Genomic DNA, 144,179 nt, shown 5'->3' with positions numbered 1-144,179 from the left:
GAGGAGTTCTTATAATTCGGTCATGCAGAAACAGAACCCAGTACTAAGCCATGGGCAGATAACAGAAGCAGACATCCTGCTGAGAGGATATATGGATCTTCATAAGCACAGGAACAAACCCTCAGACCTGATGTCAGTAGAGAAAAGCAAACCACATTGCCACTTAGGACCAAATCACACATGCAGCGTCTCAGGTAAAGTTAGGGCTGAGATCCGGGCCACCATGACTGCAGTGCAGGCAGGAATCAGAACACTCAGGACTCTGGTGCCTGCTAGTGAGAAGGTAAGGCCCTGCACCACGCTGGAAAACAGCGTGGCCATCTCCTGTCAAATTAAATGTCAACTGTCATCTCCTGAGAGAAGTGAAGCATGAATCTGCATAGAAACTGGATGTGGACCTGTGACACTGTTACTTACCATACCCAATGGCTCATAGCAACTCAAAAAACTACTCAGTGATGAATGTGATAGATTTTATTCTGCAACAGGCAACAGCATGGGTGAATCTCAAGGGCTATGTTGAGGGAGGGAAGTTGTTATCTTGTGGACAGGGTTTGAGAGTGACTCCAGGGGTCATATGCTAGAAGCTTGGCTCCAGGGTGGGAGGCAGGAGGTGAGAGGTCCTTGGAGAGGTAGGGCCTGGTGGAAGATGCTGAGGTCCTTGGGCTAAGCCCTCAGAAGGGAAAATGGGTGCTCTCATTGACCTAGCCCCACAAGAGCAAGTTGCCTTTGGAGAGCGGCCAGCCTGCCCTTTCCTCAGGGTTCCTGTCTCAGGAGCCATCTCTCCTCTCACATGGCTCCTGGTATGATGCTGTAACATGGAACATGGATGTCAGGTGTGTTCTTTGTTTCATGAATTCAAAGAATGAAATCCACAGACACAAGGGTAAGAGAAAATTAACAGGATTTATTACGGAAATAGGAAGCAAGCAGGGCTCCAAAAGGGGAGGGGTCCCAAGAGAGGGGTGTCCACAGATGTCGGCTATCTGGGCTGGTCTGTCCTTATAGATGATTGGTGGAATAGAGGATTCAGAAAGGGGACAATCAACTCTATTTTGCCTTCTTCAGGAAATCTGGAGAAAAGTGATCTCTAAGCCTTAATCAGCACATGAATGGGAGTGAAGCTCTGTTGCAGGAGAAAGTACCATTGATGGTTGGTCCTGTCTAGGGGCTAAGGAGCTATCCTTGAGGCTACAGGTAGCTCAACTTCCCAATTCTCTCTTCCCCTTTTCTTTTCCAAGACCTTTTTCCTGGCTGCCTGTGGGTGGTCTTTCTTTCAGTCTAATGACAACCACCAAGATAGAATGAGGCCAGAGAGTCCTCCAGCATCATGCTGTGTGGACCTCAGTCTCTGCACTGAGAGCTACAGGAGCCTCTTATTTACAAGTCTCCCAGCCACAGGTGTCTTGTATGACAGAGGACAGTGGACTACCATGGGAGTCCAATGGACAAACACAGGGTCTGCTTCCATGAAATTCCAGCACGGGGTAAAGGGAACACCATGTAGCTATGTCAGAAAATCAGGAAAACCGGTGGATGAATGATGTCACTAAATGTAATGGATATTCCAAAGTGAGACCAAAGATAATTAAAAGACAACTAGAGCTGTGGAGGGCAGATCAGGACTAGTAGGGGTGGGAGTGGAATAGGGGCTCCATTTCTACCAGACTTGAGGGAATGTCTAGTCTCTTGATGGTGCCATAGCACCAGTGTATGCTGTGACCAAATCCACTAGCATGTGCCCTTAGAACCAGCACACTCACTGCATACAAGCATCACACTCATAAGAGAAGAACATTGTTAAGAAAGGCTTTACCCTGAGGTTGAGTGAGAGGGCTATGAGGAGGGCAGGAAGATGGACTTTTATGTCACCCTTCCTATTCCTGTCCATATAAATCCTGGCCTCTCCCAAAGGCTGAGTCTGGACCCCTGCTTCCCTGGACTGTCTGGCCTCTCCACTGGTAATCCATGCCTGTGCTCTGGATTACAAACCTAGAGCACTAGGAGTTCCTTATTTGTGTGTGAAGAACTTGTGTCTCAAAACATCTACAGATCCCTTCAGGGCTCTTGCTCACCACACGTCCCTGCAATTCTGAGGAGGTGCCAACACGTGGAATAGTGTGCCAATCATCTGGCCAGAACTCTGGGTGGATTCAGGATCCCCAAACATGTCCAGGTCCTGACCCCTGGCTTCTGAGAACAGGACTTCATCTGGAAACGCCTTTGCAGAATTAATGAAGGCAGGAACCTCAACAAGAGATGATGCATTGAGGTGAGTCCTAATGCCAACGACATGTGTCCTTTTGAGAGAAAGGCCAGGGGATTTTAAACACAGGGAGAAGTCAGTGGTGTGACGAAAGAGGCAGCGCTCGGAGCAGCAGTTCTATGAGGCAAGGAAGACTGGCAGCCCCAGAAGCTGCAAATGAGCCCAGCCTGGATTCTCTTCATAGCCTCCAGGGGAAACCAGCCTTGTTGACCCTTGATTTCAAAGCTGGGCTTCAGAACTGGGAAGAACAGACCCTGTTTTGAGCCCTATGCCTGGCTCTGCAGCAGGCCCAGGGCACACGGCAGGCCTCCTACAGTGGGCTGGGCTCTAAAAGCTCACCCCCCACTGCTGCCTGGTGGGCTTTGCCACTGGCAGTAGGAGGAGGGTCATGGCTAGACACAGTCAAGCCTGTCCCTCTCAGGGCCACCCAGCAGCATGGCACCTGGCCAGACTGCATTCCCACTGGCCTGGGTGTCCTGAGCAGCACCTCTGTGCCTTCCTTTGCTCTCTCTCCCCTCTGCCCTCAGCCATGGTAGTTGGCAGCTCGTTCCTCCCATGTTTCCTTGTTTCTGGTCTCCTGGGTTCTTCAGTGCCTCATTGACACTTGCTTCTAGTCTACTCTCTCTGCCAAAAGGCTTATGTGGTTCCAGTCCTGGCTGAATGCTGTCCAATGCCCAGGAATCTTTGGCTTGTTCTGACTTCTCACAGAGAGGGAAGAAGGGACTTGAGGTAGACCAGATGTCTGAGTGATTGCTGTAGGGAGCAGAGGTGAAGAGGGAGAGGTGGAAGAGAGGAGAGGAGGAGAAGGAGAGAAGAATGGCCAAGATGATGGAGGAGGAGGAGGGGGAGGACAGGAGAGGACGGCTGGCAATTATTGTGTGACTACTACCTGTCCAACTCGAGCTGGATATTTTACATATGCACCCAGGTACGTGGCAGAAGTAGACAATGCTGAGCTGATAATGGTGTGGTTTTATCACAGCAGAGCTGCCATCACAAAGTTCTGCAGATGGAGTGACTTACACAGCAGAAAGCCCTTTCCTCTCACTTCCAGAAGCTGAGGTCTGAGACCGAGTGTGGGCAGCTTGGTTCCTTCTGAGGCCAGATCTGTGGCTTGTGAGAGCGCCCGTCTGAGTCCTCACAGGCTTTCCCCTTCATGTGCCTGGGTCCCAATCTCTTCTCACAGGAACACCAGATCTGTGACATCAGGACCACTCACATGAAGGCACTGACTTCCTCTTGAAGGCCCATCTGCAAGGGCAGTCACATTCTGAGGTCCTGGGCTTAGGAGTTCAGCACAGGAATTTGGGAAAGGCAGCAAGCCAGCCCTGACACTGCCCTCATGCACACAGAATATGATTGATGTCACCAGGAGGCAGAAGCCAGGGCTTATGGGTGCTGTTCTCCCTCAGCAGAAGTCTCCAGGACCTCTGGGGGAAAGGACAGGCCTCCAGGGAGGGCTTGTGTCTTCCTGGGTCTCTCTGGCCACTGAGCAGATGGTCAGGGGTCTAGGATCATGGGTCCAGAGGCAGAAGAATGGCTGCAGGGGGCCAGAAAAAGACAGTTCAGAGAACCTGTAGACCAGGGACCCCTTGGTGGCATTGTAGAAGGAAATCTCCCCTGCGTCCCAGTCTAGGAGGATGCCCAGCTGTTGGAGGGGCTGGGAAGGAGAGAGGCGAGTTCTTGGATAGGAGAGAGCCCAGAATCTCTTCTTATACAACTCCACTGCCCAGAGGCCATGCTGGGGGGATTTGGGGATCCAGCCTTCTCGATCTATGTTCTCCAGGCAAACCCCCAGAATCCAGGCCTGTCTGTCTCCCACCTCAACTTCCCAGTAGTATCTCCCAGCCGAGAACCGCTCTTGGGCCAGGACACAGGGGTCCTGGTCAAATCTCTTGGAGTTGGGGAGCAGGTACTGGTCGAAGAGCAGCCTCTTCACACTTTTCTGATCCTCTGACACCATGAGTTTCGGACTTGCTGTGTCAGGGTCCAGTGAGGGGCTCACTGTGGAAAGAGGAGAGGGTCAGTGGGTCTGCACCCTAAGTTCCTTGCAGACCAGGACTCCCAGGGTTGTTTCCTACATCAGGGTGTCCCTTGCTCTAGAATCCCACTACTGTCCCAGTCCTGTGCCAAAAGCCTGTCCAAACAGCCTGTTCCCTGGCAGAGGAGCACACCAGACTGGGAGGCAGAACCAAAGGGTTCCTGGGAGCTGTGGGCACGACTACACCCAGTGTGGCCCTGCTAGCTCCCAACATGTGCCCTGGGCTTCCTTCGTGGCTAGTGTCTGTGTGTGAATGACAGAGATGGAGAGAGAGAGAGAGACAGGAATGCAGAGATAGTGAGAGGGACAGAGACGGCAATGCAGAGATAGTGAGAGAGACAGAGATGGTAATGCAGAGACAGAGACAGTAATGCAGAGAAGTGAGAGGGAATGCACTACACCCAAACCTGAATGGATACAATATTATTAAATGCCATCATGAAATCTGCGGGACATCCTCAGTTCCCAGATGTCTCCAGTCCTCCCATCAGTCTCTGTTGCCCAGCAGCCTTGGCTCTCCCTTCCCACCTCTTTGCTCTTCAGTCCTCACTAAGGAGATTGTACCCGGAGATGGAAGGTCACTGTTTCTCCACTGTCATGGTAATGGCCTCCCCTGGGTGCCCAGTCTTAAAAAAACGGCCTCCTCCCAGCACCTGCCACATGCAGGATATCTTTGTCAGCACACCTCCCTCTCCCAGGAACTCAGAAAGGAACTAAGGTCTCCTGGGGCAACTAAAGTCTGACTTATAAGGATGTGGCATCAGCAGTTGACACAGTGCTTCTGCTCTCTGGAACAGATGTAAGCATCTCTTATAGACACATGAATGCACACACATACATATACAAACATCCAGAAATACATTCACAGACATAAGCATGCACCTCACAGATACATACACACATGCACATGCATACACAAATGTACACACATGCATATACACTGACACATCAAGACAGTGCACACAGGCACACAGATGAAATTGGATGCACATGCATGGACATGCATGCATTCACATGTACATATGTGCACCTTCATAACACATGCATGCACACATGATTGCACAGGCATGAACTCACATGCATGACCCACACATGTAGATACCAATGTGAACACATATGTGCAAACACACAAACCAAAGACATGCATCACGCATGAACACTCACCTGCATGCACGTATGTGTGCACAAACACACAAGCACACATGAAAACTGCACACACAGGCACTAATGCTTGTACACATGCATATACACACATGTGTGGACACACATATATGTATACACTCATGCACAGACATGGTGGTCTGTGTATACATGTGGGGATGAATATCAGAAAGCAGAAGCCAGAGACGTCCTCATGTGTGTCCCTCTCTCACCACCCCCTTGGAATTTTTTATTTCTGTCATGTGAGAGTGGGTGAGGGTCAGAAAACAAGACCCATAAGCTACTAAGAATCCTACCCTTTTCTTTTTCTTTGAGACTAGTTCTGATTTCAGGGTCTCCTGGTGTCACTAGTCATTTTTCATCAATGCCAGATGGGCTCAGGTCTGTGCTTCTGGGTCTTCTCCCTGTGGGGAGCTGGTCAGGGGTGGATCTTTGGTCTACAAATGCATAAGGTTTGGAGGCTGTACCTGAAGTCACACTCTCTAACCCGCAGGGAAACAAAAAGACCCTATACTGTGGGGCCCTGCTTATGAAATGGGGCTGAACTTGTGTACTGCAGCCTCTAGTCTGCCTCACAGGGCTCCTCTCAGAGTGTCTCTGGAGATGAGAGCTGGAGACTGTGCCTGGTGCCTAGTGACACAACAGGAAGGCATTCACTGCCAAGGACCACTGTCCTCAGCCTCCCTTCAGCCTTCCCCAGTTTGTCATGACACAGCCTTGACAGCCAGCAAGGGGACAATCTCTATATCCAACACAGGAGCCTGAGGCTAGGGACAGGTCCCCAGGCCCTGAGTGAGCTTTCAGCTTCCAGAACTGGGAGCTAAGGAAACCTCTTTTCTTCATATATCACCCAGCCTTGGGTATTTAGGAAGACCAACCAGGCTGCCCGGATTATGTAGTGAAGACTCCTTCAGAGATAAGGGTTTTCACTGTGTGGATCATATGGGTAGCTCTGGAGTTGGGATCCCTACTGATCATTCTGTTCCTGCTGGGTTTGAGGACAGACATCCTCTGCTCTGGGCTGCGTGTTGAGGCCCCGTGCTTGGGGGGCACCACGTGTCCTGCTAAGCCTCCTACTCACCGTGGAATAGCTCAGCCTTGGTACTGCTGGCTTGTGGCCTCTGTGCTGTTTCTTCTTGCTCTGTCTCTTCTAGCAGTGTCTGGGAACTTTTCTTTTGCTGCTTCCCTAAACAGCAGAGTACTCCAGAGACCAGGAATCCCAGAGCAGCGAGGGCCAGAGACAGAGATAGTTGCCACTCTGTGAGAGGAGGCCTGGAGAGGGGAGCTGAGGATATAGGAACTGAGAACAGCAGTTCTGTATTAGCGTACATGGTGCTGAGGTCAGAATGGGGGGGCTCTCCATGAGTGAGCCCAGATGTAAATTGTGGGTGCCAGGTGGTAATGAAATCTGCTCTGGGGCAGGACTTTTGTATTGAGAAAGCTACACATGTTCGGGGTATATGGAAGATCTATGTACTTTCTGCTCACCTTTGCTGTGAGCTAAAACTGCTCTAAAAATAGTCCATTTTGTAAAGAGTTAAGAATTACAAAAACAACATGGGGGTGAAACTTCTTGTTTCCACATAAATGCAAAGCTCCCCTGGTACTCTCCCTGTACCCCATCTCTGCCCCATCCTCAGCTATTACTTAAATCTGCATCCCCAGAGTTCTGCCAGGCTGTGCACAGAAACTAGTTCCCACCAGATCTTACTTGGAACCCTGGAGTCCTGGCACAGGTCTTAGTACTGTGCTGTCAGGGCTGAACAGACACTCACCAGGCAGCCAGCTCTCAGCCTCCTTCCTCTCGGGGAGGAGGGGGTTGGAAATGGAGCAGGACAGACCCTGCACAGCCCTATTCTGGACGGTCACCCTAGACACCACAGCCACGAGGCCCGTGGTGGCCGACAGTGAGAAGTTGGTCACAGCAGGCACTGGTTGTCCTCTGAGGTCTCTCCACTCCACCAAGGGCTCTGGGTACCAGCCTGCTGAGGTACATTTCACTTGGATACCTGTGCCCTGGTCATCCACCACTTGCACTCTGGGCTTTGAGCCCAGCCCTGGAGGAGAAACATCAGTTGGGACGTTGCCACCACAGCTGCTCCATTAAAACACATCTTGAAGACTTTAGTGTGTATTACCAACTGTTCACAAGCCATCACTCCCTGAAGTAAGCGCATCCCTAACAGGTACGCCTTTGTCCTAGATAAAATAGCAGAGTGGGGCAGGGACAGTTCAGCAAGACAGAAGGGGTTCCTGTGTCACACAGGTGAGTGAGTGCAGGGAACAAGAAGGAGCTCGCTGGCCTGCCTCCAAAGAACAGCCCTGAGCCACCCAGGAAAACTGTACCCCAAATGCCTTTGTCCCTCCATGCCCTCCTTCTCAGCTTGCCTCAGCTCCCCTCTTATCAGTGCAATAATATAGTAAAGAGAAAGATCAGAAAACAGCTGTGCTTCCAGAACTATGTTCCCTGAGAAGCGCAGTGATGTGCAGACCCTGGGGTGGCCTTGCTTGGGACTGTGTGTCTAGCAGGTTCTCAAGCTGTAGGACTCTGGTCACACCACCAGGATTGGGGCCAGGTGTGAGGAAGCTCCCCAGCAGGGCAGATGGCCACATGCTGCCCTTACCTGCCACTGTCAGCCAGAGTGTGGCCTGGTTGGAGGAAGTGCCCTCCTTGAAGAGGCAGTGATAGGTGCCGTTGTCAAACAGAGTGACGTTATGTATCCTCAGTGTGGCCTCGCCCCTGGCTACATGGTCACTCACAAAGCTCGTCCTTCCCTGATACTCCACCATCTGCTCTTGATGCACGTCCTCCCCATTCCTGTGCACGAGTACAGCTGGGCTGGACTGGTTCCTGTACCACCTCAGCTCCATGCCTTCAGTGCTGATGCTGGGGACCAGTCGACATGACAACTCTGCATCTTCCCCAACCAGGGCCAGCACGGGGGCATGAGGCCCTTGGACTTGGAAATCAGCTCTTCCTTAGGGAGACAGACCCACGAGGACGGAGTCAGGCCTCGTGTAGGGAGATGGTGCTCCCTACCCCACAAGGCCTTTGAGGGTGCAAGCGTCCTCTAAACCCTGCACTGCAGCAAGGCCTCAGCTGGCCTGTCCCTCCACCCTGGGTCTCAGTGAGACCTCAACTCGTCCCCACCTAGGAATGTCCCTCCTGGTGCCCTCCAGAGCTGGCAAGGGAGATTTCCTACCATTTCCAGGAGGTGGGAGCTGAAGGAAGAGGAAGGCAACAGTGCAGCGCAGTAGAGATGCACGTCCACAGCGTGTCTTTGCCATCCCTGTTGGGGACAGAGACACATGAGGTGGGACGTGCATTGAACATGGAGGGAGAGAAGCCCCCTTCTCATAGGAAAGAAGGGGAAATTGCGCTGGCAGAGAGAGGTGGTCCATCAGATCCACATGTAGCCAGCAAGCAGGCCAACGACGCTTTCTCTCATGTCGCCTTCTCGAGATCATCTTCCTCTTGTGTGCCTCCCCTGCAGAATGCCATGGAGATATCCCAGGCCTTATTCTCCTGCTCGTGTGAGGGTTTTCACCCAGTAAGTAGTTCTTTACACCCACCAATCACCAGAAGGTGTGTGGAAAAACCCAAACTCCCACCAGGCAAATCTGAGGTCAGAAGGATGACAACAGCCCCCTCCCCCAAAGCCCCTTCGCCTGTTGTCCTACAGGACTTCTACAGCTGGGTGCAGGACATGGTCCCTCCTGACAGGAGTTCAGCCACTGTTGCTGGCTGTCCTGAACTGACTGGGAGAGCAGGGGTGTGGAAGCCTTCTGCCATCCTGGGCAGATTCTGACACAGCCTCCCGGGGTCTGCTCTTATGTCTGGATGAACAGGGAGGCCTGCAAAGTTTGGCTCTTGCCTTGGAGGAAAGCCCATGGGGCTCTGTGCCCCCCGAGCATGGGGAGAGAGTGAGGAGGCAAAGACTCCAGGAGGGCCTTACACAGAGGACACTCACCTTGCTCTGATGCAGCTGCCCTGCTTCCTGGGGACATCTTGGTGACTTTGAGGGGATCAGCCTGGTTCTTGGCAAATCCAAGGCAGGGACAATGTCTACAGGTAGTGATCAGAGAGAGAGCCTGGAGATCCAGAGGAAGCGCCAAGCTCCAGAGCTTCTGCAGAGCCCTTATTACTTTTCGCAAAAATAACCAACTGTGCCTTTTTGGCAGCTGCAACAGATTCCAACAGGCAGGGGTGTGGCCAAGAGTCCTGAAGGTGGATGAAGATGCTGGTAGCAGGAGATAAGGGAAGAGTCTGAGATCAAGTACGGCCCCTGGAAGATGGCCAGCAGGACCAGCTTGGGGCCACCAGGAGCCCTAAGGAGGGGCTCAGATCACCAAGGCTGGGAGCCCAGCCAACCTCCAGAGCCAGAGAGTTCAGATAAAACTCCATGGTTATCTGGAGACCTTCAGAGCTGCTGAGGGCTGCAGTTCCTTCGGGAAAGTTCTCCAGATCATGGTGACCTCGGTCTGATTCTGGCATTGTCCCTGGAGACACTCTTCCTCATTGCTTCCCAGTCACTGAGACTGTGTGTCTTGGAGTCTGAGTCTGTCCTCCCTGGGCTGCTTGCAGATCTTTCACTGGGTTCCCTTCACCCCTTAAGGCCTGCCCACACCGGCTTGTTCTGCCTATTCTCCCCTCAAGCCTCACACACCCTTGAAAGGTTTAGTGGGAGAAGAGCCACTGGGAAGGCTGCCTGGGCATCAGGGGATGGTATCTGGTTTCACCCAACAGAGGTGTTAGGGGCTCTGAGATGCTCACTTACTGCTGAGAAAGTCTAAGCCCCTGATGCCTCCCTACCTTCTCAGGAGGAACCTTCTCTTGTAAGTCAGCTGTCCTCTCTCAGGTAGAAACACAAGGATCACACCTTGTTTATGTGGTCCTGTGAGTGGCTCTCACCAGGCAACTTCTCTCACTTGTCCTTTGGAGTTGGGAAGGAAGGCTTGGGTCCTGACCACCTAGAGTACTCCAATGCAGTCATTAGGGAGCACAGTAGGGAGGTTCCTATAGTGGAAGCACCGGAGATCCATCAACCCACTCCACATAGGTGTAGAGGACATGGGATGGTATGCCTGAGAGGCACCAGGTTGCCATGCTGCCTGCAGCCCTATCCATGGCAGCCAGACCTAGAAGCAGCCAGGCATCCAGAAGATGGGTGGCTAAAGGAAACATGGAGACTTCACAGGATGGGAGACACTCATCCATCTAAGAAAGAGGTCCTGTCCTCTGTGTTGACATGGATGGAACCAGAGATCCTCACACCAAATGACCAGAACTAACACACAAAATCAGCCCTGTAGGGTCTCCAGAAGATGTGGGAGTTCAGGGCCTAGGGCATCCATTGTGAGGAAAGCAGGGCAGAGGGGCGGGGAGGCACAGTTGGTGCTTAGAAGCTAGCAGAAAGGGTGGTGAATATCTGAGAAGACCTGCTCCCCTGGTTCAAACATGGCACAGTGTACACATGCACCCAAACATCACGGGACACCCCAGGGATAAGTGACACTTTATATACCTTTACAAATTTTACATTTAAGGAATCACAGTGTGCTCCCAAGATTAGCAGAGCAAATTGTGATAGAAGCAGATGTGAAGGGCTAAGTGCTAGCAACATCTAGAGAGACTGGGAACCATCCTTTCTATGGAGTGGAAATCTGTCTGAAGGCCCAGGGAGGGTGCTCCTTGCTAAGCAGGGCTCACTGTGGTGCAGAGCCTCCAGCAAAAGCTGCCCAGACACAGGTGCCTCAGGTACCAGGCTTGAAGTCCTAAGGCAGGAGGACCACAAACTCAACACCATCCTCTGTGGGACTCCATCTCCATGAAGTGTTCAGAAGGGGTGAGTCCAGGGAGAAAGAGTTATGGGGGTGGGGGGTGGGGGGAGGAAGAAACAGAGGGAGATGGGGAGAGGAGGAAAGGAGAGGGAGGGAGGAGAGAGGGAGATAGGGAAAAGGAGAGAGAGGGAAAGAGAAACAGTGAGTGAGGGGGAGAGGAAGAGAGAGGGAGAAGGGAAGGGGAGGGGGGAGAGGGAGGGAGAGAGGGGAATGGAGGGAAGGAGAGAGAGGGGAATGGAGGGAAGGAGAGGAGAGAGGGAGGGGAGGAAGATGAGGAGAGGGAGAGAAACAGTGAGAGGGGGAGAGGAAGAGAGAGGGAGATGGGAGATGAGGAAGGGGAGGGAGGGAGGAGGAGAGAGGGAGATAGGAAGGGGAGGAGGGAGAGTGAGAGAGGGAGGGAGAAGAAGATAGATAGGGAGGGGGAGGCAAGGGAGGGAAAGAGAGAGGGAGAGGAAGATAGAGGGGGAGGGGCAGAGAGGGAGGGAGAGAGGGACATGGGAGAGGGGGAGAGAAGGGAGAGAGGGAGAGAGGGAGGGAGAAGGAGAGGGAGTGGGAAGGAGAGAGAAAGGGACACGGGTAAGGGTGAGGGTGGGAGGGAGAGAGAGGGACATTGGGGGTGAGAGGGTGAGAGAGAGAGGGAGGGAGGGAGAAGGAGAGGAAGGGAGAAAGACAGAGGCAGAGGGAGGGAGAGATATGGGGGAGGGTGGGAGGGAGACAGAGGGGCATGGGGGTGAGAGGGAGAGAGGGAGGGAGAGGGAGGGAGAGGGAGAGAGAGAGAGGACAGAGGCAGAGAGCCAACAAAAACTAATTTTGGGTGTCAAGGACGGGACTGGGCAGGAGGTGGAAGTGGAAATGAGTGCAGCTGCTTTGTGGTTTGGAGGTTTTACCTGAGTATGCTGGGAATGTTTTGAAATCAGAGATGGTAAAGTGGCACCCCCTTTCTCCACAGAAAAGTCTTAACTGGGCTTCTCCAGAAATCTTCACCATGGTTGACTTTAGGTCTGTCAGCAAAGGAGTCTCTACAAAAGAGTTCAATGTAGAAAAACTTCCTATTTTTGTGTTGCCCTGTTTTACTTGGCCACTGGCTGATAAGATACCAGTACTCCAGGTGCTGGACACCCCCTTACTAGTTTTCACAAATATATCCAGTAAAGTAGCTGGTAGAAATGTGCAAACAAGGCCTCTGGCCTTCAGCTGGGCTTCATAGAGATGTCTACATTTTTAAGATAGGTTATCAACTGGGCTCCATGGTAACAGCTGGCAGCGGGAGGAAAGAAAGGGGAGAAACAGCTCTCTCCTTCTCAGGTGTTGTCCTTGAAGGGTTAACTTGCCCAAAACAGTGAAAGAAAAAGCTGCTTTATGTGAACTTCTGCAGACTGTGAACTTCTGAGTCCCTCCCCGTACATGCTAGGTATAAAACTCTGAAAATACCTGACTCAGGATTCAGGGGATTGATTAATTACAGCAAAAGCTGTGCCCTCTGAACCTGGCTGCAGCCAAATAAAACTGTTTCCTGCTATCTTCAGTGCCTTGCCTCATTTGTCCCTACAACAGTGGTAGAAAACATTGTGTCATAAATACCACGGAATGCTATACTTTAAGTGGTTAATTTTGTGCTATGTGAATTTCAATTCTATTTTTTTAAAAAAAGAAAAACAGGGATAAAACAGAATAAGGAAAAAAATCAAAAAGGAAAAAAAAATTTAAAAAGGTACATAATTACCCACTCAAGAGGAGATTAATTTTTTTAAAAAGAAAGAAAAGAAAAAAGAACCCTTCCCAGCAACTTCCCCTAAACAGACCTGTGAGCTCTCTGGGCGCCCTCTGCAGGGATCCTGGATCCTCTGCCAGCTCTCCCCATTCCAACCTGGCCCCTCTTCCTCCATCTCCTCCCCCTTCTTAGCTCTGACCCCTCTTCCTCTTCCTCCTCCCTAGCCCCAGGCCCTCTTCTCCCCCTCCCCCCCTCTCCCTCTCCACCTCCTCTCCTTCCTCCTCTTTAGCCCTGGCCCCTCCTATTCCTCTTCCCTTCCTCCCCCTCCTCTCTCCCTCCCCCTTAGCCCTGGCTCCTTCCATGTTTCTTCAGCACATTGAACCTAATGTCCTTGAAGAATTCTAGCATTTTCTCTCCTCTGTTGGTGGTCACACACTGGAAATAGTGATAGCAGATCTGGTCCACTTACCTCAGGATTCTCTTCTTGAACCACTCTGCTTTAGGTCTTTGGTTGGATGTGATTAGCAGGCACCCTAGACAATGAATGGCTGGATTCAACAGAGCCCTGACAACTAGAGGAGGGGAACCGCATTTCCCAAGCACAGCCACCAGAGGGCCACATCTGGCTGAGTTTCTAGCAGCTGTTTCCTTTGGATAGACTTGTCCTTGTAAATTTAAAACTAAAGCATCCTTCAGCTTTTTGAATCAAAAGCAATGAATTGATTGATTGTGAGTCAAGATTCGGTTATAATAAAAGCTATACGTAGTCAATTTGACTAATTAATGTTTCATATTAATCTTTGTAGGCCTCAGATAAATAAAGGAAATGGAAATAGTGTGGATCTGCAGTATCTTCTGCAAGAACCTGGGCTGTCTGTGTTTCAGCTAACACCAAGAGAATGTCTATTCCCTGGACTGGAGTAAAGGGTGCTGAGGATGAGGACTCTCACTTGCTGCCTGGATCTCTGTTTTCAATTACTGTACCTACCATGGATGTGCTGATGTCCTGTCTCAATAAAAGTAAGAGTCATGAAGTAAAAAGGCAAAACCCATGTAAAGTAAGAATGACTTGGATGTATTTCAAGGACTTTTCAATATCGGAGTTGGTTTTGTTTTTATTATCACCATGGCTCACCATTGCTTCAATTGAGCCAAATGCATGTTGAACCAGACAAGTCATTTCATAGCTTAAGTGCTGCAAGGTCACCATGATTCCAGTCCTTAAAGAAAGGTGAGGGATAATAACCTGCTGAAATAGCGCTTGCATTGCGAGGTAAAAACAAGGAGAAAACACAGAGAAAATGTAAGGGAACAGGCCAAAGAGAGGAACCCAGGCTTGCAGAGTAAAGAGCGGAAAATCGCCAGGAGGTGGACAGGTGAAGACCAGTAGAGAAAAGGCCCTGGGCGTGGCTTGGAAGCAGCGCAAAGACTGCGAACCAGATCCTGCTCCAGGGAAACATGCTCGGCTGACAGGTTTGCCCTGGGCTGTCAGTGTCATGTCAGAGACTTACTTTACCATGTCTCACAGAAACGTCCAAGCTGTACAGACCAAGCTCACAGACGGTGCTGCAAGAAACCAGGGGCAGTGACTAATTCATGGGAGGGTCCAGGGGTATTTTTCAAGGCACTCTTGAAAAGTAGGTGATGTTGGACAGATGAGGTGGGACACCGAGAAATTTTCAGGAAGCAGGTTTACTTAAGCCATAGCAGTCCAGAAGGGCTAATACCTAAGTATCTCTGGACCCTGAGTCTGGAAATTCCTTTGGATTTATATTCAGTGGGGTGGTTACATGACAATAGGTTAGGCTAGATAGAGGTTTCACAAAGTGTTTACCAAGAAAACAGAGATGGTATCTGTAGCATAGCAACAAGCTCTCTTTGAGACAGACTCCATCACAACTTTAGTCTGCAAACCGGGCACTTACAAGGAAAAGGAAGCTTCAAACCACAGTGCTGTCTGCAGAAATCCTGCTGACATCTGTAAAGATCTTGTTGATCAAGAGAGAAACTTGTATGCTACAGTTATGGTAGGGGGGTCTCTTTGATGGGGGATACCTGGTCTGTATCATAGGTAGATGTCTTTTAGGTAGAGATGGAGGAAACAGTCTGAGAGGTGGGGCTGGAGATGACACCATCTTTGTCATCATCATTGCCATTGTCATCATCAGAAATCAGTGATAAGCCAGGTATAGTGCTACGTGTATTTTATATGCACTATCACCTTGACTTTGAAAATGGCCCTGTTGTCCTCATTTTACAGATGTGGACATTTTCCCCAATATGCAAAACTCTCATAAATAATGCATTAAAACTCATAGTGGAGATTGAAAGAAATCAAGGGCCATCTGTAGGTGTCAACACTGAGAAGGAAGCAGCTTCAGAGCAGTGAGGATGAAACTGAGAGCAGGAAGTAGGAACTCAGGTGCAGAGACAGGGGCTGCAGCATGCCTGGGCTGGATGGGACAGGCAGACAGTCTGACAGGCGGGTTGCAGTTGCCATCGTCATAAGTTGGGCTAGGATTAGATTGACAGCTGGAAGGACACCTACACCATCCTCAGGCCAAGGATGGACTGTCCACACTGTGAATGTGACTGTGTTCATCACCTTTTCATCACCACAGCAAAACATCTGAGACCATCGACATGCCCTGAGAGAAGACTGGCTCGTCACCATGACTGTGGTGTGTGGACACTTCCTCGAGCCAGCTGCCCATCTCATCACCAGGACATAGAAAGAAGAAGTAGGAGTAGTGAGCTGGATCCTACCAGGCAGCCCCCAATAACCAAAGACCTTGAGTGAGGCCCCGTTAAGGTGTCCACTTCTTCTCCTTAGGGCCACGCAGGACCAAACCTATGGGCCTGTGGGGGACATTCAGTACCCACACACAGCAGAGACCAGAGAAAACTCCTCCAGTTCTTTAGGAGGCAGGTAGGAAGATTCTGTGTGGAAAATAAAGATACCTGGTTGGGAAATGAAAATGCCAGGCCCAGCCTCAGATTCACGCTACCCAGAAGCTGAGGAGCCCAACATCACCAGTGTCTACATATCTACATTTATACCTGTATTTTACCTAAATCTACATCTGCCTACCTACCTATTGTCTGTTTTGTATCTATCAATCATCTCTGTCTATGATACCCAAAGAGAGAACTTGGAGGCCCCAAACACACAAAGTTCCTACCATAAGCACATCTATAATCCAGGGCTGACCTGGCTCAGCAGGGCAGGGAGGCAAGACCTACTAAGACTCACTTAACCAGTAAGGAAAAACCCGCAAGAAGAAAATCTGCAGTGACAACAGAAACAATAATAAATCATGATAAACTAACAGAGAAAGTACATAATTTAAAGAATTAAAATGAGTTTTCAAAGCCAAAAGATGAATATGAAATAAAGTCTAGAGAAGTGAAATTTATTGTCACTTTATTTTTTTCATGATTTAAAGTCTTCATCGTTATTTTTTTTATTGGTGCATTACAGTTGCATATAATGGTGGGATTTGCTCTTACATATCCATATATGTACATGACACAATAATACAATTTGGCCATTATCAACCCCCAGTATTTGTTTCCCTTTCCTCCTCCCTTATGTGTCCCTTTCCTATGTTCTATGATCTCCCTTTGATTTTCATGAGATCTCCGCCCTCTCCCACCTTTCTTTTCCCTCTTCCTCTCATCCACAGATGAGATACAACATGTGACATTGAGTCTGGTTTATTTTGCTTAACATAATGTTCTCAAGTTCCATCCATTTTCCTGCAAATGGCATAATTTCATTCTTCTTTATGGCTAAATAAAACCCACTACATTTTTTCCCTATTCATCCGGTGCCAAATACCATACTAATAACTGCAAATAAATGGTGGGGGCAGAAGGTACATAAACCAAATGATTCTATAAGGTTTTTAAAACACAGTTTATTATGAGAAAATAAAATGTGATAGGAAAGTAAAAGAAAGTTTAGAATGTTCAAAATGTGAAAAGAGAGAAAGTAGAGAATATGTAGCAGGTGATGCTACAAAGAATAATTTAAAAATAGAAAAAAAAAAGCAAAGGGAGAAAGAGAATAGAATTTGGCTGTTAGCAATAGAAGGAGAGAAAGTGAAATAAGAGAAACAAGCAATCAAAAGCAAAACCAACAAACAAAATTCCTTAATCTTCAAAAGTCAAGGAAAACTGTCACTAAAAATGAGGAAAAAAGAAACAAATATGTATGTGTATATACATCCACAAGCCAATCATCACAGCCTTGGATGTGAAACCCACAGTCAGCCCAGCCACCCACCCACTATGGTCTATTCACATGGAGGGTCTTGATTCCAACCCAGAGGAAGCTGAAGTCTGTCAGCTGAAGGAGCCCAGCCTGTGGTGGACCATTTAGTTTCTCCTTTGGCTGACAGACTTCAGGTTCCCTCCGGGATGGAATAAACTCACCTGTTCAGCTCATGAACCCCTGGAATATGTCCACTGCGGGCTGCTTGAAGAGTTCTGCTGTTCACAGTGTTCCCAGGCTCTAGGTGTGCCTGCCCTTTCCATCAACCAGGATGCAGTCCAACCGAGGAGCTGCCTGCTTACAGGGCAACTGCCTGTCAAATCACCTGGAGCTCCACAGCGGTGCTCATAGTGCCCCCATTCCCATTCCCAAACCCCAAGGGTCTCACTGTCTGCACATCCTTGACAACACTTGTTACTGGCCATCATGGAGTAATATGGATTGTAAAATTAACTTGTAAAAGTCTGCAATAATAAAACCAAAAAGCCTCCCTGGGATTTCCTAGGGATGGAGTTGAATCTATATACCAGTTTGATCAATCTCTGACACTTCCTGAAATTGTGAACCTCCCACGCAATAAAATGAGTGATTCTTGGTGCCCACCTTCCCTGCCTACACCAGGGCCATACTTCCTCCTTCACACAGTGGGTCTGAGCTCACCTGGGAAGGTCACAGGGGTCAGGATGGCTGGGGAAGCACAGTCCTGGGCTCAAAGCAGGGCAGAGAGTATCTGCAGAATGAGTGAGTGGAAGAGGGAGTACCAGACACCCAGGGGCAGGATCCACAGGGCACAATTCTCTCCTTTGGGGGCACCAGCCATTGTGTACAAGCCTGCAGTGGGAAAACAGAATGTGTATGCTTCCTGCACCGGCCCCTCCACCTGTGAGGGCCACCTGAGGAGGACATGCTGGCAGGTTGTTCCATACAGGCATCAGCACAAGGGTCCCACTGGTCATTTCTCAGGTGACTTGCTGAGTAACCATCCCAGGACTGTTACACTGATGACCTGTTAGCAGCGATGTAATCAATGCAATTGTCAGATGTTTTATGAGAGTATCTGTGAGGTCGTGCATGCTTAGTGGATCCTTCCTGACCAGATGCTAGAAATTTCCATGTCAAAGAGTAAAATCTCAGCTCAGCCCACTCAGTGAGAACAGACTCTTTTGGAGAGCACCTTCTGAGTGGAGATGAGTGTTTTGTTCTGCAAACTCCCTCAGGAGGTGAAGTTGAAAATGGCCTTAGGGCCTGCTTCTGAAGATTGTTCGGGCGAGGACAGCAGGGGCCACTTATCCTGCCTGGGACACCCTGCCCCTCTCCTACCATGGCTGTGCCTTCTTGGGCCCTGCACACACCTCGAGAGCTCAGAGGATGAGACTGTAGTTAGTGGTGCCAGGGTATGGGGTGAACATAGCTGAGATGGGATGTACCCCTAGGGGAGGGAAGTCACCGTCTTCCTTTAGGTCTCTGATTCTCATCTGGAAAATGGGTATTTGATGACCCTGATGTGTAGGCATGGCGTGTGCACTAGGTTTAGGTGGGAGAGCATGTGAGAGAGCTTGCTACTGGTACTCTCAGGGCTGTGGCACCGTGAGGCAGGTGTGAGTTCACATCACAGGTTCCAGATGAGGTCAGGCTGGAGAGACCAGGCCACACAAGCCTGAGGTGACACTCCGAGTGCTGGATCTGGGAGCATCACTGCACCTGGCTCACCCACTTATCCAGGGCCCACAGTCAAGGGTCAAGTGCTAACCAGTGCAGGGAATTTTCATTATCTTTCCTCTGACCATGGTTATGGAGCACCTCAACCTGGGTCCCCTAGGGATGAACCCCAGGCAGTCCAGAAGAAAAAGCAGCAGCAGGTGAGGGCCTTGAGGTGGGGAGAGGCCTTCAGATCAAGAGAGCAGGTGAGCTTTCTCCTTCAGCTCTTCCCTTCTGCTGTGGCTAGGAGAGGTGCCTCCAGCACAGAAACTGGGCAGGAGCAGGGCGATCTGGCTCATGGTGACTTGGGTAAGGTGTGGCTGGGACCCATGGTGGAGGTGACTGGGGGCAATGCGGCAGGAGTCAGGACAGGATCCTGATGGTTAGGGAGCCTATACAGAGCCCTCAGGTCTCAGGGCTTGGAACCTTTTCCCTGAGCCTCACAGATACCCCACCAGCCTGCCCACTGTGATCGCTGGGCCTGTACATGACACCAGCCTGCCCTCAGGTTTCAGGGCTTGGAACATCCTACCTGAGCCTCACAGACACCACACAAGCCTGCCCACTGTGAGTGCTGGGCCTGCACATGATCCCAGTCTGCCCTCAGGTCTCAGGGCTTGGAACCTCCTCCCTGAGACTCACAGACACCCTATCAGCCTGCCCACTGTGAGCACTGGGCCTGCACATGACACCTGCCTGCTCTCCTCATGGAGATCAAGGACTGCCTGAGAAAAAGGTACAGGACAGCAGCTGAGCTGGGCTGAGTGCCTTTCAGGCAGTGCCCAGGGAAGGAGACTCAGGTGGGTCCTCCAAAGTCAGGAAGGTCCAATGTGGATAACAGTGTGGGCACTGTTTCTTTGAGGCTTCAGTTTCCCTGATCCCTTCTCCAGAGCCCAAAGCTGGATGCAAGTCCAAGGCCTTTTCAATCACACTATCTGATCTCCTGACCCTGGCATGAGGGTGGTGAGGATGGGACTAGGAATGCTTCAGGGGGCTTTCTGATGGACTTAGATCTGCCTGCCTTCCAGAGCAGTCTTATTAACTTTCAGGAAATGAAGGAGAGCAGTGGGACCCAGAGTTTAGGGACAGTGGAAATGTGAGAGACCCCCTGGCTGGGTGAGGTGGCACAGGCCTTCCTGTAATCCCAGCTGCTGAGGAGGCCAAGGAAGGAGAATTGCAAGTTCAAAGCCAGCCACAGTAACTCAGCAAGGCCCCGAGCAGCCTCTATGGTATTCCTGATGCAAGTCTAGTCAGCACCCATCTGCTTCTTTGTTTTGAGATGGGATCTTGCTATGCCACCTGCTTGCCTCCTTCCAACTGCAGTGACTCTGTACATAATGATAAGGACTTCTGACAGGCAGTATTTTCTGGCATATAGTCAAATAATTTAAAATAATCTCCAATACTATATTCAACACTTTCATTGGAAAATTAACATACAAATTACAGATACTGATAATTTTCCTTCATTACAAAGTTTATACATAAAAAGTCAGGAGGTGTGTAAAAGCTTTTACAAGTTAAAGAAATGTATGAAGGTTTACTTTATTCATAAAGTGTTCATGAAAGTAACCTGCCTGATAAGACATTCTCAATTTGTTACTTTTCCATATGATTATTCCTATTTTCCATAAGCTGACTTGGGAATCAAAGGTGACAGTACAGGTTTCTCTCATGTGGGAATTTTTGCAATATAAAAAGAGAGGCAACTTCTCTTAGAAACTTTATAAAGTGAATTAACTACAGTGGGTTTGCAATGAAATGCAAATAGCTCATGCACTGGTCCAACAGAGTATTTCTTGCACATGTGAAATAAGAATGGAGCATTCTGGGATACAAGTAGAAAGACCTCTGCTCTCTCCAATAAATTACATTTCTCTTAAGTCCCAGTGCCTCTATCTCTGGCTCTCAAGGCCAGCCACCTGGTATTCATGCTCACATGAGGCCCAGGATGCATGAGAACTCAGGGAGCAGAACCTGATAGAAGTTCTGAGCTAGGCTGGGCTGGGCTGTGGGGAATGACTGCCACAGGTACACATTCTGCCGTGCAACTCGGCTCCAGGGCCCACACAGGAGAGGAGCCCCCTGGAGGCTGAGCACCCCAGAGAGAACTGGATTCTGGGGACCACAGAGCTTGCTGCGGGGACTTCTCTCTCTGGCGTCCCTGGCATCTGCTGACATGTGCCTTTTCACTAACTCTGTCCCCACACTTGATCACTGTGGGAGGATTCCCCTGTGTGCATTTTCTGATGGGTGGTGGAAGAGCTCTCCATATACATCATATTCGTGCCGTCTTCCCCAGGTGTGTTCTCTGATGGACAGTGAAGGATGACTTACGGTAGAAAGTTTTCCTGCATTCTTGACATTCATACTGCTTCTCATTCTGGTGAGTCATCTGATGCCTGCTGAGGTATGACTTCTGGTGAAAGGCTTTTTCACACTCACCACACTCATAGGGTTTCTCGCCTGTGTGGGTTCTCCGATGCACAGTGAGGTGTGACTTGCAGTAGAAAGCCTTCCTGCAGTCCTCACAGACATAGGGCTTGTGGCCTGTGTGAGCCCTCTGATGGACGGTGAGGGAAGATTTATGCAGGAATGTCTTCCTGCACTCTTCACAGGCGTACGGCTTGCTCCCCGAGTGAGTTTTCTGATGCACAGTGAGGGATGACTTGTGAAGGAAAGCCTTCCTGCAGTGCTCGCACTCATAAGGCTTCTCATCTGTGTGAGTTCCCTGGTGTGTGCTGAGGTGGGATTTTTGATAGAAGGTTTTCCCGCACACATCACACTCATAGGGCTTCTCACCTGTGTGCGTTCTCTGGTGCACGGTGAGGTTAGACTTGCGGTTGAAAGTCTTCCTGCATTCCTTACAGGCATAAGGCTTGTCACCCGTGTGAATTCTCTGGTGCACAGTGAGGTGTGACTTAGAGTAGAAAGTCTTCCTGCAGGCTTCACATGCGTAGGGCTTCTCACCCGTGTGAGTCCTCTGATGCACAGTGAGATCTGACTTACAGTAGAAGCTTTTCCTGCACTTCTTACACTCATAGGGCTTCTCACCTGTGTGAGTTCTCTGATGAATCGTGAGGGACGACTTATGGTAGAACGTCTTCCAGCATTCCTTACACCCATAGGGTTTCTTGCCTGTGTGTGTGCCCTGGTGCCTGCTGAGGTGGGACTTCCGGGAAAAGGATTTCCCACACATATTGCACTCATAGGGCTTCTCCCCTATGGGAGTTCCCTGATGCCTGCTGAGGTGTGACTTCTGGGGAAAGTGCTTTCCACATTCGTAAACTTCAAAGGGTCTTGCTCTTCTGTGAGTCCTCTGGTGCCCAGTAGGTCGTGTCTTCTGACAAAAGTTCTCACATTCATTGAATGTATGGGGCTTTCCCTCTGATTCTGATTGTGACCTGTGGAGTTTCGTAAGGTATGGCTTCTTAACCAATAGCTTCTTGCCACCACTACATTCATCACATTTCAGTCTTCTCTGTATTTTCTTATGTGCATTGACTTTAGAGTTTTTACAGAAAGTTTCCCCACACATACTACATTCTGAAGTTTTCTCTCTTACCTGAGTCATCTCTTGGGCAGTAAGTGCCACCTTATCCAGGGTTTTTCCACCTCCACTGAGTGTGCTGAAGGCCTCTCCCACATGAAGCCTCTTCAGTGTCCACAATGCCTTCACTGTGAAGGATTTCCCCTGTCCACCGTGATGGAACTGCTGCTGCCTACTTTGAACCTTTAGTAGACTTCTTTGATCAGGATGCCTGGGGGGCTTCTCAGGAATGTTAAGACCACTAGGCTCCTCTCCATCCTGCACCTCCTCAGGCTTGCTAGGGAGAAGCTCCTTCTGCCACACATTAAGCCCCTCTGGCCTACTCTTTGGACCCGGACTTGAAACCTGCTTTGATCTCAAGTTAAACCTTGTTCCTAATGCAAACCTCTCCTCAGTTGAGGTGCTGCTGTTGGGGAGTACAATTTGCCAGAAATGCCTCTCTTGCTTTTCCTGGCTGGTCTCATTCAGGCCATTCACTTTCTGGATATCTAAAATGATACAAAAAAGAACAATATCCATGAAAAACACATGAGCATTTGCTATGAAATTCAAACACAAAGAAGTGCCTTCTTATCCTAATGACGTGAAACTGCAAAATAACTGTGTTGATTTATGAGTGTTTTGGCCCTAATGAATGTAAAAATTATAATTAATAATTTTAGTATCTATCATGTTACTTTGTTGCTTGAGGTTACTTTATTCTTCTGAAATGTAGGAAGATATTTGGTTAAAACACTCACCGAGTGCCTAGCTGAAGGTTTCACTGGTTTCATCTGTTATTTGTTCTGTTCTTTTTCTCTAGTTCTTTCTTACAACATTTGTAAATATAATTCCACCCTGCTGTGCTTCTCTTTCAGGTTTGTAGTGGCCAAGTTTTCTTGGGTTAGCTACTTATATCATGCAGGCATGGCTGATCTGTCTCTCACTTGAGCAGGAATATAGTTTAGGAAAGAACTGCTATCTGTGTGTTTTAGATTTTACTTTTCCCTAAGGAAATGTAGTAGAAACCTTTGGGGTTTTAAGAATTCAAGTTACCCTTCCCACACTAAAGACAGCCTCCACTTAATTCCTAATCTAATGTATCTATGCTTCTCAGGAAGCTCCAATCCATCTTTTTTGCTGGAATATAAAGGATTTGGCTCAGTAAACCAAGCTGAACCTGCCATCTTTGAAATGTATGTTGTTTGTATCAGTTGTTGCTACTGCCTTTCTGGCTCACTACTAATGGCATCCTCTCCCAGTCCCAGGCACATGTACCCTGGCTGGCAGCTCACTGCTTCTGTAGGCTTTTGTGTTTGGAGGTTCAGCCATCTTCTACTTTCACAGAAAAGAGAGTCTCCTGTACAAATCTATTGTCTTTGAATGATTTCCAGCATGAAGGGTAAAGGCTAAGTACAAATTCCATTTCCCAACAGACACTGAAGCCTTTCAACATGAAGTTCCTGATTCCCTTGGCCTGCAGACCCAAGGTCTCCCGGTTGTCCTCCCAGTCCAGGACTATCAATCCGCATACTTTTATGCTGGGTGTTCCTCACCTCATGAGTCCTGACGTGGTGCACAAGGCTCCAGCCTTGGACCTCTCTTCTGATTTTCTTATCCATTCCTTAGGTGACAACCTGAATAACTATGATGTAAATACTAGCATTAGGCTATTGATTTCCAAATCTGTATCTCCATTATACTCATGACCAGTCTCAAAATCTAGATTTTACATCTACCTGTTTTATATACCAAACTTGGAAAACATCATCTCAAAATGAGCCCAAGGGATGACAATTTCCTTAAAACTTTCTTCTCTTTACATTTCTAAAATCATAACAACATGTTTTTCTTTATCTCATCCTAATAAAATATTCTTTGTGGCTCTTACTGCCAAATATTATATACATGTGTTATATTTTTTCCTCAACAAAATGTAAAGAGAAGATGCATTTGTTTCATTAATGTTGATACCCCCAGAGTTTAAAAAAACACTGCCTATAAAGTGATCAACTAGCAAGTACTAAAGAAATAATGTGAATAAAATGTCTGAATTAGTAGGCTATGAAACTAATTTGAAAAGTAACCAATCAAAAAATGTCAAGATCCATATGGGGGTTGGGGGTTTGGGAAAATTTAATGAAGTATACATTATGAGAACATAAACATGGGTGTACATGAGAGAGCGCTCCTTGGAGACTGTGCAAAGGAAGGGGCTGAAGCACAAGACCTGCTTCCTCAGGATTGGGACCTGAGGAAACACAGATGAAAACAGCTCAACGTGGCTGTTGTCTGTGGGGCTCTCCTTCTGGTCTCCCTGTGCAGTGTACACTGACTGACCTTGGAGGCACTGGTGTGAGGCTTCGCCTACTGTCCACGGCCCAGCACCTTGCTCCAGCTTGAAGATTACCTCAGGTTTTGCAACGCAGTGCCCTGTTAACAGAAAACAGTGAAAGATTTGTGCCAGGCTGTTTGTCAGGTGCACTTTGGGATGACACAGCCTTTCGGGAGCTGTGCAATGATGAGACTGATCTAAACACTTTGTGAGAGCATCTCACTCACATTATTATGGTCTGGAACAATGTACTGGGGCAGAATTAAACAGCTGGAGAAAGAATTCAAGGAATGATTTTTAAGAAAACTGAGGAGACAGAAGAATACAGATGGACAATACAAAGAAGTTAGAAATACACGTTATGATATGTAGAAGAAATTGGACAAAGACATAGATGAAATAAAAAAGAACCAATCAAAAATCAGGGGAGATAAAAAACTCAATAAAATTAGAAAGAAGAAAGGGAAAAACATAAGTAAACAAGTCAGCTAAAAGCCTAAACAGCATAATTGATCAGAAAGAAGAATCAGTTTCTGATCTTGAAGACAGGTATTTTAAAATAATCATGTTGGATCTTAAAAAGAAAAAGTTAAGAAAAACGAAGAATGACTTTTGGTCATCATAAAGAAAGCAAAAACTTGCATTATAGGTATTCCAGACAGAGAATAGACAGACATTTAAAAAATATATGCAATGAAACAACTTATCAAACTTTTTAATCTGGGAAACATATGGGCATTCAGTCCAGGAAGCTCCCTTATGAATTTTAGCAAAAATGGTCCTTTGAGTCATGTTATAGTAAAACTGTCAAAACTATAAGACAAAGGGAACTGTGAAAACTGCAAGAGAAAAACATCAAGTTACCTACAAAAAATAAATAAATAAATAAATAAATAAATAAATAAATAAAGAGAGACCCCCATTAGAGAAGCAGTAGATTCTCAACAGAAACCTCACAGGATAACATTGAAAGTTCTAGGGGGAAAAATGCTAGCCAAGACTATGTACCCAGAAAAGCTATCCTTCAGAAATAAAGAAGAAAGACTTTCCAAGACAAGCAAAAGTTGAAGGAATTCTTCACCATCAGATGTACAAAAGTGCTTAAGGGAGGAGAAGTCCTACACTAGAAGTGAAAGGATGATAACTACCATCAAGACACACAGAGTACAGAGCAGACAAAGAAAAAGAATAAATCCCTATCAATACAGGAAATCACCAAACGAGAATTAACCAAAGAGGAAGAAATGAAACGGATATTCAAAACAACCAGGAAAGAAAATAAGTCTGTGCATATCAGTAATAACCCTGAATGTGTAAAAAGAAGAAATTTCCCAAGAGATGACTGAAGGGATAAAAAGAAAACTAGATGCAATGATACACTGCCTAAAAGAAAATCACTTCACGAGGGCAGAGCACAGGGACTGAAAGTGAAGGGGTGGAGAAGGATATGCTCTGCAAATTGGAACCACCTGGAAGAAGATACACCTATACTTGCATCACACAAAGCATATTAAATCAAATCTGCATTATAGAATGCACTGCACAGTGATAAAGGAATCAGCAACTGTAAGGACATACACCCCATGTTGGAGCAATCATTTATAACGCACACATTACTAGATCTAAAAGGAGAAGCAGATGCTAATACAGTATACATGGGGACTTCAACAGTCAGGTCGTCTGGGTAATCAAGGAGCAAAGAAATACTGGTGTTAAACCAGGCCACAGACAAACTGAACCTACAGACACTTCCAGAGCATCTCACTCAATGCCTGAAAGATATAAATTTTTCTCATAAGCATATTGAATGTTCTCTAGGGTAGATCAAATGTTAGGAGACAAAATAAGTCTCTACAAATTAAAAAAAAATTAAAATCATGCTATGTGTCCTTCTCTGACTATGATGGAAAAAACCAGATGTTGACAATAAAATACACATTAGAAATTTTACCAATATGTGGAACTAAATATTCTTTGAATGACTGATTGGTAATAAAAAAAATAAAATGCAAATTTTAGAATTTATTGAGATACATGAATTTGAAAAACACAGTAGCCAAAACCTATGGGTACAAAATCAATACTATGGAGCAAAAATGCCACTAAAGGGGAAGTTTACAGCAATAAATACCTACATCCATACAAAACAAAACAAAAATTTCAAATAAACAACCTAGTGTTGCAATGCAAGGAATCAGAAAAGGAAAAACAAACCAAATTCAAATTAAGTAGGAAGAAAAGTGTGAGCAAAAATAAAAAAAAATTGAGACTGAAAACAAAACAAACAAAAAAAGAATACAAAGGACCAATAAAACAAAGTTTTTCTTTTCTTTTTTAAGATAAATGAAACTGACAAATTTTTAGCAAAGCTAACCAAGGAAGAAAGAAGATTCAAATAAATTACAATAGACATGACAAAGAACACATTTAAAGTGAAATCACAGAAACACAAAGGACTATTAGCAACTATACACCAATTGAAAACCTGGAAAATATGGATAAATTGCTGGACATACAACCTACCAAAATTGAACCACGAAGACATACAAAATCTGAACAGACTAATAATTCACAATGAGACTAAATCTCGAATGAAAAAGCTCCCGACAAAGTAAAGCCCAGGAAGGACTGGAGAGCTTCACTGGTAAATTGTGTAAACTTTTAAAGAAGAACTAACATGAATTCTAAAGTTATTCCCAAGTCTTGAAAGGGAGGGAACCCTCCAAACTCAATAAATTAGAACAGCATTACCCTTGATATCAAAAGACACAACAAAAATAAACAAACAACAACAACAACAAAAAACAAAACTAAAGACCAATAATCCAAGGAGATGAACATGAATGCAATTCTCAACAAAATGTTAACATATAAAATTAAAGAGGACACAAGATCATACACCGTGATCATAAGTGACTTATCCCAAGGATGCAACACTGGCTCAATATATGCAAATCCATAAATGTAATTCATCATATCAACAGAATGGAGAATTAAAACTATATGCACAAGCAACAATAAGTGTTGGCAAGGATGTGAGGGAAAAGGTACACTCATACGTTGCTGGTGGCACTGCAAATTGGTGTAACCACTCTGGAAAGCAGTAAGGAGGTTCCTTAAAAAACTGGGAATGGAACCACCATTTGGCCAAGCTATCTATACCACTCCTGGGTCTATATCCAAAGGACTTAAAATGAGCATACTATAGTGATGCAGCCACATAACATTTATAGCAGCTCAATTCACAGTAGCTAAACTATGGAAGCAACTTAGATGCCCTTCAATAGATGAATGGATAAAGAAACTGTGGTATACATACACAATGGAACATTCTCAGCATTAAAAGAGAATAAAATTATGGCATTTGCAAGTAAATGGATAGAGTTGGAGAATATCGTGCTAATCGAAGTAAGCCAACCCCCAAAACCCAAAGACTGAATGTTCTCTCTGATAAGGAAATGCTCATCCATAACGGGGCAGGGTGTGGGTGGGCATGGGAAGAATGAAGGAACTTTGGGCAAAGGGGAGGGAGGGGCAGAGAGGAGACTTGGGGGTAGCAAAAAACCCCCCACAAAACAATTTGCATATCTCAACAGACACAAAAAGGAAGATCATAAAATTCAACATCCTTTTATTAATACAACTCTCAAAAACTTAGAAGGAATATACCTTAGTGCCATAGGGGCTAAATATGACAAACCCACGGCCTACATCTTTTTATTTCTTTAATGGACACAATACCTTTATTTTATTTATTCATTATTTATTTATTCATTGTATTTTTTTTTTTAAAGAGAGTGAGAGAGGAGGGGAGAGAGAGAGAGAGAGAGAGAGAGAGAGAGAGAGAGAGAGAGAGAGAGAGAGAGAGAGAATTTTTAATATTTATTTTTTAGTTTTCAGCGGACACAACATCTGTGTTGGTATGTGGTGCTGAGGATGGAACCCTGGCCGCCCGCATGCCAGGCGAGTGCACTACCGCTTGAGCCACATCCCCAGCCCCTGTATTTTATTTTTTTTTGAGAGAGAGAGAGAGAGAGAGAGAGAGAGAGAGAGAGAGAATTTTTTAATATTTATTTTTTAGTTTTCGGCAGACACAACATCTTTTTGTTTGTATGTGGTGCTGAGGATCAAACCCGGGCCGCACACATGCCAGGCAAGCGTGCTACCGCTTGAGCCACATCCCCAGCCCCAATTCATTATTTATTTTTGTCTGGTCCTGAGAGTCAAACCCAGTGCCTCACACATGCTAGGCAAGTGTTCTGCTACTGAGCTACAACTCCAGCCCCAGCCTACATCTTAATGAATGGGGAAAACCTAAAATTGTTTCCTCTAAAATATGTAGTAAGAAAAGGGTCTACTTTTACCACAATTATTTAACATAGTACTGGAAATAAGAGAAGTCAACAAAATAAAGGGCATGCAGATCAGAAAGGAGGTCAAACTGTCCTTATATACAAATGACATGATTTTGTATTTACAGGAAAACCTAAAGATTCCAACAAAAAAACTGTTAGAATAAATAAATGAATTCAGTATGATTTCAGGGAACAAAATCAACATAAAAATCTGCAGTTTTTAAAATACAATAATGAAATTGCTGAGATTAAAAATCAAGAAAACAATCCCATTCATAATAGCTACTGAAAAATAAAACATTTAGAATAAATTTTACCAAGCAATTAATGAATCTCTATGTGAAAATTATGAAATACTGAAAGAAATCAAAGACAAACACGTGCGTGTGTGCGGGCACATGCGCAGAGAAGGACAAATCACTGTTATAAATTGGGAGAGCATTTACTGGAAAAAAAGAGTTCTAAACTTTATATGGATGCACAAAAGATCCTGAATAGTAAAAGTAATTATGAAGAAAATGAACAAATCTGGAATTAGAATAAAAGATGTCTTCAAAACACACCACAAAGTGACAATAACAAATACATCAGGATACTGGCATAAGAAAAGACAAATAGGCCAATGGAATATGAGAGAAACCAATAGTAAATCTATATATTTACAGCCAACTGATTTTCACGAGGGGCAGCATAAGCATATATTGAGAAAGAACCTTTCTTCAGTAAATGCTCGGAAAACTGGACATCCACATGACGATGGAAGATATTAGACCCCACCTCTCACCACATAAAGAAATCAACACAAAATATATTAAAAACTTCAATATTAAGACTTGAAATTATGAAACTGCAAAGGGAAAACAAGGGATTTCACTTCAGGACATTGATCAAAGCAAAGTTTTTATTTTTTGATATGGGATCTTGTTATGTTTGCACAGGCTAGTCTCAAAACTCCTGGGCTGGACTGACTCTTCCACTTTATCCTCCTGAATGCTGGGACTAAGGCATGCACCAGCAAGCCCTACACAAAAATTTTTTTTGACATGACCCCAAAAGCACAGACAAAAATAGCAAAAACTGATAAATTAGATTATATCAAAGTAGGCTGAGTGCAGTGGTGCATGCCTGTAATCCCAGCAGCTCAGGAGGTTGAGGCAGAAGGATTCTGAGTTTAAAGCCAGCCTCGGCAACAGCAAGGTGCTAAGCAACTCAGTGAGATCCTGTCTCTAAATAAAATACAAAATAGGGCTGGGGATATGGCTCAGTGGTCAATTGTCCCTAAATTCAATCCCCAGCACCAAAACAACAACAACAACAACAAAAGATTATGTCAAACTAAAAGGCTTCTGACAAAAAAACAATTAGCAGAGTGTATAGTCAATGCATCTAATGCAGAAAATATTTACCATTTACCCCCAAAACATTAATTTCTGGAATATATGAGGAACTCAACAGCAGAGAAATAAACCAATTAAAAACTGAACAGATGACCAGAATAGGCATTCTCAAAAAGGACACAAACAATCCACAAGTATATGACTAAACCTCCAGGTCTCTAATCAGAACCCGGAGGAGGTATTAATGCTCTGCAGCCTGCAGTCTGCAGTCAGCGTGGCTATTATCAAAATGATACAATGTAACACAGGCCTGTAGGATACAGAGGAAGAAGTGCTCTCCCATGCTGTGGATGGGAATAAGAAAGAGGAGAGAAGCTATGAAGTTTCCTCAAAAAATTAGAAATAGAACTACCACATGATACAGTCAGTTGCCCATAGCCAAAGGAGGCGAACCTAGTGTTTTGAAGAGAAAACTATTGTGGGAAGCCATTCTGGCAGGTGATTTGAGTTATCTCCCTGGCTGGATGAGAGGTGCTTAGACACAGCTGTGTCAGAGCCTTCCCCACCCTGTCCCAGGGGCGAGGGCTTGTCCATGTGGAGGGTGTGCCTGACTACTGATCCGAAGACCAATCACTGACCCTTACCTTGGACTCCTCGACCTTCACTGGATGGAATTTTCCCTTGAATTATTTGTTCCCCAATAAAAGCTCACTCCCTGGCATGTTCCCTCTCTCTCGCTGGCCTCTCATGTTAACCTCACCATCACATTAGGTGGCTGGAGGCAGGAGCTAGGAGGAGCTGTCTCTGGGCTGGGCAAATAAGGAAATGAGAATTATGTCTCTTTAATTTTAAAACTCACTAGTTAATTTTTATGCTTCGAACCTCTATTATGAAGCTAGCATGCTGGTCGTGTGGCTGAAACTATGCTTAGCACATTTACTGCAGTACTATTCACAAAAGCCATGATGAGGATCAACTTCGGTATGCATGGACAGATAAAAGGATAAAGAAAACTTGGTACACATACACATTTAGAAAACAAAATTCCATCATTTGTAGCAACATGAATGTAACTAAAGAACATTATGTTAACTAAAATTAGTCAGGAGGAGAAAAACAAATCCTGCATATTCTCACATGTGTGGAGAGAACTGTGTTTACCAGAACATGGGAAGGGTACAGGGGAAAGAAGGTGGGTTAGTACGTTCAGGGGTGCTTTAGGATAGGAGGAATAACTTCTAATATTCTGTAGCATAGAAGAACAACTATGGTTGACAACAATTAACTGAACATTTCAAAATAGCTAGTAAAGGGCTGGAATTGTGGCTCAGTAGTAGAGTGTTTGCCTATCACGCTTAAGGCACTGGGTTCAAAACTCAGCACCACATAAAAATAAATAAAACAAAGGTATTGTATCTATCTATAACTAAAAATAAAAATGAAAAAAGATAGTAAAAAGACTTTTAAATGATCCTAATATAAAGAAGTGATATATGAGTGATGAACTTGCTAATTACCCTGATCTGATCATTACACACTATATACCTGTATTGAAATGTCACACTCTACCCCATAAACATGTGCAATTACTATGTCAGTTAAAAACACATAATAGTAATATTAAAACTTAAAAATGATTCCTATATTTGCTGATAAAGAAAATGCTTCTAGTAAGATTACCAGGGCATTTCACTCACCCAAGGACACCAGGCTTCTGTAGGTCTCCAGCATCACATCCCTGTAGAGGATCCTCTGAGTATCATCCAGGTCCTGCCACTCCTCCCAGGTGAAGTCCACGGACACGTCCTCGAAGGACACCATCCCCTGTAATGGTACATGTCTCTTTAGCCCAAGCCTTCCACCCTGGGTCAGAAAAGGAATATGGAGCTCACTCTTGTGTGTGAACAAGTATCTTAGATAAGATGCAACTTATGTTGTGTGTGGTGGTGCACACCTGTAATCCTAGCAATTTGGGAGGCTGGGGCAGGTGAACTGCCAAGTTCAAAGCTAGCCTCTGCAAATTAGTGAGACCCTGTCTTGTAATTAAAAAAAAATACTATTAAAGAATTCTTACAGATTCATAACTATTCTTTTTTTCCTAGCAAGAACAGGATGAAAAAATCCAGTCTGAAGACATAAACACACACTAGGGATAATGTGTTAGTTGAACTAAGCCACATGTTCGGCATGGAACAGGGCGATAAAGAAATAGAAAATGACAAAACCAGATTGTTACCAGGTTGAACTTCACTGTTATATCTTCTATCTGAATTCTCATGAATATGAAGGAACAGAAGTCAAGATGTGAAAGCTACAAAACATGCAGGTTAATGGAACTACAAACAGCAACATACACAGGTGAATATTCCTGTGTGAGTTGACCAATGAAATGTGTTCAGATAACTCACAACAGGGTGCTTTTGCATTTCAACCCCTAGCACCATTCCAACGCCTTAAATTTCATGTGCCCACTGTTGGCAAATCACTTACAAATTAAAGTACATAGTCATATTTCCCTCCCAAATTCAAAAGATATACTAGTGTCCATATAAAAGTGAGCATCACTCACTTCTTACACAGCATGTAAATAATGAGGGGTCAGTAAAAAGTTGTACATTACCTGAAAAGGTGTGTAGTGAAAGGAGAATGCAGAAGGACTCAAGGGAGAGCTGGGCAGTGCGGGTGGGGGGACACAAAAACAGAATCAGGAGTAGAATTTGGTGCTTATTTGTTATGCCTAGAGTGGAAATGGGAGTCTACTTCCAAGTTGTCTGGGCAACAGCTAGAAAGGAGCTGAGTATAAACTAAAATTGAGAGAAGGGATAATGACTAAGATGGGATGAAATGTGAGCACAATGTTCAAGTCTCTGCATCGACATGTGGGGAAGGCCAACTGGCAAGTGAATACTGGCTCTAGAGCTCAGAGGAGAGGTTTAAAGTGAGGATAAAGATTTAGGAAACAGTGACTACAGGGCAGCTAAAGCCTCTGGAGTGGGTAGAATGGCTCAGAAAGAACTGGGAGACAAAAGTTGTGTTTTTTAAGATGTAGTCGTGTTTGCCATGGTGTCCCAGCCCGCTGGAGACTGGGTTGGGAGAGCATAAGTAGGACCTATCTCACACTATTTTTCCATAACAGGTTTTAAATCAACCTATCTATACCTGAGAACATGATGCTTCCATTGATATAATATTAAACTAGGTTTCTGGCTTAGAGAGAATGGATGTCCTTACGATGTAGAATTTTACTGTCCATGAATATGGTAGTCTTTTCATTTGCTCAGTTCTGTTTTGTATCCTTTACTTTTTTCCCTTTCATATACTCATATATTTTTCTTCTTAAATGTATTGATAGGTTTTTGGTTTTTTTTTTGCTTTGGTGTTTCTGTTATTGTATTAATGTTCTTTTGAACATGAGGATTTTTTTTCTAATGATGATTTAATAAACAAATTGCAAAAAAGAAGGCGGCTTCAAAATCCATCTTCTAGACTGAAAGAAAGCTCTTTGAGACTTAGGTTTTATCTCCTCTATTATTGAAAGATGCCCAAGGAGGATTTTTGGTGGAAATATGATAGAAGTTAAAAATGACAGATCTCAAAACTATTTTTGGAATTCCCCCCAAAAACCACTGGTTGAAATGAGAAATGTTATTTCTCACCCAAGTACAAAGTGGTACAAGTTTTCTGAGACACAATTTGGCAAAATGATTCAAGATTTCTAAAATTCAAATTCCTTTTAATCAGGAAATTATATATTTAGGTGTTTTTCTGTGTAGTATGATTCCACCTTATACTATATCCAAATCTATAAATTTCTATCTATATTTATATATAGCACATAAAATACCAAAATGTTAATAGTGGTAGGTTGAATAAAGTTCAATTATTTACATTTTCATTTCATTTTAAAATATGGAACATATTTTTCTTGTGTGATTTTCAAAAATGGCAGATTTATTATAAAAGATTCAGATTCAGAGGCCAGGATAGAGTACTAGAGTACGTGGCTAGGATCCTGGGTTCGATCCCCAGCGCAAATGAACAAACAAATGAATAAATAAAAGATTTATGCCAGAATTCCTACTGAATGTTTCAAAATTTTGCTTAAGATTTCCAACAAGCTACATGGTTACCTGATCCCATCTCCCCAAACCAAGCTATCTGATTATCTGATCCCAGTTCCTATTCTTTTGTTGTTGTTGTTATTATCTTGTTGAATGTTAATTTATTGAATGTTCTTACTGGAATAGTTTTGAGGATACTCTTTTTTGTTTTTAGGTATAAATTACAAGGGTATCATCATAATCTTTCTCATTTTTGAGTTTCTCTTTTCATTTAAATTAATCAGTACTTTTCCTACAGTGGAAAATAGTCATAGTGAAGCAGCAACTTCACCCTTTCTTGCTTCCCTGGTCATGCTGCCTTTTAGGCCTGGAGATTTACATTTATCAATTTAAAAAGAATGTCCTGAGTTCTGTTATTGAGGGTCTTATTTTTTGGATACCTTCTGCATATCTATGTGGATCATAGGATTTTTTTCTATAGAATGATGAATACAATAAAATACATTAATTGACTTCTTTTTTTTTTTAAGAGAGAGACAGAGAGAGAGAGACAGAGAGAGAATCTTAATATTTATTTTTTAGTTATTGGCGGTCACATCTTTGTTTATATGTGGTGCTGAGGATCGAACCCGGGCCGCATGCATGCCAGGCGAGCGTGCTACTGCTTGAGCCACATCCCCAGCCCTTAATTGACTTCTTAATATTGACCTTTTCTTAATTCCCAGAATATATATTTATAAATCTTCAGCTTTCATGGCATGTTTTTCTCCCTTCCTTGCTGTTCATGTTCCCTTGGGTTCCATCAGGTTTCCATTCTTCTTTCAGTCTCTCAGTTTCTCTCTGAGCCATTTTACCCATTCAGGTGGCTTCAGCTGTCCCTGAGGTCTTGCTGCTGTTAATGTCTTTATCTTTTCCTTAACCCTCTCTTAGGTTCTCTGAGTAATTTCACCCTCAGGAAGCCTAGGATCCAAGGGCCAGTGTTTAGTCCTGAGAAGGTATCCCTATCCACTCCCTGGCTTACACAGCTACCTTCTTGATGTATCTTCACACAGTGGAGGTCACCAGTCCTATGAGGTTAGGGCCAGCACTGATGGCCTCATTAAGCCACAGTTACCTCCTAAAAGCCTCATCTCCAAATGAAGTAACATTAGGCTTTAGGAGTAGGCTTCATCATATAAATTCCTTGGCGACACACTTCATCCATTGCATTGTTATACCTTTCCTTGAAAAAAGTTTAAGTACCCTCTTGCAGTGAAATTCAAGCAGGCTTGTATTTCCTCACTTGCTTTTAGCTGATCAAAGGCATTTGGATGAGGTGAAATGTGATCTCAGAAGTTGTAGGAGCCACACACAGGTCTCTACTATCTCCCTCTTTCCTGAGGGCTAATAATGCTACAAAAACAAATAATCCTCTCTCTGGTACTCTGAAGCAAAGAGCAACAAATACTTCTCTGACCCTTCAAGCATAGGAACTATAAGTCAAAAAGAAATATTTGCTTCTAATCTACCTAGAAATATTAACACCATTACAAAACAAAACCAACACCATGAACAATGACAATGACCAAGACAAAGCTGGTGATCCATGCTTTCTTAAAGCTAACTGAAGGGTCTAAAACAGTACCAAGTGGCTCACTACCTACCCACAGTGCTACTTAAGCAGCTGTCACTCATGAACTTACTTAGAATGACAGCAACTATGCAATATATTACTAAGTCATGTGTTTACCTACAGCTCAAGGAAAATAGGCTGAAAAGTAGAATGATAGCAGTATATTTCAGTTACTTTCATTATTTAGGAAAATACCATAATGTGGAATTCATGAAAGAAAAAACCACAGAAAAGGCAGGAATAAAAAAGAATAAGGAACTATTAGAAATATGAGGACATGTAAGATTCCAAAACTCTGAAAGTGTTTTTCATTTCTTATTTTACTATATAAAAAACTTTTAAGGTTGTCTCTAATAGTTCTCACAGAAAAACATACACAAATGCCTTCAAAATGTAACAAATCTCTTCATGATAAGTAAAAAATTATTTTATGACATTGTTAAGACCTATGAATAGATTAAATTTACCTCCAGAGATAAAATGGAACAGATTTAGAATGAAGTCCTCCTAGGAAAACTGAGGCTGAAAAAAACACATTAACGTTGGGGGAAAAACCCCACAAAGCCAAATCTCAAAAACAAACAAACAAACACCCAGAAATAGGTGAAATGATAAAGACATAAATCTATCTATGCTTTCTAAGAGTCATAACATCATAAAAACAGTCAACCAACCTGGCATGGTAGAGCATGTATTTGGCCCCAGTTACTCCGAGGTATAGCTGAGGCAGGAGGATGCAAGTTCAAGGCCAGTCTAGGCAACTTATGAAAACCCTATCTCAAAATTTAAAAGGGTGGGGGAGGCAGCTCAGTGGTAAAGCACCCCAGGTTCAATCCCCAGTACCAAAAAATAAAACTACCACCAAACCAATCAAACTGAAGAAAAATTGATGGCGGGTTAAGGCAAAAAGGCTTTTTAAAAATTTTTTAAATTTTTAAAAATTTTTTAGCTTTAGGTGGACACAATGTCTTTATTTCTATGTGATGCTGAAGATCGAACCCAGTGCTTCACGCATGCCAGGTGAGCACGCCACCACTTGAGCTATATCCCCAGCCCCCCAAAAGGCTTTTTAATGATATGAACAGCAAGTATGTCTAAAGGGCACCCGAGCTGGGTGCAGAAGTGCACACCTGTAATTCCAGTGACTTGGAGGCTGAGGCAAGAGGATCAGAAGTTCTAGACTATCCTTAGCAATTCAGTGAGACCCTGTCTCAAAATAAAAAATAAAAAGACCCGGGATATAGCTCAGTGTTAAAGTGCCCCTGGGTTCCAACCCCCTACCAACCAATAACAAAAAACTAAAACCAAACCAAAAACTAAAAGGCACCCTACCTTTGAACATAACAGATTTAAAGGCACTCATCAAGACAGACCAAACTGGGTGACAGAAGAATAATAGAAGCAGAGAGAGCTGCCATGAAGAAGAGTGTCTGGGAGTCCCTGGGTGCAGAATCCAGGCCTCATGAAGTAAGGTGTCCACTCCTGGTAGAGGGGACTGAACCCAGGGTTTCAAACGCAATGGAGATGTCTCTAGTGGTTCCCCCCTCCAGTTTATTGTTGTCCTGCCGACCCACCACCTTCGTATACTAGGTACAGAGTAGATTGCAACTTTTCTTTTTAGGTCACAAGTCCCTGGAACATGATAGCTCACATTTGGGTGACATGGCCTCAGTCAGAGATCCTGGACTTTCAGTGCAAAGTGCTGAACAGTTGGGACTGCAGGGGTGTCTGTGACAAAAAGAGGAAGTGAAAAACGTGTAAAGAGAGGAATTCCAGATGTTGTGATGCCAGCCCATATGTTTTTCATTGCAGTTTTTGAGAAAAACTGTCACTTCTGATGAGCAGTAAAAGCTGGTGTTTAATTCATTGCTCCTTTTCTTCCAGTTACTATGGTCAGAATGCTCCAGAAACACCATTCTGTCGAGCTGTCATAGCCACAGAGATTTGATGCACACAGGAAATGTGTGATCCTTCGATAATTTGCGATTACCAAAACACAACCTAGGTCACTGCCCCTGATATTCTAAAAACCCATAAAAAAAGCAACAATTAGAGAAGACCATTCTAGTGTATGGATGACAACCCAAACTCAAAGGGAATCCATGGGATGAACAGATAAGCACTTTAATAAGTGGTACCTTTATTTAGTAAGTGCATAAAAAAGTAAAAGAATTACATGATGAAACGACTCTGCTTTTTATCTTCAGTTAGGAAAGGATATTTTATCAGCATACAACTAAAAACTGAGAAACCTGAGTATAAATGTAAAAACATTTCTTCTTATGACAAAAGGAAAAACAAACAGCAAAGCCAAAAGAAAAACAAGCCACATCACATAAAACCTACCTTTCCCGTAATTAGTATTATGTTCATAGTAAAAAACAGAGAAAGAGTGAGCATTTCAATGAAAAGTAAGGAGCCCAAACTGACATGGCACTCCCCACCCTCCACAGATATGAAGTTTTGAAAGTATGAAGACATGCTCAAATTCTGACAAAAATTGAAAACACAAATTAAAAATACACTGCAATGCATTTTTTTCACCTAAAAGAATTAACAAAATTCCAACAGCTTAAAAAGGTCACAGTCTATGAAGTAGGGAGAACATGACCAACCTCATGGTTCTACCTTCAGAGAGGGAGTTTTCTGTGTCTGTGTGCCTTGCACCCATGGATCCAACCACAGGAAACATTTTCCAAATGTGATGAAAATTGAGAATCTGCTGAACCAAGAATCCCTGTCTACAGGTCACAAACTATATAGTGAAGAACGGTTCCCAAAGAAAGGTTCTGCCTTTGCCCAGAACCGGGGAATTTCTCTCTGTCCCTGAGTATCTTGGCTGGTATGAATGTTTGTTCACCTTAAGCCTTTGGACACACAGTCTAAGCATACAATGTGATCTGTGGGGACAGGCCTTGAGTCATGTGATATCAGCTTGAACTCTGAATGTACTGGAGACTAAGGTGTTAATGTGATTGAATCCTAAAAAGACTTTGAAATGGGCCTGGGTAAGATGGCCTTCTTGTTATTATCCCATGGCTGTTACAGGACACTGTTGTTTGGAGAAACAGCCAAAGACAACAGGCTTCCACTGACAGAAAATAATCTGAAGCTCATGCAAAAGGACTCTTGGAACTTGTTATATGTGCTGGTCTCGTCAATTTTAGTGGATCCTTTCATAACAATAAACCATAACTGTGAGCATTTGCTAAGTCCACCGATGGTAGTTTGGCAGAGTGTTATATACAGAATCCATACCCAGCATATTGACCAAGTGCTGACCCTTCCATGCTGGAAGTGGTCCAATGTAAACATAAATTGTGTAAAGTATAGGAGGTGGGTGGGGCTTGGCTTAAGGAAATGGGTCCTTGGGGATGTACCCTTGGGGACTTTAACTTGCCCTGTCCTCTCTCACTGTCTCCCAGATGCCATGGGGTGAGCAGATTTGCTCTACCACACTTTTGTACCATAATGTACCACATCACCTCATGCTCAGAAATGAGGGAACCAGCTGAGCTTGGAGTGAAACCTCTAACCCTAACCCTAACCCTTTATTTTTTCTTAGTCTTTCTGTTGGCTTTCTCATGTATTCTGTCACAGTGACAAATAGATGACTAACACATGTTGCTTCCAAGTCCCTGATCATGCAACCAAACCACTAGCTGCAGCTAGTGATATATAGCAGCACACTAGCCTTATTTCCTTTCAAGCAAAATGTACCACCAGGCACAGTGCCCAAAGCTCTGCCCTCTGCAAAACTTCCGTCTATCACTGTCCACAGGGATGTAAGAGAAAGGGTCTGTATTGCTAAAGCTTATAACTTCAGGTGGTGCCTGCATAATGTGCAGACCCAAATGCACACACCAGGCATCTATAGATCATTTCTCTCAACAGCTGCAGCAGTGCACTGGAACATTTTCAAGGACCAATTACATCAAAGTCCACAAAACAAGTCTCAGCACATTTTTTTAACACTAGAATTATACCAAGTAACCACAATGTAATAAAACTATAAACTATAAGAAAAACTTGGAATGCTATGCAAATACATGGAAATTATACAACTTACTTCAGAACAAACATTAGCTCAAGAAGAAATTTAAATTTCTAGAAACAAATGAAAATGGAGATACAACATACAAAAATCTATGGGGTACAAGAAAAGCAGTACTGAGGGAAGTTTATAGCAATCAATGCCCACGGCAAAAAGTGGAAAGACCTCAACTAAACAACTTATCATTGTATCTCAAGGAAGTAGAAAGAAAAAAATATATAAAAAACAAATGAAACAAAGACTTGTTCTTTGAGAAGATAAACAACATTGTCAATCCCATAGACTAAGGAAAAAAGAAGGATGACACAAATAAGATCAGAGGTAAAAAGGGACCATTACAACTGACAATGCAGAAACACAAAAGATCACCAGAGATTATTAAAAATAATTATACACTAAAAATATGATGGCCTAGAAGAAACAGACAAAATCCTAGACACGTACATCTTACCAAGACTAAATCAGGAAAAACACAAAACCTAAACAGACCAATAACAAGTAATGAGACTGAATCAGTGAAGTCTCTCATCAAAGAAGAGCTCGGGATCAGATAGCTTCAGCACTGACTTTCAAGAACTAATATCACTTTCCTTACATTTTTCTCAAAATAAAACCAGGAGGAATTCTTCTAAGCATATTCTATAAGACCAGCATACCTGGAGAGAACACCAAAACTAGATGAGGACACAACCACTGTCAGACTCGTTGACAATTTGTAATTTTTGGTACAGCAGAGATGCTTAAGAAAGACACATGTACACATATGTATTTAGTAGAAAATGAATACTGTCTTTACTTTTTTTTATATACAGCATTGTTAATTAAAACAAAGGGAAAGAAAAAACATCCTTTTTTCAGCTTAATCCTTATAAGCATGGATAAACATTTTTAGGAAAACTTTGTTTATGATCATAGTGTTCCATATTTTTTATCAATTAATTTGTGATTAGTTATTTCTAGGCAAACACACACATATATATAAATTTTACACTTGGCAGAACATTTTTTTTTTCCTATCTTAAGACAGCAACAAGGACACAGTTCAAAGAGTTCATACTTTCTCACAGAACTCCTTGTTTTGCTAAGCACAGCAAAACTTAACTGTGTGCATGAGCTCACAAACCATAAAAACTACAAACCAATATCCTTAATAAACAAATCCTTCACAAAATACTAGCAGCCATAATCCAAAAGCCCATTAAAAGATGACTCACTAGCTGAGGATATAGCTCAGTTGGTAAAGTGCCTGCCTCGAATGCACAAGGCCCTGGGTTCAAACCCCAGCACCACAAAATAAACAAACAAAAGATGACTCACCATTATCAAGTGAGATTACACTCAGGAATTCAGTATGGTCCAATATATGCAAATCAATGAGTGTGATATATAACATCAATAGAATGAAAGACAAACCATATGATCATCAACAGATGTAGACAAGGCATTTAATGTAAAGCAAGATTCTTTCCATGATAAAAGCTGAAAAAATTAGCTGAATGTGGAGACACATTACCTCAAATCCTATTTGCTCAGAAGCCTGGGCAGAAGATTGCCAAGTTCAAGGTCAGTCTGAGAATTTAGGGAGACCCTGTCTCAAAATAAAATTTTTAAAAAGGGCTGGATTGTAGCTCAGTGATAGAAAGCTTTTCCAGAATGTCTGAGATCCTGGGTTTAATCCCTAAAACCAGAAAAACAATAATGATATAAAAACAAAAGGAAGGTATTATTAAGAACTGCTCCCTGAATATTCTCTGTGTATCTTTCTCTCGACTCTCACTGAAACTGTACCCACTAAGTGCATACTCCTAGGCCTCACCACACCTGCTTGCTATTAGCACAGACCAGGAGAGTCCAACCTCGTCTCTAAGCAAACACACCTATTCATGTCTTCATAACAGTGACATTTCCAGTGTAAAAAAGGCTACTACTATATCTGTTTAGACTAATATCTCCTATTTAGGCCTAATTTAGTGCACTACAGGCACTAAGATAAAAATTTAACAAGAAACAAAAACAGTTGGATTTGACAACTGATGACTCCAAGACCAGAGAGGGGCGGGAGGAACCAGGGCAAAGTTCCCTTTGATGTTTCAGGTGTAGCTGATGGAAATACCATATAGAAGGAAAGAATGGAGGATGTGGTTTCACTTAAGATTCATAGAGCCTGAGGGGCCCTCAAGTAAGTGAACCATTGCTTTAAAGGCTGGGGAAGAGGTCCACGCAACGAGAAATATGTAGGAGTCTCAAAACCAGTGTGCAAAATACGAGTCCAGGGGTCCATTTTTAGAATACAGTATTTAGCCTTAAATGTAAACTGGTATAAGAAAGGCAACTTGTAGCCTATCTATCTAAATACCTGGAGCTTCCCAATCTGTATCCAATCATAGCCATTTTAACTTAGCCCTTCTCTTTACCTTCCCCAATTTTAAAATTAACCACAATTGCATAGATCATGACCCCGAGCTCCTCCTGCCAGAGCAAGGGGCAGTACTGCATTAGGGATAAAAACAGGTGGACTGCCCACCAAGTTGTGCTTGCTTCTTGGACTTTGTTCAGTAGCACACACTTCTGCAGAAGTAAAGTTTGCCTTGCCCAGCTACTTCTGAGTATGTGTCTGATTCCTTGAGGTACCCTGGTACTTCTAATACCACAGGGCTCAATAAGACAAGAATGGCAGAGTAGATGAATGAGGAACAGGACAAAACACCTCGATAATCTTTGTTAATGAGAAAAAAATAGAATTCAGGGAAAAGAAGAAAAAAGCACGAGTAAGGTCATGACAGAAGACTTGAATAAGGCAGATACAAGAACAGCTTTGGAGTTGACTACCATTTAAGTTCCTGGTGAACTTTTGAAAAACTGAACTAAGACTAAGGAAGGGTAGGTTAGAGTGCAAATGAGCACTAGACACATTTATCAGAAAAGACAACTTTGGACACTCTGCATTATGATTTACATACACAGACAATGTAGCAACATACTGGCAGTTATTTAAAGCCCTGTACCAGACTCTGTCCTCCACACGTGTATTCCAGGTCTTCCAAAGCTATGTGGGACCACATGGTTTTAGCAACTCCAGAAAACTGTTTTAATTGATTTGTTTCAGCACTAGATTCTCTAACACTAGATTCTCTAATACAGCAGAATGCTGTGACTCTGCAGTCTGGCAGTGAAGCACTGTCCACAACATCTATGCAAGCCTCTGTTTTAGATTACATATGCCAGGAGAACTTACCGTGTTCTCCTCTTAGTGTCAATTCCAGCCATATAAAATAGGTCTTTTGGTCATGGTATCAGAAAGATCAGAAACCAAGTTGCATGAAGTTCAGATGGCTCTAAGGTTTTATAATCTGGCTCTATCAACATATCAACTTTTATCTTCTTTGTGATGTTAAATTTATTTGATTCTAATCCCATTTGAATTAAGGAGTAAAAGCTTTTAAAATACACTAAAACAAGCTGAGGAATATAACTTACCACAGTGGTATTCATTTTCTTTGTTCCTGGAGACAGATAGGAGACTATGGAATTACAGTTGGAAGACAAGGTGAATGGAAGGAATCAAGAGAGTTGGTGTGCCTTGTTCCTAGGTTCTGTTGTACAAAGATCTCTACACAGTAGCTGGTGGAAAAGAAAAAAAAAAAAAAGCTAAAAACCAATAACAAGAAAGCTTCCTTTTATGAATGTAGTCCCTTATATGTGAGAATTATTGAAAATATCTTGTTAAAGGAACACTAGCAATTCTTTCATTGGTAGAGATTAAACATACAATTTATCCTTAGGTTAATGAAAATACTTATTTGCCATTGATTTAGTAATAATGTTAACATGAAGAAATAATGTAAAATTTTAAGGATGATTGTTTAATGAAACTAAAGAAACACTATGTAATCACTAAAATTTAAGTTATACAACAAAACTTAGGCAGTGTTAACTGTTTTCCCAATAATACAGATGGATAATGTAGCACTCTGTATTAGTGTTTCTGTTAGAACATCTCTTGATTTTACATATTTAAATTTCATAGAAAGCATGCATCTTACAACCTATTGTCTCTTCCGCAAGACAGCATGGGAATACTGTACATCTGCTATAGTACACTTTTGAGTACCACTCTCTAGGGTGTGTCTCTGTGCATCTTCATCTCCATATTAACCCTAACCCTTCCACAATGACTCTGGGCTTCACCATTTCAGTTGCTCTGGCCAATGGGACAATAATAAATGTGATAAAAATTCTTTTTGAAAAAGAATTTGCCTTCTTAGAATCCTGCCTGACATTTTGTGAAGGTGCCTAGAGCTAAACTGTTGGATACATATGGCCAGCACAAACCAGCAGACGAGAGTAAAGCCATCTTCAAGGAGCCAGTCGTTTAAGGGACAAGATGACTAATGCTTTATTAGGAATCCCAGTCAACACCAGCAAAGGCATTGCCCAGATGCATCCAGCACAAAATGCTGATGCACAGAATCATGAACAAATGACATGCTTCCTTTTTTTTAAGCCCAGAAAAATTTTGGTGATACATTATGTAACGAACAGATACCTGTGATCTTATAGTATTCAATGTTTTTAACATACTGGTAGAGCAGTGAGAAATAATTTAATGATATGCCAAAAATAATCAAAAGAACTTCACAATCACACATGAGTGATTTCATAAGCACAATAAATATTAACCAGAGAGACCTCAGCAAGACTTAGGCACTGAGGTCATGGGAATCAAACAGAGAAACTGGCAATCATGTCTACATTTTTATATTGTGATCTTATCACTTATGTGTTGCTAGTGTACTGTTTTAAGAAACTAGAAGTAAAAGCAATTGTGCTTAATTTCCCATTTTAAATAATGAAAAAAATAGGCCCCTATTGGCTGTAGCACTCATGAATTTCAAGAACAGATTATAGACATTAAGTTAAAAAAAATCTGTATTATCTCCTTGGGTTCATACAATTCACAGAAAACCACTGGGATTAAAAGGATAAGCATGTTCAAAGCAAAAATCTTCTAAAATAAAATTTGTTTTAAATTGACTGTTGAAACTGATCTCAAAAACAACAGATTTTACTTCATCGTGGCAAAATAGGTAACACTAGTCAAAAAGCCAAGATGCCCGACGCCTACAAAACATAAGACCTGGTACTGTTCACTTACTACCACAAATCCAACTTTCTCTACCTTTCTCATCAGCCAGCAAGATGCTGGCAAACTTCCTGAATTACTAGGAAGAACCACCAGGATATAGGGAACACCATTACGTCTAGAGAACAATGTGGTGAAGATGAGGTTTGGGAACTTAATTCTGTACATAAAGAGGACAGAGTACAGTTAAAGAAGTGTTATGGAGCAATGTAGATAGGATTTGCCAAACAGGACAGGCTGTCCCTCCACCCCAGGCATACCCTCACTGTCCCAAGAATAAGCAATATTTGCTAGGCCTTTCCTAATGGTCACAGCCCACCTTAAATTGCTCTTCTGAAAGTTATCCAGAACTTCCAAATAGCATCCTGTCTCTGATAGCCTCTGGATGAGGTGGTATTGCTCAAATCTTATTCACACTAGGTGGTAGTATCAATAATTATTTGGTCCACATCAAAGCAGGACCTTCTCTTTTCTTAATCTCCTTTGCCTGGGCTGCTAGAGAGAGGATTCAAATTGCAAGGATATTCTTTAGGGTGGAATTTCTATTCATGAAGCCTCCTACCTCATACTACATAAGGACTACTTTGTTCCAAAGAAAAACAGGGCCACCATCCAGTACCCCAATATGCCTTGTAGAACTCCCTGTTCCTGGAAACGAGGTCTTCTATGAACTCCCTAAACTCACACCAGGAGTGCTAGGCAGGCTATGAAATGCGGGATTAGATTCAAAATTTTCTTGCCAGAGACATTAATAATAATCACATGATGGGCTGGGATATAGTTCAGTGATAGAGTGTTTGCCTGGTATATACGAGGCCCTGGGTTTGATCCCTAGTACAAAAACAACAATAAAACTCCCACAAATACTAACTTTGCTTAGGACACTTTACAACTGCTTCTCTGGGAATTCAGTGGCATTCAATAGTAATAAAAATACACTCATCTTACATATGGGTGAACTGAGTGTCAGTCAGGTTATGAGAAGACCCTGCAGTGGTAGAGCTAGAATGTGAACTCACACTGCACACCTTTCAGGCTCAAAACCCCATCATCATCCTCATCTTGGACTCAACCACACTATTCCAGAGCTTCTGAGCCAGACTTTGTATGTCTGGAAGCATGCTCCCAGAACTGTTTACTGGCAAAGCACTAACTTGAAACATGTGCAGCTGCAACTTCATCATCCCCAGACCTGAAGATCCCACACCAATGTCATCCTTCCTGACAGCTATCTAAAACCCTAGGGTTCCTCGAAGCCCCTGGCTTGTCTTCCAACTTTCACTTATCTTCAGGGACACAGAATTCAATTTGGTCTGCAGAGAATCCTAGGGAGAGCCACACAGTAAAAAATTTCTGTGCAGAAGATGGTAGACTGAACGGAGTTGCACATACACAGAAGGAACCTGGAAGAGTCCTCCTCCCTCCTGGACCTCTCCCAGAGATATCACTGTATTTCCTACAAAACTCTGAGCTCTTCCATTAGGAACAGGAAGTTTTGTTATCTTCCCAATAGTGTCCTGTTAGTAGGAAACCAGGTCCTAATAAACCAAGAAGGGTCAATTATTCATGTAACAGCCAGGTGGAATTATTATTCCTTATTAAATCTGGTTTAACACCCTGGGATGTTGCAATAGTAATAAGGAAATCTGGATGTTGAGACACTTAATGACATTAAAAACCAGCTTTGTTTTAGTACTCATATTAGTATCACTACCACAGAACCCATGTTTACTTTTTACAGATGCATGCCAAAACAGGAAAAAATGTTAGATTTGCTAACAAACAAAAAAATGGCAAATCTCTACCAAACCCACTAATTTGAGTTTTCCTTGGATTATAATACAGTTAGAGAAACTGCTCTTGTGAAAATAATGGAATAAATGGCAGGGTAACATGGCTGTGTTCCACAGTCCACATGCATGTTTAAACTTCCAGTGTCTACATTATTTACCCTAACTATTCCTTCTGTGGCTTCTGCTACAAACTAAGCAAGGACATGTGGTTTCTCAGAGTTTCACTGACAATGAAGTTTCTCCTCAAGCAGGGAAATGCCCAGCTTGAGCAGTCGGAGGTGATGTGTGCATTGAGTGGTATTTAGTGAAAGGGAAATGAGGTTTGTGGGAGGGGTGTGAGAGGCTTGACTCTTGCATAAGAGCCTGGCTGGCTCTTTTCCTATATATGCATTGCATTGTTCACATGCTTCTGTCTCCCTTGATTAAAATGACCCCAACTCTTCCATATATCTAGGGAACCTAGCCTGGATCCTCTCAAAGGCTTCTGTCCTCATACTTTGAAATTCTCGTCTTCCTTCCTCAGAGCTGTGGATCCTGGATCTCTCTCTTAAGCATCTACGGGTATGGTACCGGGGATCTGTTAAACAGGTAAATGGCATTTGGTGAGGGGAGTTGGCAGCACCTCTGGGATATGGGATGTTGTTCCTTCACTTAGTGGGCCTGGTTCTTCTATTGACAGAATTGGAGATGGCAATACACTTATGTGTGCAGACCTCACCCTGAGCCAGTTTGTAATAACAGAAAGGATAACAATACAACCCCTCTCATCCCTCTACAAGAAGTCCTCAGAGGCAAGACATGGTAGCTCAGGGAGGATACCAGGTGTTCTCAGCACAAGCCACAGGTTCTATTATTCAAGGTTCAAGTTCTCACATCTTTTAAAAAAATTATTCCTAAGTATTTTCTTTTTGATATCATTATAACTGGAATTATTTCCCAAACTAAGTTTTTGGGTTGTTCTTTATTTGTGTACAGAAACAACTGATATCATACATTGATTATGTGTCTTGTTACTTTGTTAAACTTGTTACCTGCACATATGTGATCCTAGTACTCTTCTTCCAGTCTATATATCTTAGAATTATTTTCCTCTTGTCCTGGCTACTACTCCAGTACAATTAAGAACAGATATGTGAGAGCATGTGTTTATCTTTTGTAATCTTAGAAAACAAATATAAAGGGGGCTGGGGTTGTGGCTCAGTGGCAAAGTGCTTGCCTAGCAGGTGTGAGGCACTGAGTTTGATTCTCAGCACCACGTAAAAATAAAGTTACGTCCATCTACAACTTAAAAAAAAAAAAACTTGCTGGATCTTTGGCTTGAATTCTAATTAATTTCTTTTTTTTTTAAAGAGAGAGAGAAAATTTTTAATATTTATTTTTTAATTTTCAGTGGACACAACATCTTTGTTTTTGTATGTGGTGCTGAGGATCGAACCCGGGCTGCACGCATGCCAGGCGAGCATGCTACCGCTTGAGCCAAATCCCCAGCCCCTAATTCTAATTAATTTCAATTTAAAAAAAAATATAAAGATTTCACCATAAAGTGTAATACTGATTATGGAATTTTATGAGGTCATTTTCAGCTTGAGTAGTTACCTTTTCTTCCTACATTGTTGAATCATCATGATAGGTTTTGAATTTTGTCATCCTGTTGTCTCCCTCTACTGAGGTGATATGTTAAAAATTGTACTGATAGATTATTATATTAAATGATTTTTGGATACTAATCCATCGTATATTCCAGGGATAAACAAACTAGGTGACAGTATATATTTATCATCATATGTTGATGGGTTCTGTTCACTTATGTTTTTTAAGTATTTTCATCTCTCTCTACATTTTTTCTCCTTCTCTTCCAATTCCCCCTCCCTTTCATTCTACGGATTGTACCTAGAGGAGCTCTACCACAGAGCTACATTCTCAGCTCTCCTTATACACACTTCTACCTCAGGTCTCTTTGGAGGAAAAATGAAACTAAGACACCAAGAGAACTAAGCAAATCACAACATCCCTTACTTTAACCAATTCCAAGATACTGGTGGGAACCTCAGCCCGACACTAGCCCCTATAAGCCAGAAAAAGGGAGGACAGGACTCCAAGGCTGACACATTCACCTGACACATGAGATGACAGAACAACCAGGCAGCAAACTGTGCAACTATCAAGAGAAGACAGGAGCTATAAAGATCACCCCATCCCCAAAACGAATTCCAAGAGTAAGTATGAAATTTCTGATAGTAATAGCCTTCCCCATATGTAAACCAGAATTGTTTAACTGAAGATAATAATGCATGCCTATTAGCTTTAGAAGAAAAGATCTGTTTAGGCAACAGTTATCAGAAGTACTTTAAAACAAAGAGAATATCTCCACATGCAGCCACAAAGTACACCAGGTACCTTACATTCCAAGGTTGCTGCTAAGGAGGAAAGAATCACAGTACGTGACTTCTACAATCAGACTGAATTGGTCACCTTGTCAAGCTGTTGCTGACAGAATAGCTTTCCAGATTTGCAGTTTTGACCACTACCACTTGATATTGGCTACATTGGCATGATGCAAATGGTCACACAGATTTAAGATGCAAGGAAGCTGGGTTTCCTTCTGCTGTTGAGAGAAACCATCACAAACACAACGGTTAAAGTAACAGAAACTTACGCTCTGGTTGGGGTGGCTGATGTGCATCCGGATGAGTGATGCTGCACTAAATCAGTGTTAACACGACTGTACTCTTTCCAGAGGCTGTAGAAGAGATTGGTCTAGCTTATGGTGACCTGTGTTTGCTTTCTCTAAGTTTTGAGGGAGCCCTCAAGTGTGAAGACAGGCGAGCTTTTTCAACCCCACATACATGGCAGAGCCTCCAGGGAACGTGTCCTCATCCAGTGCTTGCCAGAACTAGGAAAAGGTAGCTCCATGCACAGGAGAATGATGGAAGGGAGGGGACCTTGGGACTGCAGAATAGAGTAGGTGGTGGAAGACCCAAAAGAGTGAGACATGGGGAGAAGACAGCCACGTACACTGCTTCTGATATCCTGCACAGGGAAAATTTAAGAGATCCCAAACCAGATGAGCTCATTGGACACAGGCAAACCCAGACAAGAGAGCAGAGGACGGAACCATATCGGGACTGAGGGCCATACTTGTGTTTCTTACCAGACCCTGGAGCCTTTCCCTGCTCCACTAAGCCTGAGATCATCCCAGTTGTTACCCCTGTTATCCTTTGCATAACCATGTTCTTCCCCATAAAACCCATGTGGAACACCATATCTACTTCAAACCCCAGGGTATATACATGTCAGTTAACTCTGTGCGTATATTATTCCCTCCTAAACCTTCTCTCAAAAACTCTGTACTGTGAGTTTTTGTGTTCATCTCTGTGAAACAAACACTTTCGTCATGTCACATCAGCATGTCTCCATGCTCTCTTCCATGTGCTCTGCAAAGCTAAGGCAATTGTAAGACCTACTCAATTTGATCCATTAAAAAATAATGCCCTCTTAGTGGCTTCAGAAGACTGACTCCTCAGGTACAGCAACTTGGTATATGGTGCTTCCCTGAGTGACAGAGGAACCTATGCTGGTAGTGGTGTTGATAGGGAACAGACAAACATGAGCAGTGGGAACAGGAAGTTAAGGGCTTAATTCTATAAACTGGGTCCACTGTGCTGATGCCCACATGCTTTCTTTCCTCTGAAGCAATTTACTATAGCCCTGCCTGGCTCAAGTTGAGAGTATTATTACCTTCCTCAGCAAACTACCTTTTATATGCAGGCCCCCAAATGCTGAAAATAACAAAAGTTAGCTTGAAGGGGGAGGCTTTTGTGACCTACACACAGATCAGATCCCAGAACTCAGGAAGCTAAGAATAATTGCCCTTAACCATAAAATCTGTAAGAACAGGTTCCGATCAGAACCGGTCAACATAGGACAAAGTGACCCAGAATTGTCATGGCAGTGTGGACTTGAAACTCTGCTGTCATCTTGCTTAGTCAAAAGTCAAGAGGTAAACCTGGGTGGGTAGGATTCTCTGGAAACTTCCTGGAACCCCCAATAAAACTGGAGGGAAGGAGAGGCACTCTGTCCCTTTCCTTTCTGAGAGGACCCAACTTTCTCCCTTGAGTGTGTGTCCTTTACTTTTTTCCACCCTTATTAAACTTATACCTGTTACTCTGAGTGACATGTCTGAAATCCTTCTTGACTTGACCACAAGAATCAGGTTTTGAAAGGGGGTGCTTGGTGCTTCCTAAGTATTGCAGAAGGCCCCAGCCTATAACATGAATCATGATCCAGCTTGGATACTGGTACTTTCCTGCTTCCCTTGGAGTGATTCATTGGACATGGCTAGTCCTCTGGTCCTGCCAAACTCTCAGGGAGCTTGGAGATGTGGAGACTGGGTGAAATGATAACATTTTCAATACTTAGCATGAATGTCGTACCCATACCGGGAAACCTCTGCATTCTCAAAGCAATCCAATAGTCCCTTCTCTCAGCCTGTAGACAGGTGATAAAATAATCCTCTGTGAAAGATAAAGCCAGATGTCATTAAACTGGCAAAGAATGGTTTTAATCTGTAATGTACTGTTGCATTAGGAAAAAGAGCCTTGTAAATTCAACTTCAATTTGTACAGAGGTGATTTTATAAGAAAGCATAAGTGCCCCCTTCAACCTTTTAAAAACAGGTGGAGAAACTCTAACCTCTGCTTGATCATCATTTCCTTCTTACCTGCTTAGTGCCTTCTTAATATTTGCCCCAAGGTGATCATTAACTCTACCTGAAATCACCATCCTGGGGGCCACATAATGACAAGCAGAAAAACTGAATGTGGAAGTAAAGGAGATGGGAGACAGTCTGACAACCCAAAAGTGAGGAGGAAGAATCAGAATCTGGGCTCTGAATAGACTGAAGAATTTGGATCCCAGCCTGCAATTCCTGTAGTTCCAATGCTGCATGTGAACCACACATGAGGTCAAAGCAGGGGCTAGGAAGGTTTAGGGGAAGGAAAGGAGAGGCACAGTCAGAGTTGAGGGGAAGGCGATGAAATAGGAAGTTCTGGAATAAAGAGAACAAAAAGCTGCTATAGTTGGAGCCAGCACTTTTGGCTGGACATCTGAAGTGGCCTTAGTTGCCTCTGTAGTTTTAGGTACCCTAGTCTCCTCTTTGTTCAACCCATCTTCAACTTTTAATTCATAGTAACTCCACCCCCACCAATTCTGTCGGAATAATATGGGCAGATACACTGATGCTGAGATCTTTATTCTAGGCCTGGGGCTGTGAAGCAGTGGGCTACTGCAGCACAGGACATACAAGAAGATATCGAATACACACACACAGGCATGGGAAGAAATGAGACTCATTAAGACTGGCCCTTTCCTTCTTGTAGGCAGATGTGTGTATTGTAAACAAGGGACAACACAATGAAGGCAGTTCATAAGGAAAATGAGTTAGTAGCAATTTGAGGCTCAAGGCATTTTTGGAAGGCAGCCTATGGTAAGAAATACATTTTATATCATCCTAGTACACACCTATACATCCTTGAAAATTTCAAAGACATTCAAACAAAATAAAGCTTATCTTTCAACGTGTGAAGTTTTCTGATATATTATTTTGCATTGTGCTCTATTTCAATTATAAGTAATCATCAGCTCCCCAGAGTCAACTCTACCTGCAATTTTAGAAATGCTGAGTTAGGACTGGGGTTGTGGCTCAGCGGTAGAGCGCTCGCTTTGCACATGCGAGATCCTGGGTTCGATCCTCAGTACCACATAAAAATAAATAAGCGAAATAAAGGTGTTTAAAACATATGCTGAGTTAGAACAATGCATCCAATGGTCAGGTACTGCCTGTCCACCTTCCCCTGCCTCAGTTCCAGATGGTGAACTCACTAAGCCAGCCCATCTTCTTCTATGTGTTGGGATGGGCAATGTTACATTTTCCTCTAAGACTTTCCGACTTTGGTACCACATACTTTGATTTTCAAACAGATCCCCTTTATCTAGTGGCAGAGTTTAATCTTGCCGGCCTAAGAGTCACTCTCCTACTTTACAACATATCTGCACTTAATCCATTTGAGAATTTTATCCGGAAGTCAATTTTATTTCAGAGGTCCTGGAAGGGTAGCTCTCTGTTATACCTCAATATTTCTCAGCACTGCCAATCAAAATAATAATAATAATAATAGTTCCTATATCATAATACAAAAATTCCACAGATTTAAAAGCAAAATGTTGCCTGGTGGCCTACCCTGTAATTCCAGCAACTAGAGGAAGCTGAGCCAGGAGGATCATTAAGTTCCAGGCCTGCACCAGTAACACAGCAAGGCTCACAAGCAACTTGACCAGATTCAAAAACAAAAACACGGGCATGTTTTAAATTAAAAAAAAAAAAGAAATAAAAAAAGCAAAAGCACAGGCAAATTTTACAAAACGAGAGTAAAGAAAACCCAAATTCATTAAACAAAAATTTAAAGATATTCAACATATCAGAGGTAGTATCTTCAAGTTCTGTAGAAAAGCAAGATCTCTCAGGGGGAAAGAAGGGACCATAGAGGTCCCATAGGTCCTCTAACACAGGAACCCACACACAAAGTGAAGATTCTCCCTCATCCTGTCCTCCCCACAGTGTATTGAGGGAGATACACGGGACTGCAAGCTCACATCCGCCTGGGAGGGCTCCAGCAGGGCTGAAGTCTCCACGCAGAGACCGGACCAGAGACCGCGGTTCAAGCTGCTGCCCAGCTCACCCCACAGCCTGAGAGGACAACTCCCAGCTGCACAGAGGGCTCCAGCGGGGCCGAAGTCGCCACGCAGAGAGGGACCGGAGCCCTGGGTTGCGGCTGCCGCCCAGCCCACCCATGGCCGCGGGTAACAATGTCCGGCCGTCCCGGAGGACTCGGCCTGCAGAAGGCGGGTCCCGCCACAGCCAGCGGCGCGATTCCCGACGGGTGCCGCTGGTCTCAGAACTCCGCCGCACACTCACCATATCCGGCTTCCGGGGAGGCTCACGCACTTGGGGTGGATGACAGGGCGACTGGGGACGGGCAGAGCCTCTGAGGCCTGCCACGCGGAAGAACGGATTCCAATATGGCGGAATCCGGGAACCAAGATCCGGGAGGTTAGGAAATCCTGCCTTCTCCTTTCTAGAAATGTGCTTGATTGGACAGTCCTCATGCACGTGTCCCTGATTGGATAGAGCTTGAGACCCCGGCTTCTTTTGAGAGTGAATGGATAACCTTCAGCAGAATGAGGCCAAAATAACATTCTTTGCTGGATCTTTCCATTCCCCCTACTATGCAGGTACATTTGCATTTTTAACCTTGTATATAAGATCATATTCATTTATCAATTGTATGTGTATGTATATGTTAATCACAAATGGACAGAGTACAATGAAAATAATTTTTAAATTTCCTGTAACTTTGGTGTCTATTCTTGTGAGGAGGAACTTGAAGGAAACAGTCACTTAAGAAAACTATGTGCAATACAAATAATTTAAAATTTTATTGGATTTTTATATTAAAAATTAAGAAGATTGCCAGGTGTGGTGGCGCATGCCTGTAATCCCAGCCGCCCAGGAGGCTGACGCAGGAGGATTGCGAGTTCAAAGCCAGCCTCAGCAATGGTGAGGCAGTAAGCAACTCATTGAGAGCTTGTTTCTAAATCAAATACAAAATAGGGTAGAGGATGTGGCTCAGTGGTTGAGTGCAGCTGAGTTCAATCCCTAGTACCACAAAAGGATGAAATTGTCATATTTTAATCCAAAATATTATCATTGTTATTAATATAAAATTATTGTGACATCTATACACTAAGTCTTGCTAGTAAGTCTTCAAATCTCACATTGTTGTAAGGCTCCAGCACTGTCCAGCCGAGCAGCTGCATTCCAACTTTTTGAGCTATAACTCCCTGACCTCAGGGAGGTGAAGGGCTTGACCTCCATTTCATACCACATGTGAGGGAACAGAAAATCTATAAGGCACCTACTATTTGCCAGACAAATTGTAATCAACATGTCACTGAATATTAGCATCCTGCCTATCACTATTAGTTTATCCATCACTAGATGATAGGTCATCCCAAAATATATTAGCTTATAACCAGTGGTCAGCAATTTATACTGAGCTCATCTGGGCTCCTCCTCCTGTATGTGGTTAGCTGGCTAGATGGCTCAGCTTCAAAGTGTGATCTGGCTGTCATCTGGGATACCTATTCTCCTCCCTTTGATATCTCATCCTCTACTAGGCCAATGTGGGCTCATTCTCATGGATAGCAGGGTTCTAAAAGAAAAAGAGAAAGCATTCAAGACCTTTTGAGCCCTGGTACCATACTGATACACTTTTGTCATCACAGCTTTGTATGAGTTGTAGCAAATAAGGCCATCCCAGATATAAGGTTTGGTAAACAGACTCTGTCTCTTGATGGAAGCAGCAGTAAAAGCACATTGCCAAGGTAATTTCCTGTTTCCATAATTTAAAGTTTAATCTTTTGGTAGATACTGTTGAGTTATACAGGCATACATGTAGAACTGCATGCGTGTGATTTGGCTTAAGCTCACACAGTACCCCATGCTACAGAAGAAACACACATTGGTAGCCTGACAATTAAGTCCAAGGCTGAACTGCAAAATAAGTTTGCTTTAATCTATTTAAATTCTGGAGGTCAAGGCTTTGGGAAGATCTAAAACATGAGATTCCTCCTCTTCCCTTGTTTGCTCTCCCATCTCTGCAAGAGGGATGGGCCTTGGCCCAGCAGAAAATGGGTAGAATGATATACCTTTGGAGGTTTCCTGGTGGAGTTCCCTGCCATCTGTCAAGGCATTGTCTCTCCCTGTTCTTGACCCTGAGGAGAAATATTGGTAGGTAAAAGTGTTTCATCACCTGTGTTGTGAAATGGAGCTTCAAGTCCTGCACTTCCCTGAGTTCAGGGGAGGAGTCAGCTTTCAAAGCTAAAATGTGACTGCTCTGATCTGACATGTGCAGGAGGCTTAAAATAGAGTGAGCTTTGAAGATTTATAGCAAAAGTATATTTAATTCACAATAATTACATATTGATACATACTATAATGATAATATTTTAGATGTATTGTTATTACAATCAACTTTATCTTTTCTTTTAGTATTTTAATGCGAATACTGGTGCCTCCCATTTTATTTGTGTTGGATATTGCTGCCTTAGGGTATTGCTTCCCAGTTCAAAGTTCATGATACTGCCTCACAAGACCAAAGATCAGAAAAGCTATGGAAACTTTAAAAATAATATTCACCACATTCTTTCCATTTGTGAATAATATGTACATTCACATAATTAAAAAGTTGATATGACCTTGTTGGGCCCGTAAGTTGGAAAGCAGCCTATGTTAGGAACTCTTAGGGTTCAGCACTCTGAACCCAGATGTTGCAGTTGGCACACTAACCATGCTCAGCCTTATCACCATGGTAACCTGGCTTCCCTTGTGTACTCAGCCTGTTCCTTTCCTGCTGTTTTTCTGCCATTGACCTTTTAATCCATGGGTCGCCACTCCTAAGCATGTTGCTAGCTCATTGGGTTATGTGACCCTCAGATCAATCTGCCCAGTAACAGGATATACATACCTTATATATAATCAGAGAGATGATAAATTATTATACAATGGTACATTAAGAATTGTAATGCAAAATAAATAAATAAATAAATAAATAAATAAAAATCATTAAAAAAACCTTGCCTATGCAGTAATAAAGTAGATCGAGTTCTTTTTTTTAATCAAATGGGGTATAATTTCTCATTTTTCTGAGTGTACAGGTTGTAGAATCACATTAGTCATAGAGTCACATATATACACACAGCAATACTAGTGTCTATTTTATTCTGCTGCCCTTCCTATCCGCTCTTCCCCTCCCCTCTCCTCCCATCACTTCTCTCTACCCAATCCAATGTGACACATTTTTTTCCCCTCACATCATCATACATGTATTCTGTATAACAATGAGGGGTCTCCTTCCATTTTCCATGCAATTCCCCTTCTCCTTCTCTTTTCCTCCCACCTCTCTTCCCTATTTAGTAGTAATCTTCTCATGCTCTTCCTCCCTATCCCATTTTGAGTCCTCCCCCTTATATCAGAGAGGACATTCAGCATTTGTTTTTTTAGGGATTGGCTAATTTCACTTAGCATAATCTGCTCTAATGCCATCCATTTCCCTGCAGATGCCATGATCTTGTTATTTTTTAGTGCTGAGTAATATTCCATTGTGTATAAATGCCACATTTTTTTATCCATTAACCCACTGAAGGACATCTAGGTTGGCTCCACAGTTTAGCTATTGTGAATTGTGCTGCTATAAACATTGATATGGCTGTGTCCATGTAGTATGTTGTTTTTAGGTCCTTTGGGTATAGTCTGAGAAAAGGACTAGCTGGGTCAAATGGTGGTTCCATTCCCAGTTTTCCAAGAAATCTCCATACTGCTTTCCATATTGGCTGCACTAATTTTCAGTCCCACCAGCAGTGTATGAGTGTACCTTTTTTCCCACATCCTTGCCAACACTTGTTGTTGTTGTCTTCATAATGGCTGCCATTCTTACTGGGGTGAGATGGTATCTTAGAGTAGTTTTTATTTGCATTTCTCTGATTGCTAGAGATGATGAGCATTTTTTCATATATTTGTTGATTGATTGTATATCCTTTCCTGAGAAGTGTCTGTTCAGGTCCTTAGCCCATTTATTGATTGGATTATTTGTTTTTTTGGTGCTTATCTTGTTGAGCTCTTTATATACCCTAGATGTGTGAGGGGTAAAAATATGTTCCCAGGATGTAGGCTCTCTATTCACCTCACAGATTATTTCTTTTGCTGAGAAGAAACTTTTTAGTTTGAATCCATCCCATTTGTTGATTCTTGGTTTTAATTCTTGTGCTATAGGAGTCTTATTAAGGAAGTTGGGGCCTAAATCCACATGATGAAGATTAGGGTCTACTTTTTCTTCTATTAGATGCAGAGTCTCTGGTCTAATTCCTAGGTCCTTGATCTATCTATTTTGAGTTAACTTTTGTGCATGGTGAGAGAAAGGGATTCAATTTCATTTTGTTGCATATGGATTTCCAGTTTTCCCAGCACCATTTGTTGAAGATGCTATCCTTTCTCCAGTGCATGCTTTTGGCACCTTTATCTAATATAAGATAGTTTTAATTTTGTGGGTTAGTCTCTGTGTCCTCTATTCTATTCCATTGGTCTACCAACCTGTTTTGGTGCCAGTACCATGCTGTTTTTTGTTACTATTGCTTTGCAGTATAGTTTAAGGTTTGATATAGCGATACCACCTGTTTCACTCTTCCTGCTTAGAATTGCTTTAGTTATTCTGGGTCTCTTATTCTTCCAGATGAATTTCATGATTGCTTTTTCTATTTCTATGAGGAATGCCATTGGGATTTTGATCAGAATTGCATTAAATCTGTATAGTGCTTTTGGTAGTATGGTCATTTTAATAATATTAACTCTGCCTATCCATGAGCAAAGTAGATCTTTCCATCTTCTAAGGACTTCTTCTATTTCTGTCTTTAGGGTTCTGTAGTTTTCATTGTATAGATCTTTTACCTCTTTTTTTAAAGTTGATTCCCAAGTATTTTATTTTATTTTTGAGCATATTGTAAATGGGGTAGTTTTCCTCAATTCCTTTTCAGAGGATTTGTCACTGATATACAGAAATGCCTTTGATTTATGGGTGTTGATTTTATATCCTGCCACTTTGCTGAACTCATTTACTAGTTCTAGAAGTTTCCTGGTGGAGTCTTTTGGGTCTTCTAGGTAAATCATACCATCAGCAAATAGTGCTAATTTAAGTTCTTCTTTTCCTAAAGTTATTCCTTTAATTTCTTTCATCTAATTGCTCTGGCCAGTGTCTCAAGAGCTATGTTGAATAGAAGTGACTAGAGAGGGCATCCCTGTCTTGTTACAGATTTTAGAGGGAATGCCTTCAGTTCTTCTCCGTTTAGAATGATGTTGGCCTGAGGCTTAGCGTACATAGCCTTTACAATGTTGAGGTAAGTTCCTGTTATCTCTATTTTTTCTAGTGTTTTAAACATAAAGGGGTACTGTATTTTGTCAAATGCTTTTTCTGTGTCTATCAAGATGATCATATGGTTCTTATCTTTAAGTCTATTGATGTGATGAATTACATTTATTGATTTCTGTATGTTGAACCACCCTTGCATTCCTGGGATGAATCCCACTTGATCATGGTGCACGATCTTTTTGATATATTTTTGTATTAGACTTACCAGAATTTTATTGAGGATTTTCGCATCTATGTTCATTAGAGATATTTGTCTGAAATTTTCTTTCTTTGAGATGTCTTTGTCTGGTTTTGGAATCAGGGTGATATTGGCCTTGTAGAATGAATTTGGAAGTATTCCCTCTTGTTCTATTTCCTGAAATAGATTGTAGAGTATTGGTATTAGTTCTTCTTTAAAGGTCTTGTAAAACTCAGCTGTATATCATTTTGGGCTTTTCTTGGTTGGTAATATTTTGATGGCTTCATCTATTTCCTCACTTGATATTGGTCTGTTTATGTTGTATATATCTTCCTGACTCAGTCTGGGCAGATCATATGACTTAATGAATTTATTGATGCCTTCACTATCTTCTATTTTATTAGAGTATAACATTTCAAAATAATTTCTAATTATCTTATGTATTTCTGTAGTGCCTGTTGTGATATTGCCTTTTTCGTCCAGTATGCTAGTAATTTGTGTTCTCTCTCTTCTTCTCTTCATTAGCATGGCTAAGGGTCTGTCAATCTTATTTATTTTTTCAAAGAACCAACTTTTAGTTTTGTCAATTTTTTCAGTTGTTTCTTTTGTTTCGATTTCATTGATTTTAGCTCTGATTTTAATTATTTCTTGCCTTCAATCTATGATTATTTTGTAAGGTACATAGGGACAGAATTTGATTTTTCTTCATTTATATCCATTTGATTTAGCAACATTGGTTCAAAGTTTGATAACAATGTGAAAAAGCAAAAAACTAAAAATTTAATATAACATACATACATCATCTACTATATCAGAAGATGTATCATACACCTCTTTCTATCTTCACAACATCATGTAGTATAAGTCCTTATTTTTAATTGAGAAATGAAGAAAATGATATTCCAAGAGCTGAGCATGCTGCTCAGAAATAACATCTACTAATCAAAAGAGCCACAAATGCAGTGGAGGAAACCAAGCCAGACATTTTCCTGGAGATTACGACTGAGTCATCAGAGTCACCTTTTACTGAGCAAATACTTTATAAGACCTGAGGTAGAAATGTGTGTAAGGAGAGTATTTTTGAAAGTAAACTCAAAGAGTAGGTGCAAGGAAGTAGGAAAAGTGAGACAGGAAGGGAGGAAAAGGCAGTGAAAGGTGTGCTGCTGAGTTGGGGACCACTGTGAGAAATCTGGGTTCTGGGTAGTCCCTGAGGGTCCAGGTTGCAGGCATCTCAGTGATCCCCTGAGCCATGGGAAGCTGACACCTCTGCCTCTCATGTGGCAGTTGCCATCAGCCACATTGACCTCCCTGTGAATGAGCCAAGTGAACTCTCTTGGACTTGGGAAATAATTGTGGCAAAAGAATCGAGAGTCAAGGCTTCAAATTGATTGGGGCTGTGTCCCTGTGTATGGGGTCTGTCCTCCAAATCAGCAGCTGGGCTGAGGGGCAGAGCCAGGGCCATCAGAGGACCTGTGCACTTTAAAAGTGGCATTCAAACCCCACTGCAAGTCTCGCTTTCCTCTTAACTTCTCAAGGCTGGCAGCACCCTCTCAAGTAGAGCAGCAGCTGGAACGATTAGTAGAAGAATCACGGTCCTGCTGCTGTAGCTGGTGCTGAGGCTGTACCCGATGTGACTTCTTCATACAGTTCTTCAGTTTTAAGTTGGCACAACTGAACACTCACACTTAGGGCTACGTGGCACACAGGGAAGGGACACTTGTAGGAGAAAGCACACATCTGCATGTGCTGCAGCACACCTTTTAGCATTTTCTACTAACCACATGGTATATTAACTAGCAGTTGCAGAATTTTATGATATTTAACAGTTTTGTGAATTATTTTCAGACAGTTTCAGCATTTACCTATGAACATGAGAATGACAATTGGGGAATTTAAAGCAAAGCAAAAGTTTCAGCCACCCAGATCATCACAGCATGTGCAAAGCCCACTAAGCTCACAGGTAGTAACAGGACTATTCAGAGGATACCATCACTTGGTTCAGTTTAACTTTGTTTACGAGTTGATGCATCACTGCCCAGGGTCCATTACAAACATAGTTCCCAGGTCAGTCAGCTTGTTCAATTCTAGGACTTCCAGCATGCCCTGTGAAGAGCTCTGTGGAACTACCCCCAACCCCCAGCAAAATCATAGGAAATTGCTAAACAGAGCAACAGCAGCAACAGCCAGTCATGTTCATTCATTGGGAATGGTTCCAGGATGTATGAAGATGTAAAAGGCAGTGTAACGCTCAGTTTCTTCTTTTTACTCTTAACTGAGCTAGAAAGCAATAGTATGAAATTACAAATAAAACATACTCTTCTTCCTATACCATATGGAAATGTAACATATTTGCTAATTAGAATACAAGGAAGTTGGGTGGCAGTGAGGCTGTAATGGGTTAATGTGACTCCAGGTGATAAATCAGGAAAAAAAAAGAAAGAAAAAATTCAAATCAAGAGAACAATGGATAATAAATAAGGTTAAGATGACAAAATTCATAGATACCTTTTACCTCTCAGCTTTTTCAAAAGGCAAAACACCAGGGAAAAATAGAAGACTCTACATCGATGTTCATAGCAGCACAATTCACGATAGCAAGATTGTGGAACCAGCCTAGATGCCCTTCAATAGATGAATGCATAAAAAAAATGTGGCATTTCTACACAATGGAGTATTACTCTGCATTAAGAAACGACAAAATCATAGAATTTGGAGGGAAATGGATGGCATTGGAGCAGATTATGCTAAGCGAAGCTAGCCAATCCTTAAAAAACAAATGCCAAATGACTTCATTGATATAAGGGGAATAACTAAGGACAGGGTAGGGACGAAGAGCTAGAGAAGAAGATTAACATTAAACAGGGATGAGAGGTGGGAGGGAAAGGGAGAGAGAAGGGAAATTGCATGAAAATGGAAGTTGATCCTCAGGGTTATACAAAATTACATATAAGAGGAAAGGAGGGGTAAGAGAAGAATAATACAAGTGGAAGAAATGATTTACAGTAGAGAGGGTAGAGAGAGAAGAGGGGAGGGGAGGGGAGGGTTGATAGTAGAGAATAGGATAGACAGCTGAATACATCAGACACTAGAATGGCAATATGTAAATCAATGGAAGTGTAACTGATGTGATACAGCAATCTGTATACGGGGTAAAAATGGGAGTTCATAACCCAATTGAATCAAACTGTGAAATATGATATATTAAGAACTGTGTAATGTTTTGAACTACCAACAATAAAAAAAAATAGAAGACTCAGGTAAATTCAGATATTACACAGGAGATGTTACTATCTCCCTTAAAAAAACAAAATTATATTTAGAGAAAAGTAATATGAACAATTATTATGTCATTGTATTAGGTAATTCACATGAAATGGGCCAGTATCTGGAAACACAGACTAGACACAAGATAGAAAATAATGTGAAGAGACCTATCACAAGTGCAGAGGGTTTCATCAGCAATAATTATCGGCTGCAGACCAAGAAGTCTCATGTCCCTGTTATAGTACACTGGAGAATGCTACTAAACACTGGGGGATGTAATATTAGTTCTTCCCCAGTGCTCTAAAACATGAATAGTAGATGCAGTTCTCATCTCATTTTGAGTCAATAGTGCAGTGATGCCAAAATTGTACAAAATTATTCACAAAAAATAATAACAAGGAACTGGGACTGTGGCTTAGTGGAAGAGCGCTCGCTTAGCACGTGTGAGGTCCTGGGTTCGATTCTCAGCACCACATAAAAATAAATAAATAAAATAAAGGTTAAAAAAAAATAACAAAACTACTTATTCTGGGCTGGGGATGTAACTTAGTGGTCTAGTGGTTTTGCCTATAGCCTATGAGTTTATGTGTTTCATCCCCAGCATGCAAACAAACCAAAAAAAAAAAAAAAGCCACAAAAATTCTTTTTTAAACAAAAATATTTATTTTTTAAATTGTAGTTCACTTGGCTTTGTTGTTTCTGGGCCTTTGGTGAGTCAGTGTCATGGTGGGAGTACATGCTTGAGCTGAGCTTCTCACCTCAGGGTGACTGGGAAGCAGAGAGAAAGCACAGAGACAGAAGATACCCTTCATGGTTATACCCTCAGTGACGTGCCTCCCCAACTACCCCACCTGTTAAGGTTTTACTACTTTCCAGCAGCCCATGTGTCATTGCTAGAAACACCGAAGTGCCACAAGAATTCAGGCATGTAGATGGGCATGGCAGACTCTACTCCTGCCAGAAGGGTGCCACCAAACCTGGCTGGCAAGTGCTGGGCGGGCAGTCCGCCTGCTTTTATCCCTGACACAGTGTCTGAAAGGCCAAGGTCCATCGTCGGAGATTAAAATGCACACACACAGATAGCAGTGACAAAGATGAAGCACTTTACTGCAAGCTGGTTCTAGCTTATATAGAAAGTGAGAGTCAGTTATCTTAAACCAGGAAGCTCCCGGGGCCAATCATACTAAAGGTCAGATCATCACCTACGGTGCATGCACGTCTACCCTGCATAAGATTCATGGGGGGCACGAGCTGTCCACGATCACAGAAGACAGGAGGACCAATTAGAAAATTTTCAAAACAACTTGTTATCTGCCCACTGGCAACTTACCTGCCGCCATGTTGCATTAGGGGCTCCTTACCTAAAAGGCCCAGGGAGTTCTAGCCGCCCACTGGCAATTTGCCCACCACCATGTTTGAAAGGCCCGGGGAGTTCTCAGGGAGACTCCCAACAGTGTCCCCCCTTGCCCTGATAGGAGGAGGTCTGGGTTATACTCTGTCAGTTGGCTAATTTTAAAATTGGGGTGGGCAAAGGGAAGGGCTAAAGTTAAAATGGGTACAATTGGATCTTACCAATTAAGGCTTAGTACTATGTTCTGAAAGTGGACCACCAAACTTTCTGTTTCTCACATTATGAATCTACGTATGGATTAATCCTTTGATGAGGCAGAACCCTCACGATCCTATCACCTCCCAAAGACCTCCCCTCTGAATGCTGCTGAACTAGGGACAATGCCCTCAACATATGAATTTTGGGGGGACATTTCACATCAAGCCATAGCTTAGCATGTATCACTTCCATTTATACACCATTGGCCAACCAAGGCAAATGGAAGATTATAAATGATCTTTGAGTTTCACTGTGAGGGGATCTGTAATCCTTAGTCATAGAAAACCACCACAGTTAATACTATGTAAGAATCGTGCCCCAACCCCCACCAGCCCCCATCTATGTGGAAGCTTATTCTAAACCCAAATATGATTGTATTTGGAGATTGTGAGAAACACACTCACCTGTCCAAACCCAAAGAATGGATTGAGAGACAAAGGTATGGAGAAAGCAAGACTTTAATGATGATCTTGCAAGATCTGGTGTCTGAGGGAGCAGGCACACCCAGAGAAGTTGCAATCAGCATTTTATCCCTTAGTACATAAGTCCCTCCTTGCCCCTGCGCCCCTACTGTGGGGTATGCCATCACCTAGGTTTTACTGTCTCCTATTGGGTTTTTTAAAGAAATGCATCTTTAATTGTCCCCCACCTCCCTTTGTTCTCTTGTAGCTGGAAAGCCTTCTGGAGGTGAGTGCATCTTGCAGTTTACCTCTCTTGGTTCAGCAGGCCCTTTCCCCTCACCTCCTATCTGTAAAGGGACTGTGAATTTTCCACACTCTAATGTTATCTGCCTGTAACTTTCCATTCTGTTCTCTCCTGCTGCTTTTCTTACCTCCCGTATTTATATTCAAGGCTAAATACTGTATTTTGAAAATGGCCACCAGACTTTCCATTTCTCATGGAGATGTCATTTGGGAGGTAGTTTTGGTAAAATGAAGTCCTCAGGGTGGGCTATAGGATTGATGGTGTTGAAAGGAGATGGGATTCTCTCTCTTCTTCCATGAAAGGATATGTGTAAGCCAGGAGGAGACCACACCAGGAACTGAATCAGCTGGCTGCTGGACCTGGGTTCCCAGCCTGTAGAACTGCCAGAACCAAGTTCCACTGGAGCGTCTCAGTCTGTGGTATTTGTCTTGGTATCCCAGCCGCTGAAGCAGGGAGGGACACAAAGATTGCCTATCATACATTGTCTGTGTTTGCTTACTTTCTCATAGCAACTTTGAATCAACTTGTTTGCATCTACAAGTGTGTAGTTTGTATGAGATAATCACAGTGACTGGCTTAGGGAACACTGATATCCCTATGCACAATTTTACTGTTTATGAATGTCTTTTTATTTGCTTTTTTTTTCATCTTCCATTTTTATTCTCCTCTCATCCACTTGCCTACCTTTTGTTGTCTTACTGGAAGATTTTTCTTTTTGATGTTTTTATTATTTTATGGATGTTTGTACATATGTAAAGACTTTAATATGTGGTATTTATAGTCTTCTACTTTATTGAATATTCCTATTTTGAGTCACTTTTCAGGAGATTCTTTTACAATCTTTACTTTTGTTTTCCTCTTTTTGTTTGTATTAATGTCTCTCAAGTAGCACTCAGTGCTGTGATGATGGAGAATGCTTCTCCTCCCTGTGTCCACTTGAACTGTCATGCTGCCTTGGGTCTAAGACACATGTGTTCACATTCAGGTCATGCCATCATATTGAAGGTGCTCATTACAAGTTGGATATTATTTTTAAAGACACTTCCTCAGAGTCTATAATGGGTGACATTTGGTTTTCCACAGTGCTATGTGTATGATGAAATACATTCATTTATTTCTTAATATTGAACTTGGCTTTAATGCAGAAATATATTTTAAATGTTCTTCTGCACTTCTCATATCTTTATCTTCCCATCAAATTCTTCTTTCAACTTCTAGGTTTTCTTCAAGCCATTTCATCCACTTAGATGGCTTCAGCAGTCCCTGAGGTCTTGCTGCTTCCTGAATCTTTAATTTATCTTTGACCTCTCTTCTGAGTTGTGGACCATGCATCCACTTACCAGGTGGGCATCCCTACACATCTGATTACAGGGACTTTGAACACAGCATGTCTGAGACTGCCCATCATGGCCATTGTTGTATTTTCCAGCCTGGGTCTACACTGCTGCTTATGCAGATAGCTTGGGAGTAAATGCCTGTTTTTGCAGTAGGCATTTACTTTCAAGCTAAAATTAGTACTGTGTTCTATTTATTCTTTTTCCTTTCTTTTTTTCTTTTTCTAGGATGAGTTCTCTATGCTGCATTCTTAATGCTCTGTTCCCTGGTGTAGGTGGTCATGTGTCACCAGTTTCTTCTCTGACTCTCCTATTAAGTTTTTCCATTCTCTTTAGGGGAAGACTTCCAAAATGCAGATCTGTTTAATCTAGAATGGAAATACAAGACTGCCTGTGAGAGTATTTTAATTAAAAAATTTTAGATGTTGATGGACCTTTATTTTATTCATTTGTTTATCTGCGGTGCTGAGAATCGAACCCAGTGACTCACACATGCTAAGCAAGCATTCTACCATTGAGCCACAACCCCAACCCCTCCATCCCCCACTGTGAGAGTACTTTATAATCTATCAATAGTTTCTAAAAATCATTCTAAAATGATTTTTTAACTGTTGGAATTAGGCAAAGCATTTATATTCACATCACTAGGTTGTTAGTCCCCGACACACTTGCTGCCTTTACCACATGTCACAGCCTAGGCAGCCTCACCTAGACTGACACCACTGTAGTTCCATTAGCCTGGCGTGGGTTCTTTGTAATTTCACAGTCTGATTCCAGGGCCAGGACACATTCATCTAAGTGAAATACATGCTGGGAACATGGATCAATCTGTTTTTCCCCTTTTCCCCCACCCTATCTTACTACAAATATGTGGCTTAGTTTATTTAACATAGTATTTCAAGTATGTGTTCATATTGAAGTCTTCACACTAGATTTATCTCTTTTTAGGAACAGAACTTTTTTCACCCTGTTTCTGCTGTGAACAAGGACACTTCTAAATCTATAAAGGAAATTCTATAATAGTGATATAGGGTTACCAAATTAGTACAAAGACAAGGTATTTTTATTGGTATTTTCCTCTCCCATAATACAAATCAAGCTGTATCTTATAAAAGACATATGTAAGACACACATTCACACAAGAGTGAACTCTGTATTTCTGTTCTGACCCAGGGTGGAGGGCTTGGGTTGAGGAGACATGTTCCATTACAGGGGATGGTGTCCTTCAAGTACGTGTCTGTGGACTTCACTTGGGAGGAGTGGCAGGACCTGGATGAGGCTCAGAGGACCTTCTACAGGGATGTGATGCTGGAGACCTACAGCAGCCTGGTGTCCTTGGGTGAGTGAAAAGCCCCAGTGATCTTATTAGAAGCAATTTCATTGTCAGTATTTAGAGGAATCATTTTTAAATTTTAATACTACTATTATCTTATTTTTATTTATCTATCTATCTATTTATTTATTTTGAGTACCAGGAATTGAACTCAGGGTACTTGACCACTGAGCCACATCCCCAGTGCCCCCCAGCGTTTCAGCCCCCCAACTTCCTTTTTATTAAATTTTATTCAAAGACAGGGTCTCACTGAGTTGCTTAGTGCCTTGTTTTTGCTGAGGCTGGCTTTGAACTTGTGATCCTCCTACCTTAGCCCCCCACCTGCTGGAATTACAGGTATGCGCCACTTCCTGTTACAGGTGCACGTGTACCACATTCATTACCATCTCTTCTCCACTCTCCCTCCCACACAGCCTTTCCAAGTTTACCTTATATATTTTAACTTACACATAGTAATTGCACATATTTATGGGGCAAAATGTGGCATTTCAGTACATGTATATAGTGAATTACACAAATTATCAGTAATAGGCAGGTTTGTATTGGGAACATTTAAAAGCTATTAGATATTTTGAAATATTTAAAAAGCTGCTCTGCTCTTTTAATTATGCTTCTCTGCTGTAGAATATTAAAATTATTCTCCTATGCAGGTGCACCACCACATGCATTACCATCTCTTCTCCACTCTCCCTCCCACACAGCCTTTCCATGCTCCAGTAACCACCATTCTCTGTATCTTTGAGATAAACTTTAGCTTCCACTAATAAATGAGAATATGCAGTATTTGTTTTTCTGTGCCTGACTTATTTTACTTTACATAAATGTCCTCCAGTTCCATTCATGTTGCTGCAAATGCATATTTTAAAAACTGAATAACAGTCCCGTGTGCATACATACCACATTTTCTTTGCCCATTCATCTAAGATGGACATCAGAGTTGATAACCTATCATGGATTTTGTAAGCAGTGCCACAGTAAATGTGCAAGTGCAGGTTCCTCTTCAAAACAAGGAATGGGTTTTCCCTGAATACATATACACCATACTGCTATAAATATGGTCATACTGTTTCTAGGTTTTAGGGACATGCAGACTGTTTCCCATAGTGGCTGTACCAGTTTGCACTTTTAGAACCAGTGTGGAGGTTTTCCTCTCAGTGCCTCCTGGCCAGCTTTTTTGTTCTGTGTCTTAATAATGAGCACCTAAAAGTGGTGTCATGATGGCTTGTTTAGATTCTGATCTTTTACTGATAATTATGGTGTTGAACATTTATTCCTGTGCTCATGGGTATTTGTGTGTCCTCTTGAGAATGCCTGTTCAGGTTACTTGTCCGGTTTTTAACTATATGATTTTTTTTTTTTTTTGCCATTGAATTGAATTTCTTATTTTTTCCAGAAGTTAATCCTTTTTCAGATAGTTTGCAAATATTTTCTCCCATTCTGTAGGTTAAATTTTTACTCTAGATAGTAGAACTTCCACTCTGGATAGTTCTTAATATTAAATGTATTCCTGCATTAAATACACATAAGAACTTTCACTGTAGATAATTCTTAATATTGAACTTGGCTTTTGTGCATGAATACATTTTAAAAGTTCTTCTGCAGTTCTCTTGAGAAATGTCTGAGATTCTAAATATTTTCCAGAAGGCAATCTCTTGTCATTTTGCAAATATTTTCTTTACAGTTTTTAGTTTGTAAACTCCATTTGTTAATTTTTGCTTTTGTTGTTTTTTTGCAAGATCAATGTCTGTGTTTCACTGGCATTTTCCTCTAGTAGTTTAATCATTTCAGGTCTTAGGTATTAAGTGTTTGATCCACTTTGTTGATTTCTCTGTCTGGTGAGAACGGGGTCTAACATTGCATATGGATAATCAGTTTCCCACAATTATTGATGAGCTTACTTTCTAAACATATATTCTTGCTACTTTGCTGAAAATCAGTTGGAGATTTTATATATATATATATATTTTTTTTTATAATATCTTATTTTATAATATATATATATATATATTATAATATCTTATATCTTAATAATGGTTTAATATTGGTTTCTGTTATGTTCCGTTGGTCTGGAGTCTGTTTATGCCAGTACCATGCTGTGGTTTAATATTTTTAGTTGTAGATGGACACAATATCTTTATTTTCTTTCTTTATTTTTTTGTGGTGAAGAGTGAACCCAGTGCTTCACACCTGCTATAAATACTCTTATCTATCACTGAGCTACAACCCCAACCCACCATGCTGTTTTGATTATTATCCCTTTGTAGTTTGTTTTGAAGACAGATATTAGAATGATTCCAGCTTTGTTGTTTTTGCTTAATTGTGTTTTGACTATTTGAGGTCTTTTGTGCTTCCATATGATGTTTAAGACTATTTTTCTAGCTATGTGAAGAAAAGTTATATGAGGATTACATTGAACATGTCAATTGCTTTGGGTATTAAGGGTTTTTAGCAATATTAATTCTTCCAATACATGAAAATAGGATGTATTTCTTTTGTGTGTCCTCCTTAATTTATTTTCATCAGTGTTTTGAAGTTTTTGTTGTAGAGATCATTCACTTCTTTCATTAAATTTGTTCCAAGGTAGTTTTTTTAAATTAACTATTGTAATTGAGATTTCTTTCATGTTTTCTTTCTCAACAATTCTATTTTTGATGTATAATAAGGCTACTGATATTTGTTGATTTTGTACTTTCCAACTGAGGATACGACTGCATTCATTTATCAGTTCCTGCATTCATTTATCAGTTCTAATAGTTTTTTTTTTATTTTGGAGGAATTTTTGTATACAAATCTCTGTTTTTTTCTGTATACAAATTCATGGTGTTTGCTAATAATTATTTAACCTCCTCCTTTCCTACTTGGATGCCCTTTCTTTCTTTCTCTCTTCTTACTGTTTGAGTCAGTGTGTTCAGTCCTGTTTGAAGAGCAATGGAAGCCAACACCTTGCCTTATTCCAGATCCTGCCAGAAACAATCTGAGACTTTCCCTGTTCAGTACGATGTGGGTTAGAATTTAATATGCAGTCTGTGTGTTCAGGAACATTACTTTTAACTCTAGCTTTTCAAGGGATTTTATAATAGAACTGTGTTGAATTTTATCAAATACCTTTTCTGGGTCTGTTGACACACATGAGTTTTTTTGATGCTGAGGACTGAACCCAGGGGCACATAACCACACTGCTACATTCCCAGCCCCCTTTTTTTGTCTTTTATTTAGAGACAGGGTCTTGCTGAGTTGTTTAGGGCCTCACTAAATTGCTGAGGATGGCTTTGAACTCAAGACCCTCCTGCCTCTGCCTTACAAGTTGCTGAGATTATAGGCATGTGCCACCATGCCCAGCAAGATATATGATTTTTAATCCTCATTCTGTTTATGCAATGAAATTACATGTATTGACTTTCATATATTGAACCATCTTCCATTCCTGTGGTTCACATGGGGTCATGATTTTTAAACCTTGTGCTGTTCTGATGGATTGAATTTGCTAGTGTTTTTCTGAGAATTTTAAATCTATGGTCATCAGGCTATTAGTGTTCTTGTGCAGGTTTTGATATTAGGGCAATGCTGGTCTCATAGGATACATTTGGAAGATTTTTCCTTTATTTCAATATTTCCAAATAATTTGAGAAGAATTGGCAGTTGTTCTGTAAACTTTTGATAAAATTTAGGAGTGAAGCCATTTGGCCCTGGGCTTTAGTTTGTTGGAAGTTTATTCCTGATGTGCTCTCCTTGGATACATCTGTTCTGTTAAGGTTTCTAGATCCTTATGGTTCAATTTTGGTTGTTATGTGTGTCTAGAAATTCATTCATTTCTGGATTTTCCAATTATGAGTGTGTGGTTTTTCAAGATATTCCCTAGGGATCTGCAGATTAGTTGCAACATCTGTTTTTTCATTATTGCTTTGATTTATTTGAATCTTTTTTCCTGGTTAGTATAATTATCAGGTACTTTGAAATGACTTGATCTCACTTTTCCCAAACAATCTACACAGAAAAGAAGATTTTCCTTAATGCACATGAGGCTTGAGTTCTCCTCATAATACCCTAGAGGCCTGGCAGGGGCACTGAGAATGGGTCCTTATGGTCATTTAGTTTGATTTTGCTTAAAGAATCTCCTACAATTCCACAAGCTTCAGACCCCACCAAACCTGGATCTCTCCTCACTTGACACTATGGGCTTAGCAGTCATATAAACTTTTATTAAAGAAAATGCTATTGTTTTCTGTAAGTATGCAAACACATCCTAGTCTTCATATTTCTGGGAAATGTGTTCACATACTATGAATACAGATCTGTTTACTAGTTTTTCAAAAGTTGTTTTTAAAAAACTCCAAGTTCAAATGCCCATAAAGACACTGATCACTGTTTCCAAGGCTATTTCCCCATGCCTACATCAATGCATGGTTTCCTATTCACAGGGAGCCTTCCTATACACACCAGGTTGATACAGATCAGACTCACTACAGGCAAACAACAAGCATGTTACTGAGGAAAGAAGAGGCTGACTCAGTTAAAATATCAGCAAAAGTTTAGTCCCTGTTATTCAAGCCTTTATAGACTATATTGACCCTCTTAGCACTCATAGCGTTACTTGAGATTGAACATGTTCCTTTAGCAATAAAGAGTGTGGACAGCATTTATCAAATAAGGACAAACAATCCATGTCCACTAAATGACTTGACTACTGAGAGAAAACTCTTGGAGAGTTTGACAAAGATACTATTAAATAATTTTTTAATAAATGCTCAAGACGTTATATTCCTAGAAATGGAAAATTGTTAAGAGCCTCCATTCTGCATGTCTGTGATTTATACAAAGTACTTAGGTTTGATTGTGTTCTCAGGTAAGAATAACTTATACATGGAAAGTGCATGGTGCTGCAGCAATGGTGGCACTCGGAACCCTAATGGGTAGTGGCAATTGGTTTTCTGCTTTGGTGATCCGGGTGACTCTCCTCAAATGCCTTCTTATTTCTACCTACCATTCTACAGATTTTGAAGTACACCCCAACTGGCTTGCTATCACTCACAGTTTGCCAATATCACCTTGGTATTATGAGGCAACTTCAGAGTGGACCTTGGCTTATCCTGCTTTTTTGTGTGGTTTGAATACGTCCTGTCACTTGTTGCCAAATATTTTGATCAAGTGATGCATAATGTTCATAATATGAACTACTGCAGTTTAAGTACCTTATTTTTTCCAGAGATTTCCTGTCATCTTTACAGATGCACTCTTTGTGTATGCTGTCTATGAGATAGAATTATATCACTACATCCAGCTATCTTGATTAATTAAGTTGCCTAGCCTGACCTCAGAGTTGCAGTTCTCCTGCCTCAGCCACTGGTATTACAGATATTCATTTCCAGTACAATGGATTCCTATTTTGATTAATGTTGCTCTCCATTGCACGGTTATTTCAGAAAAGGCATGTGGAAGGAGCATTTTTCTTTACCGTTCTCCTACATTTGAAGCACATCTACTTCTATGTAGCACCAGTTTACAGTATATACCTGCTATGCTCTTACTGTTTTGCTGCAAATAAACCAGATGGGTCTGTCTGATGGAACAGTTTTAGCTTTGTCTGTGTTATTTTGCTGGGCCTCATTGTTTTCCTAGTTTCTGCTCCATCACTGGGTCCTTTCCTAGCCTTAAACCAGCTGCCTCAAGTCTTTCCCCAACTCTTTCCTTTCTAGAGGGGCCTCTGCCATGCATACTGGGCTTCAAACTTCTGGGCCTTATACAATGCTTTGGACAAAGTTCTGTCTGTCATTGGTTTGGAATTGAAACTTCTTGATCCCAACAAGATCCCTAAGGCCTCAATGGCAAGCAGCCATACTCCTCGAAATTCTCCCAATGATCCTTTTGTCTGTGGAAAAAGCAGAAGATGCTTCAATTTTTCTGATTCTGACCACAACAGGACATTATTCCCTCTTCTCTCTGCTCTTCACTGTCCCAGAATTTCCCATTAAAATCTTACTCATGTTATTATTCTCCAACTATAGTATTACTTCACTGAAGATTCTATTCAGAAAAGAAAAACCTCTTTTTAATTGGATGGAAATTTTCTACCTCCTTGGCTTGGGGATTCTGGAAGTCTGCTGTGAATTTGTATTCCCTTTTACCTCCTGGAAGCTGAAGTGCTCCTTTTTTCCCTTTGTTACTGACTTCAGTGTATTGTGCAGTGGGCATCACACATGCTTGATTCATACTGTATGTTTCAGTGTTGACTGGTCCTCTGATCAGAAAGACAAAGGAGCAATGAATAGAGGAACTGCTTGGAAGTAGACAAGTCAATTATTTCATGGGAAATTAATCAGAACTTGAAGAAAGTTGCTTGTGGCATGAGCCATTCATTTTAGAAGATCTGTTTAGAGAATCATTCTTCCATCATTGGCCTTGTTGAGCCTAGCAACCTGATTGTTACCATGGTAAGAAGCTACTGCTCTCCATAAACAGTGAAATTCATCTGAAAAAAAATATCATCTTCCTCTGTTAAAATTGTCTGAGATCATTCAGACTGCTATGTTTTCTGAAAGCTAACAGAGTCTGATTAACCGCATAATTATTTGTAGACTATGTCAACCATTGTCAGGATATAAAGGATAATTAGACTCCTCTACTGAAGGAAACATAAATAAAATGGCATTTTTTATTTCTGCAAAAAAAAGAATATCTTATACACTATAGTTGTCTTGCTCTTAGGTGACACTGTGCATATTTATACTTGAAACTGGTAATACTGCGCAGGAACTTGTAGGATTAATACACTATAACAAAGATAATAAAAAGTAATGCTTTCCACAAGGCTTCAATGAAGAAAGTATACAAATCTTCAAATCAAGGTATCAATATGGAGATTCCTCAGGTCAAGCATATTACTTGAACATCATGGGTTTGCTTCCCATGTAGGCCAACAAAATAGATTGGTCTGCACCCCCAGTCATGGTCAGGGACATTTCCATGAGCGATTTTTTGAACTTAATGGAGAGGAGGGAAGACATCAGTGGAAATGGATGAAAACAAACATTATCTCTCTTAGAAGAGTGATTCAAAGTGTACGTCCTACCTATACTGATCCAGAATTTTTCTTGGAATATGAAGGGCACTTTTCACTGGGGAAGAAAGCAAAAGGAAGCTTCTGGAGAAAAATTATAAGTGCGGAGATTCCAAGTCAGACCTACCCGTTGAATTGACTCCATGGATCTGTTAAGTGTGGCCACACCTCAGATATCACCATCAAGGAATAAAATGTACTCAATATGTACTTCAATCCTCCTTAGAGTAGTGGGGGCAAAGAAGCTGTCAGGTAGAGTTTGTGCTTTACCTAATGGAGAAAATGATGCAGGTGTTAGATTCTAACTGTGTAGTTGCTACATGGGAGAAGAGTGAACCCCATATATCAGAGTGACAATCCATGAGACAGATTTAAAGAACTGGACAAACAATCAAAACATGAACATTTTATTATTCTCCCTCTTCTTCCTCCAAATACCCAGAAATTAATAAGTGGCAGATTCACAGGGAAAATGATAAAACATTTTTTTCTTCCTCCAGTTGTATCTCCCAGTAGGAAGTGAAGGAAATAACAACTGCTTATACAGAAAACAGAACTCTAACTCAGAATCTGTGTTCAAAATTCCCCTATAGTTCCCTTCAAGAGAACAGTTCCACATAAAACACTCTCATTTGACTAAAAGAGTTTTAGAAGGAAGCCCACGCAGTTGCTCATATTTTTTAAATAATAGATCCTGTGTCATAGACTATAGTTGCAGTCCACACAATTTGGTTTGTCCTCAGGGACAGAGAGAGTATATAGAGAAAGAAAAGATAGAGAAAGGGGGAGGAGTGAAGGGGAAGGGAGGAGGAAAAAGTAAACACAAGCCAATGGTACAGGCTATCTAGAAACTTATCCTCCCTGCAAAATTCATCTGACTCAAAAATCTCCTGCTGATTAAAAAGATCATGTAAAAATGTGCATAATCTCTGAGAGTGCAAAAAGTCCTGTTCTGGAAGAGCTGCTCTCATAACCAAACCTCATGCAAGCTGACACATAGAGAAGAATGGTTTCCTCCTGAGAACCAGCTATAAATGGAGGAAAAATGGCATTCAGTCTGTGTGGGAGGAAGACCTATGCATTTTTTTAGATATGTATGTGCATCTCATTACATTCATGTTGGTTCTCAAGAACATTTCAGTTTAGTCATAAAGTCTACAGGAAACTACTAAAGGTTAGCCAGCAAAAGCATTGAGCATCACTGAGGTCCATGGTTTTGTATTGGAACCTGATTTTCCACCCTGCTGGCAATATCCTCATTAAAATTTCTCAAACACAGGAGGCTGAGGCAGGAGAACTGCAAATTTGAGGTCAACCTCAGCAAACTAGCAAGGCACTAATCAATTTAGGGAGACCCCATCTCAAAAAAAAAAAAAAAGGCAGGGGATGTAGCTCAATGGTAAAGTGCCCTGGGGTTTAATACTCAGTAAAGCAAAATTAATTAATTAATTAATTAATTAAATAATTTAATTTCTCAGAGGATAGCACAGACATGAGAATAGCTCTTAATGACTTGGTAATAACAGATTTCAAATACAAGTTTTAAGTGTCTTACTTGTGTACACATACACACACACAAATAGTTCCCAAATCCTCAGAAAACAAAGAAATATTAGCTTATCTATCTTACCTAATAAGATTAATAACATTTATTCTCCATTATTTCTTTTTTTGTAGTTGTAGATGGACAGATTGCCTTTATTTTATTTGTTTATTATTATGTGGTTCTGAGGATCAAACCCACTGCCTCATGCATGCTAGGCAAGCACTTTGCTGCTGAGCTACAGCCCCAGTCCTATTCTCCATTATTTCTACTTCCACAATTTGTACTATCAGAATGGGAGCCCTAAGGAATTATCAAATGTAATTTTTCTAGTCTCTGTGAACCTTTGAAGCCACAAGCCATTTAAATATAATCTTGACATTTGAAGAACCATCAATAGCCATCTCTTCCCTATGGAGATTGACCTTATTATCTAAAATGTTCATGGCAATGTCAATTTATTTTTTTAACATTAATTTGAGTACTAAATACAACAAATTAAAAAAGAGGTGATACATGAAAAAGTTAGCACTGAAATTTACAGAGTCATCTAGAGAGCCACAGAAAGCTGAGCGTAGAAACACATTCACTGCATGCAAGTGTACTGCCCCTCCCCACAGAGCACCTGCACATGTGACTCTTTAGCAAGAATGCTCAGTGTCAGAGGGGGCATCCCCTTGGGTTCCAGGAAATGCAATACCAATGGAAAACAAAGAATAAAACTGTTAACAACATCAATATTATGCAATTAAAACTAAGGAAACAGGAAAAGCAGCAAAGCCGTCTGCTCCTCTCATGGCAAAGTTTTCTGAAGCCACATTTCCTCCAGGTAATAGTGACATCCAGTGACTTACTTTTTAATTGTACTTCAGTGACTGTGTGTGGAATTATCTGGTAATTCATTTCTACAAGCAAATTAATTAGTCTAGTTATTTTTAAATCTCTTAGCAAAATAACAATGTTTTCTTGCAGGACTTAATGATTAGGTTTTATGTAAATGTTCCATTTTAATTAATTTGTGGAGGTGGTTACACAAAGCTAAGTTAAAATTGTGTCTGAGATGCAGATCAGTATTTGCATGTTCATTTGTTTCAGGGACTCACATATACTATGGTCTTAAATGAGTGAAATGAAATTATTAAGCCATTTGGCACAGAGGGATGAATGATGGAAGAGTAACTTTGCAATGCCTTTCCCTTCAGGCTAAACTTTCCCATGATGACAAAACTTAATCTGAATACATGGCAGCAAAGTGACTTTCTTGAAAATCACATTAATTTGTCCTCCTGCCCACAATGTGCTTTCTTTCTTCTTCTTCTTCTTTTTTTTTTTTTTTGAGGGGGAATGGTACTAGGGTTTAAACTTAGGGACACTCAACCATTGAGCCATATCCCCAGCCCTATTTTGTATTTTATTTAGAGACAGTGTCTCCCTGAGTTGCTAAGTGCTTCACTGTTGCTAAGGATGGCTTTGAATTCATGATCCTCCTGACTCAGCCTCCTGAGCCCCTAGGATTACAGGAGTGCACCACCACACCCAGCCACAACTAATTAAAAAAACTTAATGAGGAATGGAGAGAGTGAAAGACATGAGAAATGTTTTAAAAATTCCTCAAGAAAAGAAAAGGCCTGTGATCCAGATTTTTAAACCTTTTTTAAAAATTGTCAGATTAAAATGCCTTGAGGTCTGCTGAAAGCATTTGGCTAGCATATCATAGGGTTAATGCAGAGCAGAGCAATCAACATGACTACCTTGAACCCACAAAAATCAGAAACAGAACAAATCACAAAATATAAGCATTTGAACTTTTAAAACAACCTGAATGACAAACCATTTTCAACTAAGCAAAAGCCCTCTAGGGAGAGGAGCTGGTAATCTCCCAGAAAATGCCAGAAAAATCCAGATTTATTCTTGTACCTGATGCTGTGCCTGCCAGTGCAGTGCCACCTCTGGTCCACTCTACCCTGCAGAGTAGCAACTGCAAGGATCTACACTATGCAGGACAGAGCCAGTTCAACCTTTATTACTTTTTCTTACATAGTTCCTATGAAACACATTTGTAATGAAATGGCATAAGTTGCAAGTTCCTATTATGTGCACTCACCTCATCTCACCTGTCAATATTCTAGTGCTAATCTGAGATTTCACTAGAACTTGCACTTACTCAAAGAATATACAAAACAGCAGCCTACATTTAGATTCACAAAAGTCAAAACATGCTTCTTATACTTTAGATGTAACAAGAGGAAAAACAATTTTAGTGGTGGGATTTGGAGATACTTTGAAAGCTGCATTTTCAGAAACAGATTACTGATTGATTACATTTGTCAATATTTATTAACAATAACAACACAATTTCTAAGTTTTCAATATAAGTTTAAAATATCTGCTGTACTTACAAGTACCCCCCACCACTACTGTGCTGCAGGTCTGCAATTTCAAAAGAGTGAGCATCCTGAGCAACGTTCCAGGAACAGGGTTCACGACCACATTATCTGAAGTTCCTCCATCCCATATCCAATATCTCACTCGATGCAGAGGTCTCTTGGCGCACATCCTCCCCGCCTTTTCTCTCCTCTCTGATGTGGGGCGAAGGTGGAACTTGTAGACACATCCACTCATCTGCCATTATGCACTCCTTGCCCCACACACCTGCAGAGCCCCACATCCAGGCTGCTCTGGTGGTAATACAGGGAAGTGCAGGCAGGGACAGTAAATCTTAAACCTGGCTGGCTACTAGCAATGCTAGGGAGGGAGAGGTACACACCCACTTTTCTGGCTAGTTTATCCTATGTTTCCCACTCTCAAGAGAATAACATTTTCATATATTTCAGTCTAAAGAGGCCAAGTATGATGAGTGATGCTTGCTCATTAACTGGAAATAACTGACATATATAGAATACTTCATCTAACAATAGCACAACTGACAATCTTCTCAAGCTCACATAGAACTCCAACAAAGATGGATCGCATGCTAGGATATAAAACACAACTGAACAAATTAAAAGAATAATGATCACACAAAACACATCCTTGGACAACAACAGAGTAAAGTAGAAAACTATATCAGAATAATACACCAAAATTCCCAAAATATTGAAGATCAAACCATAGACTTCAAAATAACACATAAGCCAAAGTCTCAAGAGAAATTAGAAAGCATTTTGAAAATTAAAACTTTTGGTCAAAATTTGAGGGATGTAGAGAAAACAGTACTTAGAAGTAAGAGTTTAGCACTGGAAAAATATAACACTAATAATTTAAGCATCCACCTTAAGAAAATAGAGAAAGAGCCTAAATAAAGCAGGAAAAAAAAAGAAACAAAAATTAGAACAAGAATCAATGAAAATTTTAAAGGGAAAGCAATATCAAAAGGTCAACAAAATTAAAAGTTCATTTTTTGAAAAGACCAATAAAATTGATAAAACCCAAGCCAAGGGAACTGAAAAAGAAGGGAAAACCGCAAAGAGAGAAGAAAAAAAAGGTAAAGGAGAAGGAAAGATAAGAGGAGAGGAAACAGACATAAAATATTTTAAATCTACTAATGTCAGAAATAAAAGAAGTGCATCACCACTGATGTCATGGACATTTAAAAGTTATCAAAAATATTATGAAATTTATGTATGCTTATGAATTTTAAAATGCACTGATTCCTTGAAAGACACAAAATACCAAAACGCAGTGTCTTCATATATTCATGAAGCTATGTGGCAGAAAAACACAAACCGGGTGGATTGATGTTATTTTGAATTGACCAGAAACTTATTTCTCATCTTACTGGAGGATGAGTGGGTTCAAAATCAATGCAAGCCATCAGCAGTTTCAGTGTCTGATGAGGATCCACTTCCTGCAATATGGATGAATGTGTTCTCACATGGCAGAAGGGGTGAGGATCCCTGTGGCTTCTCTTATCAATGCACTAATCCCACTCATGAGGTTCCACCCTCAGAAATTAACTGCCTTTCAAAGTCCCTACCTCCTAATATCATCACATAAGAGACAATGTTTCAATTAATATATCTTAAAGGGATACTAACTCAGTCTACAGCATTCACAAAAGCAGAAATAGATAATGTTAAGTAGGTTTGGTTTATATCTAAAAAAAAGGGTGAATAATCAACAGCCTTCCAATGAAAAAAACACCAGGTGCAGATAATTTCACTGTTAAATTATACCAAAAATTTAAGGAAGGAATGATGACAATGACTTATAATCTCTTCCAGAAAATGGAAGAACATAGAACATTTTCCAAATTATTCCATGGGGCTAAATACCAAAACAAGATAAAGGCAAAATTAGAAAAAAATACATGCTGACCAATATCTTTCAGGAACATAAGATTTTTTTTTAAATCCTCAAAAAAAAGTATTGGCAAACAGATTCTAGCAATACATAATAACAATTCTACACCAAGACCAAGTGATATTTACTCCAGGTGTGCAAGACTAGCTTAACATTCAAAATATAGTTAAAGTAATTAACTCATCAATCAGACTAAAGAAGAAAAATCATTTGATCACATAAAAAGGTCCAGAAAATGCATCTGACAGACTTCAATGCTCATTCATGACTAAACTTTCAGGAAACTAGGAATACAATGGAAATTCCTCAATTCGATTTAAAAATCTATCAAAAAAAAAAATAAGAAACCCAACAGCAATGTAATACATAATGTGAACAGCTGAATGATTGCTCCTAAGATCAGGAGGATGGCATGAATACCCCATTTTACTGTTCCTGGATTCTTAGCTAATGCAGTAAAACAACAAAAATAAAAAAATAAAATGTATACAAATTTGGAATAAAGAAATTAAATGCTTTTATTCACAGATGACTTGATTTTTTATGTAGAAAATCTCAAAGATTCAACCAGAAAAACTTCTACAATTAAGAAATGGTTATACAATGTTCCATGATATAAAGTTACTATACAAAGTCAACTACTTTCCAATATACCTTCAATGAACAATGGGAATTTGAAATTAAAAACACAATACTATTTGCATTAGTATCAAGAAAATGAATACTTTGATATAATCTGGTAAAATATGGTCAGAGTCTATATGAGTAAAATTTAAAAATTCAATTGAAAAAAATCAAAGAAGATTTAAACAAATGAAAAGATGTTTCATGCTCATAGATGAGAAAAACCAATGCTGTCAAGAGGTCATTTCTCTTCAAAATGATCTATACATTTAATACAATTCAGTGAAAACACCAAAAAATTTATTTTGTGGAAGTTAACAAACTTATTCTAAAGTTCTTATAGAAAGGCTTAAGACCTATATAGTCAACAATATTGGAGAAGAAGAAAAAACTTATATGACTTGCAAATTGATCCATGGAACAAAACAGAGAATCCAGAAATGAAAGCACATAAACACAGTTAACTGTTCTTTTACAAAAAAGCAAAGGCAATTCAATACAGGAAAGATAATTTCTCCACACCAAGTAAAATCTTTGTATATTTTATGTTGAAAATAGAGGAAGAGGAAAAGGAGAGATGAAAAAGCAGCAGCAGCGGAATAAAAAGAAAAAGAAAAAATTAATCAAGATATGATCTGTGCTATTCAGTTTTTCATTGCTGATACTAAAGTACCGGACACAAATTGGAAGAGGAAAGATTAATTTAGGCTCACAGTTTCAGAGGTTGAAGTCCTTGGCTGGATGGTTCCATTTATTGGGCCTGAGGTGATGCAGAATATTATGGTGGAAGCATTTAGTGGAAAAAAAAGCTTTTCAGTTCAGGGCAGCCAGGAGCAGAGAAAGAGAGGCAAAGAAACAGGCAATGGAGAAGATAATCTCCAGGTTAGTTCACAAGTGACCTACTAGTTCCAATTAGGTTCTGCCTCCCAGAAGTCTATTCAGCTATCAGTAAATTAATCCTTTGATGAGGTTAGAGAACTTAGGATCCAATAATTTCCTAAAATCCCCATCTGTGCAACTTGATGCACTGGGGACCATGCTTTCAGCACATGAGCCCTTTGAGATCCAAAACTATAACACTAGATCCAAACCATAACACTAAAACAATCCTTACTCCTTTCAATAAATATTTATTCAACCTGCACATTAGATGTAATTTTTATTAACATTATTAACATTATTTTAAATTGGGAACTCATAATTATAAATATTTATGGGGTAACATGATTTTTTATGTATGTATACAATATGGAATTATTAAGAGGTCAAGCTTATTAACATATCTATCTAGTCATTCAATGATCTGATATTTTTCTGGTAAAACATGTTAAACTTACTTTTAGTTATTTTGAAATATATAATAAGGTTCTCATTAAATTTTTCTGCATATGTTATCCAGTTTTCTCAAAACCACTTGTAAAAAGGCTGTCTTTTCTCCAATGTATGTTTCTGATATCTTGTCAAGGATCAGATGCTGTACATGTAGGGATTTATCTCTGTGTCTTCTATGGTATTCCACTGAGGACATGTCTGTTTTGATGCCAGTGTCCTGTAACAATCATTTTACTCTCTACTTCCATAAGTTAAACTTCAAAACCCAAATATTAATATAAGACATTTATAAAATAACATCACAAAGTGTCTAGGTGACCTTGAATTTGACAGTGGATATTAAAATTCAATAGCAAAATATAATCCATGAAAAAATACTAGTAAATTGTAAGTTTGATAAAATGAAAACCTTTAAGAACCTCGAAGGCTGAGGTGGTAGGAATATATGAGTCCAGTAGTTTAAAACAAGCCTGGGCAATATAGTGAGATACCATCACAAATAATGCATGAACCAATCAATCAATCAATCAATAACTAATACTCTGGGAAAAAATGTTGAAAGAATAAAGAAACAAATCATAGACTGGGAAAATATATTTACACAACAAATATCTTCTTAAAACCTGCATCCAAAGTATAAAAGTAACTCCAAAAATACAATAATAAGGAAAAAACACAATTAGTAAATAGATTTTAAAAAAACCTGAAAACCCATTTTACCAAAGGAAATCTACACATGGAACAAAAGCTTATTGAAAACTATATAATACTATGTGTCATTAGGGATTTTCAACATGACACTACTATGCCACAATTGAAATGGCTATTTTTTTTTGAAAAATGACAATATCAAATACAAGTGAGAATATGAAGTAAAAGGAACTTTCATGGGTGTTGGTCAGAATGAAAAGGGGTACATTCACTTTGGAAGACCACTCTGAAGTTTCTTGCAAAGACATAGTTTTACTTTTTTTTAGACATAGTTTTATAATCCAGCAATTTCATGCCTAAGTATTTTTCTTAATGAGTCAAAAATTTATGTTCAACAAAAGCCTGCACATGAATATTTATGGAAGATTTGTTGATAATCACAAAATGGGAAGCAACCCAGATGTCTTTGTCCTGGTTAATAGATGAACACACAGTACTTCATGCATACAACAGAATATTACTCAGCAATAAAAATAAATGAGGTATGAATCCATAAAAAGACATGGAGGTATTATAAATGTATACTAGTAAATGAAAGATGGTAGTCTAAAAATGCTATATACTAGAAAGTTTAAACTATACAACATTTTGGAAAAGGTAAATTTATACAGAGAGTTAGAAAACTCAATATTACCAGGAATTTAGGAGGAAAGAGGGGAAGGATAAATAGGTGAATCGCAGGGGATTTTAGGGTGGTGAATGCATTCTATTATTGTGCTTTCTATCAGAAGCCGCAAAACTGTGTAACTCAGAGTGAAACAATGTAAGTTATGGAATAGAGCTAATAATGTAGTGCCAATTTGGGGTCATTAATTGCAGCAAATGTGTCCCACTAATGCAAGATGAAAATCACAGGGGAAAGTATGTGATGTAATAGAGAGGTAGGTATGGTGTGGATACATGTTACTGCATGTATTATCTGACAATTAGTTTGTATTGATAAAATTTCCACCTTAACAGCAGAAAATAAAAACAAACAAGAAATTAATGAAGTCAGAGAAAAAAGAACCATCAGCACAGAAATCAATTAAGTAAAACACTTCTAAAATCTATAAAAACAAAAGCTGTCTCTAGAACAAATAAAATAACCTTGATAAATCTTTAGAAGAATGATAAGTAAATTTAATAATAGGCACAAATTACCAATATTAGGAATCTGAGACATTATATCACTAAATATTCTATGGATATTAAATGAAAAGTCAACTTGTCCTGTTGGCACATTCTTGTAATCCCCATGGCTCAGGAGATTGAGACAGAAGAATTGCAAGTTTGAGGCCAGCCTCAACAACTTAATAAAACCCTAAGCAACTTAGTGAGACCCTGTTTCAAAATAAAAAAAAATGAAAAGAGATAGGGATGTGGGTTCACTGGTTAAGCACTTCTGGGTTCAATATCAAGTGTAAAGGAACACCTGTGGAGGAATACCTGTAAGGAGGTGCACAAAGAACAGACAAAGACACACAAGTACAAGCAAACAGGAGGAGTGGAGAGGAGCAAAATGAAGTGATGATGAAGAAGTACAGAAGTGAAATGACCACTCTTCCCTGCCTGGGAGTTTATAACTCAAAGAATATATACTTCCTGTTACTATGACTATATTCTAATTAGTATTTCTTTAACCCAAGTGCTAGCTAACTGAGATAAGATCCCCTTAAAACAAACACAGAGTAATTTCTCTCCAAGGACATTGTTAAGGAGACCAGATAGTGACTGCTTAGTTGTCTAATTACCTCACAGGGAGGAGGCTGGGTATGCCAACTGTGGGAATCAGGGCACCAGTTAACACCCCTGGGAATTTGCTCACCAGGGGAAATGCTTCCATGTCTATTTCCATGGACAGAATATCTACAAACACACACTCAACCACATTCCCCTCAAAAAAAGAATCAGAAAATATTATGAATTACTTTATGCCAATAAATTTGACAACTATTATAAAATGAATAAATTCTTACAAAGTTCAAAATAAACCAAAATTTACTCAAGAAGAAATAATTTGGTCAATTGTCTTGTATCTATAAAAGAAATAGAAATTTTAGTTAAAAACCCTTGTACCAATACTAATCCAATCTCAAGTGGCAACAATATTGAATTCCAATTACAAAAGGAAGAAGTAATAAAATTTTACACGAAACTATAAAGAAAGATGAAGTGCTTTTCAACTCACTTAATGGGTCCAGTATTATTTTCATGAAAAAAAACAGGAATGAGCATTGCAAGAGAATATTATTATAAACTAAGATCACTAATTCCCTAATGATTCCCCCCAACACTCCCACCCCAACCCCAACACAATGATCTTGGATGCAAAAATTCTAACCAAAACTTGGCAAAGAAAATTCAACAATATACAAAATAGGTTAATATATCATACCAAAGTTTTTCAGAGAGATGCAAAGTTGATTTAACATTCAAAAATTGATCAATGCAATTCCATATCAATAATATAAAATGACATATGTATGTAATATGCATATACATATACACATATATATTCGTAAAATCAATAAGTGTAGAAAAGTATTTCCTAGTAACCCAATATCAACTTCTGTTTAAAATTTTAGCAAACTAGGAATAGAAAGTAAGTGCCTCAATCTGACACAGGGAATCTATTAAAAACTTATCAGAAACACAATACTTAATGACAGTAGACTGAATACTTAACCAAATCCTCAGAAACAAATGGGGTTTTGTACATATCATTTCTTTCTGTTTGCTACTAAAGAGTCTGTCGATGTACTCAGTTAAGGGGGGAAAACACTAAAAATCATACTAATGAAAAATTAAAAAATAAATTAACTTTATTTGCAGAAAACATGAACATTTATAGTAAAAATCACTGAATCTTTTAAAAATGTCTGGAATAGTAAAATTGCAGGATTCAAGATCAACCTACAAATAAAAATCAATTGTATATATGGTAGAAGTGAATGCTCATAAATAGAGATTAAAAAAAAAAGATACCATTTTGTTGTGGGTCTATAGCTCGGAAAACACTCTCAACTGAATTTTTTCCAAATTGGAGAGTCTTTATTTAGCTAGCTGGTGACTGCTCCCTGAAGGACCCAAACTGTTTCTGCCAGGAACAGTATGGGGTGCAAGTTCTATGGGGTTTATAAGGGGAAAAACAACATCCTCGAAAATGTAGATGCAAGCAAGCAAGGAGGACACAGAAGCTAAAGTTAACAATCAGCCACCCAATGCATATAACCACATCCTTGTTCCAAACACATGCAGTACAAAAATAACCAACTTTTATAAGAAATAAGTTATATACCTAGGGTTACATTTTGGAACTTCCAAATGGAGTCACTTAGGCAAGGTTTTGTTTTGTTTTATTTTAAAGTTGTCAATAGACTTTATTTATATGGGGTGCTGAGAATTGAACCCAGTGTCTTACAAATGCTAGGTAAGCGCTGTACCACTTAGCCACAACTCCAGCCAAAGGCTAAATTCTTTTAAGTACAGTCAGGATAACTTAACATTATTTATCCTATTATCTAATCTTGTCTTATCTATTAATATCCTCCATTTTATAGGGTGCTTATTGGGCTGAACCATAATCTAAGTTGGGCTATAACAATTAAAGAAAGCATCACAAATGTAATGTGTGTAGGAATAAATTTTACAAACTTCAATCATGGAAGCAGGGCTAGTGGGACTCAGTGCGCAGTTGTGGGTGTGCCTAGTGATGAGGTCCCCTTGGAGCTTCTGTTAGAGGTGCCTGGGCTTCAGGGAGTATCTGGGAAGAATGGAAGAACTTGACCAAGTCCCACAGCTGGACGTGGCTACTGGTCCTCTGCTTCCTGTTTGGATGCAATGTCCTTCTGATCCTCCTTCTGACCTTGTCCTCCTTCATGTCCAGAGTGCTGCAGAATGATGCAGAGCCAGAGCCGCAGATGAGGGCAGAGATCCAGGATATGAAGCAATTATTCTCCATGGTCAAGAAGATGGATGAGTTTGCCAGATATGCCAGGCTGGAATGGAAGATCAACAAGATGGTGGACCAGCTCAAGACTTATGTGAAAGCACGGACTGCTCAACTAGCCAAGATAAAATGATTTTTAAATGTTGCTTTCTGTACATTGCAAGCTACCTTGATGATGTCACTCATTTGGAAATATTATTCTGCCCCTGTGACTGTGTGCTGAGGAAATGGATAACACCACTAGACCTCCTGGTAGCCTTCCCTGCTAGAACAGCAGGTGGTGTTGGAATTATTAGTTGGATTTTAGTCTGTAACACGTTGTGGTGACCCCTTGTACTTTACCCTTTCAGTCGAAAAGAAAGATGAATACCACTGTGGGATTTTGTTGTTGTTGTTAAACTGGGAGTTGAACTCAAAGGTTCTTTACCACCTAACCCCAGCCACAGTCCTTTTTAATTTTGAGACAGGTTCTTGGTAAGTTGCCCAGCCTGACCTCAAGCTTACCATCCTCATACCTCTTCCTCTTGAGTTTTTGAGTTACACTTGTGTGCCCCACAGCACGTATCCCAGCTATTATGACTTCTATTCTCTTATTAGGTTAAAAGTCTGATTGCTGCTTAAAAATACAAAACAAAAAACCCAAAGTACATAGGGTAGTTTTGTATTGAATATGTTATTGGGCTTTATGTGAGATTCTTGTAAGAATCCCAGTATTCTACAGTATTCTATAGTAACACCAGATTTGAAACAGGATGGGGGCCTACATGCCTTACTCCTGATTTGCTCTATTGGCACATTGTGGTCCTGTTGCCAACTGGAAAGTCAAAATTTTCTAAAAACTTGAATACTTTAAAAAATATTTTAATTTATATATTTTTTAGTTGTAGATGGTGCTGAGGATAGAACCCAGTGCCTCACTCATGCTAGGCAAGTGGTCTACCACTGAGATACAACTGCAGCCCAAACTTAAGTACTTTTATATCTATTTTAGACAGTTTTATTACAACTACTAGAACTTGAACATTTGGTTTATTGTCTCATGTAGTAAAATTGAAAGAATAACACTAATTGACATTGTGTGTTCTTTGTGTCTAAAGTCATTAGTTGGATGAACATTTCTATAGTGTATATCATCTACTTATTTGCAACTGTTAGTTTTTCATTACAGTGTTTTATAAATGTACTGAAGAGACCTTAATGCATTGTTTTGTGATTGAATTGTTTTGTATTGAAAGCATTTCAAATTAAGCATGTTTTATAAACATTTAATATTCATAATATTTAAATATATCAATTTAAATATATATTTAAATATATAAAATATATAATATTTTTATAAATTTTATAAACATTAATATTTCTGCTGTATAGAAAGGAATGAATTTGAAAAACAAAATAGGGAATCTGATTAAGTTAATTTGAATTGATACTTATTTGACTTCTAACATGTAATCACATGACTCAACATTTTACTCTTCATTGTGTCAGAACACGTGTCTATGTTTTCATTCATATTTTCACTTTTACAATCTTATGAATACTTATATTTCCTGATATACATATTCAGTCTTTACCCCTAATCCTAACACAAACAAGGATTATATTAACCCTTATCTTACCTCTATATCTAAACCAAATTTTACTTAAATCCATATACCAAAATATGATTTTTTTAAAAACCAGAATTGAACTCACTCGCACTTGAGGACAGAGCCACATCTCCACACCTAGTTTGTATTTTATTTAGAGACAGAATTGTTTAGCACCTTGCTGCTGCTGGGGCTGTCTTGAAACTCATAATCCTCCCATTTCAGCCTTCAGAGTGGCTGGAATTATAGGTGTTCACCACTGTGATTGGCAAGAATATAAATTTTAAAGTGTATTCTGATTTCTATTTTCAATTATCAATGTTAAATTTGCATTTGTATTATGCTACGTCTTTTATGGGATATCTATCCTTGCATTCCCATCATTACAAAATGTGTAATTACATGGCTCACTTTCTAATTCTTCCTTGTATTACTACATGTATGTTTTTGTACATAATTTCATAAGTGTATTGTTAGAAATATTCATATTTCCACAAACTCTTGCTAATTATAACCCTAACTCAAACCAAAATTTTATGTAAACACTTATCTCAATTACTAAACCAAATTTTATTAAAAGCATGTAAACTATGATAAAATTTTATGTGTATTTTAACTTATATGTTCAATTATCAATATTAAATTTGCATATATACTGGTATATATTGTTTATAGGATATATTCTTCATCCCCATGTTTACCAAATTTGTAATCACATGACTTACATTTTACTCATGCCTGTGTCACAACATGTGTGTTTATATATTTTATGAAACATAATTTCATAGTATATTCTTATGAATATTGATATTTCCCAATTCAAATATTCATTCTTTCACTAAAACCTTAGCACAATCCAAAATTTTATATTGATCCTTATATTACTTCTATAAGAAAAATTTTACTTCAACCTTTACACACCAATAAGAATTTTATAAATTTACATACATATCGCTATATCATTTATAGGGTATCTATTTCTAACTCCATATTTACAAAATGTCTCATCACATTATTTAAAAAACACTCTCCCTTGTGTCAGGACATGTATCTTTTATGTTTTTTTACATATTTTTACATGTCCGTCATGTGAATACAGATATTTTCCAGCATATGTGTCCATTCTATACCCTAATCATAACTCAAACCAAAATTTATATTGCCTTTACATTATCTCTATATCTAAGTCAAATTTGACTTGAATCAAAATACACCAATATAAATTTTAAATTGTATTTTGACTTCCATTTTTATCAAATTTAAATCTGCATATATATTAATATATATCATTTATAGTATATATCCTCCAATCACCTATATGCAGGAAGTGTAGTCATATGACTGATATTTTACACTTCTCTGTGTCACAACATGTATATTTATATATGTTTTGTACATATTTTCATGTACATTCTTAGGACTATTTATATTTCCACATATACATGCTAATTTTTTAATCCTAACATTAACTCAAAACCAAAATTTCATACTAAACCTAATCTTACCTCTACATATTAACCAATTTTTATATAAATCCATGTACACCTATATCAATATTAAAGGATATTTTTACTTGTAACTCAATTTTCAATATCTAATATACATATTTTATAATAATAAATCCTTTATAATATATATTTCATTTGCCATATTTATAAAATATATAAACACATGACTCACATTTTATTATTCCCTTTGTCAGAACATGTATGTATCTGTTTTCATACAGAATTTCACATGTACTTTCTAATGAATATTCATATATCCTCATATATATGTTAATTCTTTAACCCTAACTTAAACATTTTACATAAAAACTTACCTTACCTCAGTACTTAAACCAAATTTTATTTAAAATCTTGTATACCAATATGAAATTTTATGTGTATTTCACCTATGTAATCATAATATGTATCAATATTAAATTTGCATTTATATTACTACCCATATTTTATGAGATATAATCTTGCATCACCATATTTACAGAACTTTTAGTCACTTGACTAACATTTGACTCTTTTCTGTGTCACAACCTGCATGCTTATATGTTATCATACATATCACAACACATACATTTTTATGAATATTGATATTTCCTGATACACATTATCATTTCTTAACCTTAACCCTAACCCAAAACAAATTTAAATATTAAGCCCTACCTTACCTCAATACCTAAATCATGTTTTATTTAAAAATATATAAATCAATATGAATTTTTATGAGTCTCTTGATTTACATAAACATTACAATGTACCATTTATGGGTTATATGCTTTTGTCCCCATATGTAAATAATATTTAATCACCTGACTCAAATTATACTTTTTCCTGTCTAAAAACATGTATGTTTATACACGCTTTAATGCATATTTCCACACATATAAATGCTTAAAATATTGAGATTTCCCAATTATTTTTCTTTAACCCTAAGCCAAATCCAAAGAAAATTAAATATTGAGCTTACCTTTATATCTAAGGAGAATTTTACATGAATTCATGTACCCCAATTATGAATTTAAAGTTTATTTTTGAATTTTATTTCAATTTTGAATGTAAGATATATATATATATATATACATATATATATACATATATATATTCACATCCCCATATGTACAAAATATATGATCACATGACTCAAAATGTACTCTCCTCTGTGTTAGAAGAGATGTAATATCTTCACATATATTATTTTGAATATTTATATTTCCCAAGGTAGATATTCATTCTTTAATGCAAGCAGAATCCTAAGTAGAATGAAATATTAATCCTTACCTTACCTTTATAACTAAACCAAATTTCTCTTAAATCCATGTACAATGATATAAATTTTAAAGCTTATTTTAGCTTGTATTTTCAATTATCAATGTTAAATTTGCCTATACATTTCATTAAACCATTTATAGAATATATGTTTGCAACCCCATATTTACAAAATATGTAATCCCATGACTCAAATTTTCCTGTTCCCTTTTTTGGAATATGTATATCTATACATATTTTCAGTCATACAGTCTTATGTATATTCATGTTTCCCCATATATATTTTAAAAATTTTAATCATTACTCTAACTCAATTCAAAATTTTATATAAGCTCTTAACTATCCTCAATACCTTAACCAAATGTTACTTAAAATCATGTAATATATTATGAATTTTAATGTGTATCAGGACATATATTCAAATACATGAAATTTGTCTATATGTATATATGCATATCATAAAATGTATATATATGGGCAACCACATATTTACAAAATTTGTAACCACCTGAATCACATTTTATGTTTTTCTATGTCAGAATATGTACAGTGATGTGTTTATATATATATATTTTCACACATAAATTCTTATGATCATGCATATTTTCTGATGCACATATTTACTTTTAATCCTAACCCTAGCAGAAACTAAATTATAATATTATACTTTGTATTACCTCTATATCTAAACCAAATTTTACTTAACTGTATGTACACAAAACAGGCTTTAAAGTATATTTTGTCTTCTGTTTCAATGACCATTTTTAAATATGCATATATATTACTATGTATCATTCATAGTTTATGTCTTTTCAACCCCATATTTTAAAAATGTATAACATCATGACACACAATTTACTCTCCTCTGTGTCAGAACCTGTTTGAGTTTTTGTACACATTTCCATACATACAATCTCATAAATATTGATATTTTCTTGTATACATATTCATTCTTATCCCCAACTGTAACCCTAAATAAAATATTATTTTAATCCTTACCTCTAAAACTAATCCAAATTTTACACATCTCCATGTAACCCAATATGAATTTTCACATGCATTTTGACTCCAATTTTCAATTATAAATGTTAAATTTGCATATATATTTCACTATATCCTTTACAGGATATACACTTGCCTCCCCATCTTTACAAAACATGTAATTACATGACTCACATTTTACTCTTCACTGTGTCAGAACATGTGTCTGTATGTTTTCGTTCATATTTTTAAAGTCTTATGAATACTTACACTTCCTGATATACAGATTCAGTCTTTACCTCTAAACCTAACACAAACCAGAATCATATAAACCCTTAATTTACCTCATATCTAAGCCAAATTTTACTTAAATCCATGTACAAAAATATGACTTTTTTAAAAACCAGGATTTGAACTCATGGCTACTTGAACACAGAGCTACGTGAAAACACATGCTTCTCCACCATCTTCCTGAAACAGATGTGCATGCATACGTGCGTGTGTATGTGTGTGCGTACGCACGCATTCAGAGACGCACTGCGAACTACTTCTGTGCAGTGGGTTTCCTGAGGCCTAGAAGTTGGACATTCAGGGCTGGGACAGGACAGGGCTTCCCACCTTGAGCAGAGCCTGGTACTTCTGCACCTGCCCCACCAACTGCTCCAGGTAGTGCTGCAGTGGGGGTGGGGTGGCTGCGAGGGGTCCCCAGCGGACAGCATCTCCTCAGTGCATTTCTGTAGGCACCACAGGGCGGGTTTCGGGCAAGAAAGCACAGCCCCAGTTAGGGCATCCTGACAGTAGAGGACATCCCAGGGACACTCTCACACCTGGCCCTGAACCTGGACAATGGCTGTGTTACCATCTAGCCGGAGGCATGCACAGAACTTGGGCAGTGAGGTGGCTAGCCCAGGAGCACAGAGCTACAAGGCTCAAGGGGCCCTGGGGACTGTGGGGGAAGAGATCAGGAAATATGAACTAAGGCCATGAGCACAGGACAAGGGCTAAGCCTCAGGGGACTTTCAGGTCAGTGAGTTTTCTGGTGGGAGTCAAGGCCAGCACTAGGCCTGGGAGCAGCCAGGGAGAGGCCTGGTGGCCAACGCCATGGAGCCAGGCACGGGCACCTTGTAGAACTCCTGGACGGGCGTGCTGACAACCACGGACTCTGCCTGCACACGGCCCACCAGGAACTCCAGGTACTTCTCAAAGGCTTCCTGGCTCTTGATGAAGCACATGGCCACATTGTCATCTGTGTCACAGTGCTGCAGGTCTCCTGCAGGAAGCTGCCACAGAGAGGGACAGGGTCAGGGACAGGGTCAGGCACAGCTCACAGCCCAGTCCTGAGCCCTCTCCTTGAGAGGTTATGGTTCTTGCCCAGGAGTGGGTTCTGGGCCTGTGAGATTGAGTATACTAAGCTGGGTGTGCAGACACGTGGGCACGTACAGAAGTGCATGGGTATGTACACTTGCTCACGAGTGTGCAGATGTGTAGTATGTGAGCATGTATATGTGGGTACATGCATGTACATGTGCACGTGTGTGGGTGCATGTGTGCATGCATGTGACTGTGCATGTGTGTATAATATGTGTGCATGTGTTTGCCTGAATGTGTCTGTGGATGTGCACATGGCACACACATGCACTCAAATGCTTGTGTGAGTGTGCAAGAGTGCACGTGCATGGAGATCAGCATGCATGTGAGTGCACATATCTATGTGTATCCAGCATGTATGCACATTTTTGTACAGGATTCACATATGTATGTGTGCACACATGTACACTATGTGCACACGCATATCAAGCACATGTGCATGAACAGTGCATGAACAGGCATGAACAGGCTGGGTGCCTGAGCATATGTGGTGTGCACATGGGACTTCCCGTGTGCCTGTGTACATTCATGTGCATGCACATGGGCCTGTGTGAGTGCTCATGGGTGGCAGGTATTCTGCAGCCTTCAACCCATATGGCGAGCGTCTGTCACTGGGGCATCACACAAGTGGGATGTGCCCATGGGTAAATCGAGTTCCTACCCTAGCTGCTGAGTGTCACCCTCCACGAGGCCTGACCCACAGCTGTGCGTGCACCTCACATGCATGTGTGTGGCCTTGCCTACCTGCTGTGGAAGCGACTGATGTCCTGCACATTGCGAAAAATGACTGCCTTCTGGCTGGCCACGGCTGCTGGTGCTCGGGGAGCATGGTCCAGTTGCTGTATGTAGTGGCTTTGGAGGAAATGAAGCTCACCCACGAAGGTCTGCTCTGAGCTCAGCAGCTCCTGGATGACAGAGCTGGTGGAAGATTGACATCAGGGGGTGCCCAGCAGCTGCCCTGCTCCCACTGTCCCTAGTCTCCACATGGGGACTAGGGACACATGGAGAGCTTGCTCCCTTGCACTGCAGTTAAACGGGGTTCCTGTGATCAGGAGCCTGTCACCCAGCTTCAGAAAGTGGGTAGGTGGTGGAGCAAGGGCACCACCTCTTCCCCAGGAAGCCCTCCCGCATGAGGCTCTGGGAGGGCACAGCTGCAGCAACCAGGGGCAGGACCGTGACCTAAGGAGGCTCACACAGCTTCAGCAAGCACAGGTCCCCCATGAAGAAGCAGGGCAGAACGCCAGCTGGCCCTTGAGGCCCAGCAGCCAGCTGTGGCTGCACCCTCAACCTTCCCCAACGCATACCTCAGCCTGGTCTTGTACTCATCCTCGGACACGGCCTCGGGGAATTCGGGGGCCTCACTGGGCCCCCACTCAGGAGACAGCTGTTGAGAAACAGGAGTTTGTCCCAGGGCACCAGTTTATTCCACCTTCTCTGTGGCCACCGGGCTCCTGTCCCTTACTTCCAGGGTTCTCTGGCGAAGGGCCAGGATCCCAGGGCCTTGGCACCCTCCCCCAGCTCCGGACTACCATACCTTGAGCCTCTTGTCCAGGTAGGCTGGTGACACCCAGCCTTGCCTGGAGGGGCTCGACTTGGTGGGCTTGGTGCGCACAAGCCAGCGCAGCGGGTGGGCTGAGTCCAAGATCTCCACATACTGGCCTTCCCGCAGTGTGATGGCATCCTGCTCGGCCCCTAGGGGTAGGTAGTCGGCCGTGGCCATGTAGATATCAAAGATCTGATAAAGAGAAATGGGCCTAAGTCCTGGGGCCAGAGGGGTGAGGCCTGCCAAGGCCCCCCATGGCCCCCCACCTCTGAGGAGGGAGAGGTTCTCCTAACCCCCTAAAACCCCCAAGAGCACAGAGGCAAGGGTGCTGAGTCCAGGGGCCGAGGAGGTACCCAGTCCAGGGCCACAGGGCAGGAGCCCCCAGGTCACTCTGCACAGATGCCAGTGAGAGGGCTGGCTCCTGCCCACGTGGATGGGCGCCTAGACTGTAGTTGCTCACAATGCCTTGCTGCCCACTGCCCCCTGCAACCCAAGAGGTGGTGGGCTCTGGAGGCAAAGGTGCACTCTCCACAGATGGCAGTGAGAGTGACATCAGAGGTAGTGCTCTGCAGGAACCCACGTGCAGAGACCCTGCCCTCTGCTCCAACCTCTGGTGTCCCTTGGTGTCTCTGGGGGTGATGCCCCTCCCTTGGTAGCACCAGGCCCTTGAAGCCCCCCATCGTCTCTTCAGCAGGTCAGGCCCCAAGCCCTGTTCGCAAGGGTCCCAGCCCACCCACCTCTCCTCGGGAGGCCCCATCCTCTGACTCCGAGGATGACTCCTAGACGCTGGAGGAGGGCCGCGACCGGCCATGCCGGGGGGAGGCTGACTCCTAGACGCTGGAGGAGGGCCGCGACCGGCCATGCCGGGGGGAGGCGGATGGAGTCTTGGACTCCTCATCACTGTCACCTCCAGGCACCTGCAGCTTGGCTGGGCGAACACAAGGGTTGTGATTTCCCTGGAAGGCTGTCCCCCTACTGCCTACCACCCAGCCAGTCTCCAGGGCTCCCAGGCACAGAGTCCTAGCTAGGCCCCATGCGAGGACACAGGGTCCCAGCCTCCCCTGGGGACCCTGGATGCCCATCCTGGCCCCCTCACCCTGTGTGATCTTGGCCGACACCATCTTAGTGATCTGGGAGGTGAGCTTCTGTAGGAATTCCTCTGTGCCCACCTCAGCGAGGGACAGGTGGCCATGGGCCTCCTCAGCCACCAGGGCCTCCCCTGGGGGAACAAACACAACACTGTGGGGTCATGCTTCCCCCAAAAGTTCACTGCAATTTTCCTAGGGGCTGATGGTGAGCAGGAGACCAGGCCCTGGCAGGAAGACCATGAGGTGGTGCCAGCAGGAAGAGACCAGTGAGGTCAGCAGGATGCAGAGCCTGTGACCAGGGATGAGAATGAAGGGAGCGGGTCTGGACAGAAGAGGCAGCGAGTGGCCAGAGAACGGCAAGCACAGCTAAGGGGCAGCAGGTGGCAGGCAGGGCTGCAGGCAGATGGTGAGGGAGCTGAGGACAGGGCTGGGCAGGGTCCAGCCTGGCATCAGGCTTGAGGCGGGGTTGGGACTGTGGGGGCCAAGGTGACTTTGTGGCTCTTCTTAACATAGCCCACTGCGCATGGGCCCCCTGACCAAAGAGGTCAGAAACAGCTCTGACTCCAACCAGAGCTGGGAGCTGGCCATGAGGGGCTGCCCTTTGAACCTCCCCTGCACCCAACCCGGGCATACCTTTCCTCTGCCCAGCAGACTCTAACATCTGTGCTGAGATGACTTGGGTGGTCCTGAGGGGAGGAGGGGTGTCCTGCAAGCCCAGCTTGGACCCCACCACTCTGTTCCCCACAGAGGGGGGCTAGGGGCCAGAACACCACAATCAGGGGCTCCACACCAGAAGGGGCCCATAAAAACTTCATTTTATAGTGTGGAGAAGCTGCACGGGGAAGGGGGTGGCCACCCACAGGGCTACACCACCCTAGCCCACTAGTAAGACCCACGCACTCACCGACGCACGCAGGCAAGGACGCACACACGCATGGACTCATGCTTGCATGGACTCACGCTTGCATGGACGCATGCACGCAAGCACGCACGCACGCAAGCACGCACGCACAATGCACGCACGCACGCACAATGCACGCACGCACGCACAATGTACGCACGCATGCACGCACAATGTACGCACGCACGCACGCACGCACGCACGCACGACGCACTGCGAAGTACTTCTGTGCAGTGGGTTTCCTGAGGCCTAGAAGTTTCAGGCAGACGGTGGAGAAGCACGTGTCTTCATGGAGCTGAGGACTTACCTTCCGAAGGCTGCCTGGCCTGCTCTGCTCCTGGCCAAGAAGCTTTGTCGCCCTCTGGGATGAAGTCCCTTCCGGCGTTCCAGTTTGCGGTTCCTGGTGAGGATGTGAGGCTTCCCACAAAGGCAGCCTGGCGCTCACCACTGTGCTCCTGTTGGACATTGTGGATCCCAGTGGAGAGCCTCAGGTAGGGAGGGCACCAGTGTGTCCAGCAGTTTGTCGGGTGCAACACTGGATGGAGGGGCATCATGGGACCAGAGCTGGGTAAGTAATGCATGGGGAAGAGGCAAAGTGTGTCTCTCTCCCTGTAAGGAGGTTCATGGATGCGCCGACCCTGCTGAGTCCTGTTTGGGATAGGAAGCTTGCTGGATAGTTCTTAGGGAACCAGGAGCAGGGTGGGGTAGGAGGTGGGAGGGGTAGGAGGTGGATGAGGTAGGAGCTTCGTGGGGTAGGAGCTGGGTGGGATAGTGCAGGGGAGGGGATGCCCTGTTCTGTCCCTAAGAGGCAGTGACTGAAAGGGTGACCATGCTGAGGCTTGTGGGGGAAGGGTCCTGGCTGGAGATCTTAAGGGACCTGAGCTGGGTGGGGTAGTGTCTGGGGAGGAGGCGCACTGTGCCTGTTGCCAATAGGCATTATTTGGTAACATTCCTGGGCAAAGCCCCACCCTCAACACACAGGCGAGTGCATGAAGCACACAAGCTTGGGCAGGCATATTGCAAACTGTTTCTGTGTTCTGAGTTTCCAGGCATCCAGAAGTGGCCAGTAGACAGTGGAGAAGCATGTTCCTCAAGTACCTGAGATCCTTCCTGCTGAACCTGGGAGCAGAGCCTAGGTAGGGAGACTTCCAGTGTCCTCAGCAATGTGTGGTGTATGGCCCTGGCTGGAGAGGTTTTGGGGGACCAGACTGGATGGGGTAGGTGCTAGGTGTGGTAGTGTGTGAGGAGGGGGCACGCTGTTTCTATAAAGTGGTGCCTGGAGAGGAAGCTCATGCTGAGGCCTTTGGGGGCACCGCCCTGGCTGAAGAGGCTTCAGGGGAACAGAGCTGGGTGAGGTAGTTGGTGGGGAGGGGGCACACTGTGTTTTTACCTATGAGGAGATGCCTGGAGGGGGCGCTCTTGCTGAGGCCTGTGGAAACAAGGCCCTCACTGGAGAGGTGTTAGGGCACCAGGAACTGGTGGCCCTGAGTGGAGAGGTTTTAGAGGACCAGAGCTGGGTGGTGATGGAGTTCGGTGGGTAATGTGTGGTGATGGGGCACACTGTGCCTTTCTCTGGGAGGCAGTTACTTGAGGGGATGCCTGGGGGGTGGGGGCGCAGCCCTGGCTGCAGAGGCATTGGGGACTGGAGCTGGATGAGTTAGAGCTGGGTGGGGTAGTGTGTGTGGAGGGGACATGCTGTGCTGGCCCCTCTGAGGTGGTTCCTTGAGAGGGGCCTCTTTCTGAGGCCTGTGGGGGTTGGACCCTTGCAGGAGAGGTGTCCTGGGGCCAGAGGCTAGGTGGGGTAGTTTGTGGGGAGGGGGCACTCAGTGCCTGTGGCTGCAAGGTGATGACTGGAGCAGACACATGGTGTGAGGCCTCTGGCTGGAGAGGTGCAGAGGGACTGGCAGCTACGTGGGGTAGTGGGTGCCTGCTGAGAGGGAGTGCCTAGAGGGGGCACTAGTGCTAAGGCCTGTTGAGGTGGGGAAGTGGGGCATAGGAGTTAGTGCGCTGTTCCTGGGTGCTCTTGGCAGGAGCTGAGTGGGTGTGGCAGAGGTTGCAGGGGAGTGGGGCAGAGGCACTTGGGTGCTGTTCCTGGGTGCTCCTGGAGGCAGCTGAGTTTGTGTGGTGGAGGTTTTAGGGCTGTTACCTGGCTTCAGTATTGGGACCTTGTTGGGGGAGTAAGTGTGAAGGGAAACTTTGGTTGGGGGCTGGCCTGAATGGGAGGATGTTAAAGAGAGAAAGCGGAACACCTGGTTTAATTTGAGTACACATGTATCATTTTAAAAGCTGTGCGTACATGTATGATTTTAAAAGCTGTGTTCTCAACTTTATCTGCCAGTGTTTTCTTTTGTTTGTCCCCCCCCCAAAAGAGTTAATTGCAAGTTTATAGTATAAGTCCATTCTCTACATTCTGTACATATAATTTATGTGTTTTTCTTGTACCTTATATTTTATTACAATTAGGTGATTTGTAATGATTCATTGTTTATATATCAATGACTTTCACATTTTAAATCAATCATTTTTATGGAAACCATTTTTGTAAGTCCTCATTTACTTTGCTTTTTGGTTCCCTATTTCCCAGTAAGTACAATTACTCATCCATTGGCATTTCCCTTTTTGCTGTGCAAAGGGTATATTCATTCTGAAATACTTTGATGTGTATTTTGTCCAGTGTGTGTTACTCAAGCTTCATGGAAATTTAATTATCAGTTGTTTTTGTCTTAAAATGGGAGATAAAGAGTAGTTGAAATGGTCAGGTTTTTAAGGCATTTGTCTTCTGGTGACATTTTGCTCTGTTGAGACATGCATTTTGTAAGTACATGTCTTTATAATAGCACACATATTTCATGTCAATATTTTTGTTCATAGAACCAGTTTTAGTAAAAAAAAGGTTTTCTATTTTTTCACTTCATCATTCGATATGTTTGAGCCTCTGTTCATGTTCTATAGGTGGGAATTTATTATGATCACCATCTGATAAAAGAGGCTGGTAGCAAAGTTAGGGTTAATTTTTATTTTTACCACAAGTTCATTTGTCATAACGAGGTTTTACTTAGGGGTTTCACAAGTTAGCATCAAAGTAGGCAATTAAGAATATTAACATTAACCAGCACTATTATAATTAATTCTTTTTTACTTTTGGGATTTCACAGTGGGATTGAGAATATATGAGGAGTATCATTTCTTAGAAGTATTTTATGTGTGGCAGATGCAACCAAGCTTACATATTTCCATTAAAATATGTAGCCCTGAATTCCTGGGCTGGGGTTGTGGCTACACCTCAACATATACGTGTGTGTGTGTGTGTGTGTGTGTGTGTGTGTGTGTGTGTGTATGCTTTGACATCCTGTCACTTTTGATTTTCAATTATGTAGAATACCTTTCTGAGTGTTGATTATATTTGTATAAGTTCATTTCATAGTTTTTGCTATTTAGAATACCTCAAAATGCAAATGAGGGCTCTCATGAGGAAACTAAATGTGTAAATTTTGGTTTCCCATAGCAGTTCTGTGACGTATCCCAGGGCCTCCAAGCCCCGGCTAGTGGTTTGGTTTAGAATGATGATGGTATAAATGGAGAAAAGGGATGCATACTTGAATCTTTTATTTGTTCATATGAGCTATAATTGAGAATAAAATGTATTTTGACATACATAAATGGAGTGTATCTTCTCATTCTTTTGGTTGTACATGATGTAGATTCACATGGTCATGTAATAATATATGTATATAGGTTAATAATGTCTAATTCATTCCACTATTCTTCCTACCCTCTTACCCTCCTCCACTCCCTTCACTCCCCTCTGCCTTATCCAAATCACCTGTATTCTTCCCTAGAGGGCATCCTCCTATCTCAAGTCTCTAAACTCATGGACATTACAGGTGTGCACCACAGTGCCTGGCTTTTCTTCTCATTTATTCTGAGGTCCCAGGCAATATTTCTTCTCTCAAAGATTTATATTGTTTAACACCTCATAAGTACATATTAGTATGTACAATGTAATTACTTTGATTCCTGGGTAATATCTATCTCAACTTTTATCATTTTTTATTGTAAATATATTTTAAATATCCTCCTTTCTATCTAGTTTCAGTTATTCAATGCTGTATTCACCCGCCTCTGCCATAGGACACAAGAACTTACTCATCCTAACTGTAATGGTGTTCTGGTTGACCAATCTCTCTCCATCCTCCCACCCTCTACACTCTTCCCAGCTTCTGGTAACAACTATTCTCTCAACATCTATGAGATTGACTTTTGTAGAATTCACATATAAGTGGAATCAGGTAATATTTGTTTTTCTGTGCCTGGATTAATTTATTTAACTTAATGTCCTCTATGTTTATCTCTGTTGTTGCATATGACAGGACTTCTTTTAATTTTGTGGTCAAATAATATTTCTTTGTATATATCACATTTTCTTTATCCATTTGTCAGTTTATGGGCACATCTCTTGTTTTCATTTCCTGGCTATTATGAACAGTGCTGCAATCTGTAGGCTAGTGCAGGTGTTTCTTTGCCATGCTCATTTCATTCTTTTTTGTATTCATTCCCAATAGTGGAATTTCAATATTATGTGGTAGCTCTATTTTTAGTTTTTGATGGACTCTCCATACTTTCTTCAATAATAACTGAACTAACTACATTCCAACCATCACACTCTTCAAAAATGGTTTTTGTGTCTTGCCTACCACATTTATCCCAATATTTCCCTAATATTATGGCTTTCCAAGTATGAAAATATCTACCTAGCCAAACCATTATCTCACTGTCCTCAATACTGTCATGTAAATAAAAAGTTTTTACAACTGTTTCTCAAACACACAATGACAGTTTCTGTCTGGAACTTTACTAGATTTTTATGCAACAATATCTTTGTCTTTCTCAATAATTTACATAGTTTATTCCAGTATACTTAATTTTAAGTATTTACTGTGTTATTATAAAATTGATTTGTAATTTTTACTTTACCATATTTGTTAATAGTACCTCAATTTTACCTTTGTATCCCAAGGGATTGAATCTAGGGCCTTGTGCATGTGAGGAAAGCACCCTACCAACTGAGCTATATCCCCAGCCACAGACTCTATTATAAAAATGGAGAATTTCATAGATACCATTGAATTTATGTATTGAGATGCAAGAATAAATAAAATGGCCACATGAGTCATGAATAAAGAATAATTTGAGATTATTCAAAAATAATATCAATAATGATGATATAAATTAAGATTTACTAATAATTAAAATGTCTATTTTTCTAACACTTAAGACAAATAATCAACCTAGTCAGCAAGAAAATGAGCACATGCATTATTATCTAGGCAGTATATATATCCATGTAAGGTCTAAAAATACTTGGCTTTTATTTGGTGCTAAAGTTAAGAAAAGTCACACATCACTATTGCTGCATTATTTAAATAAAATTCTTTTTGTTAATCTTTTCTTTTTTGCTGGCATTGTAAGGATTTCTAGTAGACATAATGTATTAATTTATTGAGGTATTCTGCTTAACTTGCATCACAGACTCCTCAAGATTTACATTTAATATGTAAAAAAAAATTTTGACATGCATAATCTATTTTTATTTCATCAACACTTTTTCTTAAGTTATGTATTTATGAACCACATAAACAAAAATATTCTACAAAGGTAATAACAAAATGAGGAGAAGTAAAACAATTCCATTAAACATATAATAATAATCTATGTTCACCATTGAGCATCAAATTTTTAAATTATCATATCTTGGCATTTTTCCCTTTGTTTCCTAACACAAATTATATTATTCAATACATCTTATACAAAAACCCTTTATTTCTTATTAATAATGTTTTCCAGCTAAAGCAGAATTTTCTGAATATTTCTCTGTGTGTGTGTATGTTTGTGTGCATAAACGTGTATGACTGTGTGTGTGTGTGTGTGTGTGTGTGTGTGTGTGTGTGTAGAGAGAGAGAGGGGAGAGAGAAGGACAGAAAGACTTTTTATGTTAGGTAAATATATTTGTATTTGTATGGAAACTCTGGTATAATTTTGCTATAAAATTTGAACTTAAGAATGAAGTATCTAATATAAATAGTTTATAAACAGAAAAATGAAATATCTGATAATAAACAGAAAAATGAAATTGAAAAAGTATTATCTGCTGGTACATTCTTTATTTTGTAATTGATCTTTTAATATTAGATATTGATCAGATAATATCAGTACACAGTGAGACTAAGTATTTGGGAAGATCATCAATATTAAATGCATTTGAGAAGTCCAAAATAGCAGCTATGTTTCCACTTTGTTTTTCTTTTATTAGTTTTATCTTAGTTTTTTTCACTGTAGGCAAAGTATAAACTATCACCACCTCCTTTTCTCATATACTATAGCTACCTAAATAAATTATTTAGAAAATTTATAATGTATTCTCCAGTATGTTACATGATCTTTAAAGTTTGAGACAAATGTTTTCAACTCTTTGTATGTTTTTTCCATTGTTGCGATTTTTTTTTTCATTTTTATTAGAATACATGTAATGGGAGGTAATATCTCTATATTTCAATGTTGAAAATTTTAAAGGTCTTAATCACAGTACTTGTTGTAATACAGAGTTATATACATACCAGAGAATAATATTAATTTGAAAATATAGGACATAATGACAATTAAACAGGAGGATTGCACGTTCAAGGGCAGCCTCGGCAACTCTGTGAGATCCTTTCTCAAAAATGGTTTCATCTGCTTCACTGAAATAAAATGTTGGGGATCTTGCTCAGTGGTAGTGCATCCCTGGGTTCAATCTCCAGTGTTAGAAAATAAATGAATAAAAATAAATGAAAAAAAGAACCAATTAGTTGATAACAATCTCATGAAATGAATGTGTATTTTATAAGATAACACATTAAAGGTTGTTTTTTTATTTAGGTAGAACAAACAAAAAGATAAAGTTATTTTGTCCTAATCATAATATTTATGACTTATGGGATTTATTTTAATAATTTTAAATTACTGAAAAATTGGTATATTACTTTAGTTATTTATATTTCTTTTTGTTAATAACTAGTTGTCAGCTAGTTATATCTAGTGTATAGTGGGCATGGTTTGGCCACCATTCTTTGATGATATAAAACATTTAATCATAAATATGGCTTAAGAATCCTAATCTGGAGGCTTACTGAAGCTGGGGTGTGAGTGGCAAATAATGAACTATGAAAATAATAACAAGGACTTTGGAAAATGTTTATTTTTCTCTCTTTCTCTGATTGATATGAGTCTACCTATATGTTTATCCATTTATTTATTAACATGTTTGGAGATTGAAAAGGCAATTTGATATTATTTCTTTTTATATGACAAGGGAGGAAAAAGTCACCTTGTCCTCCAGAAAGGACTCCAAGATGGGTGTTCTATCATGACAAGTCATCAAAATTTGAACCATTTGCTATTTGGGAACTGAGGCAATTTACTTTTTTTTTTCTGTTCCTATTTCTCTATCTAAAAGGTAGCAATAAATATAGCAGCTTGTTTATAATTTCCATTAGTTTTAAATAAATGACGTGGAGACAAGCTGCCATGTAGACAGTGCCCAACAAAAATAGCAGCGACTCTTGCCACTGTCATCTATCTTGTGGTCCTTTGTCATCATATCACAACAGTGCTGAAGTATCAGAGAGATTTAATCCCTGACAGTATCACAATTCTCTGTGATCTAAATAGTGACAGCTAATCTTTCTGGGTTTGGTTTGTCATAAATCAGTTGGTGATGAATGGTTCCTTTTCCACACAGATGTTTGAAAAATTTTATGCATTGTTCATACACTGTTGGGTCACATTCTCAGAACACATTCAACTGCAGCTATTTGAAATGTTATTACTAAGAGCCCCTCCCCCAATTGTCTTCATGACATCCCTCTTCTGTAGCTTTTCCTATTATTTTCACTTACATCATAAATTTCTTTCTAAAAATATTCACTCTTGTCACATTACTTCAGATGTACCTTTAGGATAAAAGTACAAACAAAAAAGAAACTAACATAAATATAATGATAATGAATTCTTTTTGATAGTTGATAAACTAAACATATAGAAGTTCTCTAATTTAGTCCTTCCAGTGATTCTTCAATATGGGTGATTGTTTTCCCAATTTTAACTGCTGAAGAGACTGGCAGAAGTAAGATGAATCATGTTTTAGTGGCATCATCTTCTCTTTGTTATTGAGACTTAATGAAGAATCTGTCAGTTTATTTTCTCCTTCTTGCAACTTAGAACTTAACATGTTTTTATGCACTGAAAATAAATACTAAAAATAAAAGAAATTCATGTTGTATATCTTTGTTAAGGGAATAGTATACTAAAAATCCTCAGTATCAGCAGTCAGATATAAGGTAAAAATAAAATTTTAAAAAATATCTGTATCAGTATTTCTGAGAATAATTTGAAAAAGTGATCTAAGGTATTTGAAAAAATGTTACCACACTTCACTGAAATAAATAGCACTGTTATTGTTTTTGAGAAAAAAATAAACACTCAGGATATTTTTAATTAAAAAATAAGTTATAAATTTAAGCTATAAAGGATAATACTTAAATAATTTAAATTTAACAAAAACATTTGTATAGGATGCATAAGTGTGCATCAAATATAACTATTTATAATAGAGATACCTGGAAAATAAAAAGGAGTAGTTCTACAAAATATTTAACTGTATCATTATACTACAGTAAAGCATTATAGTGTGGACACAAGGTAGCAGGTCTATTATATGAGAATAAAAAAGGATAACTACAAAATTTCTAATTTTTTGAAAATAAATCTAATAAATTAATTGTAGAACTTGAAATTTTTATACTATTAACTTCATTTCTAAAAATCTTGCCAGAAGTTACAGAAAAAAACGTGTGACATCTTATGGATGAGTACATGCATTGTAAGTTAAACAGTAGAACACATTGGTGTTCAAGTTCTTACAGGCATGACATTAAGCACCTTGCAGCAGAAGAATAAGCTGTAGATAAATTCTTCTCCATGACATTATCACCTGTTTCTTTAGTAGAACTGCATAAGCATCTCAATAAAGTTCAAGATGAATGCACATTTAATTAAGGATGACAGTAATTTTTATGTAGTTTTTTATCTGCCATCATTAGAAATGTGATTAATATATAATTTTCCTACAATAAATATAACATTAGAATTTCAACTATTTTGCAGAAATATTATTCCAGTCTCATCACAGTGAAAACTCTAGTAAACTTTGTATAATCCTTAAAACATTTTTATAAATATTATGCTAATTCAATATTAATAAGAGATCAGTCTAGTTTATATTTTTCCCTAAAAATGGCATTTTAAAACAAAAGTGCATATTTATACCTACTTCCATCTTATTTTCAGATGTGCATCTATAAGAAAAAGTGGATTTTTGTGAAAAGTAATAAAAAATACTTTTTTGTTAGCTTACAATGTATAATATGCAATTTTCAAAGAACACTGTGAATTATGTACACATTAAATACATATAATCGTATATGTAAATATTTTGGTGTATATATATATATACATACATATATATGTATATATATGTACAATATAAAGCAATGTTTTGATGTTCTAGAACAGAAGTATCTAGGGAGTTCTTTCAGATTTCCTTACACTAAATTCTAAATCGGCAAGCTAAAATGGATGTATTTCTCTCAATACAGCATAAACTAATAGAAATAAAGAAAACTATAATTTCTAAATTAATTTAAAAACTACCTGTTGTGTTACAAAATGGCAAGGTTGGGGCTGGGATTGTGGCTCAGCGGTAGAGCGCTTGCCTAGCATGGGCAGGACTTGGGTTTGATCCTCAGCATCACATAAAAATAAAGGCATTGTGTTGTGTCCATCTACACCTAATAAAATCAATATTTAAAAAAATAGCAAGGTACTAAAATTAGAATTCAAATTCATATCTGTATATATTTTCAAATATTTGAGCTCTTTTCAGTTTTGCACGAGTCCAAAATAACAATGAAAATACCTAAATCCACAGCGTACTAGCTAAAATTTTCACAATCTCTAATTACATACTTATTCTATCCAGATTCCATAGTAACTCTTGGCAATAACTAAAAGTGTTTCTAGTAGTAGTAGTAATAGTAGGTAAATGTTATTTTTTTTAAATCCAAAATTATTTTTTCAATTTGTAATTTCTTTATGGTTTATTTATTATTTCTGCCCATGTGTGGTTAAGAGTTATGTGACAGAGCAGCCCTGAATGAGGCTATGTAAGTTTCCTGGAAGTTACATAACAAAATACTACAAACTGTGTAGCTAACAACAGACATTTATTCTCTCAAAATTCTAGCTGTCAGAATCTGAATTCAAGGTTTGAGCAAGGCTGTGCTCCTTCTGAGACTCTGGATAAAATCCATCTGTTCCTCTTCCTAGCTCTGGTGATAACCATTAATCCTCTTCAATTTTTGTCAGCTTGAAGCTGCCTCACTCCAATCTGCTTCTGTTCTCACAGGTCCCTCTGTGCCCATTATCTTATATATAAGTCCTTCAAGCATATTGTTTAAGGGGCAACATTAATTCCCTCATGTTTACTGCAAGTAATAAAAACATAATGGATTTTACCATCTTAGCCATTATTATAGACTGACAGATTAATTTTGTTCAAATTATAATTTAAAATAAACAACTTATAAGAGTGACAGGCTTATTGCGTATTTTATTTTACAGTCCCAAGCTCTATTAAGTATCCCATTTTGTAATGCCATTTGAACATTCTTAAGTTAGATATGTAAATAGTTGTTTTGTATTAAAATATGCTGGTATTTTAAATCTATAATTTCAGTTAGGAATAAATTTTCTTAAATGATACTTAAAAAAATCAAATAGTAATTCCTTTAAAATAACATCTTAGCCATTTTAAGTGTGTAATAGAGTAATATTAACAATTCACATTGTTGGAACAACCTAGGTATTCTTCAAGAGATGAATCGATTAAGAAAGTATGGTATATATACCCAATGGAATATTACTCAGTCTCAAGGAGAATGAACATATGACATTGACTTGTTCATTGATGGGACTGAAGCTGTCATGCTAAGTGATATAAACCAGCCTCAAAAAAACCAAAGGCCAAATGTTCTCTCTGAGATGTGGATGCTAACCCATAACAAGGGAGGGGAAGTATAGGAGTTCACTGATTTGGACAAAAGGGAATGAAGGGAGGGGTGGGAAGAAGAAAAAGAGTCGAATGATTTGCACATGATTTTTGAATGTGCAGTATAACTGCACAAGAATGGGATAAAAATTGGAATGGTTTGCACTCCATATATGCATAATATGTTAAAATACATCCTAGGGTCATGTGTATGTAAAAAGAAACAAATTTTAAAAAGGAGAAATAATTTTATATAGGTTTTGTATTCAAATTAACATATTTTATGCTGCTAGTGATGAGAAATATAATAATGTTTTCTGATAAATAAAAAAAATCAGTATTTGCATAGTTTCCTTTCCTAGAATGTTTATATGATCATTTGCTTTTTTTGTTATACCACTCTTTTGTTTCCACTTGAAAGACTGCCTGTAGCAATTCCAAAAAGGAAATCTAGTGGTAATTAACTCACTCAGCTTTTATTTTTTTGCCAAAAAGTTGTTATTTTTTCTTAATTTTTAAAGGAAATTATTGCTGGTGCTCTCTTCTCAGTTGTTAAATTGTTTTTAGTTTGTGTGTGTGCATCCTTTTTCTTTGAAAAATTAATACATCATATCTGACCTAAAGTTTTCTTCCAAAAAAATCTGCTGATGTTTTTCTGAAAGCTCCATCTTAGGAGATAAATCACTCTGCACTTCTTGCATTCAAAATTTTTTATTTTCATTTTATGTACTTATTTATTTATTTATTTTCTAGTTGCCGATAGACTTTATTTATTTATTTATATATGGTGCTGAGAATTGAACAGACTTTTATTTATTTATTTATATGTGGTGATGGGAATCAAACCCAGTGCCTCACACTTGCCAGGCAAGTGTGCTTCTGCTGAGCCACAGCCCCAACCCATCAGAAATCTTTATTTTTAAATTTTGATTGTTACAATTTTCCTCACTTTGGGTCCTTTTTGTATTCATCTTAATTATTTTTCTTTGAGTTTCTTGAATTTGGGTATCCATTTTCTTTCTCAGAATTGAAAAAAAAATGTCTTTTATTTTTTCAAATGAGTTCTACTCACCCTTCTCTTTCTCTTCTTTAGAGATACTTGCAAAACACATATTTGTCCTTGTGATGTTGTCTCATAAGTCCCTTAGAGTTTCTTCACATTTAAAATTTTATATTTTTAATTTTCTTTTTGTTTCAATCAATAATTTAAAAAAATATTTTATTTCAATTGTTGTTTTATTTAAATACTGTCATGTTGGCATTTTTACACTTTACATGCATTTTCCTGATTTTGTGTCATTTTTTTAATATTTATTTTTTAGTTGTAGTTGGACACAGTATCTTTATTTTATTTTTTTAATGTGGTGCTGAGGATTGAGCCCAGGACTTTGTGTGTGCTAGGTGAGTGCTCTACCAATGAGCCAGAATCCCAGCCCTATTTCCTCATAACACATGTAGGTATTTTTACAAGGACTATTTTTCATTTCATGAAATTATTCATAGACCTTCAAAGTCTTAGGATTGGTCTTTGTAGAGTTATCTCATTTATTTGATTTATTTGTGTTTCTGTGTTTCTTCATGTGTCTTGTTATTTCTGTTATAATTTTTTTTTTGTTTTTGCATTGAAGAAACAGCTACCTCTTCCAGACTTTGTGAATCAGTTTTGTATGGGGGACAGGTTTCACAAATTAGCCAGAAATTTTGGAAGCCCCTTGGATCATTTATGGGAGTGGTTCTTTTCTGGACTTGAAAAATGATTTCTGAATTAGGTTTGCTGGTTTCTTTAAGAAAGTCTTGTACTCTCTCTCTCCCCCTGGTGTCTCATTGCTGTTTGGTAGAGTCTGATGCTTAGACAATCCTTTGAGCTCTCTCTGGTTCTCAGCCCAACTCAGGTATTGAAAGTAAGAAATTTCCTCATATGAGCCTTGAGACAAGTGAGACAAATCATTTCCTCAGACATCTGTCTCTCCCTAAACAATACCTATAATATTGGAAGCACATCCACCCTTCCTCCTAAGAAAGTAGTCATGAATTATGTTTGTCTTGCTGGGTTGGGCATGGGGTTGATAGCAAGTGAATGGAAATGGCCTTTTTTTTTTAACCTCTTTAAATAACACTGTGTATTCCTGGAATACCCCAATTTCATAACTGGCTTATGCAATGTTCTTATGGGATCATTGGACCATAATCTTTGTGTGCCAATATTTGTGAGGAAGTGAGGTCTGGGGCTTTATATTCTGAAAAATTTCAGACATCACTCAAGGAAAACATTTTTATTTAATAAAAAAGTTGATACTAGGCTATTCATATTATAATGTGACTTTCATTCAAGTATAATTTCTTAAATGTGAGCTACATTGTAGCATAACATTCATTTTACAGGAAAGCTTCAATACACTTCGGCCATTTATGGTATTGTTTAAATATCCTAAACCTTTTGGGTTTTCAAGTTGCAATATTCTTGTAAAATATGTATTATTTAAATTATTTTTCAATGCTGAATAGCTGAATGTATCTAATTAAAGTCATATGCATTCTCCAAATTTATAATTCAATTTTCTCAAAAAAGTTTAGTCAAATAGTATTTTTTAACAGAAGTGAGTCTGTATTATGTATTTGGGGAGTTCAAAACCCAATTGAGTCGAATGTATGAAAGATGATATGTCTTGAGCTCTGTAATGTTTTGAACAATCAATAAAAAAAAAAAAGAAAAAAAAAATAGTATTTTTTGTGAGTCCTGAAATAAGGGAATCTGATGAGCACACTGAAGATTTTTATATTTTAAGGTGTTAGATTATAATCCAAATCTGAAATCAAAAAGAGTTTTCCATTTAATTTTTAATATTTGATATCTTTTCTCATTGTTTTATTGAAAATATTTTGCATTCTTTTAATTTGTTGCTCAGAGCCCTTATACATCCTAGATTTTACCTTTTAATATTATCCCATATTTCATGAAATTCAGCTCCTATTCTCTTAACATCTTTTTTTCATGATCAAGTTTCTTTGCCAAGATTATGTAAATTGCCTTTATTATGTCAATATCTATTTTTCAAATGATGTAGTCTGTTGGTAATGCTTTCCATTGTATTTTTAATTTGGTTTATTGATTCTTAAATTTCAAGAGTTTCCAAATTATCCTTCTTCAAAATCTATATCTCCTTCTTGACATGATCTTTCACTTCTAATATTTTCTCTCTGATTCCAATCTTTACCTCATTTTTTACCTCTTATGTCTTCTTATCTTTGAACTTTCTAAATTTATTCCTTGACATTTCCTACACTGCAGTATCAGTAGAGTGTATTGTTGAATCATTCTGTTTTGGATGTTTTCTTCTCTTGTTTTTTTTACATTGTTTATGTATCAACCCATCTTTTCAAATGGATCTGAAACAGTGGGGTTTCTACTCTACCAGCTTTTAGTTATCCTGTAATTTTCCAGTGCCTCAGAGATTAAGGGAAGTCAAATAACTGCAAAAACCCATGCATATAACATATAGGATTAAATTAAGTACTTAGTTCCTATTATGACATGTACAATGTTGATTGACACAATAAACAGAAATTGTAGGGTCAGCAATTTCTATTATTAAAGATAGTAGTTAATCATGAATTATGTCCATCAAAAACTCAAACAATTGTTATTACCTATGACTTCCAGTGTTTTAACTGCTTCTATTGCATTAGTGGTGGGGTCTGACATTATACAAACTAACCAGTGGTAAGAAAAGTTAAAAATAGAGATAATTAAGAGTAAAGAAGAATATATTAGGGAGACAAAGATTTGCGATTTCAAAATAGGGCTGATCCATAGACAACATATTGTTCATTATTTATGAGGGGGAAGAGAAGAAATAAAAGTAAAAGAAAAATTAGAGGAAGAGTGAAAGAGAGAACAATGAGTCTGGCTTCTGTTGGTTTAACATCTATTTATTTATAGATTTTTAAATTACTGTATTATAGACATACACAGCATTGAAATTCACCATGCTTTATTCATAGATGTACAAAGAGAGTTTAGTTTGTTTCATTCTACTGTTCATCCCTCTGTTGGTCCTCCATGCCTTCCATGTAACCCCTTCCACAGATATCTCTGTTGAATGCCCTCTTTTCCATTATGTGGTCGAGTATTCACATATGAGGGGAAATATATGACCTTTGGCTTCCTGATTATGGCTTATTTCATTTAGAATTGTGTTCTCATTTCATCAATTTTCCACCTAGTTCCATAATTTAATTCTTCTTAATGAGTATATAAAACTTCATTGTGTATGTACACCATGTATTCTTTATCAATTACTCTGTTGATAGGTTTGATGGCTGGTTCTGTAATTAGGTTATTATGAATTGTATTGCTATAAGCACTGATGTGCGTGTGTTTCTATAGTATGCTGATTTCAGATATTTGGGTATGTACCAAGGAATGAGACAACTGGGTCAGATGGTAGTTCTATTCCAAGTTTTGAAAGGGCTATTCATCAAGTTTTCAAGAATGGCTGTACTAATTTGAAGTCCTACCAACACTGAATTTCCCCATGAATTATTCTTTTTTCTTTTTAAAAATTATTTTCAGGTGTATGTACAGTAAAGTGTATTTTGACATATTATACATACATGGACTATAACTTTCCATTCTTGTGCTATATATACTGTAGAGTTACACAGGTTGTGTAATTCATATAAGTACATAGGAAAGTTATGTCTGTTTCATTCTACTATTTTTCCTATTCCCATCCTCTCCTTCTCCTTCATCCTTCTATGTCTAATCCAATAAACATTATTCTTCCTTTCCCCCCAAATGTTCTGTCTGATATGTGGATCTCTGCACAATATTCTTGATAATTGATATTTTGAGTAGAGTGAGATAAAGTCTCCATGCAGTTCTTTTTGAATCTAATAGTTTTATTGAAGTATAGGGAAAGAGCAAGGACATTATAATAGACTTTCTCTTCCTTGTAGTTTTGATTGTCATTTCCCTGATTCTTAAATATGTTTTATGTATATTTACACACACACACACACACACACACACACCACTTGTATTTTTTCTTTTAAGCAATTTCTGTTTTAGATTTTGTGCCTGTTTCGTTTAGTAATTGGGGTTTAATATTTTTTAGGTTTTTTTTATTATTCTGTATATTAATTTCCTGAGGAACAGATGAAAAATATTTTATCACATTGGTAAGCTCTTTGTTTACATTCTTGTTTCCTTTGTTGTGCAGAAGTTTTGAAATTTGATTTCATCTCATTTATTGACTGTTAGTTTTATTTCTTGTGCTTTAGAGGTCTTGTTAAGTTGATGATTTTGTCAATATGTTGGAGTGTTGGGCCACATTTTCTTTAAGCAACTGTAGAGTTTCTGGTTTAATTCCTAGGTCTTTGATATACTTGGAGTTGGCTTTTATGCAGGGTGATAGGGATCAAGTTTTATGTTTTTCACATATGAATATCCAGTATTCATAGCACCACTTGTTAAAGTGTTTCTGTTTTCTTCAATGTATATTTTTGGCCCTTTTGTCGAATATCAGGTCACTTTATCTATGTGGGTTTGTCTGTGTTTTCTTTTCCATTCATCTTCAGGTCTGTTTTGGTGCAGTATAATGCTGTTTTTTTTTTTTTTTTTTTTACTAAAGCTCTCTGATATAATTGTATATCTGGTACTGTGAAGATCTCAGCATCACTCTTCTGGTTCAGGATACATTTGGATGTTCTATGTCACTTCTGTGTCAAAATGAATTTGAGAAATATGTTTTGTCTGTGTTGTGAAGGATGTCATTGATATTTTGATTGGGATTGTACTGAGTCTGTTCACTGGTTAAGGTAGTATGACCATTGGGATAATATTAATTTTGCTTTTTTCAAGATTATTGAAAGTATTTCCACTTCTTAAGATTGTCTTTGATTTGTTTTACTTCACCATTTTATAATTTTCATTGTTGAGGTTTTTCATCTCCTAAGTTAGATATTTTCCAAAGTATTTTCTTCAGGGATTTTGAATGAGACATTTTTCTCAATTGTTTTGAAAAGGGTTTGCTATTGCATATAGGACTGCAGTTGATTTATGTATTATTTTCTTGTATCATCTCTTTTAGTAGATTTGTTATCAGTACTATAAATTTTCTGATGGAGCATTTTAAATCATCTAAGTAAAATGTTCATGTCATCAGTAAACAGAGGCAACAGGACTTCTTTTTCCTATGTGCATGAAATTAGTTTCTTCTCTTGCCTGTTTGCTCTTGCTGGGAATTCAAGGAGTAGTGAAAGTTTACTTCCTTGTTTTGCTTTTGTTTTTAGAAAAAATGCTTCCATTTTTAAAAAATTCAGTTTGATGTTGGCATTTGGTTTCTCCTTCTATCACTAGTCCCTCTAGTGTTTTTAACATGAATGGGTGCTGAGTGTTGTGAACAGGCTTTTCTGAATCTACTGATTATATCATGGTATTTTTGTACTTAAATTTGTTTATATAGTAAATTTTGTGTGTGTGTGTGTGTGTGTGTGTGTGTGTGTGCTCATGCATGTGTGTGCGCATATGTATATATGTACACATATATGTACTTAAATTTTTTTTTGGAATTGGGAATTGAACCAAGGCATGATTTTCCATTTAGGTTCATGTGCCACTATCCACTTTTTCATTTTTTTCATATTTTTGTAAATGCATTATAGTATTACAGAACAATGGATTTAGTGTTACATATTCCCTTATAAATCTAATATAAAATAAGCCAGCAGCTGATGCAATATTATACCCCAGTGTTTCCCTTTTATTCCTTCCCTCCCCCAGGTCCTTTTACTCCTTTTTTATTTCTTCTTTTTAGATGTATGTGACAGTAGAGTACATTTGGAGATATTATATATGGATGAGATATACCTTATTACAATTAGGATCCCATTCATGTGGTTGTACATGGTGTGGAATTTCACTGGTCATGAATTCATATATAAACATAGAATTGTTATGTTCAATTCATTCTCATGTCTTTCCTATTATCATGCTGCTCTCTTACCTTCATTCCTGTTTGTCTAATCCAATGTACTTCGATTATTTCCTCCCTGCCCCTTATTGTGTATTAGCATCCACATATAAAACAAAATATTTGGCCTTTGGTTTTTGGGACTGACGTATTTCACTTAGCTTGATAGTTCCTAGTTCCATGAATGTATTGCCAAATGCCTTAATTTGATTTTTCTTTAAGGCAGAGTAATGTTCTATTGTGTATATATAACCATATATTCTTTTGGATATTTGATTTTAAGAGAGACTAGGATGAAGGGTCAGAAGCTTGGAAGAGAAAAGCTATTGGTATGATTCTGTAATTCCCAGGTGTCCTTATGGAGAATAAAATTGACACTTTCACCCCAGGCCATCTGTTCAAGACTACAACAGTACATCTCAAGTAGGGTACATGACAGTCACCTGGAGAGCTCACTCAAACTCAGACTTCTGGGCCTCAACTCAGAGTGTCTGACTCAGGGCCCGGGGTGGCCCTTCTTTATTCCTTATAAGCACTCAGGGTTTGCTAAAGTTCCTGGTCTAAACACTTCCAACTGATGGCCCTGGTCTAGAAATTTCAGGGGCAGTGAAGGTGACATAAGGTCCTCCTTGGGTCCAGTCTTCACCTTCTTTCCCTACCTCTTTTCCCAGTGCCCTACAGAGAAACCTACTGTAGCTCCTACTTAGATCACACCTGCATATGTCCATGATAAATTGGAGCATGTGGGATCTTCCAGTCTCATGGGCCTTCCACAATTTCAGATTTTTTTTCCCTGAAGACTGCAAGCCCTATCTCTGTACTTCAACCACTGTCTTCATATCAGTTTTTAGAATCTCATCTTTTGGATTGTTGATTTCCACATGAATTTTAGAACATTGTTTACTCTTAGAATTCCACACTGCATTTTCATGATATTTTATCCAGGACTTTGTGGACACAGGATGTTGCTGATGACAATGAGATTCCTGTTTTTCCCTTTTATGAAAGGAAGCTACCAGTCTGGGACTAACTCCTCTACTGAGTGTCAAGGAGGAGCCAAACATGGGCCGTTTTGGGTTCCTAGGACTACTCTGAAAAATAATATTTATTGGGTGTCCTAAAAAATCAATTTATTGTACCACAGTTGTGGAGTCTAGGAGTCCAAACTGAATTATTATAAGGTATCTGCTTTGGAAGGTCTAGGGGAGGATTTTTCCTTGTCTCCTCTAGTTTTCAGTAGTTGTAGGAAATTCTTGGCATACCTTAATGTGTAGATTCATCTCTCCTTTTTCTGTCATGATTATCACATGTTGTTCTCTCTGCACATGTATACTTGTCCAAATTTCCTCTTCTAAGGTCATGAATCATTAGATTATAGCCCACTCTAATTGACTATGGACTCATACAACATTTTTATGTGCAAAAACCTCATTTCCAGATGAGGTAATAAGCTGATATGCTGGGAAGGACATGAGTATTCAACCCAGAGCATGTATTGAGCACTTAATGTGCCCTATTCCCTGTATTTCCCATGGCAGCACTGTGAGGTACACACAGGCATCACTCACACCGAATAAACTAGGATATGAAGCTCAGTAAAGTTGTGCTCCAGCCAGAAGCACATGGAATACACAAGGTTGTAGTCACAGTGTAGCTGTAGCATGGGTCCACCTGTCCATTGAAAGAACCAAAGGCCAAATAGTCTTTATGATATGTGGATACTAACAAATAATCAGGAGGGAGAACGAAGAATGAGACGTGTGTAGACATGAGACTGCTTCCCAGAAATAATCCCAGAGTACTAGGACTCCAAATCTTTTAGTAGCTGCCTCTTTGAGAATCTTAGAGCAGGAATTGATGCATAAAATAACAATGCTCAAATTTACTCATCAATTATCCCAAAAGTTGCAATATTACTCTTCTAAATTTAGATTACTAGAATTTCATTGAAATTCCTATGTGGGTTTATAGTATGGAATTAAAAAAATAATTTTCTTCACTATTTAGATATATAAATGACAGTAGAGTGAATTCTGAAATATTATATACACATAGAGTATAGTATATAACTTATTCTAATTAGGATCCCATTCTTATGGTTGTAACATGATATGGGGCTTCACTGTGTGTGTGTATTCATAGACGATCATAGGAAAGTTATGTCTGATTCATTCTGTCTTTTCTATTCCCATTTCCCCTACCTTCTTTTATTCCCATCTGTCTAATCCAATCAATATGTATCCTTCCTTCTCCCCCCTGATTATTTGTTAGTATTCACATATCATTAAGATTATTTTGCCTTTGGTTGATAGGGTCTATTATGCTGATTTTATGTCCTTTAGGTTTATTCTGAGAAGTGGGATAACTTGGTCAATTGGTGGCTCTATTACAAGTTTTCTGAGGAATCTCCATACTGCTTTCAAGTATTGGTTGCACCAATTTGCAGTCCACCCAGCAACGTATGAGTGAACTTTTTTCCTACATCCTCTCCAACATTTATTATTACTTGTATTCTTGATAATTGTCATTCCAATTGGAGAGAGACAGAATGCCCATGTAGTTTTAATTTGCACTTTTCTAATTTTTAGTGATGTTGAAATTTTATTTTATATATTTGTTGGCCATTTGCATTTTGCCTGTGATGTGCCTGTTCAGTTCCTTTGCCCATTTGGTGATTGGAATGCTTGTTTTTACAGTGTTAAGTTTTCTGATTTCTTTATATATCCTCGAGATGAATGCTGAACTTGATGTGCAGGTGGCAACATTTTTTTTCCCATTGTAGGTTCTCTTCACATGCTTGATTGTTTTCTTTGCTCTAAAGAAGATTTGTAAATGGGCAACTCATGCCCCTCTTGAAGCAGTTCAATAATAAATGATACATGGAAAGCAAAATATAAATTACTTGTGTGTCACGCTCATTTTTAGTCATAATACCTTCAAGAGATAAAGGCAGTGATAATCCTATTTAAAATCATGAAAGTAGGTTCATAAAATGTAGGCCCTTTAGCCAAATCCCCGTTTCAGTAAGTCATAGAGTACAGATAGAAACCTAGTTCTGCACTGTTATTTGTGTTTTCCCTGAGCCAAGCTGTAGTAACAGGCCCAAAAATCTAATGAATTCAGTTTATTTGAATAGAGATAATAAGACATTCTTATTAAAACCCACTGGCCCAGATAGTATGATGGTTTAGCATTATGTCCTCTTTTCCAGTATTAGATGTTGACAATTTAAAATATTGTTTAGGATTCATCATGGATTTTCTAAATACAGATGTTGGGGTGGGTGAGGTAGGGAGAGAGGCTCTGCTTGTAATATAAAAAAAAACAAATTGCCTCATTCAAAAGTTGACAGATATAGCTGAAGGATGTTAGAACAGTCAGTGAAAGAACTCAAAGAACTCAGAAGTAAGCCTGTATTCTCATTTCAATTGAATATATATATATATATATATATATATATATATATATATGTTACAAACTGTCATTTGTTTTGCCCGTTTTATTCCCCTTTTTTTCCATTTTGACATCAGAAGAAAAAAATAAAGAAGAAAATGCATAAAAAAAGAAACAGGAACAGATAAGAGAAGGAAAATCGTAAGACCACAAGCATATGAAAGAGTAAGTAAAAAGGGTCTTCTCTCCTGTACCTTATATCTGGGAATGATTTTATTGTGCTTCAGCGTAACAGGTTTATAACTAGACAGGGCCCCTCTCTCTGTGAATTTCTCCACTGATTAACTTTCAAAATGATCACTAAATTTAATAGAGATCAATCAGTGGGTAGTTGAATAAAAGTTTGTGGGGCATGCAGTGCCTTTTATATAAAAAGATAAGAAGTTAGGAGATGGTTAAAACACCACTATCTGAATTGTTCAACATCCTTCATTCAGAGCACATGATGAAAACAAAACTAGTATCCTGGGAGGCACCTGACCTTTGTCCAACAGCTGGCAAATAGTACCCTCCTAGGAGTAATAAGAATGTTGGAAGTTCATTTTGAAGTGAGGTTCCAGATTAGTTGGTAAAATGATCCGTTGCTTCAGGGAGAGGATAAAGATGGTTTCCTACACCCTAGAGGTGGTGCATCAAGAGGTATGTGGGCTCATGATTCTTTACACTCTGTAAATGGTGTGTGAGCATTTTGTGAGCTTGTTGAGCACTTATGGAAGTATATGCAATGCCTTGCTGTACCTTTTGATCACTAGCACCCTGAAGAGTTGCTACAGGGTGTAAGCACTCTATAATCAGTGTTTCTTCACAAACCGTTATCTGTAAAAAAGGGCTTCTTTGAAAATAGAAAAGAATCATTTGTTGAAACATGAACCTATAGACATGATGTAAAAGGGAGTTTTTAAAAAGGAATTTGGAGTCATCATCAGTGATAGAGAAGACTGGCAGACTCCAGGTGTTACCAGATCCAGGTCCAGGCTCCTCATTACTGGAAAACCAGTAGTCAGGAGATGTGAATTAGTGGGAAAGAAATCAGGTTTACTGAAGATCCAGCACACTGGTAGAGGGAGGGTGCTGTCAACCTCATAGTGTCCTCTTGGGAATCTCAGGGACACAAAGGATTTTTATAGGGAGAGAAAGATGGGATTGTGAGGCAGTGGGAGAGGTTTCTTTAAGCAGAACTTTTGTCATTGAGGGTGTGTTTCCTTTTCTTTCTTTCTGAATGGACCATCACAATAGAGCTTGACTTTCTGGGGCTAGTACCTATACTTTTTTTGAATCAACATATTTCTTTCTGCATGGTAAATGTCACAGAAATTTGCTTGTTTTGTGTTGGTATATAGCTGAAGACTAAGAAGAGGCATGACACATTCTGATTTTATCTGAGAATCACCAGATATTCTGGGTTTTGTAAATCTAAAGAAACATTATACAGCAGTTCACATCTTAATCAGTTAGCCACAGCTTCTCTCCAAAATTTAGAAAACTGTGTGGAAGAGAGGTGCAACTCTGTGGGGTACACAGGAGGAAAGCTGAAGTAACTACCTAGGACAGCTCCCAGTGGTGATGTCCTCCCCACCTTTTTCTTTTTTTTTTTTTAAGAGAGAGAGAGAGAGAGAGAATTTTTTAATATTTATTTTTTAGTTCTCGGTGGACACAACATCTTTGTTTGTATGTGGTGCTGAGGATCGAACCCGGGCCGCACACATGCCAGGCGAGCACGCTACTGCTTGAGCCACATCCCCAGCCCCTCCCCACCTTTTTCATTGATATTTTTTAATGAATCCAGAGGCACTTTAACAAACAACTGAACTTATATATTTTTAATTTTAAAAAACATTTTTGTTCTAATCTCTCATTAAGTCGTTGAAACTTGCCTCAAAGTTGAGATATTCTGTCTCGGCCTACTGAATAGATGAGGTGACAAGTATACACCAGTGCACCTGGATAAGGGTGGCGACTGTTACACAGAAGCAGTCCTTATTTTTATTTTTAAATATATTGTTATTAAAATGTTTAAACACTCACAAAAATATAAGTACATGGAATACCGTCCCACCCTTTTCTGTTATCACACTGTTTAAAAACTTAGCTCTAAAGTACTAAATATGGAAGGGTAATTCTTGACCAGGCCAGCATATGATGAAATATACAATATAGATTAAAAAAACTTTTAATTTAAAGAAATGTACAAGTTTTTGAATTTTTCTGAAAATGAACCTTTTTTCATATGTACTTTATTATGGATAGAAGAGGAACGATGTAGATGACAAGAAGAGCTCATGGAAAAACAGGAGGTAAACTTTTAGCAGATTCTGGATGGGGAGCCAAGGTAAATACAAATGACATTTAATCTCAATTCAGTAAGAATTAAAAACTTTCTGCTTCATGTAAGCAGGTTTACATTCCCAAGAGGCTGGCCTGTGGTACCTGGAGTCTTCTGTATCATCCTGGATGACATCACCTGCCAGCCCAACCCCATCCTGGAAGGGCATCCAGCAGCAGGTAGGGAAGGCTCTAGGGTGACCAGGGGGAGTGGGAGGTGTTTCAGTCTTTGTCAAAAGAAGTTCCAGGGGACCAGCACAGTGTTGCTGAGGAAGGTTGGGGTGAGAAGGAGATGGGGGAGGGGAGACCATTGAAGCCTGTTCAGGGGTTCTGTGCAGAGCAGAGGAAGTGGAGGCTGGGTGTTTGTTGGGGGCAGCAGGTTTTCAGAGGTGATAGCATGCCAAGCTTGGGAACTGGGAGGGCTTCAGGGTATGGGAAGCACACTTGGACTGGAATAAAGGAGAGATTTCTTACATAATTAAGTGTCCTGAAGCGGTGTCATTTGAAGTCAAGGTTTAGAACGTGAGCTGACAGTAGTTGTGTTTCCTCTGAAGAAGAACTTGCAGGTTTTTAGTGCAGGTCTATACTTCACCTGATTAGTCTCAGGAGTGGTTATCTTCTTCTTCACTGATCGTTCATCCCAGTTCAACTGAATGGCAGCGGTTCACTCTTTTGTATGCTAAAGATTTCCACATCCATGCACAACTTAATGTTGTCAGAAGCATTTTGTGTACTTCTTTCTTGACTTTTATTTGGTCTTTTCCAATAAGCAGAGTAGCTGTCCAATGTTGTTTATTAACATGGTCCCCAATGTCTATACAGACATTTAGACCACTGTAGATCCTTTTTTGAAGTGCGTGATGAGATGACTTTTAGTCCAAATAGAATTCACACATGTGCAATTAAGTACTCAAAAGTATTTTGAACCTGAGGGGGACCATGGCATTCTCAAGTAGGAAAGAAAAAGGATACTGCAGTATGATCCTTCAAGATATCTCTGAACAGAAAAGCATTATATGTTGTGAAAAAAAATAGCTATATATTAAGATTTGTGTGTATCTTTTCTAGGTAGAAGAATCTAGAATTGTTTAGTTTAGCCTTGATCTGTTAGTACTGTAATAATGATGAGGACATTGCCTTGCCTTTCCTTATCTTTCTTGCTTCCAGTTTCCTTCTGTATGTAAACCTAAAAAAAAAAAAAAGTCGAGTGTGAGTGAAGTTCTTATTTTCTCTCTCCTTCTTTTGTAAATGATGTTTATATTTTGACCAGTAGAAACTTAGATGTACCAGAGTTGTACATATTTGTGGTAGTTAAATATATTAACATGGTTATTTTAGCTCATTCTGTTTGTGCTCAGTTTTGATAAATGTATCCCTGTTGTCTGAATGCTTAGTAACACACTGTGTTTGCTATTAGAAGAGTATGGAAATAGCAGCACTGTTGCCTCTGATCCTTGGCCTGGTAGTTTTTAGGGCTTGCTTGCTGAGTAGAAGTTTTATGAGCCTCAAGTCAGTGAACTGGTTTCTTGTGAAGAGTATTTCCTGATAGGGTTGCAGTCTAAATTTCATTTCTGTGTATGAGAGGTTGTGTTGATGGGATGGGACACCAAGTATAATGGGAAGAATGGTGCTCCAATGCTAAGGGAATGACTCCTAGAAACATCAGTTCTCACACTCAAACCAAGTGTGATCTTGCAGGTGCTGGAGAGAGAATCTGAGGCTGACCATGAATCAGTGGATTGGAGACACTTGGAGACCCTGCTGCAAGCTAGGAGGCACTGGTTTGCAGTTGAGCAGAAAGGCAGTGTGGGCTCTGGTTCAACATCCACTTGGCAGACACCATCACCAGTGCTTAAGGATGGAAGAGAGCCCCCCGATCTGGATTCTGCTCGACTCCAGGGGAATGACGCAAATTGGAGGTTAGTTGTGGCCTACGTGAAGGGGAAGTGTGCTCCTGAATATTGCTACTGAGAGGACCACCTGCCTTCTACATGTACCACAGTGCTTTGGATGTCTGGAAGCCCTGGGATGTGTGTCTAGGTATTAGTGAGCAGTAGGAAAGTGGGAGGCAGTGGGAGCTTCCAGAAAGGGGAATTGATAGAATGCAGGACCCTGTCAGGACAGGGTTCTTGTGGGGATTAGGCTGGGAGTCCTGGGAGGGGAAGCAGTGGGAGGCAGTGCAGGGGCAACTGGCTGAGGAGTAGCAGTTTGGGTCTGGACATTGGCTGATTGATCTTTGAAGAGGTTAGAGAATGCCAAGCCTGGGGACACACACCAGTAAGGATGTGTGTCCTCAAGGATGTAGGGCCTGTACCTGGGGGTGAGGTAGGGTTATTACATGGAGGAGGAAGTATTTTATGATGACTGATTGTGGGCATTGGTTAGAGAGAAACTTCCTTTTGTTATTAAGCATATTGAAATAGCAAATATGAAATCCAGGTTCTGAAAAACATTTAGCACATTTTTTTCCTCAATGAGGAGTCTCCTGCAAACTTGTGAATTTTTTGTATACCAGTGACTCCTGTAATTTAAAACAAGCTTACCTTGCCCAAAGCTCTTTTTATATCTCTTCTAGTACTTTGAATTTTATTTTACCTTTGCCAATAAACAGTGTCTTTCCACTGACATTTGTCATCAAGTTGTGCAAGCTGAGTACTCAGTAACTTTGCTGTCGGTCCCATTCAATGTTTTAAGCTCACCCATCTTAAAAACTACCTTGCCACTGAAAAGCTGAATATCCAGGTGTCCTGGTGTAAATGCCAGTGTGTTGCACTTTGTACCCTCAACCCCCAAGGACCACAGCATGCCAAGATGGAGGATCCTATCTTGGTGAGACCTACAGCTCCAGGAGCAAAGCCTCTTCCATTTTTGTGCTTGAAGGGAAGAAGGAACCCTCAATGCTGGCAGCTGGCTTGGATCAGGGAGGCCCAGCAATTGAGAAGCAAGATATCACAGGAGCTAGAATAGTGTCTGGATCTTCTAAGAGACCCTGCATTATTAAATGATTATAGATATTTGTAGGTTCTTAAGCTGAAACAATCAGCTCACACTGGCTATTATTATTTTTTCAACATTTTTAAAATTTGTGCATTATAATTGTACATAACAAGGATTTGTGTTATATATTTATACATGCACAAAATTTAACAATATAATTTGGCCAATATTGCTTCCCAGCACTTCTTCCCTCCCTGCCTACCTCTCAACCCTTGGTCTTTTTCTTTAATTATCTCCCTTTGATTTTCCTGAGATTATCCCCAACACCTTTCTATTTCTTTTTCCATTCTAGCTTGCACATATGAGAGAATGCATATGATCTTTGATCTTCTAAGTTTGACTTATTTTGTTTAATATTATGGTCTCCACCCATTTTCCTGCAGATGACATAATTTCATTTATTTTATGGCTGAGTAAAGTTTCATATTATCTCACTGCTTTTTGAATTCCTAGCATTAGGCACACAGGGAAGCTAGTGTTAGTCCATCATATTGATGGTAGTAATAGCACAGCCCTCCTTTCTCGTTCGCCTCCAATTTTGGTGTTCCTCATGTGTGCCTGCCATGATCCTTTGGGTGATCTTTCATGCTTGTGGTGGAATAGTATAACTTGCAGTAAGGATGAAGGATACTAAGCCAGAGAAGGAAACAGATGGCTGTAGAGGGAACTCCATTAGTTTGACTTTATGTCCATTATCTTTTTTCCTTGAGAAGCGTGGGTGCCAATTTTAAGCTACAAAATGTCTGCAGTATGAGGATTGCCTTCATCTTATAAAATTTTATTCTTCTTGTATGTATCACAGTATTTTTCACATGTGAACTATAATTCTGTATGTAGTATAATTTTGATAATTATTTGACTTTCTCATTTTTTTCTGGTTGGGGATATGTTAGTATTGTAATAAGGATTTTCATTAATGAAATAGGTGGATTGGATCAGGTGATTTCTAATTCTGATTTCATCTTTGATACACCTTTTAATCTTTTACAGTTATTTGATATGTGTTTCTTTTTTCCTGAGCACCTAAAAACATTTTTTATTCATTCTATTTAGTTGTACATGGCAGTGGAATGCTCTTTGACACGTCATACATAAATGGAGCATAACTTCTCATTCTTCTGGTTGTACATGACATAGACTCACTGATCTCATAGTCATATATGCACATAGGGTAATTATGTCAGATCCATTCTGCTATTCTTCCTACCTCCATTCCTTTCCCCCTTCCTTCACTCCCCTCTGCCTTATCCACAGTACCTCTGTTCATCCCTAGGAACCCCAACCCTTATTGTCAATTAGCATCTGAAATTCAGTGAAAACATTCAGCCTTTGGTTCTTTGGGATTAGTTAATTTTGTTAAACATGATATTCTCCAGCTCTATTCATGTATCACCAAATTCCATAATTTCATTCTTATTTAAGGCTGAGTAATATCTGGTTGTGTATGTATACCACATTTTCTTTGTTCATTCATCTGTTGAAAGGCACTTAGACAGGTTTCATAATTTAGCTATAACATTGATGTGGCTGCATCACTGTAGTATTCTGTCTTTAAATCCTTTGGGTATGAACTGAGAAGTGGGATAACTGAGTCAATTCCAAGTTTTCTGAGGAATCTCCATGCTGCTTTCCATAATGATAAATTGAAAATATGCCTTCCCACCAGCAAGGTATGAATGAACCTTTTTTCCTACATCCCCCCAACATTTATTGTTGCTTGAATTCCTGATAATTGCCATTCTGACTGAAGTGAGATGAAATCTCAGTGTAGATTTGACTTGCATTTTTATAATTACTAAAGATGAACATTTTTTCATATATTTGTTGATGGTATTTTTTTCTGCTGTGCAGTGTCTGTTTAGATCCTTAGTCCATTTATTGATTGGGTGGTTGTTATTGTTGTTGTTATTATTAATATTATTATTAGTAGTAGTATAAAGTTTTTGAGTTCTTCATATATCCTGGAGATTAATGCTGAAACTGAGGTGCAGGTGGTAAAGATTTTCTCCTGTTCAGTAGGCTTTCTCTTCATATTATTGTTTCTTGAGCTGAGAAGAATTTTAAAGGCTGCTTCTTTGATTCCATCCCATTTATTGATTTTTTTTTTACTGGTTGTTCAAAACATTACAAAGCTATTGACATATCATGTTTCATACATTAGATTCAAGTTGGTTCTTGATTTTACTTCTTGTGCTGTACTGATGTTATTAAGAAAGTAAGTTCCTAAGCTTACATTTCTACTTTCTCTTCAGTTAGTTGCAGGGTCTCTATGTTCCAATGCCTAAGTCCTTGATCCACTTTGAGTTGTGTGCAGGGTGAGAAGTAGGGTTTAATTTCATTTTGCTACATGTGTATTTCAAGTTTTCCCAGCACCATTTGTTGAAAATGCTATCTTTTCTTCAGTGTTTGTTTTTGGTGCTGTTTTATAATATTAGATAACTGTACTTACGTGGGTTTTTCTCTGTGTCTTCTCTTCTTTACCATAGTTCTGGTACTGATTGTAATGCCTCCTGCATCACTTTTCTTGCTAATGACTGCTTTGCCTATTCTGATTCTCTAATATTTCCAAATGAGTTTTATGGGTGATTTCTATTTCTACAAAGGAACTAACTGGTATTTTTATAGGAATTGCATTGAATCTGCAAAGCACTTTGGTTAGTATGGTTAATTTGACAATATTAATTCTGCCTAAGATAGGCAGAATTAGGGCCTGGGAGATCTGTCCATCTTCAAAGGTCTTTAATTTCTTTCCTTAGTATTCTGTAGTTTTCATTGTAGAACTATTTCATACCTTTTCTTAAATATATTCCAAAGTATTATATTGTTTTCTGAGGCTATTTTGAATGGGATATTTTTCTAATTTCTCTTTCAGTTCATTTGCCATTGATATGTAGGTACATAAATTATTTATGGGTGTTAATAACCCAATGAATTTTGACGTATTGTATCCCTGTTTCCGTTTATTTTTGAAATTTTTTATCCCCTGATTGTATCTGTTATCCAATCCTAATCCAGAATTGTATATTTTAACCTCCAGGCATTAAAAGGTTTGTTTCTTGTCATTAACTTCTTATTTCTTTCATTTATGATCTTATAGGGTGCAAGAAGTTACCTCTATTTCTTGTATTTACCTTGTACTCAAAAATATGATGTTTTTTGGTTCAAGGGATTGAACTCAGAGGCACTTGACAATTGAGCCACATCCCCAGCCTTATTTAGATACAGGATCTCACTGAATTGCTTAGCATCTTTTGTTTGCTGAGGCTGGCTTTGAACTTGCAATCCTTCTGTCTTAGATTCCTGAGCTGCTGGGATTACAGGTGTGCTCTACCACGCCTGACAATATGAACTATTTCAAAGAATGGTCATTGTTTCATGGAGAAGCAAATGAATTTATTGTTGCTGGATTAAATAGTCCATAGATGTCTGTTCAGTCTATCTGATTAATGTTTTCCATTTAGTTCTGAAGAATCTAGGCTGGCAAGTTTTTCTTTTTGGGTGGGCATGGTACAGAAAGGTTTCCCCAAACCTCAGCAGTGCAAAGAGTATGCAGTGTGGTCCTCACAAGGCCTTTCATCTGCCACAAAACCTCTGTGTTCCATATATGGCTCCCTCCAATTGTCACCTCAACCACCCCCCCAACACTAGACCATTTTATAGGAATCTTGTTTTGTTTAAAAGCATTGACCCAGGTGTTGGGTATATGGCTTAGTGGTAGAGTGCTTTAGCATGTATGAGAACCTGAGTATGGTGCTTATCTCTTTAAAAAAATGACTTGCCAAAATTATTTTTGCCAATGAAAAAGCTTATCAAGGGAGATTGAGGGATACTGGCTGATGTGGGCCATATGTGGAGGTCCTGACCTGAAAGCCTAGAGAAGCCGAGACCATGAGTATCTCCATGCATCTATTCACTCATTTTGCAAATTTGACTGAGTCCTGGAAGATAAAGTGCAAGTCAGTTATGTAGGTTAGAACAGTGTCCAAGATAGTATCTGGTCTCCTTCATTTCAGTTAATATTTAGGGGTAAAATAAATTAAGTACAATAAATACAATAAAGAAGGCTCTGTAAAGGACACAAACTAGGCATTCAGTGTTCAGGGTTCCAAGACTGGATTGCTTCTGAGTGAGGGCTTCATTATCCTGTGAAGGCAGGAAAAGTGGGACAAGGTGCTACCAGAGGCATTGGATTAAGTGCAGGGATATGAAATAATGCCACAGGCCCTGAGGGGAGGGAGCAAGATCAAGGGAGGGTACAAAAGGATTACGGAGATCATTGCCTGGTCATGGGGACTGTGGACCATGGTGAGTATTTTGAACTTTATTCTAAGAGGAATAGGAAGTCATCTGTGCCTGAATCAGGGTGGGTGTCATGGGTTGGCTCCTGGTATAAACTTTCTTCATTGAACTGATTTTGTTTTAACCCAACTGTTATGTTGTTCTCCCATTTTCATTATATCAAGGTCTCTAATTTTGTTGGACCATTCATTTAATGAAGAATTTTTGGTTCCTTGAGTTACCACATTTCTCTGATTCTTCTTGACCCTAGTAGCTTGAAAAGGTGCATGCACATTTGAAGAAACCGTTACTTCTTCTAGACTTAAGGACTTATTTGAGGATGGGAAAGCTTTTTCCTGCAGAGCAGTATGGGAGGACATGCTGACCTAGTATAGCTCTGGTCTAGTGGCATGGAGCAACATCTTTGTTATCTGAGGTTGAAGGATGCGATGCTTCTCTTTTAGCAGGCACAACTGTTGGTAACATGAGAACCTTCATGGTCATTGGTGGCTAGAGCTATGTGAAATCTAGAGTTGCTATGAGGACTAGCTGGGTCATAGATAGTGCCTCTATATCCATGCAGAGAAGACTAGAAAAGGTGAAAGACATATGGGCCAGGCAGTGTGCACACTTTGGTGCAGTGTCAGCTGCAGGCATGTGCAATGTAGACAGGCTACCTGTGGGCAGAGAAGTAGTAAGGAAAAGCCAGGACCAAGGACAGAAACCAGGGCTGGCAAAGAGTTCCTACGAGGTGGGACCTAGTTTGTTAAAGCACAGGACTGTAAGATCAGATCTGATTGTAGACACATAGGGCTTCAGGGAAGGACCAGAAGTAGAGCTTTGCCTGGCTGCTGTGTATCTATAGATCTGGGGCCTAATCATGGATGCATAAAGCTAGAAACCTCATCTGTGAATTGAAGTATGGTGGCAGGGACATGGAGGTGTTGAGGATGGCTGTAAACATGCACTATTTTTTTGTGAGTGGAACTGAGGAGAAACGTGTGCAGTGGCACAGAACAACTCTCTTCAGGCAAAGCTACATGGTGGTGGGGATGGTTAATGGGACTCTGGGTGCTTACATATGTTAATAACACCATGAAACAGAGCTGGTGACACATGTGTATGTAACTTCAGAGGCTGCTAAATATGGTGAGCAGTGGCTCATGACAGGTGTTGGAAGTGGTATTGTGCATGTGCAACTGCCAGTCCAACATCTGGCAGTGTGCATGGATATGGCTGCAGGTGTACACCCATCACATGGGATTGTGCCTCCAGTATGGGCTGCAGTCTTCATGTTCTCTTGCACAGGAAAAGGCTGTTTGGTGACCTTGAGTCTGGATTTGTGGTAACTCTAGCTGAGGTTACCTTGGGTAGGCAGAATCTAGAGGTAGTGGTACAGGTGCTTGGAGATTGTGAATGCAAACACCTTTGAGGCTTTTTGTAGTAGGGAAAGATGCAGGGTTTCTCTGTGGCTGTTGGTTTCCTCAGTGGCAAAAACTGCTGCAGTCTGTTTGGAGCAAGCACCTGAAGTATGTAATGGCAAACCCTGAGGGAACGCCAGAAATGAAGGCTAGAGTTGTTTACAGGAGACAGTGCAGAGGTTGTGGGGGTTCTGGGCACAGTAGCCACTGGGGACCATGATTTCTTCGGCTGCAAGTTGATCCATGTGTTGCACCACTTCTTTGTTTCAGGTCATCTCCAAATAGCTCATCTCTTCTTCTCTGCTCAGTAATCTGGGTCGGGAGAAACCGAATCAGGACATTTTGGTACTACACTGGAAAGCCTAGGGTGATGGTTGTTACACTATTCTCCTTTTGCTTTTGTGCGGAACTGGTGGGCTGCTTACTCCCTCTTTGTGTTGAGCAGAGCTATGTCAGGGAGTGGTTGATGCAGCAGAGTGACACTAAAATTGCTTTTGGCGCAGTTATTCTATTGTTTTCTTCTAATCTGTTGCTTTAAATTAAATGCATTCCTGAATTTTTCCAGATTTTTTTAATGGACATCTTAAGTCAGGGATCTCCTTTTCTGCCATTTACTGAATAAAGTAATAGGAAGAGTGCAGTATTTGTTTCCTGCTGTGGACATAGGCAGCTGTGCAATGGCAGAGAGGATGAGTCCTGCCCTCCCAGGTCTGGGTGTGGGGGGTTCTCACCTGCCTGCCATTGAGGCCCACCTGATTCTGGTGGGGCATCTCACTCACTGTATGGGTCTTGGGGGGGTCTCAGAGCAGTCCCACCTGGTTCTTGGTGGGTTCTGTACAGAATAGCCAGGCGCTGATCACAGTACAGGGGGCGGACCTTCCAGGAGCCAATCACCTAGGGCCATGCAGATTGTGGAATGTGCATTTGTGTTTATCAGTGTCACCTGGCAACGACTATTTTGCCAGTTGGTTGGCAGATAGGCAACGACAGACCTGCTTTAGCAGGACACTTGACAGAGGTTGTTACCTAATTGTATTTAGGATGGATAGAGCCTGGAGACAGTTTATTTATATAAGCCTGGGAATCAAGTTTTTCGGATATAACCCTCTTGATAAGCTCCACCAGGCTGCCAAAAATGGTGAACTGGGAAGAATTAAGCGTTATCTGGGACGTGGATGTAATGTTAATCGCATTGATCGTAAAAATAGGTAATAGGGTCTGGGAGGCCAGGGACTGAGGGGTAAGGGACCAATGGGCTGATGGAATTGAAGCCTGCACCATCCAGGCTGTGTCAATGGGAGCAGAGCAGAAAGGATACCAGTTCTCCTTTCACCAGAATATTTGACTTTAATATTCTGTGGGGTCCTCAATATCCAGGACCTGCACACCTTGGAAGTTCAGTACCCAGGACTTCTAATGGGCAGCTAAACAAACCAAATTTTTAACTGGTTTCCCAGAAACTTAAAATTTCCCTATAAGGTCACTGATTTTTTTTTTAAAATAAATACACACAACAGCTTTTAATGTACACATTTTCAAAAGCATTGAAAAATTTTCAGATGTAATCTATTACCTGTTGTGTCTCAAGAGCCTCACAAGAACTCTGAATTGGGAAGATGGCTCCATGTTATTTCTTCTTTTTTATATTTTTAAAATTCCTTCACACTAGTATATTTAGGGGTGTGTCTTCCACCTCTAAAAATAAGATTTTACTTATTTCTCACATGCTTCACTCACTAATTTATGCAATTCTTAGGATAACTTGATGTCATCTTGATCATCCAACCATTTTCATAACAACAGTGTTGACAAGCCCTGAATTTTCTGCAAATAATTCATTAACTTCAGTTAGTGAAGTTAACTACCTTTAACTACCTTTCCACAGAGGACACTAGAGTTCACTGGCAGCTTTCACACTTTCCAAAACACCAAACACAGCATGCTTTTTCAATTTTGTTATCACTTTAAAGTAAAAAAGCATCTGCCAAAAGCTTCTCGCACAAAATTCCAAAATTGCTGATTCCACTGTTCCAGTACCCTTTCCTGTAGTTATCCATTACTGTGTTTCTGTACAAGCATGAAGAGTAGAGCATTGGTTGAGAGCATCCAGGCAGTGCAAGCTCTCAGTCACCAGGGCCAAGGGAGTAGCACACAAAGGGTGCCTAGTCTGTACAGTGCTGCCTGCTGCTGCCCTACTGTAGCTTTCCCTACTCTGTTCTGAAGGGACTAAGAGTATCAAAGGTAGGTCCTGCTTGTGGTTTGTGCATTAGAATACTCACTGACCCCAAATGTGAGCTCTCTCTCTGGTTATCAGTTTCACAAAAAACAAATAAAAATATCTGTACATTTTTTAGTTCCACACGCAGTCATTTAGGGTCATGATGACACTAAGAAAATGTTTGCAATGAACAAAGACTTGCCATTCTGTGTATCAAAATACATTATTAACTTTCACAAATTACTTGTTTGCCAATGGCCAAAAGATTAGTGACTGGAACAGGATAAAAAGAATACTCAAATATCTGGAAGGGAGAGTAAAATGGAATTGGTAGGTAGTGGCATGCACAGTTTTAAATGTGGCACAGCAGTTGTCAGTAAATCATCTATTTGAGGAGCAATAAACAGCTCAAGCCATAATCAACAGCCCAATACCACTACTCTTCATCTTCAAAATATTGTAGCTGCGAAATTTATTTCATTTGTTAGACTTAAATTCCTTCTATTGCCAAGGACATAAATATTTTTTCTATGTTCATATGTCACTGTCACTTGAGCATCTGTAAAATTAGAGTATTTTATCTGATTAAATTAGAATTCCAAGGTTGGAAATGTAGCTCAATGTTAGAGCACTTCTTGCCTGTCAAAGCAAAGGGTAAGGGTGCAATCCCCAGCAAAACAACAACAACAACATTGTCATCATCATCAACATAATAAATTTTAAAAAGAGAGGTAGGAAAAAAAAGAAGTCTTCTTTCAAATTCATTATTTCTTAGAACGCCTTTGCCAACATGAAGAAAGCATTTATGTTTTCTTCTAGTACATTTCTATATAGATGTCCTATAGTGCATTTCATCTATTGTAGATATTACTATACATACATTTCTTATATATGTATATTTTATTTTACATATGCAATTATAGGTTAATAATTTTGTTTTGGTGAGAATAGAAGAGAGCAAGTATAAAAGATTATTACTCCTAAAAAATATTGCTTTACTTTATAAAAGTTTCCCATAAAAATACTAAACTTCTCAACTTTAGTATTTTTAAGTGAAACTTTTATAAAGTAAAGCATTAAAGAATTATTCTTTAATTCTATTCATTTGTACTCATAAAATGAATACGTTTTTAATGTGCAAGAACTGCACAGCTACTTATTTTGTATTTGACATATTCTACTATCTCAGAGAACTCTTACATAAAAACTTTCTAGGTGTGACCAGTTAATTAAAACTGACGTGATAGGACTCAATTTCAAATGAAACGGTTCTTCCTCCTTTTCAATCATGCATTCATGGAGGTAAGAAATTGTAAACGTCCCTTGTGAAAAATTAAGACAGTATTAAATACTGAACATTGAAAATGCCTGATTCATATATAAATCCCATATATATAAATACTGAATTAATTTAACCATACTAATTCATTTGGGTTCTTTTTCCTTTGGCATTAAGTTTGCTTTCGGTTTGGCCTTTTACGGTCATTATTCAGCCTACTTTACCTATCATACTTCTAAAACTGAATTTAAATGCCATCCATGTCATGAGAACTGCCATAAATCTATTGTTTGTCTCACATTTCACTTAAGGTAAGGCACCATGAATTATGATGGTTCTTTATTTTGTTTATGAAGAAAAAATTAAATGCTGCCAATTATAGTTGTAATGCAGCCCGAATTATTAGTGGGATTCCATTGTCAGTCTTGTTAAAATGATAAGAAAAAAAATCATCTTAGACTCATTGAAATACATAGTTTTAAATATATATTTTTAAAAAATCACTACAATACTACTAACTTATTAATTGAAATACTCTTAGTTGATAAAAAGCAATAATATTGATTACAATAGCTACCAATTATGGAGCTGTTGCTGGTGCTACAAAACCTTCAGATGTTTTACAGAGATTCTCCATTAAGCATCCTGGTAGTATCCAGGGAGATACTCATTTTAATCCTTACTTTTTTAGGAAATTAAGGGAGAGTAAGACTGTGGGATAACTAGTACATCACAGAGTCTAAAGTAGAATTCATACTGAAGATGAGCTAAATCTCAAGTCCATCTTCTTTCTAGGCAAGTGGGCTGCTCTGCTCTGGGGATGTGGTTCTGTGGTAGAGCCCTTCCTTACCTAGAATGCTTCAGGCCTGGGTTCTATCCCCAGCAATATGAAAACAAAGCAAACAAAAATAAGTAAATTCAATGGAACCAGGCACAGTCGCACATACCCATGATTCCAGTGACTTAGGATGCTGAGGCAAGAGCATTGGAAGTTTAAGACCACAGTGGGCAATTTAGTGAGACCCTGCATCAAAATTGTTTATATAATAAAAATGTGCTTAGGATATGACTCATTAGTTGAGTAATCCAGGGTACAATCCTCAGCAGTATCAGAAACAAGAAATAAGAAGAAAATGTCAGTGCCTTAGGCTGATCATTCATTAATAAAATAAGTAATGACAGCTACTAAATATTGTACCTTCTTCATAAGAAAATAGAGGAATTATGAGCTACTTAATGTTTATAATTGCATTAATAGTTGTATATTTCAAAAGGTACCTTATGAATTCCTAATAAAGCTTCTTACTTGCACAGAACCCCTCTACATTATGCCTGTGCCTATGGCAGACCAGCAGTGGTGGCTCTTCTAGTGAAGAGGAAATGTAATGTCGATTTGTGTGACAGTGATGGCAACACACCATTGATGAAGGTAGATATACCAGTGGTTTTGCAGGAAATGAATTTGATGAAATGCTTAGAAGAAAAATTGGTTAATGCCATTTAGTTATAACTAATGAACAAAACGTGAAATATTTTTCTTGGATTTCCAAAATTTACAATCTATTTCTTGGTTAAAACCAACAGGCTCTACAATATGAGGAAGAGGAATGTGCAATTATTCTTCTAGAACATGGTGCCAATCCAAATGTTCACAACAACAAGGGTCAAACTCCGCTCCACTATGTTATCTTTTATAGGAACACATTAATACCAGCAAAACTGCTTTCATACAACGCAGATATTGAAGCCAAAAACACGGTATATACATCAATCACTGTTATTTTCAAAATATTTAAAATTTTTCTTAAAATTAACAGTAATGCATGTTAAAAAATACTGATCATAAGCAAATTTTCTTTTTATTAAAATACTAGCAAATGTTGGAAGTTCTCCTCATATTCTTCCTCCTCCTTTTGTAGCTCACGTGTGTATTTAGTTTGCCTCCATCAGTTGAATCCACACTTAGAATTCAAGAGACTCATGCAGAAATCTGAACTTCAAGCTTCTGTGAAGGAATCTGATGCGGTCCCTTTGAGCCATAGTACTGTGTGGTGTGGTGTGCAGGGTTTGCCTCCCACATGCTGGGCACGCATGTTCTTCAGTTTGCTTCTGGCAACTGCAGCACTTACTCCAATCACCTACTTTGCCTCTATAAATGAGGTTACAACTCCTCTTTTTTAATATAGTGTGATAAAGATTTCATGGTGTTTTCTACTGATATACAAGAATATGGACTACATAATATATTATGAATGTCTTTCATATGGGATTAATTGTTTGAATTTAGAATTTGGAAGTTAAATAGTTTTCTCTATATATACTATAAAAATCATGTTCCCATTGGAATTTTTGAAAGGCTGATTAGGTCACTCATTGCTAGAATGGATAAATTATTACTAGAAGTAGATAACTCATGGATTTTGCCAGCTGTACTATGTATCAGTCTTCCGCTTTGTTCCTTAAAAATGCAAATGTTTAGTGCCTTTCATGATGCTACAAGTAATCTGTGTAGATCAGCATTAATCTTGATGATACACAAAATTTCTGAATTAAATTTTTCCTAAAATTATAAGTAACTTTAAGTAGCAATTAAAGTGGATGAGAATAAAAAGAATTTTGGAAAATAACCAAGCATTATGTTACCAGGATTGTCGTTACAAGTGAGAATACATTTTCAATGTTATTTTTATTAGAGTTTATAGTTTTACATAGTAGTTAAATTCATTCCCCCCAAATCTTACATGCATGGAATTCCAGTTGAGTCATTGATTCCCTCTTTTCCATCTGTCTACCCCTCCTCCTCCATTCTCCCCCTCCTATTCTCCTGGACCTCCTTTCACCTGTCTATTTATTTATATTTGGTTGATTCTTTTTACTTATACATAAGGGTGCAATTACCTGTGGCATATTTATATATGCATATAACATGAATTTTAAAGATTTCCTTCTTCATTGCCTTCCCTTTTTCATTATCTCTGTGCCTCTCAATCTTCTTTTTCTACACTAATGATCTTCTTTACATCTTTTGATATTCTGTTCTTCATTTCTTTTTCTTTAATTAACTCCAGCTTCCACATATGAAACATTTTACCTTTGAGTTTCTTATTTGACTTATTTCACTTAGCATGATATTCTTGGATACCAACTCATTTACCAACAAATGACATAATGTATTTTTATGGCTGAATTATAACTCCATTGTATGTATGTGCACCAGAATTTCTTAATCCTTTCATCCATTCACAGGTACTTGGGTTAATTTCATAATTTACCTGTTGTGAATTGTGCTACTGTAAACACACATGTGACTGTATTAATATACAGTTACACGTAAAATTTTGTTTTACTAATTTTGGGAAAATACTGAGTCATGGGATAGCTGTTTCATGTTGTGGTTCCCTTCTTAGATTTTGGGAGATCTCCAAACTGTTTTCCAGGGTAGTTGTACTAGTATGTAGTCCCACCAACAGTGTAAACGTGTGCCTTACCCCCACATTCTTTTTTTTTTTAACCAGGGAGAGGGAGAGAGAGAAGGAGAGGCAGAGGGAGGGAGGGAGAGAGAGAGAGAGAGAGAATATATTTATTATTATTAATTTTTTCATTTTCAGCAGACACAACATCTTTGTATGTGGTCCTGAGGATCGAACCTGGGCCACACACATGCCTGGCAAGCGTGCTACCGCTTGAGCCACATCCCCAGCCCCACATTCTTACCAGTATATATTACTGTTTGTGTTCTTGATAATTACCATTGTGGCTGGAGTAAGATAAAGTCTTAGTGTAGTTTTTATTTGCATTAACGTAATTGCTAGAGATGTAGAAGACTTTTTTTATATATAGTTGGGAAATTTGTGTTTCTTCTGAGAAATTTCTGTTTAGTTCTTTTGCTCAGTTATTGACTGGGTGGTTTTTTTGTTTGTTTGGAGTTTTAAAAAAATATTTATATTTTAATTCTTATTGGAGACAATACATTGATTTTATTTATTTTATGTGCTGCTGAGGATCAAACCCAGGGCCTCACATGTGCTAGGTGAATGCTCTACCACTGAGCCATAATCCCAGCTCTGTGTTAATTTTTTTTGAGTTGGTTATTTCTTTTTGTTAATCCCCTCTCAGTGGATTAGTTGGAAAAATTTTCTCCAATTGCATAAAAATAATATGTTTTTGTATTGAACTTTCTGACATGTAAGATAAATATCTTTCAACTTATAATAAGAGAAGACACAGGAACAATTATGAAAAAGCAACATAGTTTACTCAGACTCTATCAATTTTAAGCAGAAATTCCTTACATTGGAATCTGGGATTCTGATTTCATAAATAAAAAAGAATCAAGTGGACTTGTATAACATGGAGAAAACTTCCATGTTGCTGGAAAAGCTCTCAGAAATATATTCCTGTAACTTCAATTGTTCACATGTGAATATCTCCAATAAAAAATCAGTGTCAAGTAGGTGTTAAGCAATGGAAAAGATATTTCTGTACTACTGGACATACAATGCACAGTTGTGTAAATTTTCTCGAACAGTAAAACAAGGAATCTTTTCTATGAGGCTTGGTATTACTGGAAAAGTAGACGTTCTTCAGAATATGATTTATACACCCTACTAGTGAGTTGAGAATTTGGCTTGTTAGTGAAATATAATACTTACGTCCTTTACTAATATGTATTAGGGAATGGGTCTATTGGGGTATAAAATACAGTTTATGTTCTAAAGATGCTCTTGGTTGAGGAGGGTTCATGTTACATAACTCCAAGATGCCAGGATGAATGGTTGACAGCAGCAAAGATCCATGGAAACAGTAAATGTATGAAGCAGTTTTAGAAATGCTGGAGTTCATGTGGCCACTCTAGGCAGAGGAGAGGCATCTCAAAATGAAAGAGCAGCATGTACGGAAGCAGAATGGGAAGAGAAGAGAGTGGCTACTCTTAATTTACATTATTATTATATGCTGATGTTCATACAGTATTTTGTAAGGTTAACTTCAGTTGAAAAATAGTAATTTTGTGAATAAACTATATTTGTTGTTTTTCAGAGTGGCCAAACACCACTTTTACTCGCCATAAAGAAAAACAGAAAGATGATGGTTGAATTTTTTATTAAGAATAAAGCAAACATACATGAAGTTGATGATAAGGGAAGGTATAGTACTTTATATTTTTTGGAAAAAGGTTAATATTGTAGTAAAATCACTCAAGTTAAAAATATTAAATTAATGGGAATGACATAATCATTGGAATAGAGTGAAATTTATGAACATACACTAAAATTAAGGAGAAAAGCAATTATTCAAACTGAGCAACACAAATAAGAGTATGTAGTATGATTCACATGCCCTTAGAATTATTGGCTGATGATTACTATTTGATTTTGTTGATCACATAATCTTGTGTTAGCTAGAGTTTTCATGTTAGTTTTGTAAAATATAGACTTTTAGTTTGTGCTTTTATTCAGTATTGAACTTTTTAAATTCTCTGCAATATTTCATCTTCTGGTATAGTTTTCTTTTGGAAATGCTGTGTTGAGTACAGATGGACATTGAGAATTATTTTTTCCTTTATATGACTATTTGCTTTAAATTACTTAATTTGTAGAATATTGATTTCAGATTTTTCCTAAGTGACGTCTAATTAGTCTTAACAAATTTTGAACATTTATAATGAAAAAGAGTGTAACATATGCTTGAAATCTGGTTGCAAGATTATACATGTAGCATTGATTTCAATGCCTGGCATATGCTTCTCAGAGTGAATGACTGAAGCAACAATTATTATTAGTATCACCAGTGCTACTGTTATTATGTTATACCTGCAAATACCTTTTTTACTCCTTGACCTTTGGCTGACTGTGAGTTACAATATATTACATCACTCTAAGAAAGAAATGGAGCTTTATTCATTGAAATCTTTGCCAACTCCAGATGAATGACCTCATCATAATTAATGTTCATTGAAGGATTTTAAGTTTGTAACTCTCCCCTTTTGGGACACGTGATTTATTTTTTTATGTGTTTGTTTTCCTTTTAGATTTACAAATGATTTAGAAAGATAAAGATTTGATCTTCCAAGATGTATATGTCTGTTAGTGTATGTAAAGCTAGATGTCAAATTGGTAAAATGTATTACAATGGCTTTTTAAATAAACTTATTAAAATATCTAAATTTGAAGTTATCTCTCTTATTTTAGAACAGCCCTCATGTTGGCTGTGGAACATAAATCAACATACATAGCTGAGCTGCTGCTTCAATGTGGTGTTAATGTGTCTGCTTCAGATAATTGTGGAGAGATTGCCTTGTCTTATGCCATTGCTAGTGGAAATACTGCGTAAGTATTTACATTACAATACTAATCAATATTAGATGTACATACACAATAGTTACACCTGTTGCATCTTATATATGAGGTGAGATTTCATAGCATTACTATGTATGGAACCTTAGTGAGTTAGGACAGTTCATTAGTCAGAAACACTTCAAAGTCTAGCCAAGAAGCAGTGATGATACTTTGATTGGGAAAAGAGAAAGATGGGGAGGGGTAATGGAGGCAAGAAAGATGGTGGAGTGAGATAGACATTATTACCTTGGTACAGGTATGACTGCATATATGATACAATGGTACATCCTGTGAAATCAGAAATGAAAGTTGTTGCAGTTGTGTCCAATGAATCAAATTGCACTCTACTGTCATATATACATAATTAAAATGGATTAGTTATTTAAAAAAAAATAAGTAGTGATGTGTGCATGAGTCACCTTCAAGGTTTGTTCTCTCCTCTATCTTCCCCTCTCCTTTCTTTTTCTTCTCATGCATGCTGGGAAATTTTCCTACCACTGAGATATACCACTAGCTAATATCTTAGGACTTTGTAAACCTTTATCCTTAGGGTTTCCAGCATTATCGAATTCATTTCAAGCATAACCCCTCCTCACAGGGAGAGATAGTATCACACCTATGATTTTATAATTTGCTATTTGAGTCTTGAAATTCCCTGTTTAGCTGAAGTTAGCTATTCTACCATCCCCCTTTAATTTATCAGGGACCTAATGATATCCTTGAAGTGTAAGGAAGATAATTCTGTAGTCAGATGGAGGGGAATAAATAGATTTTTAAATTGTTCCTTTGTCAGTTCTGTTGCTGTGGTGTTTCTGCCAGACCTGGCCCTGCAGTCTGGTAATGAAGAGCTTTTATTTCAAAATATCCTGACTGATCCAATCCCTGAGTCTTCACGGTAACCCATACTTAGACTCAACACTCTTTTTATTTCTCATGCACTTACGCTTTTTTATTCAACAGTTGTTTCCAGCAGAAGCACTCTGCTTTGACAGCTTGGCCTCTAGCTTTGGCCAACAAATACTAAGCACTCTGACCCTTTCACCCTTTTAGGAACCTTATGTGGAATCCCCATATTAGCCTTGCCCTTTCTGGTGCATTATCCTTTTAGGACTTTGTCTTTTCTGTCATAAAATTAAAATCATTCAAATCTATTAGAAAACTTCAAGTAAAGCTTCAAGTAATCTCTGGAAGAAATCAGAGTTTTCTGTCATCCTGGCTAACAGATCTGTGCCCCAAATCCTTCCATCCCTTGAAATAGATTTCCTTTGACTGCAGCGGGTTCCACATCACTGTTTTCCATGGTGAGTGCCAATTTAGATTGGCACTTCTAGTAGTTTTCCCAAGTAATGGAAATTTCCAAGCTGTTGGAATTGCTGCCTAAAGTTTTCAGCATTTATTAAGGTCTGCCTCAAAAGGAATATATGAAGCAGATTCATTGAATCTAAGAGAGCTGAGCCCTATCATGACTCCTCAGTATCCATTGTGTTAAAGAAAATGTGTTCCAAGTCAGTTGGAGATCAACATGGAAATGTAGCTACACTTATCTGCTGATTCTGTTCAACTAGGTAGAGAAGAAATAGTAGTAGTCCAAGTTTTTGGCATTTGTTAATTTCTTGCCTTTGTTATTATTGATTAGTCTCACAGAGGGGATGATTATATTCTCTAATTTAAGGAGATATTTATAAATAGTTATAAATTAATTGTTGATTTGCTTTGAGTTACAAAGCACAAAGAAAAGCCCAATTGATCATGAAAATTAGGACACAAGCATTTTTAAAAATAATTTTAACTTTTGAATATTAGAACCTATGAAAAATGCACATTAGTTCTAGCTGAGATTGTAAGTAGTTAAGTATGCCATTATTTTACTATTTTGCTTAACATGTTTCAATATTATCTTAGTAAATCTCCATAACAACCTGGTGAACTAAAGTGATACTACCCTTATTTTTTAAAAGGCCTTAAGCCTAAGAGAAAGAAGTTGTGCAAGAACAAAAAACTATTTTTTACAGAGACAGGGCATTTTCTGAGTTCAAGCTACACTAGTTAATATATTTACCTGTCCTGTTCTCAATTAATGATCATTTCATCTTTTTTCTTCTTTAACTTCACGCTGTGTGTGCAGTGACACATACATTTACCCCAGCTACTTAAGAGCCTGAGGCAGGACAATTGCTTGAGCCCAGGTATTTAAGATCAGCCTGACCATCATCATGAAATACCATCTCACAAAACAGAAAAAAACATTGTACAAATAATTTTCAAGTTAACAAAATGTTTATAGGGCATACAGATTAGGAGAGCATATGAAAAAGTTCTGATACTAGATCTAAAACATTATAAAGTATTGAATTATATTTGGTCAGTGTTTTCATATGAGTGTTAAAATACCAATTTTATTACTTTTTTCAAATACAGAAACAGGGATTTAATTCTTCAATACATGAAAGAACAATCTAGAACATCAGTAAATTTCAATCCAGGTAAGACTTAAAAAAATGAGTTACTCTTGGTGTTCATGCCCTGTGTAAATAAGAGTAAGAATGTTTGATCACAAAAGAAGAGTGGAAAAAATAAATGTTCAAATTCCATTCATATTTTTATATCTTTCTTGCTCATATAGAATCCAGGATATCTTAATAATTAACTATAAGAAATTTATCATCTAAATGATATTGTCTGAAGAAATTTTACATTAATTTTGACCCTGAAATTTTATGTCTTTGCAGAAGTAAGAATATTTTTAAATTATACATTCTGTTTCATATATGGTCACATGATAGCAGATTGGACTTGTTATAATGTCAACTGTTAATATCAGTTCCTATTGAGTGCCTACATTAGTGCATTTCACAGTGATATTTCTATACACACATATACAATACTTGAATCCTGATCACTCTCCTTACTTCCATTTTCCCCTCTACTCCCTTTTTCATCCCCAGTTACCTTCCCTCTTCCTTAATGTTCCCTCCATCATTTTCTAGTCATTCTTATTTTTTTCCCAGATTCCACGTTAGGAAGAGAATGTGATAATTGGGGTTTTGTTTCTGATTTTTTCACCTTAACACGATGATCACCTTTTCCATCCATTTTACAATTATTGTCTTTGTTTCTTTTTTAACATTTTTATTTGGGGTTTGAAATATACCATTTCCTGGGCCTTAAAATTTCTACTCAGAAGTCTAATATTTTTCTGATCTGTTTATAATTGCTTTGGCACTTATTATAGATTTCAGTTTACCTTTGGTAATTTTATAGACTATGATTTGGAGAAATACTTTTTGGGCCATGTCCATTTGGTATTCTAAAATCCTATACCTGGATGTCCATAACTTTCACAAGAGATAAGAAATAGTTTCTTTTATTCACTGAGAAAGCTTGCATTGCCTGTAGCCTGTACCTCTTCTCCATTATGTGTACCAGTGATTCATAAAAGTAGTCTGAATTGTATCTAGTGGTTTTGTAATTTGTTTACAATTATTTTGATTGTTGTTGATATTGTCTGAATGTGCTATTTCATCATCAACTTCAATCTCTGATATTTTTTCTTTCACTTGATCTAGTCTATGGGTCTAACTTCAACTGGATATATTTATTTGAGGTATTGAGCTCTTTATTTTCAAGATTTCTAATTGATTCTTTTTCAGAATCTGTATTGAATTGTTTTCTCATGCCATGCATTGTTTTCCTTAATCTACTCAGTTTTTCTTTGCTTCATCTTTGAAATAATTCACTATTTTAACATTTTTTTTGAATTTTATTCTGGCATTTTTTATATTGCATTATCTTTAGAAATAGTTTCTAGGGTAATTAACTATAAAACAGTCATGCTACTTTGCTTTTTATCTTTCTTATTTTTCTATATTGAAATTTGTACATCTTCAAGGATATATATCTTTTCCACATTTATTTGAGTGTCTGCTTAGGAAACTGTTTTCCCTGGATGATGTGTCTTATGCTATCGATTAAATGTGTGATGTTGAATTATTTTCCAAATGGTGTCTCTGTTGTAATTTCCTATGTCCAATCTGTGACTCCTGAATGGTGATAGCTTGCACTGTTAAGTAACAACTTTCTTTGTCAGTGTTGTGAGAGTGGAGTCATGTTAGTGAAATAGTGATATAGGCAGTAGAGTATCTGAAATGCATTTTCTGTGGTGGTTCCTCCATACTTGTCAATAATATGGTGTCTGCAAATATATGGGAGATACCTAGGCTGAGAACCTGCATAAATGAAGATCTCAAACTTGCAAAATTCTGTAAGAGTTTCTTCATTTATTTCTAGTCTTCCTTTAGTGTGTCCAGACCACTGAATTTTAGTCATCTCTTTCCATTACTAAATGTGTGTGTT

The 144,179-nt window shown here is 39.5% G+C and overlaps 4 protein-coding genes and 2 pseudogenes across 11 annotated transcripts; 3 read left to right on the top strand and 3 right to left on the bottom strand.

The window, feature by feature from the left end:
- Positions 1-2,555: 2,555 nt before the first annotated feature.
- On the bottom strand, positions 2,556-16,331 carry Btnl10 (Butyrophilin-like protein 10). 2 transcript variants are annotated; one of them, XM_078035582.1, is made up of 7 exons: positions 13,490-16,331; positions 12,197-12,328; positions 9,440-9,534; positions 8,672-8,758; positions 8,093-8,446; positions 6,550-6,768; positions 2,556-4,270 (listed from the first exon to the last, which is right to left on the bottom strand). In XM_078035582.1, exons 3-7 carry the CDS (start codon positions 9,474-9,476, stop codon positions 3,675-3,677), a joined length of 1,293 nt encoding a protein of 430 aa, XP_077891708.1. In that variant the 5' UTR covers positions 9,477-9,534; positions 12,197-12,328; positions 13,490-16,331; the 3' UTR covers positions 2,556-3,674. The 2 variants fall into 2 exon arrangements, with proteins under 2 accessions (XP_077891708.1, XP_077891709.1); XM_078035583.1 differs by lacking the exon at positions 12,197-12,328.
- Positions 16,332-16,427: 96 nt separating this feature from the next.
- Positions 16,428-54,331, bottom strand: LOC106145533 (uncharacterized). 7 transcript variants are annotated; one of them, XM_078035575.1, is made up of 5 exons: positions 54,187-54,329; positions 43,755-43,898; positions 32,248-32,374; positions 24,864-24,956; positions 16,428-23,032 (listed from the first exon to the last, which is right to left on the bottom strand). In XM_078035575.1, the coding sequence occupies exons 2-5, from the start codon at positions 43,767-43,769 to the stop codon at positions 21,273-21,275; spliced, it is 1,995 nt and encodes a 664-aa protein (XP_077891701.1). In that variant the 5' UTR covers positions 43,770-43,898; positions 54,187-54,329; the 3' UTR covers positions 16,428-21,272. The 7 variants fall into 7 exon arrangements, with proteins under 7 accessions (XP_077891701.1, XP_077891702.1, XP_077891703.1 ...); XM_078035576.1 differs by lacking the exon at positions 54,187-54,329 and adding an exon at positions 53,865-54,005; XM_078035577.1 differs by lacking the exon at positions 54,187-54,329 and adding an exon at positions 53,452-53,540.
- Positions 54,332-72,574: 18,243 nt separating this feature from the next.
- Positions 72,575-73,936, top strand: LOC144372191 (dolichyl pyrophosphate Glc1Man9GlcNAc2 alpha-1,3-glucosyltransferase-like; annotated as a pseudogene).
- Positions 73,937-86,861: 12,925 nt separating this feature from the next.
- Positions 86,862-88,415, top strand: LOC144372196 (guided entry of tail-anchored proteins factor 1 pseudogene; annotated as a pseudogene).
- Positions 88,416-94,614: 6,199 nt separating this feature from the next.
- On the bottom strand, positions 94,615-97,957 carry LOC144372193 (obscurin-like). Its single transcript, XM_078035571.1, has 5 exons — positions 97,714-97,957; positions 96,514-96,636; positions 95,409-95,635; positions 95,179-95,258; positions 94,615-94,792 (listed from the first exon to the last, which is right to left on the bottom strand). Exons 1-5 carry the CDS (start codon positions 97,955-97,957, stop codon positions 94,615-94,617), a joined length of 852 nt encoding a protein of 283 aa, XP_077891697.1.
- Positions 97,958-98,141: 184 nt separating this feature from the next.
- Positions 98,142-142,309, top strand: LOC144372199 (uncharacterized; the record flags this gene model as incomplete). The annotated part of the gene is made up of 9 exons (XM_078035589.1): positions 98,142-98,542; positions 119,054-119,141; positions 121,372-121,478; positions 122,997-123,217; positions 134,806-134,920; positions 135,076-135,249; positions 138,529-138,635; positions 139,680-139,817; positions 142,245-142,309. Coding segments are annotated over exons 3-9 (871 nt in total), but the record flags the coding sequence as incomplete, so codon positions are not given.
- Positions 142,310-144,179: the final 1,870 nt, after the last annotated feature.

The sequence above is a fragment of the Ictidomys tridecemlineatus genome (assembly GCF_052094955.1).
Source record: "Ictidomys tridecemlineatus isolate mIctTri1 chromosome 1 unlocalized genomic scaffold, mIctTri1.hap1 SUPER_1_unloc_3, whole genome shotgun sequence".
NCBI classification, from domain to species: Eukaryota; Metazoa; Chordata; class Mammalia; order Rodentia; family Sciuridae; genus Ictidomys; species Ictidomys tridecemlineatus.
Note: the sequence above shows the minus strand (reverse complement) of the source record. Positions and strands in the feature narration are given on the sequence as shown.

Coding starts and splice junctions, on each gene's coding strand:
- Btnl10 (XM_078035582.1), bottom strand. CDS start 9,476: ATGTCCCCAGGAAGCAGGGCAGCTGCATCAGAGCAAG. Junction 8,447..8,671: donor GCTCCCACCTCCTGGAAATG/GTAGGAAATCTC, acceptor TGTCTCCCTAAG/GAAGAGCTGATTTCCAAGTC. Junction 6,769..8,092: donor ACTCTGGCTGACAGTGGCAG/GTAAGGGCAGCA, acceptor TGCTGTTCTCAG/TTCCTATATCCTCAGCTCCC.
- LOC106145533 (XM_078035575.1), bottom strand. Junction 24,957..32,247: donor CAGAAGCCTGGTGTCCTTGG/GTGAGTGAAATG, acceptor TTCTGTTAACAG/GGCACTGCGTTGCAAAACCT. Junction 23,033..24,863: donor CTCACACCAGTGCCTCCAAG/GTCAGTCAGTGT, acceptor GTATCATTTTAG/ATATCCAGAAAGTGAATGGC.
- LOC144372193 (XM_078035571.1), bottom strand. CDS start 97,957: ATGCCCCTCCATCCAGTGTTGCACCCGACAAACTGCTGGACACACTGG. Junction 96,637..97,713: donor GGCCAGGCAGCCTTCGGAAG/GTAAGTCCTCAG, acceptor TTGTTCCCCCAG/GGGAGGCCCTGGTGGCTGAG. Junction 95,259..95,408: donor ACCTGGACAAGAGGCTCAAG/GTATGGTAGTCC, acceptor GTTTCTCAACAG/CTGTCTCCTGAGTGGGGGCC.